General features: G+C 27.8%; 2 protein-coding genes across 5 annotated transcripts in view; one reads left to right on the forward strand and one right to left on the reverse strand.

Moving 5' to 3' along the window:
- LOC111635904 (uncharacterized protein DDB_G0283357-like) overlaps positions 1-16,361 on the reverse strand; it is a 75,318-nt gene extending 58,957 nt beyond the window's left edge. For both annotated transcript variants that reach the window (XM_023381039.1, XM_023381040.1), the window contains exons 1-2: positions 16,124-16,361; positions 584-692 (exon numbers count right to left, since the gene is read on the reverse strand). In XM_023381039.1, the coding sequence (XP_023236807.1) occupies positions 584-692; positions 16,124-16,225 (211 nt within the window). In that variant the 5' untranslated portion in view covers positions 16,226-16,361. The remainder of the gene's footprint in view (positions 1-583; positions 693-16,123) is intronic.
- Positions 16,362-60,328: 43,967 nt separating this feature from the next.
- LOC111635908 (sodium- and chloride-dependent betaine transporter-like) lies at positions 60,329-121,198 on the forward strand. 3 transcript variants are annotated; one of them, XM_023381044.1, is made up of 7 exons: positions 60,329-60,704; positions 91,185-91,316; positions 91,524-91,797; positions 104,505-104,637; positions 108,619-108,753; positions 109,268-109,371; positions 119,216-121,198. In XM_023381044.1, exons 1-7 carry the CDS (start codon positions 60,479-60,481, stop codon positions 119,295-119,297), a joined length of 1,086 nt encoding a protein of 361 aa, XP_023236812.1. In that variant the 5' UTR covers positions 60,329-60,478; the 3' UTR covers positions 119,298-121,198. The 3 variants fall into 3 exon arrangements, with proteins under 3 accessions (XP_023236812.1, XP_023236814.1, XP_023236813.1); XM_023381046.1 differs by having other exon boundaries at positions 60,330-60,704; positions 119,275-121,198; XM_023381045.1 differs by lacking the exon at positions 119,216-121,198 and adding an exon at positions 114,568-114,708 and having other exon boundaries at positions 60,330-60,704.
- Positions 121,199-128,905: the final 7,707 nt, after the last annotated feature.

The following is a 128,905-nucleotide window of genomic DNA, read 5'->3' on the forward strand; positions in this document are numbered from 1 at the left end:
TAAGCAGAAATATTTAGCACATTTGATATCAATAATTATCATGAAAACAGTTACAATACATTACTATTCATGTACTTTGATAATTAAATCTGTACATCTGTATTTATAGACAATAAAAGTGTACAAAGCACAAAATAAAAATAGCATGTTCTTGTTTCAAGCCAATCAAAAGTAGGAAAAGTCTAGAAAAATTGAAATTGCCATGTTAAACAATCATAAAAGTTAGATTTTTTACAGTTTTACACATGAAGTTACACATAATGTAACACTGTGTCCAGGGGAATGAAACTGGAAAAACTTCCACTGTCTGATATGGCAGCATTTTTGATAACCCAGTAATGTGTCAGTCTTGACAATGTCAGGTTAAAAGAATGTAACTGTATTACAAATTGCTTGATTATCTCAAACACGATAATTTTGTGTGTATTTTGTGTGTGTCACGAAATTATCATGATTATCTCAAGAAATTTGCAAATTTATCTTTTATAACAAAATTATATATAATAAATTTATTTTGTATAATTTTGTTATAAAAGATGAATTTATTTTTAAATTTAATGTCCACAAATATTAAACTACTTACAAGGAAGAATATCCTTATATCGATTCTTTCGTCGATTAACATCACATTCACCTTGGCTACAGGAGTAATTGGGATCATGCTTTAATTGTTCTGTCAAATCCTTCAATTTCTACAAAGAAATTTACATGTGAATTTAATATTAAAATATTAATGACTTGTACAATACACAAATTTGAATTTTTTCTATTAAACATGAAGTTCAAATATTCATATATTTCATTAATAAAGTAATATATTCATCATTCATTATTATAAAGTATTAAAATGAGAAAAATATTAAGAAATTTAAATTAAAAATAATGTTTTTTTTTTTTGAAAAAAACTGTTAATGAATTCAAATGATCATCTTCATAACAATGTTCATCAGGAAAAAACTTATAAAGTATGGTTTATATCAAATTGAATATAGTATAATTTTTTGTAAAAATATTGAAGTAACAAATATGAGAGAGAAAAATTATAGAAGAAATTTTAATAAAACTGAAGTAATAAAATTAATGTAGAAGAAAAATACATATGTTAAATTTCATTTTTTAGGCTTGAAAAACTTTTTTAAAAATAAATTTGCCTGCTTTAGCTTGCGCCAAACAGAGATGATCTAAAAAAAAAAAAAAAANGAAGTTTTATAATATAATATTTAATGTGCTATACAGATAATTAAAGCATAATGCTGAATTTCACACTTCCAAATTATTCTTTGACAATTTATGAAGTTAGAATAACTAATTAAATCTATTACATAATTTTTATATAATAGAAATACAAACTAGGTTTACTAAAATCAATAAGCCTAATTCACCAAAATGTATTTTAACATCGAATATATTTAACATTTAAAATTAAATAAATATAAAACAGCATAGAAAAAATTCTAGATAATAAACTTCTATACTTTCAAACTATTTTATTGGAACAAAAGTACATCACAAACTGAAGCACTTTCAAGACTCAAATCCATTCTCACATTTATTATATAAGAAGGAAGAAAATTATAATGCAAAACAAGAAATTCTTCATCGGACTATGCCATGTTATGATCAATGATGTATCTTAAATATAGAAAAGGTTTAGTTTTAAGAGGTAAATGAAAAATTTTGATTCATCCATTACTATCTAAACTAAGAATGCTGATAAATGAAATTCCATAATTTATTAAATGGAAAATCATTAACTTCTATGCAATATAATATGTTCTTATTCTTTCCTTTGAACTGAAAGTGCACAAATCTAAATGGTTAAGGTGTCCTTTAATGAATAAAAAATCTCTCTTTCTGCATTCATTTCTATTTTTTTTAACCAAATTCAGAAAGATAGAACTGACACTAAAGCTATCTTCTATAAATTTTAATATAAAAGCAACATTTTATTTAAAAAATAAAATTTTTTTTTAGCATTTTAGTTACCTTGACACAGAAGTATGTCAAAATACTTATTTTGTTATTTTGCATTGCACTCAAATCATAATTGTCAAATTATAGAATCATTTTTTATTATTTCTGTTAAAATGCATCAATTCAAATTTATACATATATTTAACAAACAATAATAAAAAGAATAATATACAGTATCTATTCAAAAGCATTTTAATCAGTTTTAATCTATTTTTCTAAAACATGTTTTAAAATTGCAAACATTCAAATAATAAATAATTTTCAGACATGATTTTGGGAAAGCATCTGTGATAATGTTACTATGTTAATCCAAACTTTAGTATGATCTGATAGTAGAATTTGTTAGTACATTAACCCAAACTTTAAGTAGCTTTTCATAAGCTGTTTTTATTTTCTCTAAATCACTTAATACTGTATATACTGTATTATATCAATATACAATGTTCTTTCAAATATCATAAAAATTTTGTAACAACAAAATATATCAGCTAAGAAATACTTATGTTAATACATCATAAGTCTACACATGTTAATACAAGTTAAAAATAATTATGATGTTACTTAATCTAATTATTTTTTTATTGAATTAGAAAATTTTCAGTCATTTCCTGTTTTAAAAAATAATAGTAAATAGTTGTGTTGGTAACTTCATTATAGCAAAAATTCAAACATATAATCAATTATACTTTTTGATGCATTCAATATAGATTTTTAATGTTTACTTGGTAAATATCAAAGATAGTACCATTGTATTTTGGTTCTGTGACTTCAATAAGATACAACTGCTAACAAAAATTTAAGATGTATCTAAAAGTGCATTTTATCTTAAAAATTATAGATCTATTATATTCCAAATCATTATAATAATAATAAATCTATATTATTATAAAAAATTATAATATATCTGTAATGTTCAGAGCAGTCAATATATAAGAATTCGTAAAATACTTTAATAAAAATATAACTAATTTATAAAAAATATACATAATTTATTAAATGATTTTAAACATTATATGAAATGAAACACAAGCACAAACGAAAGATAAATATTTTTTAATGTCTCTCGTAATGTACTGTAATATAAAATACAAATTTAAAGTTTAGATGGTAGATCAAACTTTCAAGAGAAAAACTGTTATCAGAATGACAAAAATACATGAATATCTTCATTTATAAATTGTTACTATTTCAGTTTTTATTTTTAATATCTATTACAATACACTGCATCAATCAATGATAGCTATACTATAAATTTATAATAATGTGAACACTGAACCAAACAAAGTTATTTACTTAATGCTGAAAAATAGGACAATAAACATACTTACAGTGTGCAAAGCATTGTCAAATTAATATGCTAGACTTAGTATCATCTTCAATATAATAAGAAATCACGCACTTTTACAATTTATATCAATTTACTAGTGTAAAAATATTTCTTATATAAAATTTCCTTATGTCATTAATATACAGTGGAACCTTGGTATACGACCTTAATCCGTTCCTGGTGTTTGGACTTATACCGAATAGGACATACACCAAAACAACCTTTTCCATAAGAAGTAATGTAAAAATGATTAATCCATTCTCATGTAAAAAAAAATGGCTGGCATTAAACACCTCACTTTCCTCGCTAGTTTCTGCTTGATTTTTATGAGATCAGCATGTATCCTTTTAACTTTCTCGCAAATAATTTCTTCCAAAAAGCCGTCGCTGGCACACTGTTTTTCAGTTATCCAAAGCAAAAGCAATTTCTCGACACGATCTAATGCCTTCAATCTCTGTTTAGAAATTGATTTAACCCCTTTTGCAACATTAGCAGATTTAATAATGACTATTTTTCAAGATTGTCAATATTGTTGTTCTCGGAATACGGAATGCAACAGTTAAATCTCATTAAATCTCGAACACGTGTGCCACCTTCATATTTCTCAATCTCTTTTTTCAGTTCCATTGTGATTCTAGTCATTTTTTTATTTTTCTGTTGCCCTTTTGCAATTCATGATTAATAAAAATAATAAAATGTTACTTACAAATTAAAATCAGAAGAAATTTAACAAAGTTATAAACCGTAGCACTGCGAACGTCTAGTCTAGTGTAGTACACCGATAGTGCTACTTGTTGATAGATGGCGCATATAATTGAATTAAGTCGTATACCGAGCAAAATTTGTTTCGTCCAAACAGGACATATTCCGAATTGGACGTATTCTAAAGCAGACGTATACCGAGGTTCCACTGTATTTGAAAAATATAAACCGATTTTTAAAGAATTTTCTATATGCTTAGTGGCAAATCAAAGAAATAAGATGTCAAATGTGATCAGCATTGTAAATAATGAAGATGCAATACGCATAAACTGATTTTTTAAGAATTTTCTATATGCTTAGTTGCGAATCAAAAAAACAAGATGTCAAATGTGATCAGCATCGTAAATAATGAAGATGCAATATGCATAAAGATCAATTTAAATAGCTAGCAAATTCAATCAAATTTTAAAAAATGCCACAATTTGGATCTCCAATAATTTCATTTGAACCTCTAACAGCAATATTATTTTTGGCACAGAATAGAATAGTATCCAATATTATTTTCAATATTTCACACATTATTTTTTCCTTGTTAATTGAATTAACTGCATAATCATTAATTGCATTTCCTGATTTTAGATTATTTTCCATCACTTTCCATTTCACATTTGAATTTCAGTGCTCTGGAGAATTTTTGTGTAAGGGAATAACCGGATGAATATCCTCCAATCATGAAATCCTTTCTGTGGGCCTGAAAGATTATGTGATTTGTGTCTAAAAAGCATTCAAGGAAAGCAAAATACTGCATTTTGATTAATGGAATATAAAATCCACTTTCTTTTAACAATTTTTCCATTCATTTGTTTAACATAAAACCAGTCCTTTGTAAATTTTTGTCCTGAATTGTCTGCTTTAAATGTGTTAATGTTGTTGCCTTGATCCAGACCATGTGTGACAAGGGAATAATATATTAATTTATTTGTAATAGTAGGCGAATAGGGATCATTGTAATTTAGCAGTATTTCTTCTGAAATAGTTGAGCACATATTTTGTACAGTATTATCAATTTGTGAGATAATACTTTGTGCAGGCTCGTCCTCTTTTGAATTATTATGGGGCAACTGTAGTAAAATAGAGAGGTTGAGACGCACATTTTAAACATGTAAACGTGTACGTGTGACGTTCGGCGCCCTTTCCTGTAAGCCTAAAAGTTTGACAATGGTGTTTGGATAGTCGGTGGAATCACGCTCGACATTCCAAACACCATCGTCAAACTTTTAGGCTTACGGGAAAGTGGCACCGAACGTCACATGTACACGTTTAAAATGTGCGCCTCAACCTCTCTAATATGTTGTGAAACAGTAGATTTTTCTTCTTGCAGTAGTGTGAGGTTTGCCGATTGGGGAAAAAGTGTCGCGACAGTCGAGCAGTCAGCACTGTCGTGTGGGAGTGGAAAAACCTACTGAGACAGGTCCTCCATCACAAACTATTTATTAAATATAAAAATTTCGCTTACAACTACTGTTTTACTACGATGTAAGGCCTATTATCCACAGAGTGAATCAGTTCGTAAATAAAGTTCAATTTTTTCTACGATCTTCTCTTCTTTAGGCGAAGATGATGAGAAAAACATAGGCTCCGGGACGCACAGCACAACTTGAAGGGGTGATTCTCGCAGTAGATTACCCTTGGCGAAGCTTGCTGGGACAGGATGGCAAAAACTTCTTTCGGGACGACGACCAAGTTCCCATTGTTGAATCGCAGGAAAAATCCAGAAGCGGAGCACACCAAACTTAGAACGTCACATCCAATTTTTGCACGGTTTTTATAAGTTTTTTCTGGGTCCTAGAGCTCACAGTAGCTCCTTGTTTTTGCTTCTCTGAGAATTGTCATTCATTGAAGGAGTAGATGTCAAATGTAGTGTTGTATCATCAGCTTGTGAAGCAATAGTAGGTTTGACCACTTCCGCACTTCCTCCGTTCTCTGGTGTTTTTGTACTTAGCCATTTAACAAATTGTTGCAACATTGACTTGCATTCTTCTAATTTTCATTTCCTCTTTTGTGCACCCGACAGTTGCTTAGACATTTTTAAACTAGAACTAAGCATATAAATAACACCTTATCTTTGCCGAGAAATATAATTTATTTCAAAACAAACATTTTCAGCCTGATTCACAGGCCATCCTCAGGTTAAAAACAAAATTTGAATTAAAGGATTCCATTAATGGAGTACAAAATTAAAATATTAAATAAGCAACAGAGTAACATAAAATAAAAATATAAAAAATGTAAAATATGTAATAGAAGTATTAAGAAATACAATAAAATTACTATTTTGACTGGTTAGAACTCTTATTAAATTTCTTAACTATAAACTTCCATGCAGAGGGAAGACTTTCTGCATCCCTCGCATTTAAACAGCCTTCCTGTATTTTACTCCTATAAATCTGCAACTTTTCAGCTGTCAACACCAAACATGGGGAAGATAAAGGTTCTATGATGGCTGCCTCATTCCATTTGACTACAGATCCTGGTGCTTGTGCCATTTGGGACAAAATTGTTACATTAGACTCCTTTCTGATATTATAACTATGCTGTTTGAGTCTAAGTTTCAAACACCTGGTGGTTATTCCGATAAAGTCTTTTTTAATGCCCAATTGCATATTTTCGTAAGGAATTCTATAAACCCCTGCTTTCTCCTCTGACATTATAGCATCTTTATCATTTCTGAGGATTTTGTATAAATTAGGGGCCCTTTTTATAAGCATTCTCAAACCTTTTCTCAAGAAATCTCTTTCATAATGCTATTCATACTTTCATTATATGTAAATTTTATGATTCCAGTGGGAGCATTTTTAAAAGACCCTTTCTTGATGTTTGCTTCATACTTCCTAACCATTCCCAGAATTGCACTTTTTCAGTAACCTATGGTCTTGGCCACGCTCATTATTCTATTTATTTCTTTACTCCTGTCTTGTATTGTTTCATAATACAAAAATGCCCTTCTTATTAAAGCTCTGAAAGCTCCAATTTTATATTTATATGGATCCTTGGATTGGGAGGGAATATACAATGGGCTGTGGGATGGTTTAATAAAAATGCTGGTGGACAGATGGTCTTTTTTGAATTTAATACCGATGTCTAGAAAACGCAGATCCAAGGAACTCTTCTGCTCCAATCTTAAAGTAAGGCCATCATTGTTATCATTAAAAAATCCTTAATCCTGCTGTTATTTCTCCATAATATAAGTAGGTCATCAATGTATCTGCTAAAATAAATGACATCCCCCTTAAAACCATGAAAAATTCTTCTTTCCAGTCTTCTAACTACCAATTCGCATAGGATCCCTGAGAGCGGGCTTCCCATAGGGACCCTTCTTCTGTCTGTAGATCTGCCCATTAAAAGCAAAACAAGATTCACGGCACACCAATCTAGCCATACCCTCTACTTCTTCAGTACAGGGATACCTCGACTTACGTCGTTTCGAGTTACGTCGTTCCCGATTATACGTCGTTTGTCAACAAAGTGTACGGAAAAATAAAAATCAAGTTTAAGTTATTTTATTCGACTTTACGTCTGTCCCCCACAAATATTGAAGTCGTAATATCACTAGAAAAGCGTTTAAAGCACATAAATCATATTAAAATATATACATTTACATGTACTGTATTTACAGTACAGTACACGCATTCGTAAATTTAGATTACTTTTTTCTGTACTCTATTAAAAACTAAAATTTATTTGTTTGTAAGCTTAAAATAGATTCTTATTAACCATATATTATTAAAAATGCATTAATAAATAAAATACAGAACTGGGAATAGTAATTTATGGTTTTTCCTAGTGACAAGTAGATTCGGAGACAAGTAAATTCGACTTACGTCAGTTTTCAACTTAAGTCGTTTTCCTGGAACCAATTACCGACGTAAGGCGAGGTATACCTGTATAACTAAGCAACTTCGAGTTCTTGCCGTATAAGAAATCCAAAAGTGTCTCCTTGCATGATTCTATCTTTACTGAAGGATACATGTTCTCATAGTCGAAAACAGTTGCAACTTCATCTTCCATTAATGTAATATTTTGTAGATCTTTGACCACTTTCATAGGATCACGTGCAACTAGAGTATTCGTGTCCAGCTGGGAGGATAAATACTCATGCAACTTCTTTTCTAATACAAACATGGGACCCTTGCATTTCTCTATAACCGGTCTTATTTCTTTACCGGTTTTATGTACCTTAGTGAAAGCAAACCTAGGTGTTCCAGATCTAGGGTTACTGCATTTTTTGAGAAAAGGCAAAGCTCTGGAAAGTTTAGAGACCTCTAGTTTCCTGACTCTTCTATCCAAACTTCCAATAATCTTGCTGTTGACACTTTCACACACTGTCTTTTCGATGTAATCCATTAGTGCTTTGTTATAAGTATGCCTTTTCATGATGACCAGTTGTTTACTTTTATCAGCCCTAGTCAACACCAAATCATTGTGCTTTAACCAATTCTTAGTGAGTCGGATGTCACTGCTTATAATACCTTGCGTTCAGTTTCTCTGCCTGTTGTTAAAGACTGCTTTCCATCTGAAGTACTCCTTTTCCAAATCATCTAGCCCAACAATGCCCCTTTCAATTTCCTGTACGGAGGTTTCCCAATTCATAGCATCTGCTGGAACAAAATTTGGGCCTTTTTCTAGAAGCTCCTTGATCCTTGCCGGTATTTCTATTTAGTCCCATACATAGAAAGCAATAAGGTTTTTTGTGGTATTTCTAACCTTTTGTTTATGCATAATTTATTTTAATTTCTTCACATAATTACTAGTAGAATTCTTATGGACTGCTTCAGCTAGATCGACCACCCTCTTATTAACATCTATTAGTTTCTCTGGATCCTCATTATATATGGCATTTTCTAGGTTAACGAGATCATTCAATAATCCCAAATGGTGCAAGCACCAGGATCTGTAGTCAAATGGAATGAGGCAGCCATCATAGAACCTTTATCTTCCCTGTCTTTGGCACTGATAGCTGAAAAGTTGCCGATTTATAGGAGTAAAATACGGGAAGGCTGTTTAAATGTGAGGGATGCAGAAAGTCTTCCCTTCGCATGGAAGTTTATAGTTAAGAAATTTAATAAGAGCTCTAACCAGTCTAAATAGTAATTTTATTGTATTTCTTAATACTTCTATGTACATATTTTACATTTTTTATATTTTTATTTTATGTTACTCCGTTTGCTTATTTAATATTTTAATTTTAATTTTATCTTATTCCATTGCTTATTTAATATTTTAATTTTGTACTCCATTAATGGAATCCTTTAATTCAAATTTTGTTTTCAACCTGAGGATGGCCTATGAATCAGGCTGAAAACGTTTGTTTTGAAATAAATTATATTTCTCAGCAAAGATAAGGTGTTATTTATATGTATAGTGATTTGCTGAGTACTTTATGATACTAGAACTATAGAAAAATATTATTTTTAACATGTTGCCTGTACAAGTATAAAACTGTTATAAGATAATGTAAACTGTATACTAATTATTATTTATAGAGCAAATGCAAGCACATGACGAAATATCATTTGCTGATAATAGTAATAGAAAATAATAAAAACCTAAAAATTCATTGCATAAGAAATTAATTATTAAAATTTTACTATAAAACTTAAACGTACATTAATAAGCAGGGCTGTGGAGTCGCGTAAAAATGTACCGACTCCAACTCCGACTTTTCCTTATCATCCGACTCCGACCAGGAGCGGACTAGTTACCGAAAGAGACCCAGAAATTCTAATGTCATTATGTGACCTCAGAATAAAAGATTCAATAAATAGAGTTCTAATAAAGATAGAATGTAGAAACTTTTTATTTCAAAGCTAAAAGACTCTTCTGAGTAATATATAAATATGTATTTGATAATTTTTACTTTTCCGGCTGTTATATATAACAGAGGATATATAACAAAGCGTAGCACTTGGTCAAAAAATGACCTCTCTCAAATTTTTACATTTTTGGACTCAGAACATCTTGAAATTTCGAGTTAATTAAGCAAAAGATTCGAGGTTTTTTCTATACGTGTGGATGTTAGACTGTGTGGGGGGCATGATTTTATTCACCCTGTTTGAAACCTAATAATTTTTGTGGTCAAAGTGGTCAGAATCAAAGTCAGATGGTTTAACACAGGAGTTAGTTATTAAGCGTCAAAGTGGTTGAACTAAATTGTGTCTCCATACACATTCTAACATCTTAGGTGAGAACATCTTAACGGATTTTACTGTACTATTATAAAATGACAAAAAAGCTTACTTTGAGGGTAGAGATGAGTTTTATTTTATTTTTTTAAATTTTGAACGCTAATAACAAGTAAAATATTAATTAAGAGATATGACACATGACCCCTTTTATGTCTTCACCCTGTCGACCTTTAATTAAGAACCAAAATTTAATAGTATTAATGCCCCTTTATACGCAAGCTACAGTGCCACATTTCATTTGTTTAATATCTCAGAACAGAAAATAAACAAATTAGAGGCCAACACACAAACACAATTTTTCCCCTTTTATTGACTTTTTTTGAAGGGTTCGGGAGGTCTCCAAACGTGTAGATTTGCAAAAAAAACTTGGAGGGTCAAATTTGACATGATTCCAATACTTTTCTGTTTTATATACATAACAAGTTGGTAAGTAAAAAGGAGTCAAAGTCGGCAGATTTTTTGATGACTCCGACTAAAACACCAAAACTCCACGACTCCAACTCCACAGCCCTATTAAAAAGTACTAAACAAAGTAGTCTACATATACATAAAAACTTAACATTGCAAATCATTTCACTATAAAAATACAAAAGTACAAAATTACCTACAGAAATAACAAAAACCCAACATAACAAACTTGACAGGGTAACCAAGCACGTTCGTCACATGTCTGTTAATGAAATCATCAAAATATTGCAGTCAAATAATCTTAATATTATTTGCATTCTTAACTGTTTTCACAAACACATATATGCGAAAACACAAGTATAGTGACTACGTTGTTGTATTCACACTGTAATCTAACTGTAGAGAACCCAATTTGAATTACAAATTCTGCTCCGCCAATTCGTCACACAGAACTTGAACAACCAAACATTGTAACACAAAAAAACTTTAATCTTTAATCTTGCTTTTGGACTCCACCACTTCACTACTGCTTCCTCTCTCTCCTGATCTACCTGCTCTTCTGTCTTCCTTTCCCAAATACCTTTTTTCCCTTCCTTTTTATGGCCCTTTGTCTACATTTTTTTGTTACCTTTACAACTGCATGCAAATAGATTGCATCTGGACCAACAAAATCACAGTTGAGGGAGGACAAGGAGTTCCAATATCACTACACTGACCTAAGTTAGACAAATTAACATAGGCATGTTGAAAATATCAGTCAGTCCTGCCATTTATTCAAATGTTCGTGTTGGTGAGCAGCATGTTGCCAAACATTCGTAAATAAATGTTGCTTCATTTTAAAATAAAAGTCACTGATTTTGCCACAGATATTTTGAAAAGTTGCTACTTTGTTGCTACTCAATAAACCAGTTATTAATTTAGACTTTGATATTAAAAAGAGTTTGCAAGGGTAGCAGTAAACACTTTTGCTTCTTTCTGAAAATATCAGCCAATTTCTCTTTTCCATAATTTTATTTGATTTCTTTCTCATGATCATAAATCTTTCTCATGATCAAAAATAATCATAAGAATGTCCTTTGTAATACTGTGTTGTTAATGTCACTTAATCTCTGTCTTTATACACTGATTTCAAATTCTCTATATTCCCAATACTTTTTGGTTTGTTTTAAGAATATGATCAATAATAGCATCTGTTAATATTGTTAGCCATAAAGCTATATCATTTATTATTTCCATGTCTATATTCAAGCGTCTTTCTGGACTATTTCTATCTTCTCTGTTTTTGCAATCCCTTTTTTCAGTAGCATTTTAAAGACCTTGGGGGCCCCTTTGCGGCCACATAGTTCACTTACTGCTTAATCCGCCACTGAGGTATACACCACATATGCGTACCACTGTAAAGTAAAAAAATGATGTCAGAATTTCTGCACCATTTACAACCTCAGGACTAAGATTTTATTCAGGAGTTACCATGTTTTCAACTTATCAATTTTAAAAAAATCCCCAGGCAGATTTATTTTTGTTACAAAATGTTACCTTTACAGATTTCTAGCTCTGCACACTGTAGAAAAATCTAGAAATACAGTTTTTGTATATCGTAATAATATTAATCGTTGCCAGAGAGCACTATAAAGTAGAGAAAAATCTGTAAATTTGAAAACTATAAAAATAAATTTCAAAATTTGCTACTTTGACTGATTAGTCTGCAGTCGCCACTACATCACTATGTCTCTCTAAAAGTTGCCACAGTTGGGAACACTGGTGAGTAGACATCTAGGGTCTAAGTAAGGCAAAATGTAATTGCCAAACCATGCAGTAGAAAGACAGAAAAATTTTAAATTTAAAAATATAATTTCTTGTGAACAACATTTTGAGCCCCCTTTCAAGTGGACCCTGTGCAGGTGCACCTGTTGCACCTGCCTAGTTACAGCTCTGGTAGAAGCAAAAGCAATAAAAGCAAAATGTTGTGGGCCATAGATTGTATAAACGTAAGATTAAAAATATATCTTGAGATGAGCTGAGCTGACCATAAAAATTCTAAGCTATAGTTCAGCTCCACTTACTTAGTAGAATTTTATATATATAAATCAGTATTCATAATCAATAAACTTTAACTAATATATATATACTGTACTAATATATATATTAGTTAAAAATACTAATATATATGAACTGTTGATTTTGAAAGTGGGGCAACTCCATGTTATGTTATTGCTAGATATTTAATGGTTTGCATTTGAATGAGTTTAAAAATATTCATAAGCAGTAATAGGCTTATTCTATATTTTTCTGGTCTTATTCCATGTAAATTTAATATGCAATAATGGTTATCCATGTTAGGTGAAAAAACCATGGTTTTGGTATGCACCAAACTTGCCTCACTTTCAAAAGCAATAATTTTCTTTGAATGGAATATAGTTATAATAATGAAAAATTGAATATTTTATTTTACTTATTTATTTTATTTCAGCATTCCATACTTCTTTTGAATAGTTATAATAAAACAAAAAATAAATAAATTTTATAGGAAAAAGTTGATAAAATAAGAAAAAATATTTAGTAATAAGTTGCATGCATATAATTATATTTCTTAGTTCAGATGGTGCAGATTTTTAAAGTATTCATGATGAATGGGTGGTACAAAGGATAATAAATCCATCATATCTTTATATTTTTCATTAGAGTGAATTTGCCTCACTTTCAAAATCAACTCACAATAAATATTGTTGACGATATAAATTACTAGTAACAAATTTATACTAATATTATAAGATATTTATTGTGAATTGATTAAAAACATAAATTTCATGTTAATTTGTAATAAAAATTAGCTTTAACTCTTTTTTCCACAAAATGCACTTGCCCTAGTTTCAAAATCAATGGCTTATATATTATCTTTAATAAATTAGATTGTTTACATTAAATTTTGAAAATGGACAAATATAAAGATCCTTTAGGTTTAAAAAATATATATATTTTAATATATAGCACATTTTTTAAAGACTTATTAACATTTAAAAAATGATTTAATTCAATCTTATAGAATTATTCAGTCCTAAACATTTAATTTGATAAAGATAATATCTTGAACTTAAAAGTAGCATTGATATTCAAAACTGTCTATGTACTTCTCAACATTAAAAATAGAATATTTAGAGAACTAATTATGAAAATGTCTTTAAAAAGCTTTTTGTCAGATTAAATAATTAGCTGGTTTTAAAAAAATCCAGCATCAAGTTGCATAACTTTCCTGGCAAAAATACATTTAAAATTGGGTGTGGCACCACCTGTTATGATATTTTTATTTAAAAACTTTTTATATTATTAATTATTATAAAATGGCAAAATTTAATTTTGAGGGTAGGGATGAGTTTTATAAAAAATTATAAATGCTAATATTAAGTAAAATTTTTATTGAGTCCAACCCTACTCAAGATATGAAACATGACTCCCTCCTTTGACCTTTAACACCAAAATTTAATAGCATCAAACCTCCTAATACACAAATTTCTATTTGAAAATTTCAGAAAGTTTTGACAAAAGGCATGGTAGTTCAAAGTGGATAAACAAAATTGTGCCACCCACCCACACTAAAATCCATATATACAGAAAAACCCCTAAATATTTTTTTTGCATTTCTTGGATGTTCAAGGTCCTGAGAGGAAATGTAGAAACCCTGGGGATCTTTTTTTATGACCAATTACCATCCTTTCTCTCTGTTATATATAACAGCCAGAAAAGCAATTAACTTTGTTTATATAATCTTTACATAATGTTCACATGCATCAAAATTTTTTATTTTAATCCCTTTAAAAAAAACAAAAGATAGTAATCTTAATAATAACAATAAAATTAATTTAAATAAACCGCATACAAATGAATAATCTATTTACATATATTTAACAGAACTGTTCAATTAAATTATATTTTCTACAAATTGTTAAAATAACTGTATAAAACACATAAAAGGAACTAAAACAACAAGTTTATGATTTTTATTTTAAATTAAAGTAAAATACTGAAAAACATTGAAAATAAAATGTTTTCAAACTAATAAATTATATTAACAGAAAATTTGAACAAAATGAAAATATCATATCAACTCTTTATTTATCCATAATTTACATTATGGTGGAATATATGAAATTATTTATTTATACATGGTATGTAAAATTAAAAGTTTGATTTTTATTGAAAGCTCATCTTTTACTTTTTTGTTAAATAATCAATTTATATTTAACATGTGTTAAAGTAAATCAGGTTATCAATAAACTCCAATGATTGATTCCTCAATTAAAAGTGAGAAAAATAGATTTATATTATTTCTTTGTATTTGTCATTAAAATTTCTAAATATATATGATATAGAAATTCTTATCCTAATCATAATTGCATACATTGATCAAAGCTGCCATATTTATATTGTTCATCTTTATTAAATTAGTTTTAATTATAGTTCTTTACATTATAAAAATGAAATTTTCCTTCAAAGTAGCTTATTTAATTCAGCAATCATTTGGCATATTACTAAAACATTAGACTTCAGGATATTTATATGTGTAAGCTAGTACAACTATGTAGTTTGTAATGAAGAAAACAAGATCTTCAAAAACAGAAAATAATTTTATGAATTATAGCACCAAAACTATATTCTGAACAAAATCTTTTTTTAAAAAAGTTCTTATACTCATGAAAAGTTTTTATTTTTCAATATAAACCTATTTACTATAGATTTTATAGGTCATATTTAAATATTCATGTCATTAATATCAACTTATTTGTCCTCAAGATGTATTTAGCTGAACACATGGTTTAATATTGTTTGATAAAATTTTTAAATCCTCATTTTAACAATACTTCTTAATTTATATCTAATTTTAAAATGTTTATGTAGAGTATAATCTAAAAATAAAATTTTTACATGCAATATAATTTTTAAAATATTTCAGAATAAGTTATTTGTGTCTATGTATATATGTACTGTACAGTACACACACACGCATATACACACATGTGCACACACACCATATTAACTTGTGTAAAAAATTTAAAGAATTAACTTGTAAAAAGATCATGTTAATAACAATTTATCCAAAATAATATAATTTTACTTAACATGATATTTTAATACTTTGAACACATTTTGAGTTTTCTTAACAAAGTTATTTAAAAGCTAAACACTTTAGATTATTAAATAACTTACAATATTAGATTTTATATGATGTTTGATGCTTATTTTTATTTTCAATTCTACTACAACATTCAAATATGTCAGTGACGAGCGTATAATGTTATCATTCATATACAGGTGATGAAAACTCTAAATGTCAAAATCATATCTATTTAGATAATAAACTGAATGAAAGAAACAAATGCATATATGTTTAACACAAGGTATTTAATATATTATGGGTATGTCAGATGACATAAGAGCTTTAAAAGTCATGGCATTCCAGAAATTCTTTTACCTGAAATTCCTCTTCAAATGGATCTTGTCCTAATTTTTTCTGAGATTCCAATTTATCGACATGATTGAGGAAGTTTTTCAATATAGTCTTTAATGACGTCATTATATATCACCTAATTAACATTTTGAGAGGAAATAATTTCCTCGAACGTAATATTAAAAGACAAAAAAGAAATTGCAACGTTAACTAAACTCTCCCTTTTCCACTTAGCCTAAGGCGACAATAGAGATGCTTTCGATCCTGGTGGACAATTTACAAACTAATACTCGTCTGCCATAGCGTATTTTTTGGCAAAAAAAAAAAAAAAATTTCGAATTAAAATATGCTGTCAATTATTAAAATATTTTAATTTTTCTATCATTTAAATAAATTATAAGCTAACTTAAAATAATCTTATCTATAAACTCGAATGAAAAAAGTTAATTGTATTTTCGATTTAAAAATAAAATAAAACATTTAAGTTTTAAAATAACCATAAAAATAATTAATTAATGTCACATGCTAGCAAGTGTTAAAGTATAATATATGATCTATTAATTACTGAAAATTATATTCCTTGAATTTATTATTTATTCACTAGGGGGCGCGATGATATTGCATAACGTGATCTCAATCACATTCGCTAATTTCAGTACTGTACATGGTATTTTATTTTAACTCTTTCCGCCCTGTGGGCACTCTTTCAGCAAGCCATTATGAGTTCGGCCAGGCTCACAATGGGGCGACCGTACCTTAAATCCGATATACTGGCCTCATACTGACCTACCTCCTCGCCAACATATCGAAATCTTGGAGCGTTTTGTTCACAGCACCAACCGCTTTGCCTAATTTCTAAGCGGAGTGATTCGGAGAAAAAGCCAACAGGCTAGAGTCTCCATATTAATAAGATAAGAAAGAAAGATGGGGCGATCGAGTGGTGAGGAACGGGGTATATCCGGATGGACCATCCCCGAAAATTTCCTGAGGATTTTTCGACCCGTGCGGATTCGATTCCGGGTCCCCCAGAGCGGTAGGCTGCCACCTAGGCTGCTTGATCGCTACACATCAAAGCGTTCCTAAATGAAGCGCTATAATGTAGCGAACCGTTTCTAAACATTTGCTGCAAGGGGTCGCTGCAGCAAAGATAAATCTAGAGTACGTAGATTATCAGAGTAGCGACACACGAGTCATCGCCGCAATGTTCTGGCGACTGTCATCACGTGGCCTATGAGTTTACATTAAGAAATGACAATTATTTCAGTTTAATAAATCATTTTATTGAGAATATGACGGATGGATAAATCTTACAAGCTCGATAAGTTTTAGATCTCTAGCATTAGTATTTTTAAATAAAAAATTAATTTTGTTTACTTATTAGAAAAACTTCTAGATCGAAATTCCAAACGTTATTTTAAAGCAAACATAATCAATAAGTAATTAATGAAATTCGGCTTGTAAAACTACTATTGTATTAACTAATTTGACAGGATTTAATGTTGGAATATATAATGTACTGTACGCGTGCTTATGCAACATGCAAAGTTAAAGCTGGGTGTTGGCCTGACGGAACTCATCTCTCTCCCGTGAAAACTTTTGAGGGTTTTATTATTAATAGTCTTTTTGTATTTTTATTTAACGTACCGTCTTTATACTGTAAAAACTATCCATTTTTTTTTCTTTAAATAAAATAAAGTGTGAGGATCGCAAATACCGTGGACAAAGAAACACAACTTTTACGATATGAGAGTCTTTAATTCGCGAACAAAATACAGGAATATAGATCGGATGCCAGCTACAAGCTCTATCCCTTAACTTATTACTTAATTTTAGTAACAAAAATTCAACGAATCAATTATATAACGCGACAATTCTTCCTTCGTTGAATGATTATTATACTTATAGCATATACAATTATATCTTAAGACTAATTATTACTTACTAAAAACGAAAAATAGATCTAAGACAAGAGAGAAGTTGAAATGTAAAGATGAGAAGAAAGAAAAAGTCGGGTACCCAATAAATTCGGCGTTTTTCACGGTGAATTTTCATAAGTTGAGTGAGCCTCTCGATCCACGGCCAATGAAAATTACTTTCCTAAGGAATTTCGATTTCGCTTTACACTCTAGTACGAACGAAAACACCCTTCTCAGTTTTCGTTATCCTCGTTTCCTTTTCTTCTCGAAAAGTCCGTCTCGTCTCCACTCAGTTCCAAAAAAAAACTTCGAGAGCCTTTCTCACGTATCCTTTCCTCTCTCGTACTACACCCAAGAATGACCTCATGGACCCCGTTATGCCCTGAGGATCGCACACCTTCCCCCTGTTACTAAAGGGGTCACCTGCTGTTATGCCGTTAAACAAAAGTAGGGAGAAACTTCCAGAAAGAAAGACAATAGAAATGAAGACAAAGGGAAATATATATGATATAAAAAATAAATTATAACTATACAATTATGGCACGTAGCCACAAAAGTTACAGTAGTTTGTTCTTACACTTGGTGGAGTAAGGATGTTTCTTTTCTTTACGTGTTATTTTGTTATTTCACTACGTAAAACTTTTAAAATCAAGGCTATTACTTTGTTTTTCTGACAACCAATAGAAAAAGTGTAAAAGCAAAGGAAATGCAAAGTTAAAAAAGCATTATATTTAAGAAAATTTAACATTGTTTCAGTGAGCTGGAATGAGGACGAAAAATAAAAAAACAGTATAAAATTTAAAAAACTAGAGATAAGAAATTAGTGTATAGCAGTGAATTCTGACTTTTTCGGTCATTTGACACTAATAAAGTACTGTATGTAGAAATTCATAACATACTTTACTGAAAAAATCAAAAGTTTACATATATTATGAAGTAAAATTATATACATAATTTACAATATTCATTTTTAATTTTAATAAATACTATAAATGTTTATTTAAAAACAATGTTCTATTTATATTTTACAAAAAATAGGTTTGAACAATAAATGTAGTTTCAGTGTTTCACATTTGGTTTTAAAATTCCACGAAATTTTGGAGCTCATATTTTTCCCAGTCTTGCTAGTCATAAGATCGATGACAATTATAACCAGTGCCGTAACTAGCCATTCCTGTGCCCTGTGCAAGAATTTGCATTTAGGCCCCTTAATTAATTAGGTTTGGGAAAATAATAAAACAAATACTTGCATTTTGGGCCCCCTTCCAAGTGGGCCCTGTGCGGGTGCACCTGTTGCACCTGCCTAGATACGGCACTGATTATAACATTTCTTTATCTAGCCATTTTTAAGAAATTCAGCAAAACTATCTAAAACATATACAAATTAACTGTACCAACTTTTCTTTCCAGCAGTGCCGGCCCGAGCAAACTCAGCACCTTAGGCAAATGACTTTGATGTCGCCCCATTTAAAAATATTAGCAACAATATAAAACACCAATGTAAAATAGAGTATCTAATTTTTATTCAAATACGTAATAAAACAGCATAGTACAGGATTGTGATAAAAAAAAAACATTTAATTTTTCATTATTTATTGTAATTTATGCATGTACTTTCGCCATGCCGCCCCCAAATTCAAGCGCCCTAGGGCATCGCCTAGTTCGCCTATATGGGCGGGCCGGCCCTGCTTTCCAGTGTACAAATTCTGCAGAATAAGCATTAAAAAATCACTATTTCTTTTAAGAAATATATTCGAATTTGTAAATATTAATAAATACGTTAATTTTAAATGAATGTATTTATGATAAAAAAATAATACATTTAATTGAAAATTACTCACCATTTTCAGAGCTAAATTGATATTTCTTCAAATTCAGTTATTAATTCTGTTCGGAAATAAGATAACCCCTGAAAAAGTGATTTTTAAAAAATAATAATAATAAACGCTTTGTTAGTTGTTTTCAGGACAACAAATTCTCGATTGATGCTTGTCATATTGTACACTCCGAACACAGTAATACTTTGAGCCGATTTACAGACGCGTTTACGGCCGTAAAACTTCAATGTTTTTTGTTCATTCTCTACGACATGATCGCGTGTATGTCGTAGGTTTGTCGCTAGATAGAAGTGCGATCGACAGTTTAGCGCGATAGATGTCGCATGAAAATGACTACGCTTCGTATCAAATCAAGATTTTAAGAAATGGCAAAATTAAGTCCGGTAGACTATCGGTTCTAAAACATTGACTTTAGGAGTTTAGCAATACTATCTGTTTGTTTAGGATGGCTTACAATATCCATTTTAATATTATATTAGAATAAATAAGTAATGTTAAAGAAGTAAAATTTTGTCAACTTTTCTGCTACTGTTCATCAGAATTTAATTAACTATCTATTCATTATTTTATTTACAGAATACGATGTTTATAGGACCTTGCCAAATTATTAGACCCATTGACTAAAATCATGCTTTCTGTACTATTTTCTCATTTTTTAAATAATATTGTTTATGGAACGAGTATTTTTTATTTTATTCTTATTCTGTATTATATCACAAATACTTCTAATAGTTATTATATTCTAATAGTTATTATTATATTACATTGTAAATGTAAGGTAAAATTGGTAATTGTAAAAAAGAGAACTGATAGAGGTTTTTATTGGGGTATTAAGGAATGGATGTCACTATAGCACATTAATGAGAACAAAAATAAAAAAGTGTATAAAAAGTACTATTTGTCATGTAGAAACTACTGGCTGTTAGGAGTGGTTATACAAAATACTAATTTTCATTTTTCATTTTTTAAGTTTTATTATTTATAATTTTTAAATATTTCTACAAACAATTGCGTTATTATTGATTTATTACGTTTAAAACTAAAAAATTATCAATTTTTTGTATGGGTCTAATAATTTGGCAAGGTACTGTATATTAAAAAAATGGGAACTGTCGTATCGTATAACGTATAAACAGCTGAAACAATGATTACTTGATTTAAGTTCTAAGACTATCAAGCAGTGGTCATTGCTTGATAGTCAGTTGGCCGAGAGGTTAAGGTGATAGCCTACCGCTCTGGGGGAGTCGGGATCGAATCCGAATAGGTCGAAAAATCCTCAGGAATTTTTCGGGAGGTAGACCGTCCCTCACCAGACATACACCCCCACTGGCTCGAACCCATAATGGGCTTGCTAAAACGAGGCCCTTTTAGTGCCCACAGGCGAAAAGAGTTTAAAAAAATAAAGTGGTCATTGGTTAATATTCGAAAGCAGATGATAAAATTCAACATGTTCGACTTTATCATTTACTTTCGAAAATTATACAATAAACATTAAGAACTTATATCACGTGATACTATCTCAGCTATTCGTACCACTATTGTTGTTTGATATGCCATATTTTTGTGTGAAACATTTCAAATTTCGAAAATTACATAATGTCAACCAAGTTTCAGATAATGGTAGGTAAAGTAATATGTGTATTTAAATTGTATACTATATTATTTCAGTTTTTTTAATATATTTTGTGAAAACTTAATCCTACTTATTTCTGCAGCTTTTAATACTTTTATCGCTGTATGATTAGTTTCGGGGATTTGCGAGAATTTACTTCCATTTATTGGAAAAAGATGCTTCTCTATTGTTGTTTCTTATTTTTTTTCTCTTCAACATTTCAACCATATTCAAGAAATCTTCCAGTAACTTCTTTGAAAACTTGTTTAATCTTTTATATAACGAGAATATAATCCATACGATATTTATGAAACCTGAGATAGAATGGAAACCCTAATAATATTGGGTTTTCCAATTAATATTCATTTTTTAAATTTATTTCATATAATTTTTCTTTCTATTGATACTTTATTCGTATAATTCTTTAAACGTTACAAAATTTTATACTTTTTAAAAAATTTCTATCGAAGTATTTTGTTATCATAAGAAATTGTTAATTTAAATTAAATTTAAATTTTCTTTTAACAGTAAAAAGTTTTTCGATTTAGTTTTGATTCTAAATATTTTTTCTCAGCCAATTTAATTAGCTTTTCTTTTGGACAATTCATAAAATTATTCTAACCAACTGTATCAGTAATAATATATTATGAAACTCAATGAATGTTTTATAAAATATATTTAATAGGTTCTCTACTTACGTCAAATTATTTGACATATTATGACTTTCGATTGTAATTTAAACTGAGTCAATACACAATAACGTGAGGATGATTAATTCGCTATAAAGATCAATTTGCAATGCATTATAATTTATTTATAAATTTTTATAGTAATCCTACTAGCATAAAAAGTTGACATGTTAACCAATTTTAGTATGACAGTAGAATTGTTGAGACGGTCTGAATCTACCACTCTGAAAGGATCGAAATTGTATTTGGGAAATCAACTTCAGAAATATTACATGGATAGACTGTCCTCGATATGTCGGGCCCTATTTCTCTTATCACTAGCTCTTTCATTATAGGCCTATCTGAATCAATTATTGGAATGGAAAAATTTTTTAGGGCCCACAGGGCGGAAGAAGTCAAAAATTAAAAGTCGGATGACTGAAGCCGTTAAAGCATATACCTGCCACTCTAAATGCTAATACACATCGGCTGCTATAATATATAGCGCTATAACGATGCAGCATTGAATAATTCAAACATACACATAAACTTGTGGTGCGCTATAAACTATTGTATATGTAGTTGTGAAACTTCATTTGTTCAATGCTGCATTGAGTTTGCTATATACTACCCACAAGTTTCCAGAGAAGGTTCATGTATTTTCCCGTACTGTAGCGCCACTGTCGCACCACCATTAAGATACTGCAAAAACTGTGGAACTGCAGAACTATAGAATTGAGAATATAATTGATTTTGAAATTACTAATAGAAATTCGTTTATAACGCCCATTTTGTCCGTAAGTGTAAGGGATTTTATATCTTTTATTGTAAAGAGAGTATTTTCGATCGTTTTTACACAAGTTTAAATTTTTTATAACGTAAAGAAAAAAAAGCGTACTACATGCATCGTAGAGAAATATCTTTTAAAACTGATAAAAATTTAAAGTAAAATTAAGAAAACCTGAATCTTTTTTTTTTCTTCTAGAAAATAATTAGTAAAATTGGCTTCGGAATTTTACTAATATTCCACTGTTATTATCTATTAAGAAATATTTATGTTGTCGTTTAATTTATAAAGTAGTTCCAAAATATTGACAGAATATCAGAATTAAGTCTAATGCAAAATTTTCGAATTTTTGCATAGTTTCTTCTACAAACTTGTATTTTCTAATTTATTTTCATCAATCAGTACTATAAAATCGTGGAATAGTGACACGAGAGAATGCCAAACTTTATGTATCCTGCTAATCTCTTGTTGTTAATGACCTGTGGAAGGTAGCAACATTTTTATGTTAGGTATGTTCATACTTGCAAGGTCTGCAACTCTTGGGTATAGAAAACTTCCTCACAACTTTTCAGATCTTAGGAAAGAAACTTCGAGGTCCTCTTTATCATCTTTTTCTTTTGTTATTTTTTTGCTATAATATATCTTGTCAGGAAACTCTACTAGAACATAGTCTCATTTCTTATCTATAGTAGTTCCCCAAAGAAATCTGTTTGCAGTGCAACAGGAACTTCTGGAATGGAATCATTATTTGATTTTTGGAGAAGCTCATCGGTGTAATTGCTATCAGGACTAGGCCAATTAATTAAGATTATGTTATAAGCACTTTTTCTCGTTTGATTATTATGTTGTTGCTTTTGCTCCATAGCCCTGCAGATTTCTTATTTTTCTGGAGTGTTAGTAATGATCATACTTTGTCCTTTTTCTAGTAGTCCTGTCTGACTTCTTGGCTTCAGCTTTAGAAAAACCTCTAAAGTGCTTCGATGAAATAAAGCTTCCTGTAGAAGACAGTTTTATACACAGTGAGGCGTCTCACTGAGTACCACTGGCACACATCTATAAAAAGTGATACATATCTAATCCCGTAACACTGAGAAAGCATTTTCATTAGAGGAAAGACAGCTTAATAATCATACTTTTACTGATATATCATATGAAACTGAAGTTGTAGTCATTAGTATATTTTATAGCACTCATAGTTGCACTTCAAGAATTACAAAGAAAAACAATCTTACTTATTATGAAAGTTTATATCCCCACGAAAATGATTTTAACTGTGTATAGATACAAGTATTACAGTATTATTGATGGTAAAATCGTGCTTCAAAACCGCATTAATTTGAAGTAAACCACACTGTCTCACTGTGTACAGCGTTTTATTATGGACCAGTCTCCTCTATGTTGTAAATGGAGCAGTAAATCCCAAATGTTAATAATATCCACATAGAGTAGGTTTGAAAAGTTAGGCCTACACAACTTACTGCCATATTCACGAACGAGGATTAAAAGTTAGAGTTAGAAGTTAACCAAACTTCGTTTACTTTACTTTTAGTACGTGAAAGCTCATTGGTTAACTTTTAACTCTAACTCTTAATCCTCGTTCGTGAATACGGCAGTTAGTGGTCTGTAAAATTTTTTCAGACATTTTACTGGTTTTTGAGCTTAAAATGGTTAAGAAACGCTGTAGTGTGTTATTGTGTTTAGCTTTATGTATTATAGCGGCCGGTGTGCACCATCCTGAATATTCGAACCATGGTTTTAAGAAACCATCATTCAAATTAGATCGAATTCTTGAAAACTTTAATAGTCTGGACAAAATATGTCAGGTCTCCTTTCTCAACATCTGGCGGCCCATTACAGACTGGTAGCTAGGCTATTACCCGCAATGGACATGAGAAAAATCCTCTCAATGCTCACAGAACAAGAGTAAAAAATACTAAGTATAATCAAAATGAATCGAAACTTAGATTTTAAGTTATTATACAGCACGCATTTTCACAGCATGCCACATCACCGTTCCTCATCTACAGTTTCGCCATCGTCTATATTATTCGTCAAAGCTCTGGAAGCCACTTTCTGTAATTTTTTAAGTCACCGCGGCTTTTATATCTGCTACTGATTGGAATTCCTGAAACCCTACAACTTCATTTTCATTTTAGGGATTAAATAAACGTTTGCTTAAAAATATCAGAGAAACAAAAGAGATTAGGCAAGTACTGTTATGCTCTTCTCGGTCAGATATTCGTTTATTTTGACAATGCTTTTGCACATTGATTATTCCTAGTTAATGAATATCTGATCAAAAGGTAGAGACGAAAGCTCTTAAAGATGTATCACTGAAATGGGTTTCTGGATTGCTTACAAGCATGTAGGACTGCTATAGACTCTGGCAGTATGTAGGTGCAATACGTACTTTTGCCAATGAAAAACTTAATTCAAAGGTGACGTGACATAAGCGTTTTTGTCTTTTTATTTTAATAATAAAATCTGATCTAAGTTTTGTACATTTTTTATTCTACTTTTTTAAAAAGATAAATCGATTTTAAATACATTACGTAAATGTATAATTCTAATACTCCTGAAAAAAATTGAAAGATATTGATTGAAATGAACATTATAATATCATTTCCACTCTATATTTGAAAATATTTTCTTTCTTTTACATTATATGTAATATTTTCTACAGTTGCTCTAACGTGTCAAAAGGGGATGTTAGCTGTTTTTCTATGAAACGTGACAATGATTGTTAAACTTGATTTAGACGAAGCGTAAGAGACATCTGTTGCGCGAAACTTACTGTCACATGCTAGAGACCCTGTGTATATAGAGAGTATGGCCAACTGCGAAATTACAGGCTATTGGTTGTCGTTGGCAAGTGATCAAATCCGCTAAAGATTAACCAAATACAGGCATCTTTCCACGTTGTAAGTACTGTCGGAAACAATATCTAATGATTAAATTAAAGCCTTTTTGTATGTCTTACTTTACTATTTGTTTGAAATTTAAATTTTATTCTAGTTCAAGTAAAATACGTTGACTTAACGACAGAAGTATAATATTATAATGTACTATGTGGGAAGTCACACAACAATCATTAATAAATTGAACTTTTTATTCAGTCGAATAAATTATTACAGCCATCCTTGAGGGTCATTCTCGACCTCTCTTGAGGTAACGTCTTACACAAATTCCTTTTACCAGATTCTACAACGCTCTTTCCGTGTATTTAAGCTTACAAAACATGAACAATAAGAACTTAATTGACATAAAAATTAATCAAGTTTATAAATTTAACAATCTAGGTCTAAATCTCTCTTTTCTAGGTCGACAGTTCTTCATTGAACGGCCCAAAATCACGTGATCCTCGCGAATATAGAGAAACTCTAAAGAGGAACGTATTGAATTGATCTTAGAGAATTTTCATCTTTAAGTGTCCTATTCTTTCTGTCCTTGGTCACTTTGGAGTTTTCACAAATTTATATTAGATTACACAGCTGATTCCAAGTGTTCACTAATAATTAAGGGTTCATAAGCTTCGATTAAAATTTCTTTCTATTTATTTTCTTTTGGTATTTGTCCTATCAAGAACAGCGTTGAATAATTATTCAAGGCTGATCTTGATGTCGTTTTAAAATTCTTCCATTTTTCATTTGAATAAATATACAATTGGATCACATCTCTCCTGAATGTGCCCTTTTTACCAGGACTTTTACACATACTTCCTCACCCAAACTGTATAAATAGGGGGTATAGTATTCAAAATAGTCACTAATAATGGACCGGCATTTACATCAGCGGAATTTAAAGAATCCACTCGGAGAAACGGAATAGTGTACATCTTGACTCCATCTTATCAAGCTTTATCAAATGAGCTGTTAAAGAATGCTGTTAAAGCATTTTAAATTCAAAATTTTGAATAAGACTTTATCAGAGCATCAAATTCTTCAAACTTTCCTTTTGGATTATACAACTTGCCGATATACAGGGTATATCCACAGTAATTTTACCAGCCGAACTGCAGGTGGAAGGAAACTGGTACACGACTTGATAACACAGTTTGGAATAAATTTTATCTTTTGTTTTTGACGATTGGTAGTCTTGATAATCCGTCAGCGTGCTTATTTCCTTCGCCTGTACATACTTTACTTCACAAGAGATTAATTAAGAAAGGAACAGAAATTCTTGAATACTAAGCATGTACTAGTATTGAATCTTTAATAAGATTATATGTGGACGGCCTATAGAATTAAGTACACGTGATGTTGAAATAAAAAAAGATTTATTTCAAAATCATGTGCTGCACTTAATAATACCATTCATCTCTGTATTCTTCTGCTGCAAGTACTGAAATACCAAATATAGATGTTTGAGGACAGTGATTAGTTGTCAAGATAAATTTTCGATTATACAAGTACTAGTGAAAATACTTAACTACAAAAACCAATCCCTCGCGATCTAGTTGCGAGTATGATTGTTCATGTTTTGGTAATCATCTAGACGATCGCGTGTGTATATATATATATATATATATAACAGCTAGTATATATAGTCCACAGCTAGTATATATATATATATATATATATATATATATATACTAGCTGTTACCCGCGGCTTTACCCGCGCGGATTTTGCAAGCAAATCCCATTTATATTCAGTATTTCAACTATAGTAATTGTTATATAACACCTACCGCTGAGAATGATGAGAATTGCCGAGAATCAAACGAACTATTTTCAATTTGATGAATTTTCTGGAACGTTTACAATCGTTCTATAATCGAACCAATATGCAATAACAAGTTCGAATTTAAAACGGTTTGAACGTTTTTTAAATCGAAATAGATAAAAATATTTATAACAATATCTGAAATGTTATTAATTTAATACACCTAAGTACTCGATGAAGACTATATCCTCTCCTTCTCCCTCCCCGCGGGGAAATTTTGAAAATTCCCTTTTTAGTGTGCATTGTCATGGCATACCCTACTAAAACGCAGATAAAAACAAAAAATCGCATCTAAAATAGTGCAGTAGAAGCCGTTCTTCCGGTTAAGCCTTAATCCTCCCCCTCTCCCCCCGCGGGGGAATTTCGAAAAATCCCTTCTTAGTGTGCGTTTCCATGACGTACCGTAACTGTCTACCAAATTTCACCTCTTTAGGTTAAACGGTTTGCTCTGGGCGATGATGAATCAGTGAGTGATTGAGTCATTCAGTCAGTCAGGACAAGCAATTTTATATATTTAGATATATAAATAGACGATCGCGTAGGTTCGCCTAATGGTAAAACCAATCCTGGTTATATTACATTCTTCTCTTTTAATAAATTAAGAAGGGTAAATCGCAATCTAGAAATGTGATAACTTATTTGTCAAAATCTGTTTCGTTTACGGGCTTGTACGATATCATATACGATATAACATTTCACAACTTTATAATTCTAAAAATTCCATGGGCATAGCCAGGAAGGGGCATGGGTGGGCACGGCCCCCCAGTTAACTTGATGCCCCTCCCCAGAAAATTACAGCCAAAAAGTGTTGAGCCGATTTACAAAAGGAAATAAAAAGCTGAAGCTAATGTAATTGGGTGTAGTGTACCCACTGAAAGTCTAGATCAGGCATAGCCAACATACGGCCCGCTTAATGAATTTATGCGGCCCGCGATTAATCTTTGAATATTGGACTTAACTTCAAATAATTGCTCGAATGGATCCGCGATAATTCCTTGTATCCTCACAATGTGAAGTAATAGAAAAGTTGAGAAATTCTGACCCCTAAAAAATAAAAAATTAAAAAAAATCAACGGCTTTCTGTGCCCAATGTGAAAAGTGTATCTGTAATCTTTATGTACAGTTTAGTCTATACGGGTTACGGTATTGATAGAGTTTGATATTAATGTTACCGAGAACATATGATTAAAGGAAGTTTCATATTATATGTGTGTTAAGTTATTGCCTATTCCTATGGAAATTTCATTTTAATGAACAATAATTTGAAATAATTCAATTTGGTGTCAGGCTGGCCTCTACTAGGCCCCATAACAAAACTCTGGCTACGCCAATGAAAAGGTCCAATCGTTATTGGTTCAAATTTTCGTGAAATCGTTACATATAGCTTATAAATACGACTTGCATCATTGCTTGACTAAATTAAATTTTTTGTATTTAAAGAAAGTTTCATCCATATATCTCCAATATTTGGACGTATATATATGAAAGAATTAAAAATAGTTATATAGAAACCGCAAAATAGTAATAAAAATGGACGAAGAAAAGGAAAATTTGGATTTAGATCGTTTCCTACAGAAGCACGAAACTCTCTTTGACGATGGAATTGGCTGCTGTAATGGATGTAGACTTAGATTAAATTTAACACTGTAAGTGGTTCCAGTTTTTAAAAGATCCTGCTCACTTCGACATGCTGTGAGAGAGAAAATGTTAATCAGTGTTAATTAATTAATTAATTATAAATTATATAATTATAAATATCCACGTGTGTGAGTTTGTGTGTACTTGTGTGAGTATTATAATATATTTATATATATACATAGACGATGTAGGCTCTGGCAACGCCTGAATTTTCTTTGTCCAGGGGTGTCAGATACTCTGGTGCAGACCCTGAATATAACGTGATTGTGGTTATTACGGTAACAGACAACTTAAAAACTTTTTATTCGAATGTTTATTAAACATGTTTTTTTTTTTGTGCTTATTGTCGTTCAAAATATCGTGGTTTTGATTTGTAATAGCCTGTTTGTCTGAACGCAGCTTAACACCTAAATAGAGGCCCGTTTCCCATTAAAAATCCATCCAGGAAGCATCTCTCCTAGGTAGACCTCCAAAGTGTTGCGTTATCGTATCCCATCAATCAATTCACTTAAATAAAAATAAGACAATTTATAAAATGTCCAGATCTTTTAAAAACAATATTAAATGAGTCTGTCGAAAATTTGAAGCTACGTAATACATTTATAATGTTTATTAATCTTTAGCGATGATTAATTTATTTGGATTAATTTCTGCTTTCTTGGAATGGAATTATGATAAATTTTTCAATGTTTTATAATGTTTAATGTTTTACTATGATTATTTTTAAAATTAAGTTTTAAAGTAATAACTACTATAGCTAGTGAGAGTTCGTTTAAAATAGATTTGTCCATGACAGAAATAAATATAAAGGTAGGCTTATCGTTTGCCTTTATTTCTTACAGTCTTGCTCATAATGTCATACTCAGAGTAGAGTGATAGAATTTGACATAAGGGTTATTAACTTTGGTTTGTTTTAGACGTACTGTACAGTACATTTGAAAAAATATGCCCAGCTATGCTGTTTATGTTTTAATTATTCGAAGAAACCGAAAGGAGCAGGAATTAGGTTGGCTACTTTAGTTTTAAAAAAATAAAAATCTGACCAAAAAATGAATTAACGCTTGTCGTCGCGACGATGTTTTTAACGTAGAACATATTAAATTTCATTCGTTTAAACTGTTTATTAATATAATTTTTATTGTATTTAAACTTAAAATACCATACAATAAATTCCATTAACTGATTTTTTTGAATTCTGTTAATGTATTNGCGTTATTATTGATTTATTACGTTTAAAACTAAAAAATTATCAATTTTTTGTATGGGTCTAATAATTTGGCAAGGTACTGTATATTAAAAAAATGGGAACTGTCGTATCGTATAACGTATAAACAGCTGAAACAATGATTACTTGATTTAAGTTCTAAGACTATCAAGCAGTGGTCATTGCTTGATAGTCAGTTGGCCGAGAGGTTAAGGTGATAGCCTACCGCTCTGGGGGAGTCGGGATCGAATCCGAATAGGTCGAAAAATCCTCAGGAATTTTTCGGGAGGTAGACCGTCCCTCACCAGACATACACCCCCACTGGCTCGAACCCATAATGGGCTTGCTAAAACGAGGCCCTTTTAGTGCCCACAGGCGAAAAGAGTTTAAAAAAATAAAGTGGTCATTGGTTAATATTCGAAAGCAGATGATAAAATTCAACATGTTCGACTTTATCATTTACTTTCGAAAATTATACAATAAACATTAAGAACTTATATCACGTGATACTATCTCAGCTATTCGTACCACTATTGTTGTTTGATATGCCATATTTTTGTGTGAAACATTTCAAATTTCGAAAATTACATAATGTCAACCAAGTTTCAGATAATGGTAGGTAAAGTAATATGTGTATTTAAATTGTATACTATATTATTTCAGTTTTTTTAATATATTTTGTGAAAACTTAATCCTACTTATTTCTGCAGCTTTTAATACTTTTATCGCTGTATGATTAGTTTCGGGGATTTGCGAGAATTTACTTCCATTTATTGGAAAAAGATGCTTCTCTATTGTTGTTTCTTATTTTTTTTCTCTTCAACATTTCAACCATATTCAAGAAATCTTCCAGTAACTTCTTTGAAAACTTGTTTAATCTTTTATATAACGAGAATATAATCCATACGATATTTATGAAACCTGAGATAGAATGGAAACCCTAATAATATTGGGTTTTCCAATTAATATTCATTTTTTAAATTTATTTCATATAATTTTTCTTTCTATTGATACTTTATTCGTATAATTCTTTAAACGTTACAAAATTTTATACTTTTTAAAAAATATATAATGTCTAGTGTTAAAAATAATTTTTATTATCATATTATTAGCTATATAATTTTTCTGTCAAAAGAGTTTATAAAATTAATTTTACGAATGCATATAAATATTTTACGATATTGAATCTCATTAATGTATGATCCTAATATCGTAATGACTAATTTGACAGAACACGTATTGATTAGTTTACATCGTATTGAACCTAATAATCATTAAATTCTGTAAAATATAAGTTTTAAAAGTAAAACATATAGGGCCTATAGGAATCATAATATAAGAAAAATAAAACTAAAAAAAATAATTTATAAAGTACTTTTATTTTTCTTATATTCTTTTATGACTAAATATATCTGAAAAATGAACTTGTTTCGTAAATTTACAACGAAGCGAACAGCACCATACTTCGAATGTGACCTTATCGAATTGAGTGGGAAGTTCCGCCAGATGCGCAATAGAATACCTTTATATTTCTACCATGGATTTATCTACATCAGTGATTCTTAACCTAGGGCGCAGTCCCTAGGTACAAATCTCTTCTAGAAATATGAGATTTTTGTATATTATTTATAGAGTCCACAATTAGTTTTATATCTGAATTTTTCGTCAGTACAATTTGTACGTTTTCAAGGATTTTTCTTAATCGTTTACAATATACAGTCTCTAAAGTTGGGTTAAAATTTACCTGAAAAAATAAGACGATTCTATTTTCTTAAATGAAAAACGAATTTACATAGATAAAATGTAAAACCTCTGTACGTTTTTTTAAAACCCATTTTTAAAGTACAAGGGAAATGAAAAGATACAATATTTACAGTACAGTACATAAAATAGGTCTGATCGCTTTAACGAATTTAAATATCATATTTCAGAACTGACTGATGAAGCTTGCATAACTTGCGTAACTAATATTCTTATTAATAAATCATATAATCTGTGTATATATAGTCGTTATGACTGTTTGTATTATATAAAAGTTTCGAAATGAAATATAGAAATGTTAAGATATAATAAAGATCTTGCTTTTGAATTTAAAAAGTATTGTTAACATAACTATTTAATGCAAGTTCGTTAAAAAAAATTTCTGAAGAATGTAGTTATTTTAATAGGTAACAACGAAACGAACACAGATATTTTTCTTTATTTATAAAGAATTTATCATGTTATATTGCAATTATCATTTTTAAAATTATTTACAAAATAAATACTGTATTATATAAATTTATTGAATTTTAAACATTTCAGGAACCTTCTATCAGTAGAATACTTGGTCACAGATCTAAAAAATATTAATATAGACAAAATTTGTTTATAAAGCTATCTATTAACATTGCTCTATAATGTATTGCATTGATATGACCCAATTTCTCAACCTGTATGAGATTTTCGTTTTCTAAAAATTGACTTTTAAAACATAAACTTTGAGTTTCAATGTTTAAATGAGCAACTCGACATATATTTTAAAAAATCCAGCAACTAGTTGCTTAAGTTTCCAGACAACATTTAAAACTGCGTGTATTACGCCATCTATTATAATATTTTATTTTTAAAAACTTTTCTATTTTTAACTATTATAAAATCGCAAAAAGCTTAATTTTGAGGATAGGGATGGGTTTTATAAAAATCTGTAATGCTCATAACAACTAAAATCATCATTGCTACTCGAGATATGACACACGACCTCCTTTATTCTACCCCATCCTCTCGACCTTTAACCACCAAAATTTAATAGCATCAATCCCCAAATAAACAAACCTCCCTGCAAAATTTCAGAAATTTTCGACAAAAATCACAGGAGGTATTAAGCTTCAAAGAGAATGAACAAAAATCGCGTTCCACAATGCACACGTGCACTAGCACATATGAACTAACACCCATGCAATACAGAAAAAAATACCCGAATTCTTTTGCATTTCTCAACAATTCAAGATACCTTGGGTCCAAAAATATAAAAATCTAGGTAGGGAGAGGTAATTTTTTGACCGATTGCCATACTTTCCCTTTTATAATATATAACAGAGTCGAAAAAGTAAAATGTATAGCACTTCTAAATTTTTAGAAAATTTATTTTAAGCAATTTTGCATAATCAATCTTTGTTATCAAAATGGTAGTATATTTGGTTACAGTTTGAATTTTTATCAGAATTTTGAGAAACACTAAATTTAAATATCAATAGTGTCTAAAAATAAAGATACATTATGAATCTCTTTAAATTTCTTTAAATTTCTTCGAATAATCGCTATTCGAATATACTAGTAATAATAATTTACTTATATGATAATTTCATTTTTTCTCATTTCCTTACGTTAATTTCCTCTTATTTTTATTTGTTTATTGTTTACAAATATTTAGAAAAGTTTTTGTTATTTAAATTTATAAAAGTATAAAAGAAATTTATAAATGTATAAAAGAAATTCGTTTCATTTTTAAATTAAAATCTACATAATAAACAAAATTTTATATAAATCTATGTACAATTTCGTTTATTATGTAATTAATAAATGTATATTTTATATAAATTATATTAATAATAAATTATTGATAAATAAATACAAAATGCATATATTTATCAACAATCTAGTATTATTATAACAAACAAATAGCTTACATATATCCTTATCATTCATTTCAAATTGTTTTATTTTTCTGATTTTTTTATTCGATTTTTTATGAAATTTTGATTATTGTAACAAACCTTTTTATTATTAATAAATATGTAATATGTAAGACTATCATTATAAATATTCTGATATGATTTTTGTCTTAGTATATCACCAAGATTAAATATTTAAACGATAAATTTAAACGTTTGATAATATTATAAAATCGTAATTTTCTTTATATTTTAAAGCCATTTATAGCAATATTCAAAATTTCATACTGAACCGTTGCGAAATTGTTGAAATTGTAGAATTTTTCGTGTTTTCTTCATGTGCCTAACGTTTAACAATTAAATAGGACCAGTTTTNATACCTAGGCTACGGTACAATTACGGAACGGAAACGAATTATAAAATCGTAATTTTCTTTATATTTTAAAGCCATTTATAGCAATATTCAAAATTTCATACTGAACCGTTGCGAAATTGTTGAAATTGTAGAATTTTTCGTGTTTTCTTCATGTGCCTAACGTTTAACAATTAAATAGGACCAGTTTTCCATAGAAAAAAGTTCTCCCGGTAGATATCTCTTCTTGTCAGATCGCCAAGTATTATGTTGCCACATCCCATCAAATAACCAACCGACCGACCGACCGACTGTACAATATAATTTCAAAGAACATTCTCTGGAAACCTGATGTTCTGACACATTAAATTTACAGTGAGTGTTTATTTAGAAATCAGTCTGGCCTTCAAATACAAATTTAAAGATGAATTATGAATATAGGTATTCTTAGTTGCTTTTGAATTTTCAGCAAATAAAGTATTTTAAGGTATAACTAAAGTATTAAATGACTATTTAATGCATTCTGTTTAATTTGCAATTAATAAAACTACAAAATGTAATTAATTCAAAATTTTCTGTTAATTACTGAACATTTTAAAATTAAAAAAGTCTACTTAATTTCTCGTTAGATTTTCTAACGTTAACGTTTTAAAATTAAATATAAATGTTTAAATTGTAGAGGATTTAATATGTTTTAGAACTTTTTGCGTGTTTTGTATGTAATGTTCGTATTTTATTCAAATAATTTTACAGAATTGCAACAATGCATGCAATATAACGTTATCTTCAAATGACTCTAACGTAAATTATATTCGTTATCGTTATATTATTTCTGCATCTTTATCTTTTAAATATTATTTATATTTATTGCATTTATCGTCTTATTGAGAAATCACTTTGAAAAATAGATGATATAACACTAACGGATTAAATAAAATTAAATAATCTGAACAATATTACTAATAAAGATTAATATATATACAACAAACATTTTATTATGTTAATTCATTAATTTTTTATTACTATAAAGAAAACATTTAAAATAAAAATTGAATCAATTCATATTAAGTTTATTGTTTATCATTTATTTGGATTAGCCCAATAATAAAATTTTTATATTCGTATTATAAGAAATGTGTTTAATTATTTCATGCAATGTACTGTACAGTACTTGTACATCTTCAAAGTTTGTAGAATCTTTGTAATTTCTAATTATTAATTTGCCAGTTTTATGGATTTCAGCATTTTCTTATTTTTCTTCTGCTACTTTTTTAATATATTAGGCTAATTCTTATATTTACATAAAAAAATTTGATAATGTTATTATCAGTTGCTAATTGTTTGAGTAGTTTAAATTCTTCTTTGAAATAGTCAAATATTGAGATTAAAAAACCCGTTAAAATATGTAAGAATATATCGTTTGTTATAATGATAATCGTACAGCCATAATAAAAATCAAAAATTTATGGTAAGAATGAATAATATATTCTTAACTACATTTTTATAGGATTGGCTTGGACTTAACAACCTATAATCTCAATAAGTTGACATCTATATTCAAAATCATACTACTGAATGTAGTTTTTTAGTAATTTATAAAATGCGAAATTACACTTTACTGATATTTCTACCTGATACTAGTTACTTTATATGAGATTTTAGCGATTTTATACTTTTAAATTTTATTTTTACCTAAATGTTAAAATTAATTTACGATATTGTGATTAAAATTCTAGATTACATCATTGTTTTAATATAAAGATGATAGTTTCAGTAATTTCTTTCAGATATGGTTTTCGAATGTAATTAGAATTTAATAAAGTAAAAAGTCATAAAATAATATTTATTTTTTTAAATTGAAGTATACTAAGTCTGCAGATCTTTCATTGTTTTTTTACGTATAGAATCATACAACAGTTTCCTGATTAAAAGTCTGCCAAGATTTCAATTGTAAAAAATGAGGTTTGTTAATGATGTTGAATTACTAACGTGATTAATCTTCAGAAATATAATAGAGTTTCCCTCTTAGTGAATGTCCTTCACTCGAATGAGGACTATCTAGTTGAGAATATATTAATTAATCATAATATTCAATTTTAATATTTGAATATGAATTTAAATCGCATTAGTAACATCCATACCTAGGCTACGGTACAATTACGGAACGGAAACGAACATTTTTCTAGTTTATCTTACGTCTAAAGATTTTAGAATATTTCTATATTAACATTTTAATGAATAATATTATGTCTTCTATCTTAAAAATAGAAAACATGTCATGTAAAGATCGACTATTCTGGTTTATTAAATTTAAATAGTTTTAGCCTACTTCAGTAACAATTTTTTATTTATCAAACGTTTTCGACTATCTTAATAGCCATCCTCAGGATCAAACATTCATGTAGTAGAATTCTTTTAAATTAAATTTTAATTTTAAGTTACTTAGATGTGTTCTAAATATGAATTGATAGATAACTAAAAAAAATTTCAGCAACGAGTTGCTTAACTTTCCTCTCAACATTTAACGCTGCCATCTATTATGATATTTTATTTAAAAACTTTTTATATTTTAAACTTCTTTAAAATAGCAAAATCTTAATTTTGAGGTAGAGGTGTGTTTTATAAAAAATTATAAATGCTAATAACCAATAAAATCGTCATTAAGTCTGATTCTACTGAATATACACACGACTCCCTTTATCTCTCCTCGATCTTTAATCACTAAAATTTAATAGCATTAATCCTCCTATAAACAAATTTCTCTGCAAAATTTCAGAAATTTTCGACAAAAAGCACAGGAGTTATTGAGCTTCAAACAGGGTGAATAAAATTGTGCTACACACAGTAACATCCATACATACAGAAAAACTTCCGATTTTTTTTGTATTTCTCGACATTTCAAGGTGTCCTGAGTCAAAAAATGTAAAAATCTTGGGTTTTTTTTGATCGATCGCCATACTTTTCCTCTGTTACATATAACAGCCGAAAAGGTAAAAATGACTTATTAAAATCGAACAATGTAACTTTTTCCATTTTTACCTTGTTCTTACTTCTGTTGGTTTTTGCTGATAAACACTATTACTAAGACAATGAAAATGAGGAACAATCCATATGACATTGTTGATAACAGGCACACATTAAAACTTTCACAACATCAATCTTCTTTTCTAGGCCACTTAGCCGTTTCCATAATTCTTTCAATGTTCAAGATATCTTGCACACACCAAATATCAATAGAAATCTCATTTGATGAATGCATCGAGAGTCTTCCACTCGAGTGGAAGATTCTCGATGGAAATAAGAGAAAATAACCTTGAATGTATGAATGCACATATTCACACATTCAAGGTTATTTTCTCCGTATATTCCGTATGCATAGTCTATCGTAATTGAATGTTTCCTGAAGATGGAGTATGATTTTATAACTTCCAAAAATTAAAATTTCATTGCTCTAATTTTTAAAAATTTTAAATATAAATTTATAAAATATATTGAATGTGTACTAATCGAGTGGAGGGCGAAAAAATAAAACTTTTATTTGTTGTGTGCAGGACTTGTAAAATATTGAGACAATGAAATGCTGAGTAGTATAAAGAAAAAGATCGGTCCATTAAAATTTTAATGTGTTTCTGTTGCCGAAATTTTATATGAATTGTTTTCATTAAATTTATATTTAAAATAAAGTCGTATTATTATTATTATATTGGGTTTATTGAGTTATACTCGGTTGGCACCGGTTGCTGTGTACTATGTCGGACCAGAATCAAGGCATAGTGACCAAAACAAGACAAAAATTAAATAAGTGTATCAGTGTGTGTGTTTGTATTCAGGAATTTTCTAACAATATGACATGTATTCAATATAGTGGCCTTCTGTAGTGTGATTATGTGTTTTTATTCAATTGTAATGTTCCCAGGCTTTAGTGTAGTGTGCCTCCTCTACATATGTGTGATATCTGTAGAGGAGAGAATGAGGATACAATAAGTACCCTATCCACCTCCACAGATGCCTTAATTCCTAGGCGAGTTCTGTTTACTTGCTGATTTTTTCAATGCCTTGGTGTATTTTTGTATATTTGTATATTTACTACTTGATTACGTCTATGTAAATAATCAGTCTGTGCCAAGAACTTGCAATCAGAAGTGATGTGTTGTACAGCTTCTGGCATGATGTGACATTTTCTGCACGTGTCGTTTATTTAAAAATAACATTTCGAAATCATAAAAATATTCCATAAAATTTTTTCCTATTGTTTAAATTGAAGTGAAATAATGAGAAGTAAGAAATATAAGCTAAATATAAAACGTCTAAATAATATAATACATCAAAACAGTGGCGTAGCGTGGGTGTCAGCCGCCCGGGGCGGAGGAAAATTTCGCCCCCCTTATTTAGGTATCTTAATTTAAAAGACTAAAATTCAGTTTCGTCACAGAATAAGTAATGAAAAATTCCGTGCTAGTGTTGCCATTTTTTTAAAATCGCTGACCCGGACGGCAGGTGAGGTTTGTTCGAACAGAAGTTCCTGACGCATGCATATATCATTTTGCAATGCGAAGAATAATTTGCAGTGCATGCCGGTTCTAAATCAGTTACAGTTAGCGACTAGGGAGACTTGGATAGAAGTAACGCAAGTGACCTAGCTCTATTGGATATTGAAGGTGTATATATTTACTAATAAATCGTACAAGAAAAAAAAGATCAACAGATTGCGCACGATATCCCCTAACGGCGAGTCGATTCCCGGACGGTATTCCGTGCTCATTTCAATTGGTCCGAATCGTAGGTGCACGAAAATCTGAAATAAAATGGTTCTAATTCTTACAAGATATTATTATTATTTATTGTGAAATTTTGCCGCCCCCTAAAAAGTGCTGCCCGTGGCGGGCCGCCCCTGCCGCCCCCACTACGCTACGTTACTGCATCAAAATAGGATTCCAGCAAAAGTAATTGCTACAATGTTAGAATATTTTCAGAGTTACGATGAACTATCTACAACGGGAAAAAATATGTAGATCTACATAAAGTTCGCTGATCAATGTTGATTGCGAACAACTTTAGCACAAAAAAATAATTAGTAAAAAATTAAAACAGTTTTAATATCTTTATATAAACTGTTCAAAATATAAATTCTAACGTATCAAAATTATTATAGTTAAACAACCGTAAATTACTAACTTTCTTAAGTTATAGTAATGGTTTAAGGAAGTATTATTGCAAATTTACTGATTTTAACTTCTAGGAAACCTTATATAAAAATATGAATAAGATCTGCTTAGGTGGTTTTAGGCAAGGACTGTTAGGCGCATGTCCTGGGCCTCCAAATTTTTTATGGACCTCGAAATATGAATATTCCTTTTTTACATTTATATTATTGATTTATTTATTTTACACTTAAAAGTATATTTTACGTACCATAAAATCATAGAATGGAATATTTTTCATAATAAAATTAAGAGTTCAGTAATTTTAACACAGTTTTTCTGTACAACCATAATAAATTCTCGTGAGATTGGAAATTGGATAAACTTTGATCTATTTCTGGATCAAAGTTCATTCATTTTCAAATACTGCATGCAGATAATGCTAAAATCATAATTTTTAAAAACATAAACCTCTTAAACATTTAAGAATGAATTATTGTATATAATTAGAGATAAAACATAATATAATACACAAATCAGTTTATTCCGTTTATACATAGGTTACATAGTCCGTATATACATAGGTTACATAGTCAAATTAAGTTATATCAGCATGTTGACAAAATTTGAATTTAGGGTAAATAAAAGAAAAAGAAAACATGAAAAATAATTCTTAGTAAACAGTCTGGAGCAATTTTCCTACATTTTCATCCTCTTTTGATAATTTCACATTTAGTAGAAAATTCCGGAAACAAATCAACAAATTCACTGCTAGAACAACAGCTACAACAACAATTAGTGCATAATCTGAGTTGCTTCAGTGTATTATCTAAGTTTCATAGGCAGGAACTTTACAACTTAACTTCCAATCTGAATCAGAGTCATTAACAAAGCAGAATGAATCATAAACTGTAATGAACGAAATTGTAATGCTTCTACTATTACGTATGAGATTTTTACAGATGCTGGATTATGACCTTCTATATTAAGTTATCAACTCAATAGATAGAAATTGTGAATGGCTAGAGAGAGTTCAAAACATTGTTTTCCTTGTGATGACAAAAAAGAAAATTTCCAAGTTTTATTATTTTGGAAAGCTTTCAAACGGTAATATATGTGATAGGATATGGCTGGTTTATTCACAATGTACTACGTAAGTACGTAGTATTTTGTTTTACCTGAAAATTATTTTCCACTCAGAAAAATACAAGACTCAGAAAATAGATATAGATATTGGGAAAATCTATGCGTTGATCTGCAAAAGTGTGATCGCTCAATAATGCATAACATTGCATACCAGAGTGGATAGAACTTCAGTTGCGGTTGAGCAAAATCGAGGCCACAGATAATGAGATCCTGAAACAATATATTGTACATTGTAATTATTTAGACGTTTTATATTTTGTTTATACTTTTTACTCCTCGTTATTTCTCTTCAATTTAAACAAAAGGAAAAATTTTATGGAATATTTTTATGATTTTGTATTGTTATTTTATTTATATTTTTACATTTTTGCAAGGAAACAATATTTTAGTCATTAAATAAATATAATAATAAATGACACATGCAGAAAATGTCACATCATGTCTAGCATGATGTGACATTTTCTGCATTTGTCATTTATTGAGACTCTAGAACACATCAATTCTGCTTGCAAGATATTGGCCTGACAGATTATTTACATAGGCATAATGAAATTGAAACTGAATACTGGAGGAATGTTTTTGATTTGTATCATTTTCTTCACAAAGTCTTTTTCGTGGTTACACGAAATTACTTCACAATCTAGAAAGTAAAGGGAATTTTATGGAAACTGTACAGATGCTGTACGTTTTTATCCTGTTCTTCAAAATTACGAACGGAATTGAAAAAAAATATGAAATCAGAACCCATTATTTATGGAAAACGATTAAGAATGATATTACTGAACTATTGACAAGTGAGAGTAGAAAAATAATAATAGAAAAAGTTAACAAAGTTTGTAACGCGCTGGAATGCTATATCGAAAGCCTCAAATGCTTAAAATATGAACTAGTTAATATTTTCAACGCAGTAGTTGAAATTGTTATCAACATAACATTTGATGTTGATTTCTGCTACAAAGCAGAAAATCTTGCAAAGCGGATGCTGAACTTGACTTTCCGTATAACATTCCATTCCTTGTAAATACTGTCAGCCAAGATCTTCAATTCAAGAATACTAATAAGAAAAAATTAATCAACGATTTCAAAAATTTAATCCAAAAACTAGAATACAAAGATAACGTTATTATGACGGACTGAGTGCCGATACGAAAAGAGGTGCCCATGAAATAGACTTAAAAGAAAAGTTTAATCATAAAAAATCCATCGGTTTGAGGAGAAAAAAAAGAACATCATGATATTTTTGTTATAAAGCCGCAGATGACCCAATTGAGAATCAAGAACTGCTACTTCCCATTGTGTTATTGTTATTTTGGACCACGTTCCAGTTTCACTATCACACATTTAGATTTTACTTAGTATCTACAATTATTACAATGATAATAAGACTCAGGAATTTGTCTAGTTCGATTTGAAAAATGCTTTGACCGACAGAATCTAAATTGATCAAATAGGTATCAAATTTTTGAATTTTAAGATGAGATTAAGATAATAGCAAATATGTTTTCTGCTCCTGCTAAACCTATCGACGTTATCTCTCTTATTATCCGAACCAAATATACGAGTATAAACGTTTTCTCCAACTTACTAATAGCCAGTAGAATTTCGCTATCCTGTTTTCATTACATCAGCGAGACAGAACTTTTCTGAAGGTCACGAAACAAAGAATTATCTGCGACCAAACATGGCAAAACAGCGTTTAACAGATATGGCAGCTTTTCTGTAGAAAGAGACATTGCAGAAAAATATTGATGTAAATAAACTTATCAAAACTTTTGAAGCTATAAAAACCAGAAAAGTTCAAGACATAGAGGAAAACATTTGGGTCTGAGACTGATTAATAAATTGGGTTCCTTCGTACCTATGTAATGCTATTATTATGAACTGTTATAAAGAATTTTATTATTCTTCCGTTATTTAATATGATCTGAAGAAACTTAAATGATTACAAAATATATTAAAAATGATTGTTTTATTTATAAAAATAAATAGTTTCTTACTTGCATTAACAAAAAATCGTGTTTTATTCACTTCTGACATGTGCATGCACGACCGAAGCTAACCGAAATTTAATTTCAGAATTTAGAAACTAGAATAATGTTAAATAGTATATTTTACTTTTTCAATAAACAATAAATAATCAGTTAATAAATGATAAGAAAAAATATTAAATAACAAATTGACCTTGAAAACTCTGAATAAAAATACAAATTAAAACTACAATATGTGCCAAAGAAAACTGTTAGATGTGCTATTATAAAAGATTATATTAAAGAAAAACGAAAACAGTTTATCATAATTGCAGGCACTTAAAGTTCTGCACAAAACAACATTAATTAGTAAATTTTACAAATTATTTTTTAAATTTATTTTACTATTATTAAATATTAACTCTTTACGCATTATAGATATTAAGCAAAATTATATTTTTAAATGTGACGTCAAAAATAGATATTACATAGATTGTCCTTGTTCGATATCATTTAAAAAAGACAAAAATCAATTTTATTATTTTAAAAATATTCTGCTCATTTATTAACATTTGGACAAAAATATTATAGTTTGGCGTTATATTAGATTAAAAATAAAATGAATATATGATAATTTATGTATAAAAATATTTTATAAGGGTAGATCAATAAATAGCCAGCCACTAAGCGTATTCCATGCTATTGCTTTTGGCTTGTTTTTTTATTGATCCACTCTGATAATAATATTTGGGTATTTATATAATTTGAACTATTTTAGACGATAGAATATGAACTCTTAGATGATTATATAAACTATTTTTATTTTATGATCTAATTATTTTAATTCTATCAAATTAATATGGCTTACAGATCTTAATTATAGTTGTATGATTTACAAATACATATTTAACATTCAGATATTATAGGATAAGGTCACATAAGTCATCTAAGAGTACGAATTTTAATTTTCTCGATACTGACAATATTAATTAATTGTTTGGTTAGTGTCATACAAAGCTTGCAGAGAAAGGTTGAGTTTACTTAAACTGTGGATCTTTAAATTGAATCTTGCAATTTTAATAGCTAGGTAAAATTTTCAATTTTCAACCTTTCTTCTCAAATATTTTCCGTTTCGAAATAATGAGGTCTCAGATCTTTACAATGGAAGTGATGATTTTTGTTGATAGAAAGTTCGGTTGTTTTGTTAGGTTTTGACGGGATTCTCTGGAGCACGCGTGGAGTATGCTGCCGAGTATGACTTTTTCTGAATTAAGATAGATGTATTTAAGAGTAGACACGTGCTCTTAGAGGTACCGATGATGCACACTCTTAGACATAATTGAAAAAAAGTATTAAGTTTATGTTTATTTCATTTCTTCAGCTATAAAACTGGCAGGTTTTAAGAAAAAAAAGCGATAGAAAACTATTTTTCACAAAAGAAAGTTTAGAAGTTTTCGAAAGAAAAAAAAGAAAGAAGAAAGAAAAAAAAAACGGATTACTGAAGCAGAAAGCAGCAATCCAGATAGTATAATTGTATAATTTATATAAAAAAAAAAGTTTGTTGAACTTCTTTACAAACTTGTTTATAAAATATATAATCGAATTGTTCAGAAATTTGTTTTCTATTAAAAATGCGCTTGAGAATATTTTAATCTTAAACATGTTTGACTTTAGACCAAATTCTACAAATTAGAATGTCAAGCTATTTTATTATTTGCTTCCTTACCAGTTTAAGTGAAGAATTTTCTTTTAATATAAAATATTTGACTTAGTTAAAATTAATAAAACTCGTAATTTCAATAATTGTTTATTAATTTACCATTCCTATATAAACAAATTTTTTTTATGTTTTATGAAATATCAATAATTTAATATAGATAATTGATTCCTCTGAAAATTCTTTCAAAATTTTTAATTATTAATTAAAAAATTTGAAAGAATCAGATTGCTATTAAACACATGTTTTAAAAATTAAAAGAAGTAAAAATAATATATCTGAAAACTATTTTCCCTATTACCACATAACAGCATCATAAAAACCAATGTACAAGTACAGTTACAACTTACAACTTAGGAATAATTTATAAAAGGTGCGTAATCTTATATCTCGTACTGCGTACTCTTATCTACCATACTTCTAAGAATACGCACTTTGTAAGGTTTTTTTTTATCTCCCAGTCTTTTCAAAACATTTCTTTCTGACTTTACGATACACTTTTTCATTAAGAACAATTTAAGGAGTCGATTGATAATATCAAATTCAAATTTATCCTCGTAATAGAGTGTTAATAAGGCAAAATCGCAAAAGTGAGTTTTCTTTCGTGATCTTATCCTTTAATTAATATTTGAAATTTTTAAATTAAATAATTATATGTTTCTCTCTTAATATATTAAATCTATAATAAAAAATAAGTCATTATCGATGATTTTCCAAGTCATTTGGCTAGACTTCATAGATTAAAAATATGAAATGATTTCTAAAAATAAAATGTCGAAATATTGATTTAATGTAGGAAGTAACTTTGTAACGACTTCAAAAACATTAATTTAGAATCTAATAAAATTTTAAGTTTAAAATTATTAAGAAGTAATTCAGAAATAATAATGAATACCAGGAAGAAAATATTTCATAATGTAAATTTCCTCTGGAATACAAACAAATATATACAAAAGAATATTCAGAGAGAGATAGACAAGGCATGCCCCTAAATCGAAATTCTTGTCTACAAGTCTGAAAAGACTTGTAGACAAGACAGATCTTGGGGGAAAAAATTATGCGTACAAACTTATTTTCAATGCTATATCCCTTGCATGATGGTGCCTGCATAAGCCATTAAATATATATATTTATAATACTGTGTAAAGGTTTCTAAGACATTTCATAAAATAAGTGTACAAATAAATATATCATAAAAAGGAATATATTTTATCTAAATAAGTAAAATTATGTCTAGAAATTTTCAAGTTATTTAACAAGGATTTATATGCATTTTAACGATTTGTTTGATAATTTAACAATTTTAATGATTTCATCTTATTAACATTCTTGGAGAGGACAAATTATTAAATTAAAAACCATCACATCTTCTTCTGTTCCTGAAATAATCAAAGTTTAATTTTCTATTTTTAATAACATCAAATTTTAAATCCTAAAGTCAATTATTTATTTTTAAATAATTTTACAGAATTAAGAACAGACTTCAACAAGCAGTTTTGATTGAAAAAATAGCACTAATTTAGGAAGAATATTTTAAAAAATACAATATTTATATTGAATTTTTTAGTTTTTGAATAAATAATTAAAATTAGGTTAATAGTATAAAATCGGTATTTATTTTTCTAAAAAATAAAGTTTTATAATAATATTTGTATAAAATTAATGATAATTCTGGCCACTGATAAAAATGCCAAATAGGTCTATAATCTAGACTTTACCAAAGTTTCAATATATATCAAGTTTGTGAACTTCACACCAGATCAGTTTTGATTATAAAAGTAGGGCTGCTTGAATGCACAGAGCATCACTATTATTCTTTTAAATTTATCGGATTAATAAATTTATTATAGATAAAATGTGTTTATTTTTTAAATAATATGGCTTTCATGATTCTTCTTTCAATATTCGTTTAATTAAACGAAATTGTCTATTGGGAATATTTATTGGAATAATTAGTAATGTATCGTGGATAATATTCTTTTCGATTTAAAACTAATATTCTGTTAAACTTCATAAATTTAATTGAGACAAATATTTAAATACTGTAATAATAACAATAATTTTATGGATCAGTTTAATCCATTAAATTAAATATATATAATATATATAGGCTATGTAGTGAGTTAAACTACAAAATTGATAAAATGTAGGATTGCATAAGCTTTCAAGAAAAATTGCACAACTTCTAAGCGTTTGTCAAAGCAAATCCAATCTCACCTCCTTCACCTCTCACAGATCAACTGACATAGGTTAAAGGTCACTCTACAACTCGATAAGTATCTCTCGAAATAAAAATTCTCTTCATGTATCATATTTTTTCAGTGACTTTTTTCTTCGTGTCTGAGATTTTAATCTATAATATATCATTTATTATAACCTGGATAGAATTACAATACAATACATCATTTATTATAGATCTTCATTATAAGATGATTTTTATTCTATATAAAATAATCTATGTTAATATTTATTCTAGTAAATTAGTGCAACAGTTATAAACATAGAAGAAGTATTAATATAAAATATTTAGTTATTGCGTAGCTTTAATGAAATGTAAGAAAAGAAGAGATCAATAAGTTTCTTTATCGATTTAAGAATAAAAATCTATATTGTCATATCAAACACTTCTACACTATATTCGCTCGTTTACAAAAGGATTCTTTATTGATTTTGGGCTATATAAAATGATTCGGAACATCATTGAAAGGACGTTACGAAAGTCATACCAGTTGAAATTAATCGATGCAAGGAAATGGTTGAATAAGAGCATTAAAATATATTACTACAGTTATGAAATCGTAATTATCTTGTCACACACAAAAAGAAAACTGCTGATTATATAATTTATGAAAGTTAATTATTGTTTTATTTATGATATTGAGACAACTGCGATGTATCAATTTGTTCGTTTCCTCATTTCTTTGTTGTAACTTCTTTTAATTTGTTTACGAAATGCATTCAATTGATAAAGCTGTTATAAAGTTATATATTAAATATTAATATATTAATTAAAAATACGGTTTATCAGTTCAGAAACTAATTGATCAGTCGTCTATAATAAGTTTCACGATAATAATTAGAGCATAAAAAATAATATAAATTATAAAAGAATTAGCCTTTTTAATACCAAATAAATAAATTAATAAAACTATTAGCGGTTTCTAGGGGGATTTTTTTGTTGTTTATTTTATTTGTTTATTTTTGCATTTCATAGCACGAGAACTTTAAAAGTTCAAATCGATTTTGCTACAGTTATAAATTTTTAAAGTAAATGATGTAGTAAATATAGATTATTTTGCAACTTATGTAACCCTTAGTGTAGTCGAGTTAGATTTTATATAAATTATTAAATTATTAATAAATTATTAGATATTCTTATTATAAGATAGCTAACGCGATCGAATATTCTTCCGAAGTAATAATTAATATTAAAACATAAAAAAATATTAACATCAAGTGAAAGTTAATTTGTTTTGTTTTCAAAAATGATTTTGGATCTTTTTCTTTGCTAGAAAATCTCAATTATATAATAGAAATAATGGGATAAACAATATCGTAAAAGTTTCGAATTATTGGTTTTAATTTATTGTTATTATTATTATTAACAATTATTTTTGTGAAAAATGTAAGAAAGTGTGGGGTAAAAGGTTCTTTTTTTTTTAAAATTCGAATCCTTCCAATGAAATAATAAATTTTGAACAAAAGATTAATAAATTTTATTTTTCGAAAATTTTTAACTAAAAAGAGATTGTATTTTTACGTAAACCTTTATAAAATTTGTAGTTTCTACTATTTATTATAGCTTAATTTTTTGTTACGCATATAATATATACCGTATATCTATATCTGTACTGTACATATAAAATGTATAGATTTTATACGTCCGTAAGCAGAATAAAATCTATTTATTCTGATTCAGATATAGATTTTATATTATATGCATAACAAATATTTGGTTTAATGTTAATGAAATATCAAAAAAATACATTATTTTAACTTTTATGTCAGTAAATGTGGATAATGTAGATGAAGTTCTGTTTTCTTTTATACGAAACATTTTCGATGTTATTCATTAGATGTTTGATCCGCATCGCATCAGTGCACAGGATGCTGTTTTTTATTCGATTCCGTCCAAGGGAATTGTTTCTATCAAAAGGGAAGTTGTAAGGTTTAAATGGCCTTAATAAAAGTACGGTGTTAAATACGTCAATAGTTTCCTTTCTTGTATCTAACGCAAGGAAACAGGACATCAAACTGGGCCACTCGGTCCAGACAAATTGCATAAAGATTATCCTATAAGCAAATAACATTATACAATTCGATTTCAATTGAAAAATCGAATGAATGATAAAACAATTATTTACTAAACTCACCTCGTTTCAAGTATACCTTAACTTAGTTATAAACAGATCATATTTTTCAAAACAATTTTTCATATTTTTATTTTGTCTACTGTCTCTTATACCTATTAAAGTTTCTTGATCTATATTATTGTTCAAATATTTTAGAGTTGTAAAAAAAATAATTGCAAAATTATAAATTTGAAAATAATAAAAATTATTAACGTTTCTTTTTAGTGCTTAATTGTATGAAAATTTTCATTTTTAAATCTCAGATATCAATATTTTTTTTAATTATCTAATATTTAATTACAATATATCCGTTTAGAATAATAATAATAATAATAAAATTATGTAAATCAGTAAATTGAATAACAAATAACATTAGATATAATATAAACAGATCCTGCACTGGTTAGAGAAATATGCGATATCATTTTTTTCAAATATTTAATGTTAATTAATGATACTTAAATATACGAATNATTTGGCTAGACTTCATAGATTAAAAATATGAAATGATTTCTAAAAATAAAATGTCGAAATATTGATTTAATGTAGGAAGTAACTTTGTAACGACTTCAAAAACATTAATTTAGAATCTAATAAAATTTTAAGTTTAAAATTATTAAGAAGTAATTCAGAAATAATAATGAATACCAGGAAGAAAATATTTCATAATGTAAATTTCCTCTGGAATACAAACAAATATATACAAAAGAATATTCAGAGAGAGATAGACAAGGCATGCCCCTAAATCGAAATTCTTGTCTACAAGTCTGAAAAGACTTGTAGACAAGACAGATCTTGGGGGAAAAAATTATGCGTACAAACTTATTTTCAATGCTATATCCCTTGCATGATGGTGCCTGCATAAGCCATTAAATATATATATTTATAATACTGTGTAAAGGTTTCTAAGACATTTCATAAAATAAGTGTACAAATAAATATATCATAAAAAGGAATATATTTTATCTAAATAAGTAAAATTATGTCTAGAAATTTTCAAGTTATTTAACAAGGATTTATATGCATTTTAACGATTTGTTTGATAATTTAACAATTTTAATGATTTCATCTTATTAACATTCTTGGAGAGGACAAATTATTAAATTAAAAACCATCACATCTTCTTCTGTTCCTGAAATAATCAAAGTTTAATTTTCTATTTTTAATAACATCAAATTTTAAATCCTAAAGTCAATTATTTATTTTTAAATAATTTTACAGAATTAAGAACAGACTTCAACAAGCAGTTTTGATTGAAAAAATAGCACTAATTTAGGAAGAATATTTTAAAAAATACAATATTTATATTGAATTTTTTAGTTTTTGAATAAATAATTAAAATTAGGTTAATAGTATAAAATCGGTATTTATTTTTCTAAAAAATAAAGTTTTATAATAATATTTGTATAAAATTAATGATAATTCTGGCCACTGATAAAAATGCCAAATAGGTCTATAATCTAGACTTTACCAAAGTTTCAATATATATCAAGTTTGTGAACTTCACACCAGATCAGTTTTGATTATAAAAGTAGGGCTGCTTGAATGCACAGAGCATCACTATTATTCTTTTAAATTTATCGGATTAATAAATTTATTATAGATAAAATGTGTTTATTTTTTAAATAATATGGCTTTCATGATTCTTCTTTCAATATTCGTTTAATTAAACGAAATTGTCTATTGGGAATATTTATTGGAATAATTAGTAATGTATCGTGGATAATATTCTTTTCGATTTAAAACTAATATTCTGTTAAACTTCATAAATTTAATTGAGACAAATATTTAAATACTGTAATAATAACAATAATTTTATGGATCAGTTTAATCCATTAAATTAAATATATATAATATATATAGGCTATGTAGTGAGTTAAACTACAAAATTGATAAAATGTAGGATTGCATAAGCTTTCAAGAAAAATTGCACAACTTCTAAGCGTTTGTCAAAGCAAATCCAATCTCACCTCCTTCACCTCTCACAGATCAACTGACATAGGTTAAAGGTCACTCTACAACTCGATAAGTATCTCTCGAAATAAAAATTCTCTTCATGTATCATATTTTTTCAGTGACTTTTTTCTTCGTGTCTGAGATTTTAATCTATAATATATCATTTATTATAACCTGGATAGAATTACAATACAATACATCATTTATTATAGATCTTCATTATAAGATGATTTTTATTCTATATAAAATAATCTATGTTAATATTTATTCTAGTAAATTAGTGCAACAGTTATAAACATAGAAGAAGTATTAATATAAAATATTTAGTTATTGCGTAGCTTTAATGAAATGTAAGAAAAGAAGAGATCAATAAGTTTCTTTATCGATTTAAGAATAAAAATCTATATTGTCATATCAAACACTTCTACACTATATTCGCTCGTTTACAAAAGGATTCTTTATTGATTTTGGGCTATATAAAATGATTCGGAACATCATTGAAAGGACGTTACGAAAGTCATACCAGTTGAAATTAATCGATGCAAGGAAATGGTTGAATAAGAGCATTAAAATATATTACTACAGTTATGAAATCGTAATTATCTTGTCACACACAAAAAGAAAACTGCTGATTATATAATTTATGAAAGTTAATTATTGTTTTATTTATGATATTGAGACAACTGCGATGTATCAATTTGTTCGTTTCCTCATTTCTTTGTTGTAACTTCTTTTAATTTGTTTACGAAATGCATTCAATTGATAAAGCTGTTATAAAGTTATATATTAAATATTAATATATTAATTAAAAATACGGTTTATCAGTTCAGAAACTAATTGATCAGTCGTCTATAATAAGTTTCACGATAATAATTAGAGCATAAAAAATAATATAAATTATAAAAGAATTAGCCTTTTTAATACCAAATAAATAAATTAATAAAACTATTAGCGGTTTCTAGGGGGATTTTTTTGTTGTTTATTTTATTTGTTTATTTTTGCATTTCATAGCACGAGAACTTTAAAAGTTCAAATCGATTTTGCTACAGTTATAAATTTTTAAAGTAAATGATGTAGTAAATATAGATTATTTTGCAACTTATGTAACCCTTAGTGTAGTCGAGTTAGATTTTATATAAATTATTAAATTATTAATAAATTATTAGATATTCTTATTATAAGATAGCTAACGCGATCGAATATTCTTCCGAAGTAATAATTAATATTAAAACATAAAAAAATATTAACATCAAGTGAAAGTTAATTTGTTTTGTTTTCAAAAATGATTTTGGATCTTTTTCTTTGCTAGAAAATCTCAATTATATAATAGAAATAATGGGATAAACAATATCGTAAAAGTTTCGAATTATTGGTTTTAATTTATTGTTATTATTATTATTAACAATTATTTTTGTGAAAAATGTAAGAAAGTGTGGGGTAAAAGGTTCTTTTTTTTTTAAAATTCGAATCCTTCCAATGAAATAATAAATTTTGAACAAAAGATTAATAAATTTTATTTTTCGAAAATTTTTAACTAAAAAGAGATTGTATTTTTACGTAAACCTTTATAAAATTTGTAGTTTCTACTATTTATTATAGCTTAATTTTTTGTTACGCATATAATATATACCGTATATCTATATCTGTACTGTACATATAAAATGTATAGATTTTATACGTCCGTAAGCAGAATAAAATCTATTTATTCTGATTCAGATATAGATTTTATATTATATGCATAACAAATATTTGGTTTAATGTTAATGAAATATCAAAAAAATACATTATTTTAACTTTTATGTCAGTAAATGTGGATAATGTAGATGAAGTTCTGTTTTCTTTTATACGAAACATTTTCGATGTTATTCATTAGATGTTTGATCCGCATCGCATCAGTGCACAGGATGCTGTTTTTTATTCGATTCCGTCCAAGGGAATTGTTTCTATCAAAAGGGAAGTTGTAAGGTTTAAATGGCCTTAATAAAAGTACGGTGTTAAATACGTCAATAGTTTCCTTTCTTGTATCTAACGCAAGGAAACAGGACATCAAACTGGGCCACTCGGTCCAGACAAATTGCATAAAGATTATCCTATAAGCAAATAACATTATACAATTCGATTTCAATTGAAAAATCGAATGAATGATAAAACAATTATTTACTAAACTCACCTCGTTTCAAGTATACCTTAACTTAGTTATAAACAGATCATATTTTTCAAAACAATTTTTCATATTTTTATTTTGTCTACTGTCTCTTATACCTATTAAAGTTTCTTGATCTATATTATTGTTCAAATATTTTAGAGTTGTAAAAAAAATAATTGCAAAATTATAAATTTGAAAATAATAAAAATTATTAACGTTTCTTTTTAGTGCTTAATTGTATGAAAATTTTCATTTTTAAATCTCAGATATCAATATTTTTTTTAATTATCTAATATTTAATTACAATATATCCGTTTAGAATAATAATAATAATAATAAAATTATGTAAATCAGTAAATTGAATAACAAATAACATTAGATATAATATAAACAGATCCTGCACTGGTTAGAGAAATATGCGATATCATTTTTTTCAAATATTTAATGTTAATTAATGATACTTAAATATACGAATATTTAATTTATGCTAACTTAAAAAAAATTGATTAATAAAATATTAAGTGTTTATTTTCTATATATGATTTTATATTATAAATTAAACCGAAAGAATTTTAAAACATTCGTATTTCGTTCATGCGAATCAGTAATAAGAGAGATTAAGCGATGCAACTAACAGATTCTACATAGCGTGATAGACGTGGTCAATAATTTCACGATCGAGTAGTTGCGTTAGAAACCCCGGGGCAGTATGATCACGCGCCGAGTCTAGTTGTCGTAAAGTCAATGTAATTCATGACCTTTAGCAAAACATCATTTCAAGGCCTACCAATGCAATGCAAGTGACATAGTTGAAATCTTATAAAGAACTGTTTATACACGCAAAAGTAGGTAAATAACAGTTTTGTAATGATGTGGAAAATATACAAAAAAGCATTAAGTAAATTTGCAATATCGGATAGAAATTCATTCTCGTTTTTAATGAATAAATCATATAAATATTATATTACATTTATTGTATTTTTTACTGTTATGTGGATATATTACATATACGCATATAACGGTAATTACAGCAATACAAATATTTAATAAACTTTTTTGAATGAAAATTGTTTTAATTAACGTATATGACGAAGCATTATTTAATGTAAAATTTTCTCAGTGAATAAGTAAAATTTGTGGATCAATAAACACATTTAAATAATGCTTTATCATACATATTTCCATAAGCTAAAAATATAATCCGAAACAATTTTTGCTTTACGTATTTATAATATTTTGTGTTATTTTTATTACTATTATAAAGATGAACATACTGAAAAATTTTACAGTAGTAATGAAAACTTGCTATATTTCAACTTACTAACATTAAAATACCAATCACATTCATGTCTTAAATATTTGATGGCATTTCTATTAACGTCAAATATTGATGGTATCTTTCCAGACATGCATAATATAGATTAAAGTTCAGAGCGATCATTTTCGCTTAGAATAAATTTTTATAAAAATAATTTTCGAACAATATTTACTAAATTTCGTCACTTTTTAAAAATAATTGTAAATATAATATTTTTATTATAAATTGTATTAAATTAATTTCACTTTAGGATTTTATAATTAGAAAACAAAATCGAATTTTGTTATTATGTCTATCGGTAGCAAAATATTTTATTTTTCTTTTAAATTAAAAGTATTGATCGATAGTAGATTTAATCGTCAGCCATATTTAGAAAAAGGTAAAATCTAATTCTGAAAAATACTTTCTTGAATCTATTTTTTTAAATTATTATGTATTAAGTTATAACATTTTATAATATGTAATATACAGTATGTAAATAAAACGAACAAACAAGTGAATAATAAATATAAAATTATAATAAAAATACGATATAAATTTAACATAAGAAAATAAATATAAATCATAAATTAAAACATTTAATATGCAAAAATAAAATTTCTTTATTGCTGTTCAATGATTTATTGGGGTATTGTAGCTATTCAGTAATATTAAATTATTAATGTTATTAAAAATTTAGTTATTTATAAATAGAATACAGGTTGAAATATATTAGTCATCAGAGCCTGAGGGAGGTGATGTTAGACCCAAAAATCAGTGCCAAATTTTGTATGATTTCTTCTCAAATATAAAAATATTTTAATTAAATTAATCAGGTAATTACGGAGGGAGTTCTTTTTTTGCCATTTATCGTATCAATTTTAATTTATATCGCTTTCATGTCATGTCTTATGTGTAAAAACTGAATTTGTGGTCCTAGTGCAACCTATTCTATAAAATTTTAAGGACCCGATATCGACTTAGAAATCAATTTATTTATTGTACTGTAGTGTACAGTACATGCTCTAAGTTTTTAAACAGACTTTATTAAGCCGATATTAACAAATTAAATTATTAAATATGTTATTTGAATCAACGATTTTTAACGATTTATAATAAACACTTGCATATTGCATTGAAGGTTTAGAGTTTACGAAAGATAATTATATCAACTAATAAAAAATTTAAATATAATTTCGAATAACAATGTAAAAATTTCGTTTTCATTGTAAACAATTATTATCGTATCTTACTTATTTGCAGATTTGCATCGCTACTATTTATTTAATTATTTAAATAAACATAAATCAACGCAAAATATTTATTTTTGTTACAAATAAAATTTATTTAGATTAACATATCCGATAAAGAATTTTATCGAGTAAAATCTCGTAACACTTTGATTAAGTAACTTCTTAAGCAATCAACAGTTATCAATGAAATCTTAAAATAATTTATATCTATGCAAAAAAAATAATAATAATAATCTTGCTGAGCTTTCACATTTGTATTTCGGATCATTTGTGCGTTTTTCGTGTCGAGAGCTCATGCTTTCTTTCTACATACAATAGTGATAAATAAGTATACAGTACGTAGACATCCGCAGAGGGGACTAACGGGACACTTGCCTCCCTAGAGCGAGAAAATATTCCACAAATTATAATGGCAAAAGTGGTTGAGATATGTAACTTTACACTCTCGACCAGGGGACGTTTTGTTTGTCTTTTTGTATTGATGCAATACTGTATGCTAACACTGTATTCTACTTGTAAAAAACCCCCAAAATTAAATAAAAATTTATTAATTTAATTATTTCTCTTCAAGCTTTGCCTCCCACTAGAAAATTTTCTGCGGACGCCCATGAATAAGTATATATTTTTATGACACATATATTACTTGCATTTTATTAAAGATTTTTATCATTTTCTATAGAAACAATGTGGAAAAAACTAATTATGTGAGTATAATCGTGCTTAAATATCTGAATAAGTTTTGAATTCCTTTTTCTATATTTAATGAAATTTAGTAGAAGGGGGTCAATAATCAGACATTCTGACAGAATGTTAGTAATTTATTCAAAGTTTTTGAGTCTTTGCCAAGAGTTTGATTCTTTTCGAAACGGTTAAAAATATACTATGTTGCAAAAAAATCGACTCACCTCAAAGCCAACGTGTAATAGTAATCAAATTCTGCACGTAGAATGACAGTAAAAATAGTAAAAAATGTTATTACAATATCACAGCAAAAGTCTGCATTATTGAAAGACAATTTCATTTAAAAATTTATATTGCAAATCAAAAAATGGCAAATGCATTTTGTCAATTAATGCAAACTGACCAACGTTGGAGATGGTTTTACAACTTATTAATATGCAACATTTTGCATTATCACTTGCAACATATGATGAAATTGTTCTTTAATGATGTGTCCTGTTCTAAGATATTGAAATAGTTTTTATTTTTTACAGTCATTCCAAGTGCAGAATTTTATTACTATTGCACGTGTCGGCTTTAAGGTACTTTTTTTCAATATTTTTAAAACAGAATTTATTTTTATACGAAAAACAATAAAAAATTTTCAATAAAATTAAATTTATGTTAATATATAAAAATATTTTATTTTCTTTTGTCTTTAAATGCCTTTTGTTTGTAAATTCGATCTATTATATTTAAGTAGATGAATTTACCTGCCTTTTCTTACCGCATCATTCTTTATCAAAAATTTTATAATAAATGTTTCATTTAAATATCAATAGAATTTAGTGTTGCATTTATCATCAACCGATTCATACATTTTATTGATTTATAAATTAAGTAAATTGATTCCACGTCAGTTATAACTACAATGAATTAGTTAATTCGGATATGTTTCAGAATTAATGAAAATTTATGGATGATTTTTTAAAATTAAGTTGATAACCAGTTATTAAGTTCAATATTATTAAAGGGAGTTAACGAACAAACAATAAATAAATGTTAAATTAAAATTTTATATTAATTTTAATTAAATATAGGATATAAAATGTGTTTTTCATGAAGGAAAATTAAATTACTTTTTACTTCAAATAAGATATTTGAAGTAAAAAGAAATTAATTTGATAGAAACATTATATATTAAGCTTTCTTTTAATAGAAATGTTATTATTAGTGTATTAATTTTTACTAATATAATTTCTATTGTTTTATGTTAGTAACTTACATAATTTTCTGTAATTTTTAGTTTGTTTTGGCATAAAAATACAAACATTAATGCCGAAAACATTTAATTGCAGTTCGCAAGTTATTATTAAGAAAAGTTCACACCTTTACAAATGAATTATTGTTCATATACATATTTACAGTAATATAGTTATTTACAGGAATGTAAATATATTTAATACTTTCTGAAGTATCATTCATTGACACCGTGCTCTTGGCAATTGAACGGCACTGAAGTTTGTTGTAAACAGAAATCATCGGTGATTTAAGAGAACAGTGTCGATGCTGAGCGATAAAAAATTGTCTGCGACAAACAAGTTATTTTGGTATCCAAACTTAAAAAAAAAAAATTTGCTTTCTTTGAAAGGTTTGTTTACTTTGGAAATTCTACGTTTTATTTGAATTTTTCAATTTTATTTAAAAAAATCTAAAAGTAAAAAATTCAAAACATTGTTATGCAGATAGTTCTAAAATATTGAATTAGCTAATTATCCGAATTGCTTATGCATAGTAATTTATACAGTTATAATATAATCGTATGATTCAATTTGTGATAATTAAAATATGTAAATAGCAGGAATATATTAATATAATGCGCTTAAACTAATTGTATGAAAATCTTATTCTAACCTTGTTATTTAGATAAATAGTTTTAGAATTAATTTTATTTCATAGTACAGAAATTGTTATAACCTATATTTTTGAACTCGATTCTATATTTTCTAAATTTGACATATTTTACGTAAAATACAAAATACGTTTCTTTAATCTTAGAATTATATGTTGCTCATTCGAAGATAGGAGAGTAAAATAAGCTTCTATGATCTCTTTAAAGATGTGGATTTTTGAAATATTTTTCTGTTCAGAAGAATTCCCGACATCAGATTACCTGAATAGTCCTATTTCGTGTTCTTTTTTCCTGCAACAAGACTACATTAATACAATAGACGAAGATGGATTGCGGGGAAACGCCAAGCATTATGGGACAATTCCGTACTCCAGTAGCCATAGCAACGAGAAAGGTCAGGATCGAATCCTATGCTCCACACGTTCAATTACTGGAACGTAGATGTACAAAACCTCGCAGTCTCGTGCTGGAAATAGCTTGCATAGTTTACTTTTATAGTTAAAAAAACACGTATTTAAAATCTAAAAAATTTAATAATTAATTTAATATTATATATTTATAAATTAAAAAAAAAGTTCGGTATGTCGCTATCGATCTTCTTCAATGACGTCAAACTTGGTGTGTTAGGTCAGAAGCTTGTTTGCTATAACCTGTCGATGTTCTCCTTAAACCTGACTATAAATCATGTACGAGACTGCAGAAGTAGGAGCTACTTGATTGGACAAGGAGGACTGTCGACCCTTCGATGACCTTTAGGACAACAGAGCATAGTCTCACGATCATCTGCTTTTTTTAAAAAAAAAACTGCGAATGCCAAAGTTAAAAGTATAATTTATAAATCACTACAGTTATTACTTTCTTAAATATTAAAAAACAGATCATGAAGAAACAAAGCAATCGATACATCTGATTAAAAGAAGATTACATTATGCAGTTGTCTTTTCAGACATTTAACACCAATTACATGTACGATTTTAATCAATAGATAAAATATTGACAAAAATTATTTATTTATTTTTATTGATTTAAAAACATAAAATTATTATTATTATTATTTTAAATGCATACACGTATTTTCTTAGATAATGTTTAAACTGGGCACATTTCCAATTCTTCGTGGAATGTATTGTATAGCCTAGTCTAGTTTTGATTTATTTTATTTTCATTTTAATTATCGTCGTCAAACTATAGCTTTGAGGTAAATTTATTCTTTTAATAATAAATTTCCAAAGAAATCATTTAAATATACACAAAATATATTCGATCCGTGGAAAAATTCTGTTATAAAAAACCTGTTTCATAATAAAATATAAAAGGAATGAAAGGTGCAGCTGACATTGAATGCATTCATTACAATTATAAACCCTGAGTTTTAAACACATAAAAATAGGCATGTAATAATATAAAATAACATTTTTAAATGCAATTTAATTCACATTTATTGTTTAAATTATAAAGGGAAGAGATTCACGTTAAAAAAGTAATAGGGGAATTAATTCGATTTGTTATATAATATTATCGGAAGTTAATAAAAAATTACTATCATTATTATTTTTAAAGCAAATTAATAACATATATTTAACAAAAATTAAGGGGAGAATATATACTTTTAAATATGAGAGAATATCATTCAAAATTGACAGAATCATCAATCTCGGTTTTAATTCGAGAATCTTCCGCTAGGGCAAGGTTTCAGACGGTCGATAAATGCTGTACACTGTACAGTACATTGATTGCACAAGTAGAATGAGTGTTTCTGCCAATATTCATTCATTAATTAATTGAAGAAATAATAATTTATGCACTCTTGTTCTCAAATAAATTATTTTTATTGTAATTCGAAATCTCTGAAGACTTACAGATACGATAACATCAGATTTTTACGTTACTATGGTAACCGCTTCACCGAAAGAAAGAATTACGTGTGACTAGGTGTGAGGAACTAAGGCGACATTTTAAATTAAGCATTTGATATTTTCGACATTATTTAGTCGAAATAATCCGATTAAGTGTTTTTTTTTTATCAGATGCGCATAGTTTATTTAAATAAAATATTTTCCTTTATTCGCTTTTACTTTGGATAAGAGATGACAAGTGGAGATTCAGGATTTATTCCTCATCTTTACAAGGAGAGCCACATCCAATGACATTAAAAATGATGTCACCAAAGTCATTTCTTTCTATTGGTCTTTCGATTACATCATCTATAATAAAGCACATACGATTGGTTAAGTCGTGACGTCAGATGTAAAGAAACGATTCGCTATTGGTTATATTTTGAAATATATAGGAGTCGACCACCACGCCCTCTCAGTTCAGAGCAGACGTCACGCTGCAAAGGTTATATATTTTTGCAGTCGCCATTTTGGCAAAGATAGAACCGCATCTAATTATAGAATCTCCACTGTACAGCTTGACGAAAAGGAAAATTCAAGGATAATAATGTCGAACGAAGAGGAGAAAGATATGCAATTGAAACGGCTGACGAATGGACAATGTACAGAGATCAATGTTCAGGATGAAGTCATTGTACAGAGAAAGAAAGAAAAATTTCGTGAAAGAGAAAAATGGGGTAACAAGCTGGAATTTATATTATCCTGTATGGGATTCTGCATCGGTTTGGGTAACGTTTGGAGGTTTCCTTATCTCTGCTATAAAAATGGAGGAGGTGAGAACCGGTTTTATATTCTGAAATATCACTTTTACTTTTATCTCAGATTTAATTTGAAATATTAACTTTTCTCTTCGATTCGAGGCGGAAAAATCGTCCGTAAAAATTCCTAATCAATTAAATCAATAATAATTACTCCCGGGTTTTCTAGAAAGACAAATCCTTGTCATCGATCGATATTTCTATCTTCTCGCGCAGTCTCGAAATTATCGAGATACTAAAACACAATTTCCCGAAATTTTAACTATATTTTCGGCTGTTTTCTTTAATTTTCTGAAATATCCTTTATATTTTAAATAAAATAATTTAGTTGTAATTAACATTATGCTTCTTAACGCATTTCATTTTTTTTGTGTAATGCGCCGCTGATATCACGTGACGCTTCTTTAACCAATCGCATCAACTCCGCTGTTGAGGATGACATCCTCCCTCTGCTGCATCTACTTTTATTCCCAAAACGTTGTCAAAAAACAGATCTTTTTAAAGAAAATTGAAGTATTTTTAAATCGCTAGTGCCAAACTGAAAATTCCTTGAAATCGAAATGAAATTTTAAGTTTTTTCTGCAATTATTTTTTGCGTATTTATTAATATAATCAATTGTAAATAATAACAGGTCATTAAAAACATTGTTCCTATTTACTTTTATTTTATTCGAAAATATCAGAATGCATAACATGTTTATTATAAATTAATGGATATATATATATATATATATATCCAANGTTTATGCGAATGTTAATGCGATATACCTAGTGTATTATCTAAATAAGGCGATGCCGGAAACAATAAAGAATTATTATATAAATATATTTTTCGAAATAAAATTTATATAGATAATTTTTTAATAATGTCTGCCGCATTATGAAATGTGTATTGTTTACATATATAGAATTTTAAGCTATCTAGTGAGTTCAAAAAAAAGATTGTTTTGTTGGTTGTCGGTGCAAATATTATTTTAAATAAATAGATTTAAATTAATATATTGGAATGATTTTAATAGAAATAATAATGTAAAGTATGTAAAAAAAATGATTGTGATAATGAATTGCATTTTTATTTATATTATTCAATTTAATTTTTTTCAGCAGAATATTTAATCATACAGTTAAATAATTCATATCGAATGCCAAACACGGTTAATTAATATTCAACAATTTTCCTGTTTTAATATCTAAAATATAATTTTTAATTCGAATTTTTGATCGTAAAAATGTTTATTAAAAATTAAAATTTTTTGCGATTGTAATTGAAACTACAAATCATATGAAAACAAAAAGTTGGTTTATTTTTACGCGTTTTCTTCTCTTTTTGTATATTTTTTCGAACTAATTTGAAAATAAATGCAAAAATAATTCGATATTTGTTATAAATATCCTCTATTACTTGTCGATTGGAGGAGGAGAAATTTTGCTTGTTATTAATGGCTGGAAAGATAGTAAATGTCAACTTAAAAAATTTATTCGGTTATTTGAGTATTTTATCTGAGTTTCACAAATAGAGAAGTGGAATGTTAACATCTCCGCTTTATTTATATTTGTCTTTGACATATTTCAGGAGATTTCACTTCCTCTTAAAATCGCAACTTATACGAAGGTTTCGCGCATCAAAAGTTTGGCTCTTATCCATACACTCTCTTCACATTTTATTTTCATGAAACACTAAATCCATAGTAATATTTGCTAAGCTGGAATCGAAACTGAATCCGATCTTTCGGTTGCCACTCTAATTACTGTCGTAATGAAAATGTATGTCATTTAATTATAAGTGTAAACACTTTAAAATAACTTTCCCTTATCCAAGTTTAATCAGTGGCACCTGCCTAACTTGGCAGTAAAGGATATGCGATAACTCTATTTTATTGCAAAGTCTGCGTTGTCATGACGTGTCGTTTCTAGAAATTTTCTGGGTAACACTCAATGAAAAACTTGAAACTCTTTTTATTAATTTACTGAAAAAATTTTCATTCAAAATCGTCTTTGATTCATATAAAAGTACTTAGCCCATATAAAACATCTGTGCTAACAATTTTATTTATTTAAATTCATATTCAAACATATCGCTAACAAAATTTTCCAGATGATTTTTCGTTTGTATAATATGATTGATCCAAATCGAATTGTTTTGTTTAACCGAGCCGCTTCGTTTGCAAATATAAACAAATATCGGTCATTTTTCTCTGGAAGAATATTTTGTTTATTTCTCTAAGAACTACATACAATTATGTTTACTAATTTTACAATACGTTTTGTAATTATATGAACTTACAGAGGAATTCAAAACGTTTCGAAATTTAAATAAATAAAAGAAAATTCTTACCTACGTAGTTTAGATTGCAACCAATTACAGACGGCCTTGCACTTGATCTTTGAAGTTATTTAAGTTTAAACAATCAATATAATAAATATTTCTTGAAGCTAGAGTGTTTTAATGAAAGGATATTAAGTCGAGTAACATGTCTGTCAATAAATATCTTTTATCTTTGATTTTTTTCCCTTCAAATGTTATCAAACTGTATTTATAATATAGTTTGATAACATTTAAGGTTCTTAATTTTGATTAATTTTTATTATTTTAATTTCATTTTAATTTTAAGGTTCTTAATTTCAATTTAATTAAAAGCATACAATAATTTCTAACATAATAAGCGAATTGTGGATAATTATGGAAGCTACTGGCATTAGAACTTGGCAAATGCTCTAATACTCTCTTGTTGACAATTATGAAAAAGGGTAAGTGCGTCATTACATCACAGAACGGAAAGCATTTCTCTGTTCATTTGCGTCACATCCTCCTCTTTTGTGATGGGCTGGATGTCACAGTGTCGAACGGGTCACGGGTCGGACGTTATAAGCGGAAGATGTTTACTCGATCTGACCTGTGGCGTGAGAAATCTGAAGAGGTAAATTTCAACCAAATCGGAAATATCCACACAAACTTTTTTCAAATTAAATATCATATCTATACGGAAAAGTATTATCTCATCGAAGTGAAAACACGATAAAGTCTAGATTTGTGTATTTTAATCTGAACCATTTCCCTGTTTAACGACAATCTAGATAACAAGTAATTCCAGTTCGTTAAACTTTTGTGTTAATGAAGAAATTGAGATATTCGTATCTTATTTTATTTGTTTTGCAAGTTTTTTCATCAGAAACTCATTCGAATGAAATAATCACGTAAAACATTAATTCATTATAATCATAATATGAATATAATTTATTAAAACAAGAATATGATAATATATAAGATTGTGATTATAAATAAATTATAAAAAATATCTTAAAAATAATTACATCAAATTGGATAAGCTCCAATAGTCATTTCTCATTTCTTTTAAACAAGTTTAAAAAAAAAGGAAACTTTATTTATGTAATATGAAATTTCTAGTTATTTATGATCTCTGATTATTATTATATTTTAAGTGTATTTTATTTTATTTTTATTTCCTCTTTTCATAGAATTAAAAGCTAGTCTATTTTAATTAAAATTGAAAATAAATTTTTCCTTTAAGAGTAATCAAATATTATTTCATTCAAATTGTATAAAATTGTATAACGTAATGAACAAAAATTGCCCTTGAATTCTGTATTAAACTAATATTTTCCCGTTTCCTGTCTTATCAAATTTTTATTTTTTAATTTTTAAAATTTCACTTCAGACATGTCTCAACTGATAGGAATATCCTTAATTATAATATTGATGTAATTACTATATTGACATTTTTAATTAACGTTTCAGTTAATTAAAGCAAAAACCTCTTCAAGAATTGAGCTTCTAGCCGATCTATGAATGTTCATTCTTTCAAGTCACAGAATTTTATCTAATTATAGATTTAAATGTAGGTCTGTATCTACAAATCTAAATAGTTTAGTAGCGCAAAGGTTAGAATTTTATGCTAGTTGACATTATGATGAATCTGCAAGCCGACAGGATTAAACTATGCACTTAAAACATTTGTATTAACTTACAGAAATACCTAGGCAGGTAGGACGACATATTTGATTTTATTTTTAGAATTTCTAGCAATAATTTCGCTTTAGATAGGAATCATTAAAGGAAAAAAAAGAGTTGGCACTAAATGCGTTTATATGTAGTCAGCGAATACCAGCGTAATCACATTCAAGAATTATTTATAGATTTCCACCCTCGCTTTTTACCACTCAAAATTTTCTTCCTAGTTTTATATTTGAACATTATTTCGTCAAAGTATAAATGTATAGGTTTAGTAATTTTTTTTTAAATGATGGCTACATTCTTCTCATAATTGTTAACAATAGACAACCAGGCATAGAAGGTATATAGTTCATCTTTAATGCTGTTTTATTGACGAAATTTAGGTCTAGATAATTTTTTCTCCGCAGAAAATTTGGAACAAAATCAAAACTAAAAGTTTCTGGACAAAGCAGTCATTTCATTACTTTGTACTTGTTTCAATTTGCTATCTATTTCCAACTTAGGAAATCTTATCTTATTTTTTGTGCTCTCATCTGTTTTTGAGTCAGTCAATATTAACTTAAATTAATATTAAATGTGTTCAAATTTATATTAATTTTTCATGGATATGTGTATTATATAAGCCTACTAAAGGCTTATACTTTGTTTCTTTTTTATTAACAATGTTACCCACTCAATTAATATACCAACATAAAATCGATTTATTAGAAATTATAAATACGAAAAGTGTGTAATTATTTTATTTTGGAAGGAATAGTCGAATAATTAATCTGTTAATTAGAATATTTTCAATATATTTTTTTTATTTATTAAAATAACAATTTGGAAGAGATTTATTTTTCTAGAGAGCTACAGACCTGTTGATTAGAATCGTCTAGAACGTTATACCAACGGCTTTGAATTTTGTTTATAATGCGTATTCATCGTAAAAAAATTCAGTTTGTTCAGTGTCTAAGTTTGAAGTTTTAACCTTTCTATTTCTAAGTTTGAATCTTAACCTTTCTATTCTGAAGTCTTTCCTCGTTCATATTTTTAATTACATATTTTGACTGAATTCTATAAATAATTTTTAGACTAAGAAACTTTAATTATTGAAAATTTTATAGTGTTTTTTTTTTTTACTGTTGTCACTTCACATGATCGAAACTGCTCCGTCACGATGTTGGTATCGGTTTCATGAACGATGAAAAATTAATTCATTCAGAATTAAAATAAGTCCTAAATTATTAAATAAAATGTAATGAATATTTCGTATGAAGTTATTTCTACACTTATTCCTGAGGTAAAGATAAAAGAAATACCACAAATATTTACAATAATAGGCAAAAATATCCAATTAACAGAATACTATTGATATAATAGTATGAATAAGTTCAATTAAATTATCGATAAAAATGAAATATTAAAAAAGTTAAAAAAATAATTAATAATTATTTACTAATGATTACAATGGAATAAATGAAAAAACGTCGACTTTACGTAGAGTAAGTGAATATTTTACCGCATATTATGGAAAGTCAGATCTTACATATGATAAACTATTATCCGAATATCCATAAATTAGTTAAACATACATTACACATTAAGAAAACATATGAGAAAACTCATGCTAATCGAAATAACGTATTTAATATTTGATAGGTATTCAGTTAAATATATTATAAAATAAATTATATATAGATTCAATTTATGGATAAGGTAGAATATCTAGCAGTCATATTTAATAACAACATTAATTGGATTTTCTGTGTAGATAGTTTATGTAAATTAATATCTTAGGAATTGTAAAACTATTTCGGCATCTTCTAAACCACTGGTGCCCAAACGTTTTGATAGACGGGACAAATTGCAAATAAGTCGTAAGTGGGAAGGCCACAAACATTTTGTATATTCCAAATATACAAAAAGTAGGTCTTTTTCTGTTATTTATAAGCGATGTTCCAAATTAATTCGTAGGCCAGATTTGGCTCGGGGACTATAGTTTGGTTGCCACTGTTCTAAACAAAGATGCTAAAGATATTTATATTTGATTTATGTTAATCGAAGCTGCTATGTGGTATAGAAATTTAGAGTTCCACAAACAAATATAATTAAAAAAAATTACAAATTTTTCTTAGCACGTTTAAAAACTTGGTTAAACTTATCATCTATCAAAAAATCTTTATCCAGTCTATGATATAAACTCTAAACATTTTATGCATAAAAAGGCCTTGTTAATATTTTTCTATAAAAAATTTAAAAAGAAAATAAAACTGAAATGAATCAAATCATAAATCCCACAGAAAAACAGAATTTAGAATTACATTTTGAAATGCAAATATATATTATATCCAAGTTTAGACATTCAATAGGTTAAAAAGTTGTAGTATAACCTATTATTATGTTTTAGAATACTTTAAATAATTACTTAAATCTGCATATAATGGTAGCCGATTTGATAATTACATAAACATATACATGGACAAAAAAGCGCAAGAAAGAATTATAGACTACTTAAAATCTATTTGATAACTTAAAAAAGTTTAACTCTGTTTTCAAACAGAACAGTTAATATTACCGAAATAATATGACTATTTTGAAGATTTCTGTTACTGTGAATCAACATTTATCAACATTATTTCGTAATGATCGTTTTGTTGTGTTAATATGTTTTGTATTTAACCCATTACTATGCTTTTTGTTTTACAGTATTTTCGTTTTCCAGGAAGTCATTGTGTATCACAGAATTGGAATTGCATCTTACTACTATTCAGTGATCCATAACTTGGTTCACGCTTCACTCACGAATGGTCGAGGTGATAAATACATTATCGTATTACTCTGTATGAACTTATTTGAATATATCGCGTCCCGTACCCTCACTAATCGGCACCCCATTCTAAGCCTGCACGAATTCATGATAGGCATGAAAAGGGGGTCTTCTTAGTTTTTGCATGGCAGAAAGAATTAAACAGAAAAGAAATATAAAGCAATATATTCTAATTTTAAGTATTAAATGTGTAAAAACGATATACTCTACTGTTTAGTACATTTAATATTGAATTTTGTAACTAAATATTTGCATAAGATATGCTGAGGATGTCAGGAATATCTAAATTACAAAAATATAAAAATTTAAATAAGTTTGAAAATACAGTATACTGCTTGTGGATATTTGTAATATGATAGCCTATATGAAAAAATTTATATATGTTTCATCTTATAAAAAATTTAAGTATAAAAATTGCAATAAACAACGTATGAATAAGGGGCAGGAAAATTATTACATCACATCACGAAACATTAACAATATTATATAAAAATATTTTTTTATTGTTAACTAACCTATATACTGGTACACAGCACTATCCGGGCAAAAAGTGAAAAAGACAAACATTGAAATGATAAAACAAGCGTTATATTTACAGCCACAGTAGAGGATCTAGAAGTACCCAAAGGGAGCTAACTCAAAAATTAAAAATATTTAAATAATAATACCATTTTATTAATTCGCGTACGAAGATTATATTATGGATAGTCCGATAAACCATGTGTACTGTACAGTACCATAAATGTTTTTAAAAACAAATTTTTGAAGTTCGAACAAATAAATTTTAATTTTATTTTGTATCGATGGTATCCTGTCTTATCCGTCACTGCGTTCAGACAACACTCTTCATTACCTGTCTGATTTAATTTGTGATAAGTAAAGAAGCAGATTACATCCTGAACGTTTTCTAATTCTTTTTTTCTTAAATAAATATCTGCAGTAGGTGAGAACGAGAAGAATTATTTGTTAATCTATTATAGTTGAGATAAGATTAAACCTACTTTAAAACTTAAAGTCAAAATTAAAAGTTTGAAGTTTCATTTCTTAAAATTTAATAAATCGTTTTATAAATTATTAACTGATGAACAAGTTTAATAAGGTAATTAACTTCACTAAGTACTCGAGTATTCGACATCTGGTTAATAAGGTACTCGAATTCGAGAAAAGTGATATTCGCCCGTATCTAATTGAAATGGATCAAAATTTCAATAGTAAAATTATTAACAGTAAACAATATTGTGTCAATCCAGGGTACTTTAGTTTTCTGCTTTTTTATATTGATTTATATTTTTTTACAGTTCAGTTAAGTAATTTTTTAATACACAAATTTACTACGAAATGTTCAACGTAACGCTTTTGTAAATTTCACAATAATTTCATATTTTTCTAATTTCATTAAGAGACATTCATAATATACACAGTATTCTGAAATTATCAAATATGAATATATAAATTGATGTCATAAATAACTAGAACATAATATCACATTGTAATATTATATTTTATCAAAATACAAGAACATTCATAAAATTTTTAAATATACAAATGCATTCTGAAATTCCAATTTTCTATTATTGACATATGTAAAATTGGAAACTCATTAATGAAAAAGATCAAAATTTTGAAACTTATTAGATTTCTTTTAATATGACAAATTTTTCATGGTTTAGTTCTTTTTTTTGGAAATAAGTAGGTTCTCATTTCTTACGATTGTTTTTGTGGAAATCAGAATCAATTAAATCAAAAGAAAATCAAGTACTGTATATAATTTCAAATAACTTTAATAATTTATTAAATTTTTATGCCAAATCTTAAATATTATACAAATTCTTAATGTCAATTGATGTAAAATATACAAGTGTGTATACAGGTGTGTCGTAAAGAGGGATAATCCGTTACCTGCGAATAGGGGACATCATGACTGTTCAGAAAATTAAAGAATGTGTTTAATAAAAGTGTCATAGTTTTCGAGTTATTGGACATTTTCTACTTTTTTGGAAAATGGACTCCCTCGTTCACATTTTTCAATGTCATGGTCACAAATCAAGGACTTTTCCAGTCTGTTTTTGAATACTAGTCTTGGATATATGCTCTATCAAACGTAAACTGCCATTTTAGTGTCATAAACTTGGTTTTTTTAGAACAAAAAATAATTCAAATTTTTTGTTTCGTTTTTTCGGTATAAAAAAGCAAGTTACAGTACGTTTTTACACCGAAAAAAAACGAAACAAAAATATTGAATTATTTTTTGTTCTAAAAAAAACCAAGTCTATGACACTAAAATGGCAGTTCACATTTGATAGAGCATATATCCAAGACTAGTATTCAAAAACAGACTGGAAAAGTCCTTGATTTGTGACCATGACATTGAAAAATGTGAACGAGGGAGTCCATTTTCCAAAAAAGTAGAAAATGTCCAATAACTCGAAAACTATGACACTTTTATGAAACACATTCTTTAATTTTCTGAACAGTCATGATGTCCCCTATTCGCAGGTATATTTATAGGTATGATTATCCACTCTTTACGACACACCTTGTATACTGACTCAAACCAAAAATTAAAGCATTGACGTTAGTATAAGAATAATTTCAAAAATCCAAAATAAATTTATTTAGTATTTTTACAAGAAAACATAAACACAATAATTTCATAAATTACTTTGTCAATGGAATTTTTTAACGAAAGGAAATTTCTCAGCTATTGGATAGATTATAAGCAGACAAATTATAATACAAATCAAAAAATATTTATTTTTAAAAATGCACTTATGAAAGGAATAACAAATGTAACAGAAACTTAAATGAAAATTATTGTTTCTTTTATTGAGTTATCTAATGCTATTATGTACTGTACTTTGATTAAGAAAAATTTTGTTATTTTAATCAGATCTGGAACTATATCAAAAAAGTATTGAAATGTGCTGAGGTATATTACTAATAATAAAGCCTTGTAAATATATATATTTGATATATAATAGACTTTTAAGTAGTTAAGTTTTTCTTCCTTAAACACTTTCTATAAGTTAATGAAAAGTTCTTGCTTTCCTAAGATATAATTATTGTCGAATAATATTTAAAGAAATATAAATTTTGTAATAAAAGTGATGAAAGTGTCTTTACGTAATAAAACCAAGTGTTTATATATATCCGTTTTACATTCGTTTTATGTCACGTTTTCTATTTTTTTTGTTTATTTTTGTGTAAGTGTGCGTGTAATCCTGTAATCCGTACAATATATCCAGTGTAATTGAGAAAATAAAATATTTTTTCATGGTACTTGTTGCTTTTAGGTAGAAATTAATATCAGAAACTATTTTTATGTCGTAAGGGATCCAGATTCAAAGTAATCCATACCACGTGAGGATCATTCCGTATTCGGATTCTTTGCCGAATCTCGTAATCTTTTATTGTATGATCTTTCATCCGACTTACTCAGATCACACTTCGTAGGAAATTTAAGATAATAAGTCATTTTATATGTCGATAATATATATGAAAATCTATTGATTAATTCTGAGTACATTTTAAAATCAAGTTCGCAATTCATAAATTCACGAGCGTGAAGAAAAACTGTTAGAATTACAACTAACAATATATTATGCCTCTAATAATAGATTTTACTTTAACAGCTTGTTACTCCTACATGCAGCGTAATTCATTGTTAGTTCTGTAGCAATTTATCAATGCCTGCTTAGCCGTTAGTAGTCGTGACTCATATAGTACTTATTAATCATAAAGTAGTGTGAATCGATTCGTTATAAACATTAATCATAGCATTGTCGTCCCCAGAAATTTTTACTAACCGGTTAGAATGAAGTAGTAGCGGATGGACCAGAAGAAAAAAAAAAGATAAATATTACAAAACACTTGTTATTTGTAAATACAACCCTTCTCTCTCTACAAACACACACACATACCGGGTGGTCCATTTTAATCAATCCATGGAATAACTCGAAAAATACACATCCTACAGAAAAATTATTGAACTAAAAAACTTCAAGCGAGCAGAAGCGGGGGGTTTCGGTTTCATCATAGATGCATTATAATCGGTGAAAACGTGGTCAACTTCATTTTCTTAAATGGGAATTCACATTTTTATTGGATATTATGATTCCACAAAAAACAAACTTTTTTGTTTTTTGTGGAATCATAATATTTGTGTTATCAGAAGTTATGAGTGTTTTCTGCCGCCTCACCATACACGAGTAAATCTGGATATGTGAAATTCACTAAAAAAAAAGAAGAAGAAAGATACTAAAAATAGTATTGGGCCGAATCCACGATAAGTTTGATAAAAAGGGTCTCTTAGTGCCCACGGAGAAGCAAGATTATAAAAGTCAGAGGTTTTTTTATATTCTTTCCTTGTCTTTTCCTGTTTTCTATCTTCCATTTTGGCTTAATTCCACTTCTAAATATTTGGAATGGCCACTTTAAGTTTATATTTTGTTTTTATACTGCTCTATACTTTCCTCACATAAATTGTTTTTCTTTTCTTCATATTCATAGATAATTCATACACACTTGAAGTACATTTGAATAAAATTATGCGTAAGTTAACGACTTGAGCGAAACCACTGCAAAGTCTCTGTGAGTTATTGACGTATAAAATAGCATAAATTCAATTGTTGATTTGATGTCTTCATTCACATGCTTATTAACTTTTTCTTAAAATAACTAAATAGGCTAATGTCGTTTTCCGGCTTAACTTTAAAGCATCGTTTAGTAAATACAAAATTTTGTTTTCTGAAAATGTGGAATGTTCAGAACAACGTCTACTTTTGGACCATTGAAATGACGTTAGAATTACAAATAAAATTAGTATAGATAATAGCAAATTGCATGTAGTCCCAAATTTAGGACGAAATTCCGTTGTAAAATAATGATGTTAATTGGGTATAATTTCAAATGCGTGCATAAACTTATATATTAGACTGTAATCAGTTACTGTGCTTACGCATCATAATGTAATGCAACTCAACAATGTGTTATTTTAGATGTATTGAACTTCAAACCGACATTTAATGTTTACTTAATTAGTATTTTTATTAATATTCATGGAAACGTTGGTAGTTAACCAGGTTTAAAAAACTAAACATCATATTGTAGGAGTATTTTAATCTTTGTATGAAATTAATTTTATTTTTATTCTTAATTTTTATTTATTTTATTTATGAATAATGTATTTTAACATTATTATGAAATTGAATTATAATGGAGCCAGCAGCTCTGCAGAGATTTCCGTTTTCGGTTTTTCGAAGCGATGTGAATCCAAATTATAAGGAAACATGAATTAATCTACTAGTTATTGCTATGTATTGTATAATGTGTTTATTGCACCCATTAAAATATTACATGTAACATTTAATAATTGCATCGTGCGATTAGCGAATACAATCGGTTGTTTAGATTAAAAAACTTTTTTTATTATGCTCATTTTTGCCATCGTAAGTGCTAGTAGTCGTAAGTCGAGGACTGAGTCATCTGAATGTATTCTCGGGTTATATATCACCTTGTACTTTTTTACGTATGACGGATTTATGATTCCTAATCTTTTGTGCATCTTTTTGAAAATTAAATATTGGTAGAAATCAAAATCCTTTCTAATATAATAGCATGTTTACGATTCCTTGTAAGCAACAACATTTCGTTTTTTTTATTTATGTCTATTATATTGAGCAATACAACCGTTCTCGTTTACTGTTGGCTATTGATTTCTCATTTCTGTTTAGAACAGCGGAATTTAAAATATTTTTTAAATTCGATTTTCTACATCCTTTCTATGAGACAGAAAATATTTCTGATTTTTGTTTCTACATTATTTTTATTTTTTCAATTTGGAACAAAACTTTACATTTTATAAGAATCATTATTTTGACGTGTCAATTCATCAAATTAATTAGCTGGATGGAGCGCTCAGCTAAAAGGACCTGGGGAAAACAATGAACAGTAATAATAATTATAACATAGTTTTTAATAAAGAATGCCATGATTAAATTAATAAAAATTATAATTAAAATTGAATGAATGAACTTACAATAAGATTCATTCATAATAAGATAATATTATTCATTGTGCATCCATACTTTTTTAAATCATTTTTTCGATCACTTAATGTATGCGCTTTGAACGGTCGTTGCCGATGAATCTATATTCTTTTGCGTGAAAATATGTTAACTTACATAGAGCAATTTTTTTTAAGTTATATAATTTCTAAAGGATATTTTTTACGGTATTTTAATATTTTTGCATTAGTTAATGCACATTTTCCGAATGATTTTTCTTCTTTTTTCTGAAGCATCCAATATTTATATTCTGTATGAGCCACAAATTGTTTCTTTCCTTCTTAAAGATAGATAAATTAATTTAATATTCGGAAAAAGAACAAGTTCAAGTAAGCTTGTTAGAAAGATTAGGTCTATTAAATGAATCAAGATGATAGTACAATTCATCATTTGCTTAATCATTAATTATTTTTGAGAAACTCGATTATTAGCCTGGAAGTATAGTCGTATTTGAATTTTCAACAGTTTTCAACAAACTATTAAACTACTATTATTTCATTAAGTTATATTTCAATTAATAGGTTATACATTATAATATAAGCTATATTTGTCATAATCATATTAAGTGACTGATTAGTGTATCAGATTACATCAGATCCTGAACCCGATTGTGGTGTGTTGAATACACTACTATTTTCATTTCATTAGATACTTCATGCTTAAAAATAGTTATTTGTAAGCAAGCAAACAAACAAAAACAAGTAATACTAGTTTTCACTTTTCTCTTGGATGCAGCCTGGCCTTTCCGCAACTAACTGTTTTGTAGATCAATAACAGTTATATATATATATAAATCAAGATTTACCCGTGTTATCTGCAAATTTCAATAAATGTAGCGACTGATGTTGATCTGTTGTTACGTTTATTTATTAATGTTCGTTATTTTCAATTAAAATAAGTACGTTGATATATTGTATAAATGTATGTATCCTACTATTGTTAGCCAAATAGTCATGCAGTAAGGATCTTCCTGGCACAAGGAATTAGGATTCGAATTATACGTCATTCAAATAGCAGAATGTTTTGTCATCGTACTAATTGACGCCAATGCAAATCAGGCCCTCCCATAATAGAATAAATTAGGTCGGCTCTATGGCACTTTTATACTGACTTCACGCATTACAAAACCAAGTCAATCTTGCAATCAGCCTGTATAACCTTAGTTTCGTACATCTTCAGCCAGTTTTAAACTTGCTTTTTTAATATTATACACAATTTGTAAAAGTGATATCTTACGATAATTTTTCAATTGATTTTTAAATAACACTGGTTTTCTGTAATGAAAAATGTTAATGTATTTAATGTAATTGATTAAATTTCTTACAATAATGTAAGAAATTTAATCAATTTCGATATAACTCTTAAGTACTACATTTTTGTACGAGTACTATAGTCTACTTGTATATAGTATTAATGTACTGTAATGTAGTATTAAATTTAATTTCAATATACCAAAATCGTAGCTCATTCCAAAGTTTGCATTATAAAAAACTTACAAATATTAAAGTTATTAAGTTCCTAAACTTTTAATAAAGAACTTAGGTTTTCAAAATTTTTCTCTGCCCAAGCGAATATAAATGTAATGAGCAATTATTTATTGTGACATCGTCACAAATGCCGGGCTGCAATTTTTAATCATATTTTTAATTTATTTAATTTAAAATATATGCTCTCCACCTCAATTAGTAGTGGCTTGCCTCTGTACATCATATTTTTCCTTTAACAATAGAGTCGTGCCGATCATATAGCTAACTTCTTTCAGGAGAAAAGTTTTGAATTGAAATAATGTGACTTCCGGTTTACATCGGAAGTTCATATAGCCTATAGCTAATCGGGGCTTCCTGCCCGTAAGGTTTCCATATCTGGACTCGTCTTTCATCTGTCTAACTCTGTTCTCGAGATTAAGGAAAGACGGATAGACGACAATGGGAATTTATAGGTCTAATCAAATTATCAAATTGCAGTCCAATGAAGACACGTTTATTAAAGAACTAGCAGTTATAACTTAGGCTACACGGAGCTGCCCAGACAAAAAGTAAGAACAGCAAACATTAAAATGAAAACCTATTAAGAATTTGGTTATTTTAACCTACCATGTTTATTGCAATACTTGGATGGTACGGAATGGGGGCATTTCATCGGTCAGGTAGATTAGGAATTAATATTTTTTCAACAGAAAATAGTCGTTGATTTCCGCCTATACGAGAAGGTAATTTAAGACAACCATTTTTTTTTTCTAATGTTAATTTTAATGTATCATTCAAGAGGTCAAATATTTAAACTTAGAATCTCGAAAACCCATATTTTGTGCTCGCTGGTAACTTTGTATTAAGTAATTTCTCTATTCGAATACCTCCATTCCGCTAGTCATATAAGTAGAGACTTTTTATTACTGGGAGTTTAACTTAATTTGACCAAAAGTTATAATCGATCTATTCCTGGACGTGTCTTAACTTTCCCGGCAACGTTTAAAACTGCGTGCATAAATCTGTTATGATATTTTATTTAAAACTTTTTTTTAACTTTTAATTATTATAAAATAGCAAAAAGCTTAATTTTGAGGGTAGGAATACGTTTTATAATAATAATATAAAAAAAAATTGTAAATGCTAATAACAAGTAAAATCGTCATTGCTACTCGAGATATAACACACGACCTCCTTTATCTCCCACTCCCTCGACCTTTAACCACCAAAATTTAATAGCATCAATCTCCCTAATACACAAACTTCCCTGCAAAATATAAAAAAAATTCGACAAATAGCATAGAAGTTATTAAGCTTCAAAGAGGGTGAACAAAATCGTGCCCCTCCACACATAAACATCCATATATACAGAAAAAAACCCGAATGTTTTTGCATTAATCGATGTTTCAGGCTGTCCTAAGTCCAAAGATGTAAAAATCTGGAAGGGGGTCATTTTTTATTGATCGCAATGCTTTTCCTTTGTTATAGGCCTATATAACAGAGTCGAAAAAGTTAAAAATCAAACAAATATTTATCAAGCTTCGCCTACACAGTTGCTTCCTTCTTTTCTTCTTCCTAGAATTTTCTGTAAAAGGTAAAGAATTAAAACAGAAATGTGAAAAAGTTACACTAAATGTGGAAATAGGAATTGAACTATTCGAATTGCACTAGGAAAACTAAGATTCACCTTTTCCTACTAACTAACGATGAGCATGAGTGGGAGGAAATAGCTTTTAGCGTTGTTCGATCTAAACTCTGTCAAGCTGACGTTAAATATCCCTCAGAACAGACCCGCATTAACCGAAATCCGCACTGATCAAAGCCGCATATATCATGGGTTACTTGTATCTTATGTAAAGTTATGATTTCGATTTTTAGGGTAAATAATATGCTTTTAGTAATAAAATTTAAAAAAGAAACAAAATAGAGAAACACACGTTTCTGAAATATTACAAAAATATTTAAGTTATATTTATTTAATATTAAATAATATTCAATTTAATTTAAGAGTTTTATAGACTGACTTCTAATTCAAAGTTGATTTCATTAAGATTTATATTTTATCACTGTAAATCATATTTTAATGTCTATATTAATATTACGAGTTACGGTATTTGCAGTTATACAGTATTTATGTACTTCATCTTATACTGTATTAAATTACAAATGAAGTTTTAATTTCTGTTTTCGGGTATCAATGTAGTTATATTAAAATTTCAGGTTGTATTATTATCAGGAAAGGATGCCCAACTATGGAACAGTTTTAAGTTTAATAATACATTTTAAGTATAGTGTAAATAGTAAGTCAAAACCATATAAAACCTTCAAAGTAAACTGTATTCGCTGTAAACATAGCGTAAACGATGACTATTAAATTTAAACCCAACGGGGTTGTAATATCCCGTATTACTTTATAAACTAAAGCTTATAAAGTATCCTGTATTACGAATTACAACCCTGTTTGTCTAAAATGGAGTGAAATACTCCGTATTAGAAAAACTTAGGAGCAGAGGACCAAGCACAATGATATCTACTTTACTAAAGACGATTAAAGGATTCTTAAAATTCCATTTCGTTATCATTTTTCTGTTGCTGTCTAGGACTAGTCGCCGGAAATCGGTTTACCGCTGATGCTTTCTTAGTCTTTTATGCTATTTCCCTTATGTGCTTCTGCTGAAACAAGTATCATTTTATACTCATTAGAGAGGTTGCGGCCGACGTTTTCGCATTGAAAACGTCGGCCGCAACCTCTCTATTAATTAAACAATGTCTTTCATTTTGTAATAGGCAAAAAGTTCCATCTTATCCACTAGGGACATTAAAATCACGTTTACGGGACTGAGCATGGTCACTTTTACATAGTTGCCAATTATTTCCGTAGTGCCACGACAGATGGTTTAAAAATTGTAAAGAGTGTGTGGATTTTCCTAAAGTTTGATTTATTGGTGTATGGTAACGCGACACATGGGCGATCTGCCGAGGGGAGTGCCTTCCGGGAGATCTTTTATGGTAAATTGGCGTTTCATTAGGTGTTACTAACGTGAAGAAAACCCGGAAAACTTCACGTGGTCAGCCCGTTGGCAAGGCGCGTACCCGCGATCAACTACCAGTGTTCAGTGATTTTATCCACTCGGCCATCAGTGGCCGACTTTCCTAAGAAATCTGTATATCTTTTTTTTTATAGATAATAACACTTAGTACCTGCGGGTTTTCTTTGTAAGTGCCGACTGAATAGATTAATTAAGAAAGACTGGAGATACTTCCTTATATTGATTGTACCATAAGAAAGTTTTAGTCATATTGACACTCTCGCCTCGTCATCCTACCCCGTATGATCAAAAAATAAAAAATAACAACATTAAGAGGCCCTAAAAAAAGATACCAATTTTTTTGAGTTGTATTATTGTGGCTCTACAGAAGGCTTGATCAAATTGAGTTTTGTTCAGAGAAGCTTCTGCTCAAAATTCACTCATTTCAAGCGAATTGACATAATGATCTAATGACACATTCCTTCAGTTGTGAGGGGAAAACATGCCATCAGCCGCATGGGTGTCCACAGAAAATTTTCCATGAGGGCAAAACTTGACGCAAATAATCACACCAATAAATGTTTATTTAATTAACTTTTTGGGTTTTTCACGAGTGGATTACAGAACACAGTATCACATCAATACAAAAAAGACAGACAAAGCGTCCCATAATGAAAGATGTAAGGTTACTTATCTCAATCACTTTTACGACTATAATTTGTGGAAGTTTTTACTCGATTCTGGAGTCAAATTGTACATTCGTTTCTCTCTGCAGACGCCCATGATAAGCTACAAATACATTGTGTTCATTTTAATGTCAAGCTCAAGATTTTGCAGTTCTTTTGTTAAATCATCCAAAGTACGACAGCTACGAAAATAAAGAAGTAAATTAGTAATATTACATATTCACGCAGTCGCTCTTTCTTCCCTGCTATCAACCTTTCTTTATCAGTATTACGCTCCTTCCCAGGAACTAATGATGACATAATGTATGGAGATCTCTAATTTAAATTATTCTGGCCTAAACACTCGATAAAGTTCGAGAAAGTTCGTTAAAGTTATAAGCCTTAACATACCTTTACAGTTTACATAATATTTAACACGGTTACGTTTATTTACTTACAGTGAGATGAGTTATTTTTCCTATTTGATACAACTGCCTCGATGTTTAGCAACGACGCAAGACCAAACCACGCTTATTTCTATACTACCAAGATTTAGAGAAAGATACGCCTACTTATCATATAGATACTTGTATATTTATAGTTAGCATATCACCGTTAGATGGCAGTGGCTTACAAGTATAGTCAGCAAGAAATTTATTGATTCTGGCATAGTTAGAAGGAGTGCTTTGTAAAAGGACATCTTACCGTATTCGAATTCAACGTGAAATTTGGATTTAATGTTTCAGACATACAAGTACATTTGTGTATTCAATTTATTTTAATATCGGATGAAATTGTTCAGATTATTATTATTTGCTACTCGAGATATAACACACGACCTCCTTTATCTCCCACTCCCTCGACCTTTAACCACCAAAATTTAATAGCATCAATCTCCCTAATACACAAACTTCCCTGCAAAATATAAAAAAAATTCGACAAATAGCATAGAAGTTATTAAGCTTCAAAGAGGGTGAACAAAATCGTGCCCCTCCACACATAAACATCCATATATACAGAAAAAAACCCGAATGTTTTTGCATTAATCGATGTTTCAGGCTGTCCTAAGTCCAAAGATGTAAAAATCTGGAAGGGGGTCATTTTTTATTGATCGCAATGCTTTTCCTTTGTTATAGGCCTATATAACAGAGTCGAAAAAGTTAAAAATCAAACAAATATTNCTGTTTATGAATATTTATTAATTAATATGCGCGTTACTTACTCAAAATTTAATTTCACTTTTTAGAGAAAAACAATTTGTTTTGGTAGCGATATAAAGCATTCTAGAACCAGTCCACTATGTAAAATAAAGAAAACTTATCTATGCAACGTAATAATCATTTATATATTCAAATTTAAGCATATAATAATATCGATGCATAATAACGCAAGTTTTGACTAGTCTCAACGCGAGGTGACAGTGCTTTTGCTTAGCATGGGTGTATAAAAAATTCGCATCCCATATATGTCGGCTCACCAACAATCCTCATTCTAGACCTGACCGAACCCACGATGGGTATGGAAAAAAATGCCAGCAACGAGTTGCTTAACTTTTCCGGCAACATTTGGTGGCCCCATCTGTTACGATATTTTATTAAAAATAACATTTTTATATTTTTAATTATTATAAAATGGCAAAAGAACTTCATTTTGAAGGTAGGGATGGGTTTTATAAAAAATTGTAAATGCTGATAACGAGTAAAATCGTCATTAAGTTAGACCCTTTTTATCTCCCCATTCCTTGACCTTTAACCACCAAAATTTAATAGCACGAATTCCTTAATACACAAACCTCCCTGCAAAATTTCAGAAATTTTCGACAAAAAGCACAGGAGTTATTAAGCTTCGAACAGGGTGAACAAAATTGTGCCTCACATACACACACACTAAATCACACACACACTAACATCCATACATACAGAAGAAACCCCCCCCTTTTTCTCGACGTTTCAAGGTATCCTGAGTCCAATAATGTAAAAATCTTTGGAGGTCGTTGTTTGACTGATCGCCATACTTTCCTTCTTATATATAACAGCCGGGAAAGTAATAATTTTAGTGCCTGATGGGCGGAAAGAGTAAAAATGGAAAAGAAATTTTCTTTTTCTATTGACAACTTTAGCCGTTTGCTTTACTATGAAAATTGATCAATCCTTGAATACGTGATTGATAACGTGATTAATAGGACAGCACCGGTCACTGCTCAAACTTTGCAGTATGATAAATATTATTCAAATGTATGTTGCACTATAAAGTTTGAAACAGTAGATTGTATACTGAGACATAGAGCTTCTTAAATTATATGGACTGTAATAAAAGTCGCGATTATATAACATGAATGCTGTCGTGAAGAATTTTAACAATTCTTTAATGTGTAGACGTCGTAGTCTACAGAAAAGTGAGAATGTCGAGATCATTTTTAATTTTGTTAGTTTTTTGATTGTGTTAATCGGTTATTTGTGGAAGTATTGCTTCACGTCTCCTGCTGTTTTGTGGTTCCCGGACTGGAATATAAGGATGATGATAGGCAAAAAATGACTCAAAATTTATTTTGTATAGTCTTAATTTTTCATTAATGAAATTACTGGAATCTAGTTATTTAACAAGTAGCATTTGAAAACTATCGTTTTAAGATTAATTCTCACTGGTTTTCATGTTAGTTTTAATTCTACAATTTAAACATGAGTGATAAGTAGCATTGTTTTAAAAAAGTCAAGGGCGATAAATTTATGCAGTATACAAATTGTAATGTTACACTGAAATTTTCTGGTAGTCTGGTAGTACTGTACGTCTTAAATTCAAGCATACTTTACTTCTAGCTAAAAGTCAAAACACGCAGTAAACAAAATTATATTGTAATGATGATACTGCTTTCATTGTCTGTTTGAAACCGTTTTTCGGTTTTTGCTAAAACCGCGACTTACCGAAAACAGGTTTTGTTACCAGCATTAATTAAAAGCCATACTATTTAAGTGCAATATAGATAAACCAAAAAATTTGCATTTTAATATGATTCTGTAATTTCTTCCATATCAAAAGATATATGGATGTCGACATTGATTAATCAATTAAAAATGTAATTTTGTGAAGTGTTACTCTGGGGAGAAATAAGAAACGGGGATTGCTAGGAAGCAAACATTTAATGAGGAACAGGAAAGAATAAGCAGGTCGCTGAAAAAGTTATTCTTAAATTTATGCTTTATTTATTCTTAATTTATTCTTTATTTGTTCTTACATTCAGATATTAAAAATTTATTCAAATTTTTTTAAGTACCAAATTCAATAAACTATTAAAATACGTATTTTGACGAAACATGTATAAATAATGAAATAACATTGGTTATAAAAGTTACATCATAATAAGATACTTTATTTCAAATAATTCTTTCGAATTCAATAACTTCTAAAGAAATGCAAATTCAAAAATGGAATGTCTGATGATTCTGTTAAAATCGATAGTGCTGAATTCAATAATGATCGTCTTGATAACCTTGGCCTAATTTAAGGTTAAGCAATCAATAACTTTTAGTCATTAAAGATAAAAGAAAATTTAAATACGTTGTATGTAAAGATTTAAAGGTGTAAATTCAGTTCATCCTGCAATTCATGGCTTCAATGACCTGAATGCGTGTCCTGGGTTTGTAAACCAGATATTTATTTTAGTACTTCATTGTAATTGTGTTACTTTAATTTCATTTTTATCTGTAGGCTTTAATTTAATAAGAATTCAATAGTTATAGATGAAAACAATAACTTTACTTTTTTTTATTAATGTAAAACATTTAGCAAATATAAATATACTCAAACAATCGTAGAGGGTTTATGACTTGAGAAAGTTAATTATTCCTGTTGAGTTTCCTTGGAACAACTGTTACAAAAATAATTGCAATGTTGTAAGCAGATGTATATCTTGCATTTTTCAATTATATTTCGTTTTTCTGTGTTTTGAAGATGCGACATCGTCACTTTTTATTTCCTGTATTATTCTTTGTCATTCCTGAAAATTTCCTTGCGTTTTTGTTATTGCTTTAGGGGAGATCGGGGCAACTTAGCATGCGGGGCAAGTTTGTCAAGCGCTTTTTTTAAAAAACAAATTAAAAGGAGACTTTGGTTATAGGATAGGCAGTTGAGTTTTATTGGTGGCTTGTTGAGTGTAGTGTTTTTATTGTTCTCCAACAAGCGTAGTTGAATTATCAAGCAAATTTTCATTTTCGTTCAATTCCATATAATATTTTTTTTCCATTTATATTGAATTGGCAGGTTTTGTTATAATTCCATGATAACGAAAGTTACTTTTCCTGTTAGAAGGATGTAACTTCAACTTATTCACGTGGCCAGATCGTGGCTTGGCATTCTGTTCTCAGGGTTGTACTTAATGTTTCGAAATCATGACTAGCGGGGTAAGATCGGCAACATAAAGCCACATTAGAAGCAAAGGATAAAAATCAAACAGATGATAAATGAAAACATGTTTGCATTTGTTATTCATGTATATATGTCTTTGAACTTGCATTTCGTTGTAATAATATTAAATGGGTGTTGGATTTGTATTTCTTTGTTTTAATAGTGAATTCCAACTTATACATTGTTAATAACATAATTTTATATACGTGCCTATCTTGCCCCATTACTGTTGCCCCTATACCAGGGGCAACTTTAATAAAAATAATTAAAATAATTACAACTTTACAAAAAGAGAGAAGTTGCCGATCTTGCCCCTATACCCGGGGCAACTTCGTCAATTTGATACATTATCTTTCTGCAATAATTTTAATTATTTTTATTTCCAAGCTGATTTTAACCAGTTCTATAGTAAGGTAACATTCCAATAGACAATATGCAAAGCTTTTTTTTCAGTTTACAGCAGTATTTATTACACAAAATTTAAGTAAAGCTTAACATGCCGATCTTGCCCCGATCTCCCCTATATAAAAGTTTGTTATCTGCTAGATTTTTCAACTATTCTTTGATTAATTCAAATGAACATTTTTCAAAAGTGTTTCTTTTTAAGTTAAGTTTGCGGTTTTTTTTTTCTGGATTTTATCTATAAATTATTAAGGAGGAAATTGATGCTAGTAATGTTTACATGGCCATACAATACAACCATTGGTCATTTATGATATTTCTGGCTACATTATATGTGCCACAGGCTGTGTTATTCATCCAACAAAAAAAATTAAAACGCTAAACAAAATGGCGCTCGCTAAGCTAAACTCAATAACACATGGCTTGGATCATCTCAAAAGCAATTTTCATAGTAACTCATTTTTATGTGAACACAGATATTTAAATTATTCCTAGAAACAGAAAGGTTTCAGAAACGTCATTCAACCAATTAAAAAAATTATAAAAATTTCAAGCGAAGTAGCTATGTGAGGATCTGATATCCAGGCCATGCATTCCAGACTTAAATACGAACCAAATCTCTTTTCAAACAATTAATTATTTGGCAGTTTTCGTTCACGAGAACGTTTATTACCGAAAAATCACTATCTTTTTATATGATAAGTATAGATATAACACCTGCGCGGATAATACATCGTGACGTACTGCTTCCTAAATTCGTACATCGCACTTCCTGTTTCTGCTCGACAGTGAAAGGAAATGATAGAAGATAAAATATCCTAAAAGATAATTATCATTTAAAAATAATCGCCATTTACTAATTCTGAACGATGAAAAATAACATTACAGCATTATGCGAGACGCGTAGTAACAGCATTTTGCTACGCATCATCTCAATATGCTTACTTCAGATGAAAACTGACGCTCGTTTTTCGGCTATTTTCGTTCGAATATTTGAAATGAAATACTTTTATGCATAATCGGATTCACTCTGAAAGTTTGTAATTTGAATATTTCCCGAATCTTTAACCATTAAAAGTTATTGTTAGCCACCTAAAAATGAAATCAAGGTCATTGAAAAGGATCATTATTTGAATAGATTTCATATCAGTGACTTATTAGCCTTTATGGTCATAATCCATTCTTGAATATTATTAATATTTTAGACATAACTAAATCACAAAACGACTTTTGAAACTATTTGGTTGCGTATTGTAGCAATAAAACAAATTCTTATATAACATAGTTGCAGTATTTGTTAAAATAATGGAAGTCATACAGAAGGTTAAATATCCAATATTATACGTAGAACTAATTTATTGATTTATTTTCTACAAATTATTTTTACATTTGTATTTGGAAACAATATTTACTTTTATTTCGAAACTAGCAGACCCCGCCACGCGTTGTTGTGGCTCAAAATGTATCTATTATAAATGTATAACACTTCTCCATTGTGGGGGGAATATCGAAAAATCCCTTTTTAGTGTATATTCTGTTGACGTACCCAATTAAAACGCAATCAAAAATGCAAAAAACCGCATCTAAAATAGTATAATAGAAGCAGAGTTCTTTACGGTAAGCCTTAATCCTGACCATCTCCCCCCAGTGGGGGAATTTCGACATATATATTATATAAAAAACGTGCGTATTCGAATGCAACGTTGTGTCAAAATTTCAAACGAATCGATAGGAACAAACGAACATTACTCTTTTTATTTATATAGATAGATAGAAGATGATCTGCTCTAGTTCATCCTCAAAGAAAAGCGTAATGCCTCACAGAAAAGCAAACTTAGATCGTCGTACTCGTAGCGCCATCTGTTGGACATAAAAGCCTTAACCTAGATGATATCTTTTAATTTATAAGAACGTTTAACGGAATAATATACAGCCTATGTCCACCCTGAAGTTCCATTGTAAATATTGGTGAAAGAATTTTTGAAATCGGATGAGTACTTTCGGAGATTACCCGCTACATACAAACTTACAAACATTACCTCTTTATAATATTAGTAAAAATAATCATTTAATATACTTCTCGATGGAGTATGGTAAGGAAAACTTTCAAAAAGTTACTGTATATATGATATTACTGATTGTAAATAAATTTTAAAATTATTTTGATATTTAGGCTATATAGCGTCATCGTGCTTTTATATTTTATACAGGTAACCCCCGTATAACACGGCACTTCTATAGCACGGATTCGCTCTAACACGGTTCGAGAATTGGTACCATCCCCCGTATAACACGGTACTTTTATAGCACGGATTCACTCTGACACGGTTCGAGAATTGGGTAAAACCCTCGTACAACAGGAAATGTAATAAATTTTTACATACTTAAGTAATAATATTTCACGAAAATTATTATTTTCGTGAACTATTAGTACTTAAGTATGTAAATTTTCTCTTCTCGCCTTCTGTTGATACACGTGGTCCTTCTCGAAACTTGTTTCAATGTTGCCAAATCTCGACGCTTCTGCCGAATGTTTTTCCCTTATTCCATACGTGCTTTATTCTTCATAAGTGTTTAGCACCATATAAGGAAATTTATAAAGACCTTTTAACTAGAAGCAAGCAATCTAAAATTACATACATTTTGCAAAAGGTAAAGCATGGATCTGAAGATAATGCAGAAAAAATGCTTAGAGGATAAGGATAACTTGCCAAAAAGAAAACGCTCTCGGTTAATTAATAGTGTTTTTAGTGATGACGAAGAAAACATTGTTTAATTTATATTAATATGTATCACTTAAAAAATTTTAATGAAGATATTTATCTTAATTATGAAAATATACTAGCATGTTTTTTAATTTTTGGAACCTAACCCTCCTTTTCGTATTAGTTCTTTGTTTCGTATAACACGGATTCGCATAACACGGCAATTTTTTGGAACGTAACTACCGTGTTATACGGGGGTTACCTGTATTTCTTTGTTTTGGATGATAATTATAAAATTCAAATTTTCTTTTATGAATGTGTTTATGTGTGTATTTCCAAGATTTACATTATTATTAATTTCATTCATCTTGTTTATATTTTTGTAAACTTAAACCAATTTCTTTATTATAGTGTTTTTTATTCTATGTTTTCATCGTTTTTTATTCAGATCAGTTTTTTTTATTATCTGCGTATCTTATTAGCATTTCTTCGTTTTCTTGCATCTACTGATTTTCCGAAGTAGTCGGTCGGTTGGCCGAGGCGGTAAAGACGTCAGTCTGCTGCTTATGGTCGAATCTAGGCGGATATCCCCAGGAAATTTTCATGCAATATCTCCGTCTGGTGAAGCACAATAATGTTAACGTAAATATAACATATTATGTATTAGCATTATTATGCTTGATACCTGCGATGTCTGATGATGATTGTGACGAACCTCTTGAAAATGCTGTAAATCCGAATTACATAAAAATCAAATGAACGTTTTAATTCCCTACTGTATTGGGCTGTCTCGGTTACCATAGAGTCGTTTATATATAGTTATTTATGTAACAGAATAAATTATTTTCCGATTATCAGAAACGATCAATATCAAGTAGAGGTAGTTCAATACGTCCTTGGGCCTGTAACTTCATTATGATTTAATGTTAACTGAAATTATGTCGTGCAAAAATTGAAATAATGAGAGAGAATCTTTTAATTGGAAAAAAAGCAGCGTAAAGAAGAAAATTTAAATATTAGACATTAAAATATCATAAATATTACGTTTCATTTATTTTTCCAAAATAGATCCATACTTTTCTCAAATAAAAAGTAATAATTGAAAAATTTCGTAAGCAAAAAACTACACGGAAAGATATTGATTTTCTCGCATAATTTTTAGCTTACAAAATTGTTAGCAACAAAACACTATGAAGTAAGCTATTTGGAACACAGATCAGTAATTTAATTGGAGACTCAGTTCGAAATAAGTTTTTAGAAATATTAAGACTGGTGAATAAATTTTTATGAATTTAAATCGAGACAAAAAGTATGCTTTAATGTATTGAAATATAATGGCGTGTGTTCGTTTGTTCTGATCTGACATATTCTTAGATGCAAAATCACTATCCTGTTTTAATGACTTGACGTTTCACGATGACGTCATATTAAGTTACAAAGAGATGTTTCATAGTAGAGAAAGAGTAACTTTTGAAGTTAATGAGCATTCAATAATAAGAATCGCTTTAATTAAGTGCTCGGAAGCTTTTAAAGATATTTATTGTAACAGATTTGTGTTACAATAAATATCTGAAAAACGGTTGTCGTCTTCTAATTTTTGTGCGCTCCTCCTTGATGTAACAAGTTCTTAAATAAAGTAAGGTTCTCGTGAACATTTTTTAGAATATTTTGAAGATTTATTTATTAACTATAATAGAATTGAGACAAACGTATAGACATTACGGTAGATACATAAAAATTGGGGAATTAATAATTTACAACTACAGTTATTCCAAATAATTATAATCATTTGTGTGTGATAAATTTATCAATAAAATTAACTGAAATTTTAGATTGAAATGCACTATATGATTAAACAATTGAAATATATATTTTTAAATGTCATTATCATATCAATATTTATATATACAGGCTTATTCATATCATCAATGTATATATATACCGTACATAGATGATATAAATATATATATATTAATATGGATAGGTCTATATATACGGTATACACATAACTTACATGGTAAAACGCAGATCACTACATAGAATTAGAGATTTAACTTAAGATTTAATTGAATTTAAATCTAAGAGTGAAAATGTAAACAAAAAATTTTTCGATTGCTTTTTTCTCATAATATTGTTTGTCATGCTTAATGAGTCAATAAAGTATATTTATTAATTTATCATTACTAGATTTATCATCACTGTTCGCGAGAAATAGGGGTCTAAAATGATATATATATATATATATATATAACATTGATGGCGTAATGGTAGAATTGTAGCCGGACTTTGGCATTTACGTATACCCAATTATGTGCTGCTATTTTTAAACACATGTTAATGTATGCATGTCAGAAGACAGGATATGTGACAGACGAGAACATTACAAGTTTTTCTAATATTATCGACGTAAATTTTACATTTCCCGAAACAAAGTGTTCATTAGAAGATTGTGACAGAAATGCCTTTATTTCATTGCTCATTGTAAACAATTAATTAGTCTTAAATATTGCATTTTTCCTTACATTTACATTAAACCATAAAAAGTAAAAACATCAAGCAGAATCAACCCCTCGATATTTCCAGTTTGGCGACAATACGGCCATTGCTATACTGTATATTTATGTGAATTAGAACATTTTAGAACCCTATTTCTTGCGAACGGCTGACCTGATAGATAAAAGAAAAAAATATGTGTATTCTTATTTTTCTTCTATATCGAATGATATATATTTTTTTAAATGTAAGACTGACACGAGAAACCCCTTCCTTATAAGATATAAGTTCTATTGAGTTAAACTTCTTACTTATTGGAGAATTTACAAAGAGGAAAAAATAATTCGTTTTATTGCTTTAATGTCAAAAATTTAAATTACTTTCTAGAACAGAGTTAAATTAATACAAAAATGTTTTTGTATTTATTTAATTAATTAATTAAGAAATGAATTAAGCTATTAATAATTTAATTCAATTTTAAAAGCAAATTATGTAAGTTAATTTTCTTTTTAGAAATATTATTGTAATTTTGAACACTTAAAATGAAATTTTAATTTTTTTAATACACAATATAGATATGAATTTTAGCTTTTCAAAACTTTGATCCTTTAAAAATTTGATTATTATCGACATCACAGCCTAGAGAAAAAGATAGTGTCCATACCAGTCTCAAATAAGTTTTTAAAATACTTTTATGTTTTTTTTTTTACATAAAAGTTATTAATTTTGGAGCTCTTGTGTGTTCTAGACCAAATCAAATGGTGTTGCTGAACTCTGTCTACGCTTCTAGGATTGATTGACATTTAAACACTTTGAATTTAATTCTATTAAACATCAATTCGTGAGGACAATTTTTTAAAATTAAACCAAGGTTTTCGCTGAAAATGCCCAGAATAGTGCAAAATGGAATTTAAGATAGACATACGTTGATATCAGAATTAATTACGATACGTTAATTACCAATTACAAAGTCTTCAATCTTATTTGTAGAATGTTTATACAGTATTTCATTTCAAACACAGTAACAATTTTATCTGAAATTTTAAACTCCTTTCCTATCTTAAATATCCTGTACTGATGCAAGTATGCTGCATTTAGAGGATATTGGCGCAGTTAGTCATGTGACAATACTAGGAGAAATGAGGTCGTGATGAATAAATACAATTTGGCAATGAGATGCTACTTACTATAAATGTTTCACCTGCTCTCGCTTGAGTTAATTTAGTTGTGTCCATCTCTCCTTTAATAAAACTGATGACTTAACTTGACGTCAAATTAAGACGTCAAGTTACAAATAAATACGTTTAAAAATAAGGAAAGTCTTTACTATTAAGTTTTTAAGTTAATGAGCAGTTAATAATAACAAGAATTGTTTTTATTACTATTCGATATCTTTTAAAGCTATTGTATATTTATAAACTAGAATGCAGACAAACATGTTTTGTTTGTAACTAGCATATATATGGTCGTGCCTATCACATTATATTTATTTTATTACCGGCATGTGATCATAAATTTCAATATTCAGTAATACAATATAGATAAAAATAAATAAATAATTCAAATATTAAGGATTAATCTATAATATACGCCTAACCGGTATCCTTAGAAAGTATCTTTCCTGCTGACTTCTCAAGTCTTGCTAGGCATCTTTTCGATAATTTACTGAATTTTCGTCATTGCCTGTATGCATGTTTGGAGTATTGAATTTTGTTTGTCGATCGACCTTCAGATTCGGGAGTGATCTAATTGTCATCTCACGAAAGGACACACACTTATAGACCCTTTTATCGACCAACGTTACACTTACTGCTTGCTTGCTTATGCTTCATTGCTTCCTTATTTGGTTTGGCAAAACACCAACGACGAATCCCTTCTACATCGTTATATTCTTTGGTGTAGTTCCAACATCCTGGTATTAAACAGCGTACACTTTAATTTAATTGAGTGATTTTTTAACGTTTATATGAAGTTATTCAAAAATCAATCTGTCGCGACAATTTATATAGAAGCTGCGAAATTTCGTCAGAACTGTCAGAAATTAAATATCAAAAGATTATATGTTTAAATTAATTATGTACTAAGAAAAATGTAATCGAAAAATATTCATTTTATAGTTCTAATGTAAAGTTAAGATCATTTTTTAGAACTTTAATTTTCTTAATGCTCTTTATTGTTGTTGTTTTGAAACAAATTGAATGCATTGTCTTCAATTCTGTTTATCTGCAATTACTTTGAGTTATTTTAAAAAATAGTTAATCAATGAATCTTTTAGTTTAAATAGAAATTCGGAGCAATTAGAAAAATAGCATAAATTAATAATGTTTAACGTAATTGAAAGTAAATAATAGAAATTTATGAGAAATGACTTTATTGAATATGAACTAAAAGTACTATAATTAGTGATTTATCATAACAGTAAATTGATTTTTTATATGAACGTTACAAATTTTATGTAATGACATTTTATTTATTTTTCTCTTTCAGGAGCATTTCTCATACCTTACGGCATTTGCCTTTTAGCTGGTGGAGCTCCCGTTTTCATGCTTGAGATTGCATTAGGACAGTATACGAGTCAAGGGGGGATAACTGTTTGGAACATCTGTCCTATTTTTAAAGGTAAAGTCGTTCTACAGAACGAGACTAAAAAGGAGTAAGATCTTTTATTAAATATGAATTGTCCAGTTTGTTAAATTACAGAACGAAAGTGCTTACATTTCTACAGAATATGTATGCAGGTTCGATATGTAATCAAATATGGTCCTAGGGTACTATATGTGACAATACAAGAATGTTATGTATTTTACAGTCTATCTTCTTTTTCAGGCATTGGTTACGGAACAACCATCATCTGTTTCTTCCTCAATATATACTACATCGTCATCTTGAGTTGGGGATTACTCTACTTGTTTTACTCTTTCACTGATGTCCTTCCGTGGTCAACTTGCGGTAACCACTGGAACACCGAACACTGTTTGCGCGTCGAGGAAACTCGTAACATAACCGATGCCAATTTCACCGATATGGCCGTCAACATCACCGTTACCACTGTAGAAAGTAGCACCAATAGAAAAGTGGATGCCGTTGCCGAATTTTGGGAGTAAGGATCGTTTGATATTTTGTGTCTGGCATTAACAGACGCAAATATCGATACTTATGTCTGAGTGATACTCCGACAATAACAACATTTCGATTATTATTATTTTTTAATTTAATGACGCTATTAACTTTGCACGTAATAATTTTGCATTCGATAAATCCTCATAGTAACCACTAATTCGTTTTAACGTACTTAGAATTAAATTTTAAGGGAAACACAATTTTAAAAACATATTCCAGTTAATAATTTTGTAATTATTGGAAACTATACGATTAAATCATTGACCAATCATATAAAAAGAAAAAATATTTGAACAGATTTTAAAATGAGAATATACGAAAAAGTCGTTTGTATCTGAATTTTGTATTAATTATTCATTTTCTGATAATAGGAAATGACAGTAGTGAATTCCACTTAAGTCAATCTTCGATTCTTTAGTCAGGCGATCAATCAAATACCGCCAATGTCACCTTGAACAGAGCTTTGTGTGAAGCTTTCCATACAAAATCTATATTGCCTTTCGGAAACAGTAGCATTTGACGTCAATCTTTATCTGATCGATATATTAAACCGAGAATTTTTTATCCTTTTTTCACTGTAGATTGTAATTTATATGTTAGAAATTTTTGTTTTGGCATTCTATTTTTCATTTTCTTAAGTTTAATATTAATACCAATTTATTAAAAAATCAATATTATAGCTTACTTTAAATTTTAAAAATATTGAATTTTAACTTAGGCCTATATGTAACTTAAATATAATGCCAGAATTATTCGATTTTAGAAGAATATAAGCTACAATAAAATCGCTTGGTTAAGGATATGAAAGCGATTTTCATTTTTACGTCTCTTTATTTGGTCCTGTGAAAATCCTGTAAGACTAAGAAAAATATTAAGGACCCAAGAAGAAAAATCTTTTAAATATCACATTTTTATCTATAACAAACAATAAAAATATTTTTGTCTTAATGAACATTTCGTAAAACTTTTTCTATAATATAATGACTTTCAATTTGATATTTTTCTAACTGCATATTTTATAACCTTGTCTTGTAATAATGTCTTGTAATAATTTTAAAACTCTTAAAGTGTTTCCATTTTATTTTCACCAAACTCTTGCTTCTCATAAACTTTTACGAAAATATATATATATATATATATAGTTTATTTTAAATATGATAAAGCTGGTCAAAATCATTTGGTGAAGGAGATAAACATATAATGGAAATTAATGAACATTTTGAAAAAAGTTTTACTTTCTTCTTTGTATTTGAATGTTTATTCATTGTATTCGTAATGTTTGTTCAATTTAAATTTATATTAGTTTTTTATTATTATTTATATAGTGTTAAAACAACAAAAATCAGAATAATTTAATATATTGACACTAGTAAATTTAGTTGTTAGGTCGTACCGTGCGACTGTGCATATTGGGCAATAAGAGTTCTCATGCGCTTATAATTTAAACATTTTTTCACTAGCTAGTAAATTATTATTACGAATAAATAAATATCAATAAATAAAATTTATTTTAATAATAAAAATTAAATCATTCAAGACTGAATAGTTAAGTCTTAATCATATAGCATTATTAATACAGAAATTTAAAACTAGAATATTTTGCAATTTAAAGCGTTGTTTTAAACTGTGAATAATTCCTAAATGATTGGTGAAATAAGTGATTTTTTTTTCACAACTTTTTCTTGTTATTTGTCATAAAACTTGTGATAAGCACGCAGATAATTTTTAAATTTGTTTTTTAATCAATAATTTATTCGAGATTCATAGAAAATAAAGTTCAGTTGCGTAAGCGTCATTTCAGTGTTAAAGATTGTTATTATTATTATTAATTTTTTTTTTTGAGAGAGCTTAAGGAGAAATATAACCCTCAAAATACAGGATAGATATAAGTTAACGGGTGTGCTTTGCCTGTTTTTCTATAGGTAAAACCGGTATGTAGAATTAAGAACGTGTCAACTAACTGTTAGATTAAGCAGTATCATACTGAAAAAATTAACAAAATTACGCACAACAATATTATATTTGTAAGTGTTATTTATACATATATGTAGAAAACATACTATTTTGTAATAGTTTTCCGCTGTATAGAGTATGCAAATTAGTTTAAAATTATTTTTATGATAGCTGAAAGATTAAAAGCATGGTTGGAAGATATGGAAAGAATCATAACGTCTTTGAAAAATCTTTCTTTTGTATAAAGCAGCAAAAGAATTTTTTAATAAGCATATTTTTACAAGATATAATAAAGTTTTGTTTTTATGTTAATTATTAAGTTACAATTCAGAAATTTTTTTAAACCGTTTATTCAATTTAAGATGTTTAAACTTAAATTGAATAAACGGTTTAAAAAAGAATTTTTTTTCAATTACGTTTGCTTGAGGTTTAAAAACTGAAGGTATGAAACAATTAGGTTTGCTGTATTCAGAATGGACATAATAGGGAAGCAATTAATAGAGAACAGTTTTGAGCCAAATGTTTGTTACTTTACTCCAATTACGAATGCCTGACGTTGCATTGTGCGGATGTGTCTAGATTAATCTCGAAAGGATTCGATTAACTGTGCAGTGAACAAGTGATGAAGGTAATCATGTTACTTTAACTTTCATCACAATTGCATTTGCATTTATAACTAAACTTGTCTTCAATCAGATAGCCGATTACACTGTTTGGTACTATATGAATGTTGTGTGTGTATCACAGAACTATGTGAAACAAATTTTAACTTGTTTTTTAATTATATATAGAGAGAAATCTATGTGTGTATGTATGTACATATATATACACATACACAGCTCTAAAAATCTTTTTAACCGTAATAAAACATTTTATAGTCACTGACAAAGTTCCCCAAATGCCAGTGAGTCTAATCGGAACTAATCAGAACAGTCTCTCTTAATTTAAAAACTTAAAAAATTTTATAGCCATATTTATCAATATTTTTCTAAACTATTTATTGTCTTTAATATTATATGTAGTAAATAGTAAATTAATAAGACGATTGTATTTCATGGTATTTAGGAATTATTCAATTTTTCAAAGTCTCAAAACATTTATCAAAGTTTCAAAATTGTAAATTGTTGATAAAAAGCTCAAAAAATCTAACTAGGATTACAGTAATCTGTATGAATACAACGTGACCTTTATTTACGAGTTCTCGATTCACGAGAACTGTAAAATGAGCTGTTTTGTTTTATATTTCTTCTCTATTTACGAGAACAAAATATTTCAACTGTCAGTGCGACGAGATTAAAATTTTCGAGCGATTCGAATAGATTGCTCGTAGGTTCTAGCTCTGTTTTCTTTGTTTCATTCACGTAATATTTTCGGCTACAGAACAACAGATGTCATCACTCACCTTTGACGAAGACTCCTAACAATCAGTTCGCATTACTAAACAATTCTTTTATTTTTTATCAATGATTTTAATTTCATTAACTAAAGACTAGTTTTATTTTACTTGTTTTGCTTACTGTCTTAATAAACTTTTGTTTTCGTAGCAGTAAATAAAGATATGTTTGATAACTTTCACTTTGTTTATTTCTCTTAGGTCGTATTCGCTTCTCTCATTCCATATTAACCTCTTTTCTATTGGTAAATAACCTGATCAACACTTTTATTTTATTTACTTTATTTAAAATAATTGTGGGTTTCGCAGTACTTTAATGTTATCTAGTTGAAACGCATAGGGTGACTTGATTACGTCGGAACGAGAGACAAATTTCGATCATAAGAAACAATGTAGATACTTATGAGAAGTTTTCAAGAAAAAGATAAATCGGGATCATACTATATTTGATCTTTTTAGACGTAAATTGTTTTATTTACGTCTGAAATAGTTGAATCAAAAGAATTTTAAATATTGTTACTTATAGTTTATCGTAACAAACATTTTCAAAATCATCCTGAACGGTTTTATAGTTTTATCTTACACCAAATAGGCTTGTAATCTTTTTATATAGTTTTTAAAATTTATTATTATACTATTTTATTATTAAATTTTATATACTGCATCATCATTAAGCACACATTGTTTTTAATTAACTAGATAAGATACACAGTACATAAAATAGTCACTTGTCTGCAGAAAAGATGTGGTTAAATATACAGAAACATAATTTTAATTATGTTTCTGGCGTTTTAGTGACTCAACTTTAAACGTAATTGAACTACTTTTCATAGAGCTTTAGTCCTTAATTAGGAATGACTTAATCTTTATAAGAAGGCATATAATACGGTACCTCGTTAAAATGAAGCAACAGTTTGACAGATATTTCTGTGTTTTTCTAGATCAGTGATTTTCAAGCGGTGTTTCCCGCGAAAATTTTTGAAAAGTTATAAAATAAATTATTTTCGAAAGAAACCCAAAAAACAATTAATTTACATGTCAAAATTAAAATCTCTTTAAATTAATTATACGAGTTTTTCATTGTTATAATAAATAAACGTATACAAAATGAGGTGAAAAATATATATTCGTAAGCAAATTTATATGTGCATAACACTGGGTTATTTCATTTAAAATGAAATTTTCTTCAAATCGAAAATGTATTTATAATTGTCCCTATTTAGTTCAAATTATTTTAACGTAGAAATAGCGGAACATTGGGCAGGTTTCTAAACGCAATTATTATGCCACTTTTAAATGCAAGTCAAGACTTAACATTAATTGCTTTTCTTACGTAAATGAAAACTATTAATGTAAATAACTATTGTTGTAACTGCTGCTGTTTTAAGGAACAACAATACTATTTTATTTAATTCACAAAGAATATAGACAAAAAGAATTAGGTTAAGTGGCAAGTAATATGGCGATAGAATGTTTACAAACACAACTTTAAATCAGGTGATTTTCTTCCGCGGAAATTTAATTATAGGTTCAAGTGTGCCACGAGATAAAAAAAGAAAAAGAAAAGGTTGAAAAACACTTCTAGAAGAACAATGAAAATGAGCCGTTGAGAATTCTGTCGTATAAGGTCTTGTAGTTTAAATTTTTCTGGACTTAGCATGCCAGTTTTAGACTCAACTCCAACATTTTAGATTTTATTTAGATAGATTTTTATGCTCGTATTATTTATTTACTTATTTCGCTTTCTTTCACTCATAAAAAAATAGTTCTACTTTTAATATTTAATATTCAACGACATTACTAGAATTTTTATTTTTACTAGATTACGAATTTTGTTCATTCATTATCTGAATCTATAATAATTTACATGTGGAAATTGTAGATATTATTGATAGATCAAATTGGAATATTTTTCATTGAGCATCTGTGATCTTTATTTAAAGATGAATATAATTGATTTGAAAGTCAAATATACGATTACCGCGTTTATTATATTACATTTAAATTTTACATTATTTGTGCATTTTTAATAAGTTAATTTAATAAATTATTAAACATTCTCAGTCAGAAATCATAAACGGGAGTTAATTCATTTTATATATTTGATATTCAATGTATCTATGAATAACTATAAATATAAGCGTTTTGTTGTTAAAGTTCGATTTTTCCCCTTTTCAGAATTAAATTTCAAAACTAATTATATCTCTTTTGCTGTTTCTATATATTAAATATATATCTCTATACATAAATTTGAAAAAATGAAAAAATCAAATATAAAATTGAACTTTAATACAATTTATCATATGAAAGGAATATTATTCTTCGTACAGTTAAATAATTTATGATGATATTATTTAATTGAAAATTTCATGCAAAATATAATTAATTATACCGATGATATGAATAGAAACAATAATAGAATTAAAGATGATAGTATTACATTTAGTACATAAATACCAGATAAATAATTAAGATATAAGTTTAATCATTGAAAACTATTATCATACGTAACGTAGTATATTTACGTCAAGTAATAGTTATATAAGCTCACTTACGAATTATAAATTTAATAAAACTTAAAAGTTAAACACAGAGAACATAGTTAATTTGATTACAGTATTAATTTGATCAATACACTTGCCAATATGCCTTTCTATTCATTTTTAATTCGAGAAAACTGCATTTAAGTATGAGGATAAGTTTACTTTTAAATTAATCTAAAACGACTTTAAGAACTGATTGAAAACGTTATTACTTTAAGAATAACAGTGCTATTAATATATACATTCAAATTATCTGTAGTGTTACAGTATAAGTAGATAAACTGAATATCAAATGAATAAGCTGAATTATTTGGCTTGGATATAGAATGGCTTAAAACTTAGTTAACAAACGACATTTTAAGAACAGGTAAAACCGATTTGAAACAACTGCATATTATTTGTGATTTAGTGGTTCCAGTAATCTAACTGAATCATGGATATCAATAAATAGTTGTTCCGAACCGATTTTAACCGTTTTTAAAATAATTTTTAAAATTTATCTCCATTAATATATAAATTAATATATTCTTATGTACAGTACTTCAGTTTAAATAATTATTTAGAAGTTTTAATTATTAAAATCAGGTACATGTAAAAGTTAAATATAATAAATTCGGAAATCATATAATCATCTCCATACTCTCTCTATTACCAATAGAGAGAATATGGAGATGATTATATGATTTCCGAGTAAGTGGGCTGCAATTTGAAAAATTGTACATGTTTAAATTCCCACTGTCTATCTGTCTGATTTTCCTTAATCTCGAGAACGGAGTTAAATAAATGAAAGCCGAGATCAGAATATGGCAAGGTTAGGGGCAAGATATATGAACTTCCGATGCAAACCGGAAGACGTTATTTCAATTCAAAAATTTTTCCCTGAAAGGTGTTAGATGACTGGCATGACTCCATTGCTAACAGGAAAAGTATGATGTACAGGGGCAAGACACTAATTTCAGATGGAGAGCATATATTGTATATTAAATAAATTAAAATGATATGATTAAAAATTTCAGCTTATCATTGTGACAATGTCACAATAAATAATTGCTCGTTTATAGGGTAAAACCGAAGTGAGATGCCTATAGTTTTAATAAACGCATAACTCTGGGTTCCAGAATAAATAAATATAAAACGCTTATATAACCTAGGGTTGTCTTTTACAAAGTTGAATAAAAGATCGACGTAACAGAATGGTAGCAAAGAAATGATACTTATCCGTTTTGGGCATCTCTCCCGTACCTCCGGGAGAGATGTCTATTTTATTTAACATTTAATTTAATTAACATTTTGCACGTTTTGTATTTTCTACACACATAATACTCTGTAATATACATTGTGCATGTTTCGTATCTCAATTTTTTTGTGCATCGATCATCGAATCCAATCTGCTTTAGGCCTACTTGTCTCGATTTTGTAACATAATTTTATGATTAAAAAGCCATTTGTTTTTCATTTTGAGTACAGTACTTAACATTGAATTTGATTTGATCCAAGAGCTCGCATTGGTAAATTACTATCTTTAACTCTTCTGCCAATAGTACGACACGGATGTTAAATTCTTTGCTTGCTTGATAATAATTTAGACGATTAGTAAATACTGTTTCAGATGGAAGAATGAAATCTTGTTCAGCCCATTTTCCTGTATTGGCATCTTCTTTTGTATTCAGTAGCAATCAAAAATTAATAAATTTAATTAAGTTCATAATATAATATATCAGAAAAAGTACGCATCTCTCCCTTAAATTCACTAAGCATCTCATCCAATCCGTACGGAAGAGATGTCTATTTCTATATTTTAGACTAAAATTATTAGGCTTCGACTATAACACAGCTGACAGTGGCGTAGCGTGGGTGTCAGCCGACCGAGGCGGAGAAAAATTTCGCCGCCCCCTTATTTAGGTATCTCAATTAAAAAGACTAAAATTCAGTTTCGTCACAGAATAAGCAATAAAAAAATCCGTGCTCATTTCAATCGGTCCGAATCGTAGCTGCGGCAAAAATATGAAATGAAATGGTTCAAATTTTTACAAGCTATTATTATTTATTGTGAAATTTTGCCGTCCCCACTACGCTACGCCACTGCTAACTGATCCTACTTTCACATAAACATATTCGGATTTCACAGCCTTTCACATAAATGTAAATGTCATACAGAAAGCATATAGAGCGATAATAAATAGAAACTCATTTTTTACGAAAAAATCAGAAAAAATAACCATTCGAAAAATGAAAGATAAGAACGTTCAACATAGTCATCATCTTGTTCTACTGACTTGTATTATGTGAATAAACAACCTCTAGGCATCTCACCCTGTTTTACTTTATATATTTTTTCAATACATGAAACTAATATATAGTATTTGGCAACAAAAGAAAAAATCAAATTAGAACTCAATTTCTCAATTAAGCCGGATAGTTAAAAATTGTGTTTTAGAATTATTGAATGTATAATATATTCTTCTCTAAGCAAATTTTGTTATCGGTTATATAAAAAAAAATATTACAAGTATGTCTCTAGACTTGACGATAATTTTAACGGATAACGAATATGAGAAACGTATAATCGAAACCTGAAACGTTATTAGGTTAAATGATACAGCCCAAGCTTTCGTCTAAACTTTTTATTTCGTTTATTATTATTAACTACATGTTTATTAATTTCTTTCCTAGTTATGAAATTTGAATAAAGAATGTTTAAATGCTATATTAGATGTCTAATATAAATTTATTTAGGATTAGTATTAAAAAAATTCATTTCGCCCTGTGGGCACTGAGAGGACTTTTTTTTAATCCAAACAAATTGTGGGTTCGGCCATGCCCATAGTGGGGCAGACGAGTGGCCAACATATCTGAGAGGACGTTTCGTATGACGTTATGGTTAGTTCTTCGTATATGTTTTCTAACTCATAAATAATAATATACAATACAGTTTTGTAATTAGCTATTACAGGATACAATCCCCAGAAATTTTGAAAAATGTAAAGATATTAAAATGGCCCTAAAAAATAACAAAGTATATCGTGATATTATATTACAGCGTCTAGTCAGTTGTTCTCTGTTCTGCAAATAAAGCTGTTTTACGGTCAAGCTCCATGTTCCTGTGCATGTGTAGCAGAGTCCAAAGATTTTATGTTCTCTCATATGACTTCTTAGCCAAGTTTTTTAAGTGTCAGATATTAGAATGTAGAAGATAAGAGAAATCAAATTCTAATTTGAATAGTATAGATTTACTACATCTTAGGTGATTAATTTTTATATTTATTTTTGTATTTGTAATAGGATATCATGTGTTACATTCTTTTCAATAATTATAAACTAGAAAATTTGTTTACTTCATTTTACCATTTGAAAACAGAATGTAATAATTATGTATAAAAGAAATATAATACATTTAAAGTTATACAGTAGAGTATCAAAAACTCTGCACTCGATAACCCGGTAGTCTGGATAACTCGGCCACATCCTGGCAGGGCAAAACAAGCCTTAGTTAATTAATTTTTATTATAGACAGCTTTATGCCTCATAAAGCTACTTTATGCCCCATTCCCGATAACCCAGCATTTTCACAAACTCGGCCACCCTTCGGTCCACATTAGGCCAAGTTTTCGAGACTCTACTGTATCATGATTTTGATTTGTTTTGTTTTGTTATTGATAAATCAGTCTCCACTGTTTATAAATTACTTTAGCACATGTATAGTCTAGGATGAGACTAGAACAATTACATCTCACATCCCAAATCTGCATTGGCACATTCATATCTCATTAGACTCAACAGATTTTATTGGCAGAACCCTAGGGTTCCACAGAACACAAGTTGGGAGCCCTTGCATGTACACTAAGCTACTGTATATTAAATATATGTTTAGTAAATCTTTGCCTATATATTTATATATACTTATGTTTGTATATATTAATTTATATACTTAAATTAGTAAAAAATCTTATATATGCATGCATACATGTATATGTAAGTGTAAGTTTAAATTAGTATAGCTGTATCTCTGTTGATGTAGCAATATATAATATGTAACATGAGTCTTAACACAATTAAGCTGCAGTTAAGTTTTAGCTAATACATTACTAAAATAAGTGATTAATATTATAATTATTTTATTTTTATGAAGTTTTGTTTTTTCTAAGTGAAAAATTTAATTTTATTTAAAACATAACATTTATGATGGGTATGGTTAATTATACATGACAAAGTAAGCAAACATTATTTTAAAACAAATTTTGTCTCTTGTTTGTTTATATTATATAATTAAGTTTAAAACTATTGAAATAGTTAATATTTGGGTAAAATAATTCTGTACAATTTATTGTAGTATTATAAAAAATTATTATGTAATAAATATCTTTAAAATTGAAAAAATATGCTTATAAAAAACTCTGCATTAATAAATTTTGCATTATAACTGAAAACTCTAAAAATTAGCAAAGAAAAAAACTTCCCAATTACTTGGCAAATAATCAATTCATATTTAAAGAAACCTCCTGTAATGGTCAGTTAGATAGACTTGAATAAGTAATTTCAGGATGGTGGGCAAGAACATTTTCGGTTAGGGTGATGCCTACCCTTGCTCTGTCTTCATTTCATCCATGCCTAATCCACATGATTTCAGTCTACCATTTTCTTATGATTGGAAATGTTTGTCTTTTCCCAAATACCTTAACTGTTTATTTTAACCTTGCTAGATATTTGTTTAGAGATTTCTAAATGAAGTAAGGTATACTAAATGATAATGCAGTAGTTGTTGTATTGTCATATCATAGGCATATTCAATCATACTGTATAACTTATGTGAAAAGTTCTTTAGTGTATTTTTAAAATTGAAATTGTTTTGCAAACCAAACAGTTTGAGAATTGCAACAGAACATTATAATTCCATTTTAAAATTTCATTAAATCTTCAGCAGTTTTAAAATTTATCTGTATTTTTACTATTCTTCTATCAATAATTAAACAATTATTCCTATTGGTAGATTTAATTTTATTCTCTGGAATAGAATAGTATGTTATTAATAAGTTAGTTGTTCAGATGTTTATCAAAACTTCTAATGAGGACATTAATTCAAAATTTTGTTCATACTATATGTTCTAAGTTTTTCTCTTACGAAATTTTCATATTTTAAATGATCTAATAAATCTATCAATTATATATGCTGCTTAAAGTAATGTTTAGGATAGTGATTCTCAACAATTTTGAGCTATGGCACACACAACTTTTGGTGACACATTGACAAGATATATAGCTATATATAAATAAAAATGACATTTGAAGATTTGCATTTTCTTATATCAAAACTACACAAATAATAATAAAAAGTGGAGAAACAGTTAGCATTTTTAAGGAATAAATTATTTCTTTATGATTTAAATTTCTACAATTCAATAAGATTCATAATTTGAAGAATACATGTTGATTAAATTAAAAATAAATTTTTAAAAATTTATTGCTTCTAAATCAGTAATTCTCAACTGGTTTGTTCTCTCACAGAAATGCCACAAAATTTAAAAAATATAATTTAAAAGTTGATAAACATCTAAAAGGATATAATAAATAAAAAACTATTTATACTTAAGACATAACTACTTTAATGAATTGATTTGAATTTCTGGTATTCAAATGAATTCTTAAAGAAAAAATAATCAAGAGCCAAAAAGATAATTTAAAATGTATTTTAAAAGTTTTATATTTTGACAAAAATAATCTAATAAACATATTAATAACACATTGCTATCTTTAAAATATATACTGCTTATGGTTGTATTGAAGATAATAACACTAAACAAAATTAGATAGAAGTTAGTTTTAATTAATAACATATTTTCTCATTAGTTAAAGTTTGAAGTCTATATAAAGTTCTTTTTAACTTTTTTATAAACTTTTAGAGTAAGAAAGCATATATATTTTGCAAGAAAATGAAGTACAAAATGTAACAAGTTTACATATTTTTATTTTGTTAATATATAATTTTAGTATTCCTAGGAAATTAAATTTTACTTTGATTTTGTTTTACTTAAATTATAAATGCCTAGTTTTATTCTTTCTGAAATTGACAGATGCATGAAAAACACTAATATTAATGATCCCTAAAGTTATAAAGTTTTTTAATGCTTGATTGCAAATCCTTGCTTCATTATTTATAGTATATTTATTGTTAGATGAAAATTATAATGGCTAACATATAAAAGATTCAATAAATACATAATCTTTTAGATTTAAAACAAAAGAGATAATGTGTTTTCTAAGTATTTAAATAAATATAAAAAATAAAAAACTTTTTTTTTACAATAGTTATAGAATTTAGAAATCAATAAGAAGCTTGTAGATTAAAATAATAATTAATATATCAAAGAAGAATAAACTATTTCTATATAATTGAAAAATTGCAATTCAGATACCTTTAATGAACTATGAACAAATATAGATATAATAAGAAGTATGAATAATATATTGTAGTCACTAATTTCAAAGTAGATATATCATATTTTAGCTAACACAAAAAAAATATCTCAATATACAATATTAGTTTTAGAACTAAACTTAAATTTGTTTCTTAATATTTTTAACTGTACTGTACATTCTAAGTGATTATTGGAATTTCTTGTTTGATATGCGTTTTTTTTTTTTTGTTTTGTTTTTCTTAAAGTTCATTTTTCATTTTATTTTATAATAAAAATTAAATTTAAAATTTCAAATATGCTAATTTTAAAACAGTATCCTGAATCTATCTTGGTAATATTTCTGTTTAGAATTTGTTTGTTAAAATTTTATTTGATTACTTTACAGACGTAAAGTCCTTCAAATATCTCAAGGTGTTGATGAGGCTGGAGATATAAGATGGGAATTAGCTATAGCTTTATTAATTGCTTGGGTTCTCTGCTATTTTTGTATATGGAAAGGTGTTCGTTGGACTGGAAAGGTAATTTTGAATGTTTGTTATATTTTTCTAATACTGTTTATTTTTATTGATTTTTAAAATTGCTACATTATATATTATATTAATTTTTAAATAATAATCATCAAATTATATTTTTATTTCATTTTATATCAATTTTAGGATATTTTATTAAAAATTTTTTGATTATCTTGCATTTAATACACTTTAATTCGAAAAATTATTTTCGTAAATTAATAAAATATGCAAATTTATTGTCACATAATTTTATTTATTGGTTTCCATTTTTAGATCATTAATTTTATCACTTTATTGAATAATCAGTAAATACAGTATATTTATCATTCAGATTACTTTCACTTCTTCCTTGAAATACAGTAGGAGACTTAGCTGAAAAGATGTGTCAAAATTTCTGAATACTTCCTAGTAGGACATATAGTACAGTACTTACAATAATAAAACAAATAAAGTACTATACAGTATTTCAAAGATAGTTATTTTCTATAAAATTTTTTATGATAATTTACAAATATGTGCTATTGTAACTATTCATGCAATAAACAACCTAAACAAATTTACACAAAGAAACACACAGTTTTTTTAGATATGATTACTCTCAGCTTTCTTTTCTATCAATTTCTCAATCTTATAAAATGTATTATAGTCAGTAAAATTTTCTTCTGAATATTTTTTCACTATGCTTAAATGCAGTGCTATAGCTACTTTGAACTGCCTAAGGCAGTCTGTCAATTGCTGCCTTTTCTTTGGGAAATACATAATACAGTAAACATCAAATCTATTTAGATAACATTTTTCAATGAGTCATATAATTTTTGTAATTGTTAACTCTCAGAATAGTTGATAATTTTATTCTTCTGATTAATAAAACAATGTTTAAAATTTTTTTAATGCCAAAAATTCTGCCCAGAAAAAGTGCTGTCAGGGCACAGTGGAGGGCTCTGCCCACTCCTAGCTATGCCACTTAAATGAAATAGTTCATACTTTATGAGAAGGCAGGTTTAGTTGATTTGTGAATATTTTCTGTTTCCCCTTTGTTTTGTTTGACTCTTTCATCTACCTCCATGCTTTTATGTATAACCAAATAAATAACCATAGGTTTTGATTTAGTTTTATGTATGTCAACAATAAAATAGAAATCATTGTAAAGAATGTGCATCAGCCTAAAACGTGTATTTGCACAATTGATTTAAAGATTGTAAAGCATATACAGTAGTTTTTCAACCAGTGTGCTGCAAGAGGATTGTAGGTGGGCCAAAAAAATTTTTGAAAGCTATTAAATAAATTCTTTTCAAAAGAAACCCAAAGAACAATAAATTTACATGTTGAAATTAAAACCTCTTTAAATTAATTATACGAGTTTTTCATTGTTATAATAAATAAACATATATTTTTTACTACATTATGTATATATCTTCACAAGCAAAATTATATGTGCATAACACCAGGTTATTTCATTTAAAATGAAATTTTCTTTAAATCAAAAATGTATCTATAATTATCCATATTTAGTTCAAATTATTTTAACTTACAAAATAGGAAGACATTGGAAATTATCATTCCACTTTTAAATGCAAATTAAGACTTAATTGCTTTTCTTATGTAAATGAAAATTATTAATTTAAATAACTATTGTTGTAACCTGCTGTTATTTTAAGGAACAACAATACTATTTAATTCACAAAGAATATAGACAAAAAGAATTAGGTTAAGTGGCATGTAATATGGCGATAGCATGTTAACAAACACAACTTTAAGTCACGTGATTTTTTTTCTGCAGAAATTTATTTATAGGTTTAAGTGTGCCATGAGAAAAAAAGATTGAAAAACACTCACATGGGAGAAAAAAGTGGATATGAAAAGTCTAGTGTGTAATATCAATACTTTTTGATTTGTTTTAAATACATCATGAATTGTTAATAACACAGGTCTGCAAGTAAAAAACTGCATAGGATTTTTATACATTTTCTTATAGATTTCAACTTGGAGAAAACAAAAAAAATACCAAAAAATTCCATCTCGTCAATTTTTTTTGTTACACAAGTTTTTGTGTTTAGCGTAAAATTCCTAGTTAACTTAAAATTTTTTTTATTTAAAAAATGGCCTTAAAATGAAGACTTCTTACATTAATTCTATCAATTTTAGCTGGACTTGGCAATAAATAAATAAAAATGTTAATGGTTGAAGAGAGCAGTGGTGGGGGGAGGTGGGTTAAGTAGTTTTAGCATTAGGACTAAGGTTGCATGATTGTGTAGAAACAGGTTAAAAGTTGATAGTGAGGTTGAGCTTGTTTTGACAAGCTAAATAAGTTCAGTATCTCGCTGGCCATCTAATGCCACACTCAGTTTATATTCAGCATTCAAACACTACTATGCTTGTATTTTTATTTCTGGAATATGGCTCGCAGAGGTTGTGTAATTTCTCTCGACAGCTTCTGTATGTTTGTGGTAAATACACAGTGAAAAGTTAATATCCTCTTTATCTGATCCCTTCTTTTTGGAAACAATGGGAGAAAAGGAAAAAAGCATGGGCCTCTTTTAAGAATGCAGTGCATAAGTTTTTGGGGAATAGTAAGGACCCTGACTACAAAACCATCGTACAATTCATGTTGGCAGTGTATGAAGCTTCAAGGATGCAAGATGAGCTTAAAAGTTCATTTCTTACACTCCTGTATTGACTATTTTCCTGAAAACTTGGGAGCCTACAGTGAAGAACTCTCAATATCACGGACATCCTGGTGAAAGATTTCACCAGGATGTCCGTGATATTGAGAGATGTTACCAAGGAAAATGGGATGTCGATATGTTAGCTGACTACTGTTGGATGCTCAGTCAAGAAACCAGAGAAGGAAATTGGAAACGAGTTCAGAGAAGCATCAAAGAGAAGAAGAAAAGGTGTCATAAGAAAATATATTTAGTTCATTGTAATAAATAAGCGTTTTTATCAAATATTTGTTTTTATTTTGCAAAAAACCTATACGTGATGGGATGTTACGGAAGTCATTTTTAGAATCTCCAATCTTTAAAACATATAATTCAGCAAAAATATCCCATGCAGCTGGAAAAAAAATTTTTTTTGCAGACCTGTGTAATTTAGTCAAACTGAAATATATTCAAAGTTTTAGAGTTTTTTTGCACATCTAGAGGTCAAGGTTTAATTTAAAACCTTATTTGCTAAGTTTGATCAATTGGATATGGAAGGTAGCTATAATTAGTAATTTATAGACTGCATACAGGTGATTTCTCCTATAGCTCTTACCTATCTCTGAATTCAAATTTGTTGAAATTGGATTGTGCTAATGACATGATCTTTATGTACCTTACTGTATGCATTTTCAAATATTTTTGGGGGAGTTTTTGTAATTTATTTTCTCTTTCATATTTCAATCTCATTAAAATAAAGTTTTTATCTTTCTTTATTTATTGTTGATTATTCCCACATTAGTAATTAAAAATCACATACTTTTTTAGGTGTCAAGAATATTTCATTTATTTAGTTTAATAATTTTAAAGACCAAAAGAAAGTTATATAATTTATTTCATGCATTCTCTGAGTTTTATTCTTTTCAATCTATTATTCTAATTTTCCTCTGATCTCGCCTACCATTGTTCTTCCATTTTAGACAAACTTTATTGTAAGTATTCTTTTCCTTGAATTTCCTCTGATTTAATATAGTGCATTCTAAAATTCATCTTTTCATCAAATCTGTACAAATATAATGAATAAAATATAAATTTATTAAATATTGTTTTTCTTGTTAATAATTTACTTTATTTTTAGCATATTATAATATTTTACTATTTTATCAGCTTATGTTTTTCAAGAAAGATATATTTGAAATTATGTTGATTTAAAGAAAATAATGACAAATAATTTTATGATATATGTAATTTAAATGTATTTATTGATTATTTTTAGGATTGTTATTTTCATAACTACAACAACAAACATTAACCAAATATTTCATAAATGTATTATTTATTTTAGGTTGTATATTTTACTGCTACTTTCCCTTATGTGATGTTGAGTATATTATTAGTTCGTGGATTAACTTTGCCTGGAGCTAAAGAAGGAATAATATTTTATTTAAAACCAGATTTTTCTCGCCTTACTGATGGGCAGGTAAGATTTATTTTAAAATCTACTTGTATATAAATAAGATAAGTTATTAATGATTGCAATATTCTTGGATGTTAGTAAAGGAGATAAAAGTTTGTAAACATATTTATAAACTTATTTATAGTCAGTTCAATAATAATGATAGAAAATTTAAAAAGTTAATACATTTTAATAATTAATTGAATATAGAATTTATCAGCAATACAACAATAAATAAATTTAAATAATGAAAAATTTTATTTTTATTTATTAAAGTAATCATTGTTAATTAATGATGATTGACTTAATTTTAAAAATTGATCATTGATTTGGTGCATTTAGTCACTTTTCTTAAGTTAATTGTATGCAAAAATTATTTGGAAAAAATAAAGAAAGAAATTGAAATAATTTTTGTTGAAATGTTTAAGAAAAATCAGTATATGTTAAATATTATTACCTATTTTATGGTATTTTATACAGCTGTCTTAAAGTAATTAAATTTGAATTGTTTCATCATGTTTATTAATTTTTTTTATAGGTATGGATAGATGCTGGAACACAAATATTTTTCTCTTATGCCATTGCCTTGGGCTGTATGACTGCCTTGGGTAGCTATAATGATTATCACAACAACTTTTACAGGTAAGTTATTTTTATGCATTGGGTGAAATTAAAATCACCTAGCTTTCTTTTCTCACATTTATTTCTCAGGTGAAATCTTAACCACCTACTACCAAGTTGGTAGCAGTCGAAGCTGTCTGTGTATTCTGCAGGCAGTTGTGGTTTGAGGCTTTATAATGATTATTTAATTGCAGAATACAAATTATTAGCCTTATAAAATCTCAGGCTTCATTATGGTTCATTCCATGAAAATGTAAAAAATATTTAGATCTTCAAAAAAATAATAATGATAATGATATATAAATAAAATTATTTAATGAAAAATGAGATGAACACAGAAGCTAATTACAAAATTTACACCATGCAGGGTTTTCCTTATAAAACAGTTTTGTTAAGTTTGTATTTACTACAGATTTAAGAGAGTTAAAAGTATAAATATATAAATATATAACTTTATTTTTGATATTAATAAAATTGGTGGTGGGAAATAATTTTTATTTGGGATAGGGAAAACCCTGAAGGTTTTTAATGGAATGATAGGCTAAGTACCTTAAAATAAAATGTTTCACATATTGCACCCTTGTGAGCTTGTATCAAGAATGTTATTAAATAAAATAAAATGAAAAATAGTTTCAGAAAAATACTGAATATCATACATGGAATTTTTAATTGAAAAAAAAAAATTAAGCATAAAATTTGTGAAATAATCATAACATATGATTACAATATACTGTATGTATATATATTTATATATACAAACTTATATATTTTATAAAGAATATTATTTAATGTATTGAAAACTACATATATTCAGAAGAGATTTCTCAGAGGAAAAAAAATATATTAAAATATTACCAATACAAGTTTAATTATGAATCATTATTACATTGTATGAGTTCAAAATACTCCATAAAGATATTCAGTAATTGAAAGAAGTCAAACACACAGTATTAATATCAGTTAATATACAAATCAGTTATACTTTCATGGATTACAATATTTCATAATAAGTGGAAAAAGTATATTTTATATATATGTTTGAATAAATTTATATATGTGTTTATTAAATGTGTATTAAATTAAAAGTTTCTATGAATTTTATAAAAATCAACTAAAAATAAGAAAAAAATCAATTTTTATGCAGTAAAATAACAATCCAATGACATTCCTTCAAGAACACAAGGGATGCAAATTATGTGCAGTATATTTGTGATCTGTACCCCTTTTAGACCTGTCAATAGGGTTGACTAATGTAAAAAATTGGTTACAAATGTTATTGCTTTAGAAATATGCTATAAGTTGAATAAACCTGCATATTAAGTTAATCATTTATTTTTTTGAAATTAATTTCTTAGCATGAATTGTTTGAATGAAAAAAAAATCTGGTTTTGCATAAACTTGTGCTTAATTCATTTTTTTTCCTTTTCTTTTTCTTTATATATTCATTTTAATTAATACTAAAATGTAGTCTCTACAAGACTCAAAAGATCTTAATTATATGTAATAATAATTAAATATACATATGGAACAGAATATGAGAGCAAAAAGATCAGTTGATGATAGAATATGAATATTAATGCAAAAATAAGATTTTTCATTGCCAACTTAAAAGCTATATTTTATGTATATCTATATACATATAATGATTACATATATTTATGAATTGATGTTTTGATTTCTTTTATAATCTGTTATTTTATAAATCAATCTGGATGCTTTAAAATCAGTCATATTATCATTCATAAAGTGGAAATGCTGATGATTTTAACATATTTTTCACAAGTTAAATGAATGTTGGATATTCATTTCACTAAGGATAAAATAAAATTTATCAGAATTTTTAAAATAAAAAAAGTCTATAAAATGTAATAATTTTCAATGAATATATGAATAATTTTTCCATTTATATATTCTGTTATCAATATTAATATTAATATACAATTATCAATATACAAGTATGACTTGAATACATTTTAAAACTGAAATAAGAAGATTGCAGTTCTTTTAATCTGTTTAAATAAAATATGTTATCTTGATGCAAAATAAATGGTATAAGTTTAACAGATAAAGATATAATTGTTGAATTTCATCTCAAAGTTTTATTAAATAAAAAAATAATTATAATTCTTATGTGAATCCAAATATTGATAATGAATTGAATAAAGTTTTTAAAATGAATTTAAAGTTTTATGAATTACATATATATGTTCTAGCAAAATAATTAAACAGAATTATTTTTAAAAATTCTAAAATATTAAAAAAGTATACAAAAGCTAGAAAGAAATATTATAAATTATAAATTTAAAGTGAGATGCATATCTTTGTCAATAAGCTATAAAAATTTGTTTCACAATATAATTTTTTAAATAATATTTGCTTATATTTATAAATAGTAAACTCTTATATTAAATTCAGCATAAAGAGAAGTTCAGATTTTTGTTGCTATATAATTAATGAATTAAAATATGTTTCTAAAATTAGTCCATAAACTTGTTTAATGATTGAACATGCAAAAATGGATGTTAATAAGAAGAAAAAAATTTATCTAATTTGTATTCACTTAAAATATTTCATTGTATTTGATATTGCACTCATCTATAAAAATTGTTGAAACTTAATTTTGTTCAACAGTAAACTTTTAATTTATAAAATTTGAGAACTTAAATAGTAATAGCTATTTATGTTATTCACATTGCATTATTTTTTAATGCAAGAAATTTTACATATTAGATGTAAGAAGTGAATATTTCTTGAATTAATAGACTGTGATATAATACTAATAAACATTTTATTATTGGCATACAGTAGACTTCAAAAACTGTTCAGATTTCCTTTGTTGTTACAGTGGAATAATTATTCATCAATACAAGATCATCTAAATTTGTTGTATAAAGAAAAGATATGCCTGATATTATTAATGCATGGAGATGAACTGAATAAATTTGAAAGACATAATCACACTTTTATTTGTTGTTTTACATCATTGCAACAACTCACATAATTATCAAGTTAGTTTGAATAATTCCATGTGTTCTATGATGTAGTAGTTCTTTGATGTAATTTATGTTTCTTGCAATAAGTTAATATAGATGCTATTAGATGTTTTAGTTTTTGGAAATGAATGTATATGGAATGTATATGTAACTTGAAATGATTGGAGTGTTTCAGTTTAAACTCAATATAGCATCTAGGCAATTAAATGGAATATTAAATGAAAGTTAGAACTAAGAATCTGAAAATGACTTAAATCATTGTTGGTCAAAGATATAATGCATTGCCCAAAAACACAAAAGAAACTCATTTGACTCATTTGATAAAAAGTTTCACATAATGGTGGAAAATATTTTGCTGCTTTTCCTTATTAAATATTGAAAAGAATTGAAAGTCTAAGCAAGAATCAAATGTGTGTATGCATTGAACTTCTTACACTAAATTTCTATTGAAGAATGGAAGTAGACAAGCTAAAAGACTGTCAACTGCAATTAGTACAGTTTTGTCTTTTACATGAAAAGAATATTGTATAGATCCATAAATATTAGGGAATTTATGGTACAGCCTGACAAATTGTATTACATACTTTTCTATATGATTTAACCATAATAGTCAATGTTGGAACTACCACATTTTATAATTAAAATTAATTACTGAAAAAAGTATGTAAGATGACTTCAGTGTATGATTTAAAAAATACAGATTTGCTTTAACTTACAATGGTCTCTGTTTCAACAACCTGATCATAAATCCATTTGATTATGAGTCTTACTTAGTATATGAAAATGAAAACACAGCACCGGATGGTTAAAGGTCATGATTCAAATAATCTCTACAGAAGTATCATATGAGACATTTTTATGCTAAGGAAACTTTAATTAGAATGTACATTATGTTTAATAAAGTCATTTATTACAGCTATTATTAAGTGTATTATAGAGAACATGAAGTACAGTAATAAGACTGGCAGTTTAGTTGCTTTGTTTTCTTTCAACTATATCTGCCTTGCATTTGACTACTGTGAATGTTTTATAGGACAACTGTCAGAACTTTAAATAGTCATATGTTGAATGAATTTAAGTCAAGGTATATTTGTACCTGAAATATATGATTGCCAAGAATGAAGTTTTGAACAGGAGATAACATATAAAATTAATTTTTATGTAATAATCTGATTTGATAATTATGTCTTGGACTATGAATACCAATATCTAACTGAAAATTAATTAACTAAACTAAGTAATTCTTTGATATGACAATTTTTTTGTTTTGTAATAATTCATATATCCTTCAAAAATATAATGCTCCTTCTACAGCATAAAACTGTAAAGAATTTCATAACCCAGTTATGAAAGAATCAGAAAAATACAACAGAAGATACTTAAAAGTAATTGAAGATACTTTTCATAATATGACATTACACTGTGGTTATAATTGTAAATGTACAAAAGATGAAATGTCTTGTAGTTACACTTTATCTTTTGGTGATTAGCTAATCACTGGCATAAGTGTTGAATATATAGCCAAAAGGGCTTGATACATTATTGAGGCAAATTGCAGTGCATTTGATGCAAAACTGATAAATTTTCACATTTCAACAATATAGAATATAGAATGTAATAATAAGGTGAAACAATATAGAATATAGAATGTAATAATCAGGTGAAACAATTAAAATAATCATTTAATAAAAGCAAAAATATAGTATAGGAAATATATTATTCATATGTAATATTTATGGAAAATGAAAAGTAATAAATAATAAATATTTCTGTTGTAAAATTTGATTTATTATTGAGCTACAAATGAATAATCTAAATCTAAACTATAGATGAAATGAATGAAATAAATGAACTTTTTGAGATGAAAAGTAATTATATTAAATCATTATTAAATTCAAAGGCATATATATAAAGATATTACCAATGTAAAGTATTAAAGAGCTACATTAAGTCTGACTTTTTTAATTTATAAAAATTTTTAATTGTGATGAAAATTCATATTCTAATATTTTCCTTTAATATTATTACTATTATTATCAATGTAATCATCTCTTTCTAAATTATTATTAGTTTAGAAACTCATAAGTATTGGTAAAATATAGATTTTTTGCTTCAGAATTGATAAATATTAATAAAACCTAAAAAAAATTAATTTGTTTTATTATATTTACATTTGTTTATATTTATTAATTTGTGAATGAAATATAAAAATATTTTTTCATAGAAACTGTCGCAATTTATGGACTACAGCTGATATATAAATGATTATATTACCATTTAATAGAATAAAAGATGATAAGCATGGAAAAAACAGAATTTAGAATCAAGTATTTCTCTTACAAATAATTCATTAAGTTTATAATTATACTTAAAATTTTCAGTATTTTTTTAAAATAACTTTTGTAAGTAAATTGAAAAAAAATTGAAAAAGTCAGTAAATAACTGATAAAAATGTACATTATTTGCAACAACAAAATGTTAAATAATTTCAAATTTGAAAATGTTTACTTCATTAAAACTTATTTAGTGTGAAAAATCAATAGAATTTTTCTTATTAATCAATTAAAATATATTATGAGCTACTTCAAGATAATAAATATTAAAATAATAAATGAAGACTAAGTGAAAAATGCATACAATATTAATATTACATATGAAATTCATATAAACGTTATGTAAACATTTTGAACAGAAGAAAAATATCTAAATTTTGATCATATGATTCTATTAATGCTATGAATAATGTGACCATAATGTTTCATGGTTTTTTCACCAGAAAATGGTTGTTTTTATAATTTCTTTTTCACATCTATTTGTTATGGATAAATTATCATTTTATGAGTTTCACTATTTTCATATTTATATACTATGTTATAACTGATATCCAGTATAAAATAATTTGCAACTAAAAGAATTCTTATTCAATGCTCTGAATAAGAATGAAGTTGCTTTGGAAGACAGAATCATTCAAAGTATCAATAGACTATTCAGAAACATTTTACTATTAATCAGAATGCTTTTAATTGCTAGTTAAAGGAATTTTCTTAAAGAAGTTGTTGATGATAATTTTTATTTTTCACATTATCTAAATTGATAATGTAGTAATCTGGCCAAATGGAAATTAATATTGTAGAATTGATTACCATTACAACTATAACTATTGCTTTCATATGGTATTGAAAATGAAAATACCAAATAAAACTGAATTAAAAATAGTAATCACTGACTAATTGCTTGAATCATTGGTTATCTTATAAACTGTTAACTATTTGTTAAATTAATTACAGATCATTTTTCATATTTTAATAGTGTCTAATTTTCCTGCAAAAATTCTGCAATGAATGTTAAGAATGAAACTTTTTAACTATTTATTGATTAATTTTAAATATTAATTGATGGACTATCTGAAGTTTCAAAATACATTTATTATATATATCAAAAAGATTATTCCTAACATATAAGCAGTTATGTTTTCAGACTCAAAATAATAATTTTTGAATTCTTCAATCCTCAACAAGATACTTAAGATTTATTCTTTAAACATGATGAAAATTAATCTATCATCATAATTTTTATTAATAATATTGAACAATTTAATTAATTATTACATTATCATCCTTGAAATGAACACAATAATGGTCTTAGAAAAAATCTTCATATTTTAATATAAGTAATGAATGATATTCTATTAGAGTTTGTGAAAAATATCTCTTCTTAATCAATATAATATACATAAAAGAAATTAAGAAAATTTTGAAAAATATTTTACTTTTGAAATGCAAAAGAAAACATTTAAAGAATCAAATAAAATTTATTTTTATTAATCATAACAGCAGCTGTGCAAATTACATATTATTGTTTATAATACAGAATCAAATATCTTATCATAGTGTATTAGGTTTTCTTTGAAGTTTTTGAAAAATATTCAGAACAAATTCAATAAACGAGAGTAAATGGATTTTTTGGTAAATTGATATGTAGGAGTATATTACTTTCATTCCAACTTCAATTATCAGTAAAACTGGTATAAAAATTTGATTACAGAATTCTGAAAGTTAGATATCATTGTAATAATAAATTTCTTTTGGAAATAAAAGTTTTAGCTAAAAGAAAGAGTAAATGATGATTCAGTTTCAACACTTTTGTTATAAAGTTAAGATAATATTATATTAAGTTTTATTAAAACTTTCATCTTCTAGTAAGTGTCTTAATGTTTAAAAGAAATCCAATATATTAAATTGATATTGACAGAAAGTTATTGTTGTTATATTTTATTAAATGATGTCAAAATGCCATCTTACAAGTGATCAGTATTGTCTAATGTGGTAATAATAAATTTTATGCAAATTTTTATAGATATTGAAATATAAACAAAACAATAAAAATGACTTATGTAATGTAGTACAAGAAGTTGATTGCAGTACATTTTCTTATATAATTTTGAAAAATAACTGCTGCAAAATAAATAAATTGAAACTAAATAAAATCTTTATGTGTAGTCTTTATATAGGCTACACTAAGTTATTACTGTACAATGAAATATAATCAGTTTATATTCAGTCATTTTTAGAAATATATATTATTTAAAAGTAATAAAATCACTTGAATAAATTAAAGTTGTGATATTTCCATCTATTTAATAATAAGGAACAACTGATAAAAGTATCTAATTTTAAATTTCATTTCTATAAAATTGAAATGTAAATATTTTAAGATTTAGAATTATAAAATGGCATGGATTAAAACAAGAAATGGATTTTAAAAGTCAATCCTACTTTCAATAATGAATTCTAACAGCATTTTGATATGTATTAAATGAACTATATAATCTTTTGAGAAAAAATGCTTGTTTACCAATATCTCCAAAAAAATCAATTAGAATTTGGCTGAAACTCTTCTAGGCTTATAATAAAAAAATTTGGAATTTAAGAAATACTTCTGAAATTGTATTTGAATATTTGAAAAACAAGTTATTTAAATACATGAATAATTTGCAAGTTAGTGATGAAAATGAATTTTCTATTGGCAAATAAGAACAGATTAAATTCCATTTGAAATGTAATTGATAATTTATAATTTAGTAATAAAAATGATTTTATATCTTTTTATACAAATAAAATTATTAGGATTTATTTTAAAAATTATCTGTTTTTTTATAATAAGTAATCTGCTTATAAAAAATAAAATTATAAATAATATATTATTTTTATTTAAATAAAAATGAAATCAAATTTTATCAATCAAGTATCATTTTCACAAATTTCTGTATACAGATATATTGTTTATTATGTAAATAAATATATGTTTCAGCATATTAAACTTACATTAAGTCTTTTATTAATCTTATATTATTTGAAAAAATCATTATTTTTATATTCTTTCAATCATTTCAACTTACTTAAATACCATATTATTTCATTTCATGTTATAAGTTTTAAACTAAAATATTTTCTTTAATCACTAACTAACTAATGTGCTGTTAATTAAAAATCTTTTCTCTGATATTCCAAAGTCTTTCAGAAAGTGGTTGAATATATTTTATATTTGTAACCAGTCTTTTACATATAATTTATTATTAATATTTTTAATGGTCAACTCTGTTACAGAAATGAAAGGTTGGGGAAGATATTTTTTATTTAAAAAATTTGGTTATAAAGACAAATTCTAAATTATTTTTCCTGTCAGTAGAATACTAGCATTCTTTTCTTTCCCCCATCAGTTTACAAAGCCTTTTCTAGGCTTGAATGAGAATGCCTCAGCGAATCATCTCTAGAACAGTCAGCTTCACTGTGTAGAACATCGTCATCTCTTGGTAGCAGGCTCACAATACATTATCTCATGGGGAATCAGATGACCCGATAGTTGGAGTTACCTGGTTGCAGCAAAAAATAGTTCTCTGCAGATCATGCATTGCACCACTCATTTCAAATTTAGCTTAAATTTCAATTTTCTTCATTTTCTTATGGCTTTAATGATTTGATTTTTTTTTAAATGGTAATATATGCTCTAACAATTGAAAAAATATTCTGTTTATTGTAACTTATTCTTGAAAATATATGCTTTAAGTGCCCCACTTGGTGGTAAAATGCATATGCGCTAGGTAAAAGCAATATCTACTTTTTCACTTGGGAAATGGCCAGAAGCTGTGATTTTAATGGCAATTGTTTTCCTCAGTCCTTGCAGCACACCTATATAAAATTGTTGCTACTTATCACCAGCATTTCTGCAAAGACCAGTTGTATTTTATGTAATGAAGAGATTTTTACAGAAGGAAAGAAAGAAGTGTTATGGAGAGATGGAATGAAAAGATTCAACAGTAAATGTATTTGATAACTTAGAAGATCATTTCAGTGGAGTAATTGGAGAGAAGAATTTTGTTTAAAAGAAGGTATCTGCAAGGGCTAGGAAACATGGCTATCCCCCAAGTGAAGATCTCTATCAAGCAAAACATCTTCATCAAGTCATTTTTAAATGGATACATTCAAGTCTTCAAGCTTTTCCAATCAAGTTCATCTATTTGAAGAAAGAAGTGTATCCCAGCCATCAACAGTTGTAAAGCGGTTGTTTAGTCATTTGGCAGAGTGACTTAACATACTACATGATGTGAGAACGTCAACCTTAGTTAGGCAGCCCAGCACCTCTTTAAAAGTATTTTCCATTTACCTGATTTAGAAGAAACCAAGTGGCAATTAGTTTCTCCTCGACTAAATACAGTGTTAGGAAATAATGTTAATTAGAAAATGCAACTTGTCAAGCACACTTCAGTTGGCTGACAACATAGCATTGCAAGATGAAATCCCCCGAAGTGAGCCACATCCAGGCTGACGTGTTTGATCGCTGCAGGCGAAATCTCGTTGATGTTCTATTCCTAGATTCTATTATCTTCTGAAAAGCTGCTTGCTTCAAATCTATCCTCTCCATTCAACATTAGCTGGCCTGTCTGATAATGGATAAGATGCTTCTTGAAAGAAGAAAACAGAAGGTCAACTTTAGAATGTCCAAGTGGTTCCTGTAACATCATATAACATACAAGGTAATGTTCATACGGCCCAATTGTTTTAATTTGTTTCCTAATCTTGTTCTGTACAGGTAATTATCACATTTTGATCATAAGTCACCTTGTAAAATCCACAGACATATAAATTTTTTAAATTCAGTGAAGCATCTCAAAACTAATTTTGGTGATACAACAAAAATTATTGTTAATATAGATTATTTTTAAATATATTTTAAAGCAATATTAATGAAAGCACATATATTTAATATTAAATTTTTTCCATATTACCAACATGCTCTGCTTCTTTTTTTGCTGTCTTAATCTTTGTATTCTGCTCAAATCTATCTTCTGATGCTGAATTTGCTTAAAAATCTTCTTAATCAATTAGTGGAAAGAAATATGTTTTTTAAAGAAAAAATCAAGTTAATTTTTACATATATTGCATCATCAGGGAATATGGGGCTTTGTTGTTTAATTCAGATGGTTAAATTTATTGAGTTATGAATATGTGAAAAAATGAAATTTGCATATTCACTTGTGGATTTCAAGAATAATTTCATCATAATTTTGGAAAAACTTTCAACATTATGTAAATGATTTGGTGAGATGCATTCAATAATGCTGTTTTCAAGACTAAAGAATATTGTGAAAATGACAGATAAGGATCAGAATGTTGTTTTAAATAATGAAGTATCCAGTAATTAATAATGAAAGATACAAAGAAAAATATGTATGCATATCAATTTATGGAATATGTATTGAAGAATGTGAAAATTATAAATTTTTATCAGAAAAGTGAATATATTTGACAATGTAATTTTTACTCTTCTAATATAAACAAGCCATCTCAATGAAGTTATTCAATGGTTTTGGCAGATGAAATTTTTTATTAGAAATTAACAAGCATTCAAGTGTTTTTCAAAATATATATTTGCACACATTAAAAATATAAAGATAAGAAGAAATATTAATATATTAGATGAATATAAAGAAAAATAAAGTAATTACAAACAAGAAAGCATTTATGAATAATGAAGATGATGATGGTAAAGAAAGAATAAGTTTATTAAATGAAGACTGAAATAGTTGAATTAGAAGGTGGAAAAATGAATATTTTTTATAAAAACTGATATTAACAATTACTGAAGATTTACTGATTGAAGTTTGAAGATCATTTCTCTCAGAAAATTGATAAACTTTAAAGAATAAAGGATTGAAAGTACTGTTCACTAAACTCTTATTGCTGGTAAAAAGGTTTAATTTTTATCACAACTTAGTAACCAGTTTGTTTGCTATACATTGCTGTTTAAAGAATAAAGTTGAAAGGAAGAAAAATACAAGATTTGATACTGATAAAGATTTTATCATCACAGTCATTTCTCTTCTGGAAGATTTATCTTCAGTTATTAATTTCAAAAATACTTTTATTTTAATATGTATTCGGTTACAATTATTAAATATTTTGTATTTCATCAATTCATGTTATTACTGATAATTTTATGAAATAAGTTTTGGAACAATTTAATAATGAAAATGTAATATTCAACATTAGATTTTGTATAATTATTAAATTTATGGCTATTTTTAAACTCTGTGTAAAACGAAAAGTTAAAATATCAAAAGCCATTTATTACTCCATTCATCAGAATTTAATTTTAATTCAATCAAATAAAAGCACAGTATATAAAAATGTTTTGTGTAGTATTTTTAATTTAATCTGCAAAACTAAATGTCTTAAAAATATTTATGTTCAAGTACTGTGCTGTTTATTAATTTATGTATGCATGTTGTTTATAGTTTGTTATAGTTTGTGAAAATTAAACATTAGAAATGTTTAAAAAATGGAAGTTGTTATTTCAAAAAGAAAATATGATTATAAGAATTTGTAAACATTTTTATAATATGAAATCAAAAGTATCCAAAGTTATATCTTAGNTATGTATGCATGTTGTTTATAGTTTGTTATAGTTTGTGAAAATTAAACATTAGAAATGTTTAAAAAATGGAAGTTGTTATTTCAAAAAGAAAATATGATTATAAGAATTTGTAAACATTTTTATAATATGAAATCAAATTTTATCAATCAAGTATCATTTTCACAAATTTCTGTATACAGATATATTGTTTATTATGTAAATAAATATATGTTTCAGCATATTAAACTTACATTAAGTCTTTTATTAATCTTATATTATTTGAAAAAATCATTATTTTTATATTCTTTCAATCATTTCAACTTACTTAAATACCATATTATTTCATTTCATGTTATAAGTTTTAAACTAAAATATTTTCTTTAATCACTAACTAACTAATGTGCTGTTAATTAAAAATCTTTTCTCTGATATTCCAAAGTCTTTCAGAAAGTGGTTGAATATATTTTATATTTGTAACCAGTCTTTTACATATAATTTATTATTAATATTTTTAATGGTCAACTCTGTTACAGAAATGAAAGGTTGGGGAAGATATTTTTTATTTAAAAAATGGCCTTAAAATGAAGACTTCTCACATTAATTCTATCAATTATAGCTGGACTTGGCAATAAATAAAAAAAATGTTAATGGTTGAAGAGAGCAGTGGTGGGGGGAGGTGGGTTAAGTAGTTTTAGCATTAGGACTAAGGTTGCATGATTGTGTAGAAACAGGTTAAAAGTTGATAGTGAGGTTGAGCTTGTTTTGACAAGCTAAATAAGTTCAGTATCTCGCTGGCCATCTAATGCCACACTCAGTTTATATTCAGCATTCAAACACTACTATGCTTGTATTTTTATTTCTGGAATATGGCTCGCAGAGGTTGTGTAATTTCTCTCGACAGCTTCTGTATGTTTGTGGTAAATACACAGTGAAAAGTTAATATCCTCTTTATCTGATCCCTTCTTTTTGGAAACAATGGGAGAAAAGGAAAAAAGCATGGGCCTCTTTTAAGAATGCAGTGCATAAGTTTTTGGGGAATAGTAAGGACCCTGACTACAAAACCATCGTACAATTCATGTTGGCAGTGTATGAAGCTTCAAGGATGCAAGATGAGCTTAAAAGTTCATTTCTTACACTCCTGTATTGACTATTTTCCTGAAAACTTGGGAGCCTACAGTGAAGAACTCTCAATATCACGGACATCCTGGTGAAAGATTTCACCAGGATGTCCGTGATATTGAGAGATGTTACCAAGGAAAATGGGATGTCGATATGTTAGCTGACTACTGTTGGATGCTCAGTCAAGAAACCAGAGAAGGAAATTGGAAACGAGTTCAGAGAAGCATCAAAGAGAAGAAGAAAAGGTGTCATAAGAAAATATATTTAGTTCATTGTAATAAATAAGCGTTTTTATCAAATATTTGTTTTTATTTTGCAAAAAACCTATACGTGATGGGATGTTACGGAAGTCATTTTTAGAATCTCCAATCTTTAAAACATATAATTCAGCAAAAATATCCCATGCAGCTGGAAAAAAAATTTTTTTTGCAGACCTGTGTAATTTAGTCAAACTGAAATATATTCAAAGTTTTAGAGTTTTTTTGCACATCTAGAGGTCAAGGTTTAATTTAAAACCTTATTTGCTAAGTTTGATCAATTGGATATGGAAGGTAGCTATAATTAGTAATTTATAGACTGCATACAGGTGATTTCTCCTATAGCTCTTACCTATCTCTGAATTCAAATTTGTTGAAATTGGATTGTGCTAATGACATGATCTTTATGTACCTTACTGTATGCATTTTCAAATATTTTTGGGGGAGTTTTTGTAATTTATTTTCTCTTTCATATTTCAATCTCATTAAAATAAAGTTTTTATCTTTCTTTATTTATTGTTGANAGAACCCTTGTCAAACAGTGTATTTAGTGTATCATATATTTTATGCTTTAGTTCTTTCACAATGAGAGAAATTTGAGTTCAAATTTATTTTCATAGTAATTATATTATATTACCTCACTGTTTACACAATGGTACTACTTTCTGACTTCCTCTACAGGTCTGACTTATGCCTTATACATATATATTTCTATATAAACTTATTAGCCGGGTGAAATTTCTTATAATGAATTTGTTTGAATATGGTAATTATGATAAAAATTATGAAAGATAAATTGTTAAATGATTATTTTGCAGAAGCTAATGGGAACAAAGAGGCAATGGAAGAGAATAAAGAGATGTCAGCAATTGCAGATGATGATGAAGAAGTAAGAAAATATTTTTTAATACTTTTTACTTTATAAATTTATTGTCATTCTCACTTTAAATAGTGTTTTGGTATATTTAAGATTTTCTTTTTTCTCCTCTGTCTACAATGATTCCGTACATTTTAAATGACAGCACGAAATCATTTTGGTTATAAATTATATGTTCAAAATTAAAAAAAATAATGCATGTAATCAAACTGTAAATATTCAAATATTACTTTAAGAATGGGCAAAGTTATGAAAAGACTAATTAAGATATTTAATTATTGAAGGACTTTGAATTAATTCATTGAATTTGATTAATGTACACTTGTAAATGTTAAGCATTTGAAATCATTTCTCATATTTAACCGTTTTTGATAAAATTTACAGAAGACCACTCGTGTCCTCCTAATTGGAAATTTTTTAACCTTTCTAAAAGATTTAAATATGTCATTTTTCATTATTTCCGATTATTTATTGTAATTAGGCTTGCATTACTTTCGCAGTATTAATTTTAAACCAACATTTTAACATAAACTATGGATAATATAATCTTCATATTTTACTGACGAAATATTTATATTATTATCAGAAAACACCCAAATGTATGGACGTATTTGTGAAATTTTTGCGAAGACTTCCAGTTACAATTTTGCAGGTAATATTTATTCTCAGGAATAACTATTATTACCAAGAACATACTACAGAATTTTAATAATGAAACTAATATATGTTGTTTCCTATTTTTTCAAGAAATTAAAGAATGAAATACTTTTCAAATTTTACAAATACTTTATAACTATTCAAAGTGTAATTATATGTATGTAAATTGAAGATAAATTATATCAACAAAATTAAATAAGAAAGGAAAAAAATCAAACATCACATAAGCATTAATTCTATTTTCTACATATATTTTGTCATGAGAGATGAAATTATATGATTACTAATAAATGTTAAGCATCTGTCATTAGTTGCTCTATGAAAATGACTGTTTATACTGATCGAATGGATAGATCCAAATCAAAATAGAATTATTTTTAAAAATCAGAGATCATTAATATGTATTAAAGAAATTTATATTGNATTGCGTATTGGTTCGATTATAGAACGATTGTAAACGTTTCAGAAAATTGATCAAATTGAAAATAGTTCGTTTGATTTTCGGCAATTCTCTTCAGCGGTAGGTGTTATATAACAATTACTATGGTTATTGAAATATTGGATGTAAATGGGGTTTGCTTGCAAAACCTCCGCTGACGAAGTCGCGGGTAACAGCTAGTGTTGTCACATAAGAATAAAATAAAACTAAAACTAACCACTTTTTATTTTGTCCTCTCAAGATGAAGGTACACTTGTGATCTGTACTGTCTGTCACACATACCCCAAAATTATATAATGACATATCCTCAATAATCCCCTCAGTTGTACTAAGGACAGCACATGGTATTGAACACTACATTATTTTATTAATTACATGTATAATGTACAAAATAGTTACATAAACAGTATGGTTTTCCATGCAACACTTCAGAAACACGAAAATGAATTATTCTGTCACCCAAGGTTTGAGATCCATCATTATGTAACATTTTTTTAAAGATCTCCATCTCTTGTAACACATCATAATGATTATCTGCATACTCACCCACTCATATCTGCATTATGTAATTTATGGACAGCCTCTAATATATAATTTTTTTCATATGTATGTTGATAAAATTGTTCATCATGATTCTGTAAGAAATTTTCTGACTATCTATTTATTAGAAAACTAGCAGGTGGGCCCGGCGTTGCTCGGGCAAAAGTAACGATAGCGAAGATTAAGATTCTTACGTTGTAGTCAACCTTACCTGTTTTCACAGAATGCAAAAATTGGATCCCCCGTTTCCAGACTAATTAGAAAATTTTTACATGGGTCTAAAAATATCTTCAATTTCCTGCAAAAACAAAAACCAACTTCACTTTCTCTTAAAATGTCGCTTTCTCTTAACAATTCCATTGTTATGTAACACATCCATTGTTACGTAACACTTCCATTGTTGATACTTCCATTGTTGACACTTTCATTGTTACTTAACACTTCTATTGTTGATGGAAGTGTTAAGCTTAATCCTGTCCCTCTCCCCCCAGGGGGGGTATTTCGAAAAATCCCTTCTTAGTGTGCGTTTTTGTGATGTACCCTAACTGTGTACCAAATTTCAGCTTCCAACTCCTAACTGTTTGGGCATCATTATTATTATCATCAACCCGTCTCGATTATATTATAGATTGATCAATAGCACAAAATCTCAACAAAAACCATAATGTAAAGAGCCAGTATGATCTGGGCGGTGATGTACTGTACCTTACCATAAACTCTGATAAATCTTCTTTAGATTAGTGCTATCTCTGTTGCACTGATGCTCTAAAAAACAGCTACCATTATGGTCCTTATTTAAACAGCCTGCTGTACTATCCATTGCTCTGTTATCAAGAGTTCCAGTAATATAAAACATTGAAGAAAATCAGAAACATGGAAGAGTGCTCTCTTAAATGAGCTGCTCCCTTATCTAATGGTCTATTAACTGGACTCAACTGTATTTATATTTGAAGAGGAGCATATGGTCAACAGAAATATACTATGATGTGATGTAGAAGATATTTTAGTGAAATTTTTTATTTTCATACATTTTTAAAATATATAAATGATAGATAGCTTTTATATTATTGGTATACATACATACAATATGGTCCTTACAAAAAGAATTTATTTTATATATTTGAGAGAATAAAGATTTAAAAAATGATATCTCCATTTCTCAGTTTAATCTTGGTTATACATCAATGAAATCATTATTCTTGTTTATGTTCTTTCTAATAGTTAGTTTAAAGTGTCTGAAAGGATGTCTGGTTAACTGATATTTTTAATTTTGATATTTGTTAAATAATTTTGTTAGTCATTCCAAAATTCAATGATCTTTACTTGAAAATACCAGCTTAATGGTGAATTCTATAAAGATATGCATTAAACAAATGTCAATTTTTTTTTTTTTTGAAACAATAAAAAATGAGTCCAAGAATCTTACTTACATTAAAAAATTAATTTGGTGGTAAATTCTCATTTAAGAGAAATGTAGACATATGATGATGCCAACTCATATTGATAAGTACATCATCAATGTATCATATATAGAACAATTTGGTTTCATATATTGGAAGGATATATAATAATATCAGTTCACTATTGCTGCCTGATATGGGGGTTGCCCTTTCATATACCTCTGCCTTGCAGGTAGGCTTCTCCTTCAAATGGGAAGAAGGATGAGTGGTAGATAAGGTATGCTTGCTCAAGGATGTGAGAATGATGTTTATGAGAATCTTAAATGTATTTGAACAGAAAGAATTTTCAATCCAAAAATCTATCATACACAGATTTTAAAGAAACTTTTCTCTTAACACTGCAAGATGGTTACATCTCCACCAAGAAAACCTATACACTGCTTGCTGTTAATCTCTTCTAAATCCTGGGATCCATACATCTTCAAAACCACTGTCTTCACAGCTTTAATCAAAATGACTTTCACACATCCTCCTACATAGTGAACAGAATAAATGATCTAGATTACATAAAATAAATCACCAGGGAGTATGGATGCCAAACAAGCATGATCAAGAACTTAATTAGCAATTAATATTCTCTGTATTATTTTCAAGCTATTCAATAATTTATATTCAATTTGCAGAATGATATTAGGATTTTTGTTTTTTTATTTTTTATTTTATTTTTACAAATTATGTACAAAAAGTTTTTAACAGTATGAATTCATCAATGATATTATTTAGATTTTTTATCTATTGCTTTCAAAGATAGGTATCATGCTTAAAAGGCCTCCTTATTCAGTTATCTAAAGATGATATACATAATACAAATGAATCTCAGTGACTTTACTTAAAGTGACATCAAAATGATTTTGTTCTTATATTCATATTTTTGTGTTTATTCACTAACATATATAATTACAAAATGTTGTATTTTTGTTCAATAAAATCAATGATTAATTAATATTTTACTATTCTAGATATTTTATTTTTCAGAATGAGTAAATATGGAGGTTCAGTTTTGAATAAAAATATTTTAAGCCTTCTAATTTTTATGCAGTTATTTATTTCATTAAACTATAAAATGATATCCCAGTAAAAATCAAATGCATTTTATCAGTATTATATTTGCATGTACATATTTTATTAGCATGTATAGTATTATTATTAAATATATACGTTTATAATGTACATAAACAATTTATCAGATACATTCAATAGAAAACTGGAAAAGAGCCATTAAAAATCAGGAAGATGAGCAATATTATAGTAATTTTGACATTCAAAATTTCCAAATAAGAGGCTACAGTAACTGCAACTGGCAACATTGTTGATAAGCAAGAAGATAAGACAACAGGCCAATAAAATGGCAGCACCTCTCCAGCAGTATATGAAGAAAGAGTGGTGTAGTTTTGCCAATTTTTGACATAAATCATCAATGGCCATTGGCAGATGCAAGTACAGTAATGAGATGATTACATGATTTCCACACAGGTGTACAAGTAGAGTTCTAAAGCTACGGTTCTGTGGAAGATTCTCTTGGCTGAAAATGCAGTGAATGCCATAGAGAATCTTCCACAGAATTGTAGCTGTTTTGAACTCTACTTGTTTGTCAAAAACTGAACACTACACCATTCTTGCTTCATGCACTATTCCTTGATTAATGCAATTAATTAATCTCTTGATGCTACCACGTATATCAAAATTGCTTTAATTAAATAGTGGTATCTTGGTATTCAACCAAACAATCACCACCCACTAGAACAAATTTTTGGCTAATAACAAATATTTTTTATTTTAATTAATTAATTTAATTAATTAATAAACGAAAATAGCAAATTCACTAACACCTTATTTGCCAAGAAAAAAACATATCTATGTTAAGTAAAGGTAGCTATTAAAGCCATGTTAATTAAAACTTTTGTCATGTATAAAAAGGGATTGCCACAATTAATTTTGTGCATTAATCAAATATCATATTAAGCAAGGGATATCTGTACTATAGAGGCATTTCCATTTTATCGCTCCATTATCTTATGTTCTCATGCATCAACAATGTTGCCACTCACAGTTACTGTTGTGTCTGATTTGGAAGTTTCAAGTGTCAAAATTACTACCCTACTGCCAGGGGCAGATCTACATAGGGACTAATAGGACTTAAGCCCTGGGCCCCGAAGTGTCAAGGGCCCACAAAAATAACTATCATCATAAATTTTTAATACTTTTTCATTAACAATGAGCACTTATCATATAGTAAAAAATAGTTAATATTAATAATATAATAATAATGGCAATACAAATAATACTATAAATTAACAAAA

This window comes from Centruroides sculpturatus, unplaced genomic scaffold (genome assembly GCF_000671375.1).
Source record: "Centruroides sculpturatus isolate CEXI.00-Female unplaced genomic scaffold, Cexi_2.0 scaffold864, whole genome shotgun sequence".
NCBI lineage: Eukaryota > Metazoa > Arthropoda > Arachnida > Scorpiones > Buthidae > Centruroides > Centruroides sculpturatus.

What these genes read in the sequence shown, in the direction of transcription:
- LOC111635908 (XM_023381044.1), top strand. Translation starts at nt 60,479, where the DNA reads ATGTCGAACGAAGAGGAGAAAGATATGCAATTGAAACGGCTGACGAAT. An exon ending in CATCTGTCCTATTTTTAAAG is followed by an intron (nt 91,317 to 91,523) that starts GTAAAGTCGTTC and finishes CTTCTTTTTCAG; the next exon opens with GCATTGGTTACGGAACAACC. An exon ending in CTCGCCTTACTGATGGGCAG is followed by an intron (nt 108,754 to 109,267) that starts GTAAGATTTATT and finishes TTTTTTTTATAG; the next exon opens with GTATGGATAGATGCTGGAAC.